Below are 121896 nucleotides of genomic sequence, written 5' to 3'. Positions count from 1 at the left end.
TGGTCCATTCCAAGGCCTGCAGCGCTGGAGAGAGGATGGCGGGAGGCGGGGAAGGAGAGCCTCTTTCAAAGGACCCGCGGGACAGGGGCGCACAGTCCCTCCCCGCCGCCGCCGCTCCCTCCTGGTACCCAACGCGGTCCAACCGGACCCGTCCGGCGGCAGCGCGCATGCGCGGGCGCCCCTGACCCCGCCCTCCCGCCGCCGCCCTCGCAGCCTGGCAACCGCGGCGACAACGGCGCGCGCGCGGGTGGGGCGCGGACGGGCGGGGCCGGGAGGCAGCGCTGCGGGCGGAGGCTGAGGCTGAGGCTGAGGCGGTGGCGCGGCCCAGGACAGCGGCCCCGGCTAGCGGTCCGGCGTGTCCGACCTCCCTTCGCCTCCTCACGCGGCTCTCCGACGCGGCCTCGGGCCCAGCGGGCATAGCCTCTGGCCATGGACTCCCAGAAAGTGAGCGAGGAGGGGGCGCGGGCCCGCCGGGGCCGGGCAGAGGGTGGGCGGGGCGCCCCGGGCAGGGTGGGCAGTGGGTGCGTGGTCGGGGCCGGGCCGGGCCGGGAGGCGGAGGGGAAGCCGTCCGCCCTTCCATCCATCCCGCCTTCCTTCCCGGCGGGAGCGAAGCGGCGCCCGGCCGGCTGCGGGGACCGCGCCCGGTGACCCCGGCTGGCCTCTGCCCTGCACTTGGTCCTGGGCCCCGGCTCCCTAAGTAAACAGGGAGGCGTCCCTCTGTCTCCATCCGTGACTCCTGCCGCGCTCTGGGCCTCCCGGCGGCTGGTGAGGGCTGTCCCCCCGGCAGGTGGGGAAACCAAGGCGCGCGGGGTCCGCCGGCCGACGCCGAGCTGGCGCCCTCCCCTCCACCCTGCCGGCTCCGGGACTCCTAGCGCCGTCCTGGCCTCCTGATGGCCCCGCCTCGGCTCGGGGCCGCCGCACCCCTCGCGGCTGGGTCTCAGGCAGGTCCGAGTGGTTCGCGTTGGTTGAATTGACGGGAGAAACTCCCAGTTGTCAGGGCAGCGGTCGCACCCTCTTTGGCCAGTTCGCTGCTGCGGGTCACAGTTACCTTCGTGGTGATTTGTGGCATGTTTTCTACATGTGGCATTCTTTCCGAACAAGTTAAGGGAAGGATACAGTATAGAGACCTAGCAGGTCCAATGAAAAGGGATTATTTATTTATTTATTTATTTATTTATTTTTAGGCAGCATAGCCAATGTTTTGAGTGCAGTTCGAAGTTAGTTATTCATATCCAGCCATAATCCCTGTATAGAAACCCACCCTGTTCTCTTTGTTAGATGATAGTAATTGAAATATAGTACAGTAAGGACACACAGTGTTGTTAATAATGTAGCAGGGGAAAGCAAGGGCCTATCCAAGCGGCCATTCTTTTCTATTCTTAGCTAGAAAGCACTGGAAAGACCTATAAGGACAATGTTTTCTAGAATTTGGCCCGGACTCGCCTCCTTGAGGAGCATGCAGGGCATGAGGGGATAGCGTAGGGATGTGTGGAGTGTCGGCTGTTAAGAGTATTTAACGAAAGTGAATGTGATGTCATTGTATCTTGAAACTCAATTTGGTATACTCAGGTTTAATTTCTATGACTATTTTTTTAAGCTACATCTTGGGTATTTCGAATATGTATACATTTAAAACAGCCCTGCCTAAATTTGTAAAACATTTCACAGCTTATTTAACATTTTAGATGAAAGTCATAGGCGAACTGAACGGGGTATTATTAGTTCAGGGCAAATGGAAGGGCAAAGACTTGGAGTCCAGAGACCTGGGTTCCATGCGGCTGTTTCCTGGCCCTGTGATGTGGGGCAAATCACTTAACTGTGACTAATCTATTTCCTCATCTATGCCGTGGAAGTAAGAATATTTTGTAGGGTCATTGTAAAAATCAGGTAAAAGAATTCATTATGAAAACACACACCGTGTTTTTAAAGTCTATAAAAATAAGCACTGAAATAGTCTATGCGCTGTAAAATATAATTTTAAAAAGTATTTTAATATGGATCACCTTACTTTGCCAGGGCATGCAATATCCCTACTTTCATGAGGACTCAGGGAGGTTGTAACTCCTGAAAGGTCATATCACTAGCCATAGTGCTAAGATTTGAACCTAATTGGTCTCATTCCAAAAATGATGTGTCTGGGTACCAACACATACCATGTGCGGTTTCCCCAGAGGAAGCAACGAATCAGCTGCTCTTTCTTCCTGGTACTAATATAGCTATTTGTGATAACTTTGAGAATCAATTTATCAATATAAAAAATGTGTTGAATTTCATTGGTGGTATCAAATAATATTTTTAAATTAAAAAAAAATCCCTTGTTTTATAGCTTAAAATGAGTATCTAGTGTTAATACTTACAACCATGAATTGTTATCATGAATTACTACAGAATCAGTTATATACAGGGTGGGGGAAAAGTAGATTTACAGTTCTGATTATGTGAAACAGTTTATTCTTGTATTATTTTTTTAATATATTTTATTGATTTTTAAAAATATATATATTTTATTGATTTTTTACAGAGAAGGGAAAGAAATAGAGAGTTAGAAATGTCAATGAGAGAGAAACATTGATCAGCTGCCTCCTGCACATCTCCCACTGGGGATGTGCCTGCAACCAAGGTACATGCCCTTGACCGGAATCGAACCTGGGACCTTTCAGTACGCAGGCCTATGCTCTATCCCAGGGGTCCTCAAACTTTTTAAACAGGGGGCCAGTTCACTGTCCCTCAGACCGTTGGAGGGCCGGACTATAGTTTAAAAAAACTATGAACACATTCCTATGCACACTGCACATATCTTATTTTGAAATAAAAAAACAAAACAGGAACAAATACAATATTTGTATTTGCATGTGGCCTGCGGGCCGTAGTTTGAGGACCCCTGCTCTATCCGCTGAGCCAAACTGGTTAGGGCTATATTTTATTGATTTTCTACAGAGAGGAAGGGAGAGGGATAGAGAGTCAGAAACATTGATGAGAGAGAAACATCGATCAGCTGCCTTCTGCACACTCCGCACTGGGTATGTGCCCGCAACCAAGGTACATGCTCTTGACCGGAATCGAACCTGGGACCCTTGAGTCTGCAGGCCGATGCTCTATCCACTGAGCCAAACCGGTTAGGGCTTATTCTTGTATTATTATATATTAATTATTATATTATTTTCCATACAAACAACTGTAAACCTACTTTTGTCCCACATTGTACTTCAATTAATAATGAAGTAAACTGAATAGTTATTTCTCCTTAAATAAGACAGTAAGTAATACATCCCTCATATTATAAAATGTTACAATGAAATAGTGGCAGTATAAGGAAAATGGTTAGGTATTGCAAGTGGCAAAGAGTGAGGTTGGTTTGAATATATACCTTTTGTAAGGCTTTGGGATTTGGGCTTTAAATTATTAAGAGGGTGGTTTTGGAGCCAGGTGGTATTTATGAGCTGAATGAGCATGGGTAATTTGCTGTGTGTCTCTGTTTCCTCATCTATAAAATAGAGATAATAATTGTTCTTATCTCAAAGGGCTATTGTGAGTATCCTGTTAACTTTCAAAAATCATTTCATACCTAGCACCCATGAGAACTCTCTGTTAGTATTATTATAAATTTCATGATCTCACCTTTAAAATCACTTTCTCCTTTCGTTGATAATTTATGTAACTACTAGAGGCCTGGTGCTCAAAATTTGTGCACTGGAAGGGGGTCCCTCAGCCCGGCCTGCGCCCTCTCGCAGTCCAGGAGCCCTTGGGGGATGTCCAACTGGTGGCTTAGGGGAGCAGGCCTAAACCGTCAGTCAGACATCCTTAGCACTGCAGCAGAGGTGGGAGAGGCTCCCGCCACTGCCACTGCGCTCGCCAGCCGTGAGCCCGGCTTCTGGCTGAGCAGCGCTCCCCCTGTGGGAGCGCACACTGACCACCAGGGAGCAGCTCCTGCTTTGAGCGTCTGCCCCCTGGTGGTCAGTGCACATCATAGTGACTGGTTGTTCTGCTGTTCAGTCAATTTGCATATTAGCCTTTTATTATATAGGATTTTTCTAATTCAGTCTAGCCATTTGTTACCTTTATCCTTAAGTTTTAAAGTATGTTTTCTGTTTTAATATCTGTAATAAATGGTTTCAAATGGTAGTGCCAAAGAAGAGTTGTTAAATCCTAATTGAAAAAGGATTGGAAGTTCTGATTCATGCAATCTGACAATAGAGATTAAGTTAACTGGACAGTCTTACAGAAGCTTGATGGTGGCAAGTCAGCAAATGGATTAGCTTGACCAGCTGCTCTTTTGTCCGTGAAAATAACTTGGACTTCAGTGTTGTGTTAGCAACAGATGCTCTGTTTGAGTAGAGGAAGAAAGCATAATTGCCTTGGGTATGTAAGGCATACTGTTGGATACGGAAAACCACAGTATTATCTCCTAGAAATAAACAGAGGGATTTTGTTTATATTGAGTTTCTGGGACACTTTTGTGAACAGGATGTGTTATGGATAGGTGGCTTTGTTTGATACTCAAACCTTTGATTATGTCCGTAAGTGGTTTTAAGATAAAATCCCAAAGGTTTCTTTACCTGATGAAGTGTGTATATTCAAAGAAACCATTGATACAAATAAGACGTGCACCTTTTAAGAATGGCGACAGGTAGAATCTGATAATTTACGTTAAATTTTGTACAGGAGTTCATTCACATTCGTAGGGGTTGCTATTTCTGGGAAACGGTAGATGCTGTAGGAATAATAAAGGTAGAGAGGAAGGGGGAGGGATACCTGAGGAAGGATGTCACCAAAAGCAGACATTGTCAATTGTTTGCTTTTCTCCACTTTTTCTTGTGCATTATTTACCTTCTACTACTTGGAAAGGGTTAGTGACAGTCAGGTGAGGCTTGATTGTACAAGACTGGACAGTTCTTTTTCTTTTTTGAGGGAGGGTCTTGCTTTTTAAAGTAGACCTGTGAACAGGAATAAGTGAGTTTTTTATTCACCCCAGCTAATCACAACTGCAAGCATTCCTGTGGAATGGATCAAAGTAATCTGGGATGATATAGGAGGCATGAGGTACCCTCCTCACAGGACCATACTGACATACTCATGATCACTACATTTAAATACAGATGCTTTCATTTCTTATTGAACATGACAGTTTAAGAAATTAGAAATATAGTGAAGCAGACCTTTAAAATTTTTTTAACATAATGCTTCTTTGCAATGCCTAGCTGAATATACAAAGAATTATTCACGCAGCAAAAACATTGACTGTTTCCCTTAGTGTTCAACCTAGGGCAGTGATGGCGAACCTTTTGAGCTCGGCGTGTCAGCATTTTGAAAAACCCTAACTTAACTCTGGTGCCGTGTCACATATAGAAATTTTTTGATATTTGCAACCATAGTAAAACAAAGACGTATATTTTTAATATTTATTTTATATATTTAAATGCCATTTAACAAAGAAAAATCAACCAAAAAAATGAGTTCGCGTGTCACCTCTGACACGCGTGTCATAGGTTCGCCATCACTGACCTAGAGTGTACAATATTTTGAAGTTGGTGGATTTCGTCTCCATCTTTCTTTTTATATGTTTTATACCCTCAGTTGGCACTTTTTCCCAGGCACAAGGTTCTGATAGCATCTGATCTCAGTTATTGATACTTGTTGATTGATAGCTAATTATATTTTTAACAAATTTATAATAAAGCATTAGCACAGCCAAGCTGTGTATTTTGTTACATTATAAATATAAGTAATACAAGTTTATTGTAGGAAAATATAGATAAATAAAAATTAAGAGTCACCCATAATCCTGCCACACAGAGATAACCTCTTTAACATTTGTATGTATTACATTGCAGTCTTTTTTATGCATGTAGAAACTTAAAAAACTATGTTCATTATATTGTTTCATAATTTGCCTTTCACTTAATATGTTATGACTCTTTTACCATATTAATACAATTTTACAGCACTTAATAATACAGCACATTTCATTTGTATGGATGTGTTACTTGAATTTTAATCAGGACCCTTTTGTTGTACATATATCTTCATCCCAACCTTTTAATGTTATAAATCACATTGATATGAACATCCTTGTAGCCAAGTCTCTGATTAAACTCTTATTTACTTAAGTTAATAGAAATAGAATTTACTTAATAAATTAGTAAAAATAGAATTGGAGTCCTGACTGGTTTGGCTCAGTGGATAGAGCGTCGGCCTGCAGACTGAAGAGTCCCAGGTTCGATTCCTGTCAAGGGCATATACCTTGGTTGCGGGCACATCCCCAGTAGGGGGTGTGCAGGAGGCAGCTGGTCGATGTTTCTTTCTCGTCGATGTTTCTAACTCTCTATCCCTCTCCCTTCCTCTCTATAAAAAATCAATAAAATATATTTTTTTTAAAAAAGAAATAGAATTGGAGAATCAGTGTGTATATACTTTAAAAAAACTTTTGATGTGTATTGCCAAGTTGCCCTTCAGAAGAGTTGTATCAGGTTATACTGCAGTATGTGAGAGTACCCCTACTTCCATTGCCACTCCACCGCCCTTAATTAGATGGTGGGGACCTCTGATTTCCTTGGCCGAATATCAGTTTCCTAAACCTGACTGGAAGGCTAGCCAGTTCACAGGTCACTGTACATGGATGAGGCTTCTTCAGCCTCTGACACACTGTATTTTCTTAAATTCTAGATGGGAGAGTTCCTCCTGTTCTGCCCTGATAGCTTACAAGTGGGCCAAAGGTGGAAAGAGCGTTCCTGCCAGATTGGATGAGGATTAGATTTTTTTCCTATGGATCACCTTAGTTGCATCTGTATACAGATAGTGTTCCAGCTTGTTTCACCGTTACAGAGGGCATGGCTTTCTGCTAGCTAGCTATTTATGATGCTCAGATTCCTGTATTCCTCAACAATATATACTTCTCATTTTTCAGCTCCTTGCATCACATCTGAGCACAGTACTCTTGTTTGTGTTGCCATGGGTATGGTCAGCTGGTAAGATTCTGGTTGTCTAGCTTACCAGCTGGATAGAGCTCTCTGGATTTCAACTCCTGTTACCTAACCTAATTCAAAAGAGAGATCTGTGGTATAAAGCAGTGATTTTCAGTTGGTGTGCTGCGGCAGGCACACTGGGTGCCATAAGAATTTTTAAAACATGCAACACCTGACTATTTAGTCAGTGGCATTGACCTCTTTTTCCTTAGATTGTCAAAACAAACAAACAAACAAAAAAACAAAACAAAAAAACAACCCCAGACAGTCAATACAACAATAGCCATCTGATGTGAATGAATAAAAATTATACTTTTTTTGGTCAGATATTTTTTTGGTGTGCTGCAGATTAGTTTATGTGTGCCATGAGATAGAAAAGGCTGAAAATTGCTGAGGTAGGGTGATGCAAGTGGCATCGTTCCTGGTAACATTAGTATATTTTCCAGGAATTCTATATGTTGGTTTTATTGATTCACTTGCTTTGGTTGTAGGAACTGTATGATTTTTTGTACAGTACCAGTGTAAGCAGTCTAGGATAGTGTAAAAGTACTAGGTGTATCGGTTAATAATGCGGATTTTGTAATCAAAGAAAACACGGTAAGTTCAAGAGAAACATCAAAAGTGCTTTATTCAAAGTAATGTCCATCACTAGCTACACATTTCCCCATCTTTCAGATAATTTGTGGATACCGTCCCAATAGAACTTTTCTTGTTTTGAGGCAAACCATTCAGAGACCCAATTTTCCACTTCTTCGTATGTTTTGAAGTGCTGCTCAGAAAGTGAGTGTGCCATCGATAGGAACAAGTGGTAATCTGAAGGAGCAAGGTCTAGTGAATACAGCGGGTGTGTTAATACTTCCCAGGCAAGATCTTTTAACGTGTCTTTAACTGTTTTTGAAGTGTGTGATCATGAAGCAAAATTACTTTGCTGTGTCTTCTGGCACATTCTGGTCGTTTCACGATCAAAGTGTGGTTCAAATTGATTATTTGTTGTTGGTAGCAATCAGTATTAACGGTTTCACCTGGTTTTAGAAGCTCATCATACACCAAACCTTCTTGATCCCACCAATCGCAGAGCATTGTCTTCTTTCTGAAGCTATTTGGCCTTGCAGTCGATGTTGATGGTTGACCTGGATCAACCCATGATTTTGTGCATTTGGGATTCTCAAAATAAATCCACTTTTCATCGCCAGTCACAATTCGATGCAAAAAAAGACTTTCTTTCGTGCCTTTGAAGCAACATTTTACTGAGACTTTTTGGTTTTCCATTTGTCTTTCATTCAGTTGATGTGGCACCCATTCACCCATTTTCCTTCCTTTAAAATTTTTCCCATTGCTTGTAAATGATCGGAATTGTTTGCTGAGCAACGTTTAATCTTTCTGCAAGTTGTTTTTGAGTTTGACATGCATCTTCATCCAATAATACTTGTAATTGTTGGTCTTCAAACTTTTTCGGTTGACCTGGACGTTCTTTGTCTTTCACATCGAAATCATCATTTTTAAAGCATTTAAACCAGCGTTCACAAGTATCTTGAGATGGAGCATGTTCACCATAAGCTTCCCAAAGTATTCAGCAGCACTTTTCTTCAAAATAAAGTAATGAATTAAAACTTACCGCAAATGCTCTTTTTTTGGCACGAAATTCGACATTTTTAAGTGTAAAAATATCTATTATGTTAACACCTTCAGCAAATTTGACGTATGAAGTTTTGAAGCTTGTTGTCAATACAACAGAATAGCATACATATCAAATCACATTTATATCAACATATGTGTAACTCCATCTATTGAAAAAAATCCGCATTATTAACTGGTACACCTGTACAGGATTTGGAGGCAGCTTCCTGTATTTGAATTGTAGCTGTGTGATCTAAGAACATTTCTTAACTTGTTTAACCTTCCCTTTCTTCAACCATAAAATTCAAAGACTAACATACTATTTTTCAAAAATCTGTTGTGAGGATTAAAAAAGACATTCCTTGTTTAAACCTTAGCACAGTGCTTGGCACATAAAGTGCTTAATGTATACTAACTGAAATGCCTATAATAATAGTTTGACCCTCTTAAGTGTTAGATCAATTAGTAATATTTGCAGTGGTTCCAGATTTGTGTATCTCAGCTGTCTGAAATACTAATGTAGAATTGGAATCAGAAATCTTTTCCTGGTTACTGGGGTGTGTGACCAAAGGATTGTGTCTGACATTGCCTGTGCACACTTCTCTGGAGATATTTGTCTTATATTACTATGATCCAGCAGAATTGGAGAGAGAAAAAAAACCAAGATGGCGGCATAGGTTAACGCCGGAGATTGCTGCCTCGAACAACCACTTCAAAAAACAACTAAAAGACGGAACAGACATCATCCAGAACCACAGGAAGGCTGGCTGAGTGGAAATTCTACAACTAGGAGGAAAGAGAATATCATACCCAGACTCAGAGGAGGCGCGGTGCTGAAGTGAAATATTCAGGTGTGGAGTGCGCGCGCCGAGCGGGCTGGCGGCGGAGGGCGTGGTTGTTGTTTTCAATCGGGAGGGAGTCGCAGACTCTGAGCTCCAGATCCGGGCGAGTCTCTAGGGACCCAGACTCAAACGGGAGAAAGGGAACTATCTGGCTTCGGTCGGAAATCGAAGGCAGCTTTCTCTCCGAGGTTTGCAGTGGTTGCTGGGACTCTGAGGCAGAGCCCCTAGGGACAGAACTGAGAGCAGCCATAACTGCTTGCTCCGCCCACCCTGTAGATCCCCAGGGACCCGCCCCACCCAAGCCCTGCATAGAGCCATTTGCAGAATAGCCTCAGGCAAATGCTAGATTAGCACTGCCCTAGAGATCCAGCACAGAAGCTCTCCCACTGCAGACACAGCGGACTCTCATAGCCAGTTAGCCTGGAGGTCAAATCACCCCCACTATTGCCGACAACAATCAAGGCTTAACTACAACAAGACTGTGCACAAAGACCACTAGGGGGTGCACCAAGAAAGCATAAAAAATGCGGAGACAAAGAAACAGGACAAAATTGTCCATGGAGGATATAGAGTTCAGAACCACACTTTTAAGGTCTCTCAAGAACTGTCTAGAAGCCGCCGATAAATGTAGTGAGATCCTCGAGAAATCTAATGAGACCCTCGATGTTGTGATAAAGAACCAACTAGAAATTAAGCATACACTGACTGAAATAAAGAATATTATACAGACACCCAACAGCAGACCAGAGCAGTGCAAGAATCAAGTCAAAGATTCGAAATGCGAAGAAGCAAAAAACACCCAACTGGAAAAGCAAAATGAAAAAAGAATCCGAAAATACGAAGCTAGTCTAAGGAGCCTCTGGGACAGCTTCAAGCGTACTAACATCAGAATTATAGGGGTGCCAGAAGATGAGAGAGAACAAGATATTGAAAACCTATTTGAAGAAATAATGACAGAAAACTTCCCCCACCTGGTGAGAGAAATAGACTTACAGGTGCAGGAAGCGCAGAGAACCCCAAACAAAAGGAATCCAAAGAGGACCACACCAAGATACATCATAATTAAAATGCCAAGAGCAAAAGACAAAGAGAGAATCTTAAAAGCAGCAAGAGAAAGAAACTCAGTTACCTACAAGGGAATACCCATACGACTGTCAGCTGATTTCTCAACAGAAACTTTGCAGGCCAGAAGGGAATGGCAAGAAATATTCAAAGTGATGAATACCAAGAACCTACAACCAAGATTACTTTATCCAGCAAAGCTATCATTCAGAACTGAAGGTCAGATAAAGAGCTTCACAGATAAGGAAAAGCTAAAGGAGTTCATCACCACCAAACCAGTATTATATGAAATGCTGAAAGGTATCCTTTAAGAAGAGGAGGAAGAAGAAAAAGGTAAAGATACAAATTATAAACAACAAACATGCATCGATCGAGCAGAATTGGTATTTGTCAAAGCATATCTTCAGATGTATATCACCTAGAATTTTTAGTTATGGTCATCTGACATCTTGCTAAATACAATTAAATTATCTAGACGAGCTTTGTGTAATGTATATTGCCTTTATCCATCTATGTTTATCACTTTGTCCATCAATGTTTGGAAGGTAATAGGAGACTTGAGATCTGAGATGAAATCTGAGACCCTTGTAGGCATCCTTTCAGATTGATAGGATCCCATGGAGCAGATGAAAGTTTTCTTTGCCTTCTTTCACCATCAGGTTTTGATAATAAATAAGTCAGATATGTGTCATAATGGGCTCATTCTATAAATACTTCTTTGGAACTTGTTTTTTCTTCTTCTTTTTAAGCTTTACCTGAGGATATGTTTTTTATTGATTTGAGAGAGAGAGACAGAGAGACTCCCGTTCACGACTCGATCGGGATTGAACCTGCAACCTAGGTATGTGCCCTGACTGGGAATCGAATCCGCAACCTTTTGGTGTACAGGGCGACACTGCACCACCCAGTCAGGGCTACTAGGAATATTCTTAAGTCCTCTGCCTTCCTTTTCTATGTCTCTCCAGTTGTGCCCGCTCCTCCCCCAAGTTCAGCTCCATTCTGCTGGTCATCTTTGTATTCAAATCTTGGTACACCTGTTTCTGGGAGTTAAACCAACAGGATAAACAGCTAACTCTTGATATGGGTCTTCTTTCATTTGTGCTACTAATGTATTAAAATACCACCAGCGGTGAGGATGGGAAGAAATAGTATAGGTAAGTGAAATACAGCACAGAGCCCTAGGCAGCCCAGGGGATGATGATAAGGCTTACTTATCTACAGGGATTGGTGAGAGAATTAAATGAGAACTGTAGTAATTCTTTTTAATTTTTCATTACCATAATGCTTTATGAGCATTTACATAAAGTATTATCCCTTTATCAGATGATTTTATAGCCTTTTATCAACATTTGCTTATATTTTGAGGAGAATCTTTATCACACAAAATTATTAAAATATTTACACTTGTAGATGTTTACAGATACAAGGCTTGTGTGTGTGGGAAAATTATAAAGTATAAATACTTGCATTTGATTTTTGAGAATACGAATACTTTGTTTGGGTCTTGCTGTTACTACCCATGGAGAGTTATTAAACAGCTGTACCTGTGCTGTCAGTACTTGTTCCATTTCAAAAGTGCATTAGTTTCATGTGGCTAGTGACTTTCATATTGGACATCACATATAGAGGACATTTCCATCATAGCAGAACATTTTATTGGATAGTACTGAACTAGAGTGTATGAGAAAATTAAATAACCAAGTGTTTTTTTAAAAAGGAAACATTATCAAAAAGTCTGAGGTATTTGCTACTAAAATTACTTACCTTATTATGCTTCTGTAGTATCTGTAAATATTACAATGAATTTTGTAACTTAAGTTGCACATGTATTACCTTTCATATTTCTAAAATATGTTTATATTTTTATAAATAAACAATGTCAAATTTCAGTGTCTGTTTTTATTCCTAGTATCCTGATATTGTATTAGAAATTTCCATTTGTTTTTGCAGTGTTTAATGTTTGGTTCTATTTCTTTGCCACAGCCATATAACCTAAAATAAAACAATTAATTGTGATCATCTTCATTGTGAAAGGTATGATGGTGAGTAACTTGTTTATTAGGAATAAGATATTTTAGAACAGTACACGTACATATCCCATCTTTTTAACTTTGGGTTTTTGCAAATTTTGAACAAGAAGCTTTACATTGCACCTATTTATCACATAACTAGAGGCCAGGTTCACGGATTCATTCACCGGTGCGTCCCTGGCCTGCGGGAATTGGGATGAAACCTGCTCTCTGACATCCCCCAAGGGTTCCCAGATTGCAAGAGGACGCAGGCCAGGCTGAGGGACCCCACTGGTGCACGTGTACGGAAGCTCTGGGCTTCTAGTATGCATATAAGATCTTTGGTTAATCTCTTCCTGCCCTCCCTCCACCCCCTTTCCCTCTGAGATTCATCAGTTTCCATGCCTGTGCGTTGAGGGTCTGCCCCCTGGTGGTCTGTGTGCATCATAGCTACCGGTTGAACAGTCACTTAGGTTTTTATATATGTAAGAGTATATATATAGATACACTCTTACATGTAAGAATATATATATAGATATACTCTTACATAAAGGGTTTATTTATTTAGAGAATTGTTGTTAATGAAGGTTATAGTTCTCTTTTATTAAAACATCATGATATTTCTTTTTTTATTCTAGGAAGCTTTACAAAGGATCATTTCAACTCTGGCAAATAAAAATGATGAAATTCAGAACTTTATTGATACACTAAATCAAACACTAAAAGGAGTTCAGGTATGAATTTCTTTTAAAAGTTTGTGTCAGTATGTTAGAATGAATGATTGTTGGATCAAATCAGAAGTATAAAAACACCCTATCAACTCTAGATTATAAACTAGTGGAGATGAGAGCAGGGTTTTTAATCATCAGATAAAAATATTTTTTTTGCTATTCTTGCATTCTCCATGGAATGATCAAGTAATAAGGGAAAAAGAAAACTCTGGAATTACAGTTCTAGGAATATTGTAGTGTTCATTTTCCATTTTATTTGTGTCTTTTCTATTTCTAACTAAGAGCAAATTGTATCTTTCAAAAGTACTGAGAAACTAAACATTCTTTTACAGTAAATAATGGAAGGAAAATGTAGATAGAAAAAGGTCTCCTCATAAAACCAGATGAATGCAAAACATAAAAGTAAAAGGTAAAGTGCCCAATGAAGAGGAAGAGGAATACTTAAGGAAATGGTCCCAGATTTTGGGAGATAATCTGTACTGTAAATAATCAAATAAGCTGGTGATGCCTCCCATGAATGTGTCTTAACGAATTTAAAGGACTTTTTTTTGTAAACAGTGAATCCTTTTTTATGGTTTTTGTTTGTTTTAATCTAGGTAATTGTCTGGTCCTTGGCCTGTTAGGCCTTATAGTCATTGTATTTCACTTACTGAGTTTACTATAATTGAAGTCAGTTGACTTCACCACTTTAGCAGTCTTCCCTAAACTATTTTAATGGAAAATTTGGTGAATTCACAAATCCACTTTTTTAAAGTAAGCAAAACTGAAAGTTCTAAAACTCTTGATCTATGGGTGAGAGAATCATTACATTCAACATCTGGACAAAGAGACCTAAAGATAGAACTAACCCAAAATATTTTTCTGATTGCCAGGTTAATAGAACTATAACTTGGAATCCAGAAAAAAAAATAGAGGGGTAATTAAACTAGACTGGTCACTGAAGATGGGTGCACACAAGGGAGTAAGTAAGCAAGACACTATAAGAATGTGTCAGTTGGTTATTGAGGGGAGAAGAGTAGTCCAATTCCTTTTAGATGAGTAAACTGAGGTCCAGGAATTTACGTGGCTTGTCCAAGGTTGTATTATTATTGAGTGATAGATGTGGGATTTAAATCTTCTGCCTTCTAGACTGCATATTTTTTCTTCCACAGTTTGTTTTTATCGTTGTAAATAAACTAGTAAAATGATTAACACCACTTTTGGTAAGACTCTGGTGTGATGATGTCTGGTTTTTATTAACATAAGCAAAAGTTTGGATTATAATATTACAATAGATTGTATTTATTCTCTGAGTGCCAATTTGCTTCTCTTAATTGAATGATTCATTTAAGTTGAAAAATGCCTTAAGATAATGTCTTCTGTCTCAATTTTTGCAAGTACTGTATACATATGGCTTATCTAGGGATTTCAGAGATATTTTAAATTATTTCTTGTTGAAATAATAGCATATTGCTTAATGAGGCAGTGAGAAGTCAATGGACTTGAAATGCTTTATTAATTCTGCCACTAGCAACTAGTGGCATAGCTTTGGGCAAGTCACTTATGTGTCGTTTATTTCATAAAATTTAGCAGTTTGACTATAAATTCTAGTCATAGATGATTTTTGAGGTTCTTCTAGCACTAAAATCCAATGGTTGATAAATCTTTTAGAATCTAGTAAGGAATTGCTTAGTCTTTAAGTTCTGTATATCTTTTATAAATACAGTATTTTAGACAGCCTGAAAGATTTAAAAATTTACACAAAATCAGCCCCACCCCTGTATGTCCAAGAGTTATAGAATAAAAATCTCTGAAATGTTTTATTAAAATGCTTCACTAATGATTATGATGCACAGTAAAGGTTGAGAACTACTGACTTAGGGTCTGGCTTTGAGCCTGAAGGTCTGGATAAGTTGTCCACCTAAAAACAACCTTTCACATTGTCCTATGGAAACAGCATTATAAAAGGTGAAGAGAGTATGGGCTATTCATAAAAGGCTGCTTAACTCATAGTACTGCTGAAATACATACTATTAGCATTAACAGCCAGCTTCTTCGATTTTTTTGTGTTTTTAAAGCGTTGTGTCAAATACTAGAATTCTGTTATTTTTATAATGTTAGGCTGAAACTCTCATAAAAATAACAGAATTCTAGTATTTGACACAATGCTTTAAAAACACAAAAACACATATGATCTTATAATATGCATCTATTGTCTCTTTTGATAAATATATCTTAGTTTTTAATGTCTGACAGCTCTTCAGTAAAATAATTTTGTTTTGCTTATTAAATAGGAAAATTCTTCTAACATACTTTCAGAGCTAGATGAAGAATTTGATAGTTTATACTCTATATTGGATGAAGTGAAAGAAAGGATGATTAATAGTATCAAGCAGGAACAAGCTCGTAAATCACAAGAGTTACAGGTGAGATCATAAAACTATTTAAATATGAATAATTTTAATCTAATGCTTCATTTATTGAAAGCAAAAATTAGTGAATTCCTGTGTATAACTGTGCTTTTATCTTGTAGAAGAATGATTCTTACCTTTTTTTGGTCATTAATATCTAATTTTTTAAAATTTATAATAAAAACCAATGTTGTGATTTATCCTCTTAACCATTTTAAAATGTACAGTTCAGTAGTGTTAACTATATTTACATAGTTGTGTAACAGATCTCTAGAACTTTTTCATGTTGCAAACCGAAACTCTATACCCTTGGAACAATTTCCCATTTGCCCCTCCTTCCACTGCCTGGCAACCGCTATTGTATTTTTTGTTTTCATTATCTTGAGTACTCTAGATACCTCCTATAAGTGGAACCGTAAAGCATTTGTCCCTTTTGTGACCAGCTTATTTCACTCAGTATAATGTCCTCAAGATTTGTCCATCTTTAGCATGTGCTAGGATTTCCTTCTTTTTTATGACTGAATAATATTTCAATGTATGTATATCACACTTTTCTTTATTCATTCGTCTGTCTATGGATATTTGGGGTTCCTTCTACGTATTGCTTATTGTGAATAATGCTGTAGTGAACATGGGTGTGCAAATATCTCTTAGAGATTTTGTTTTCAGTTCTTTTAGATATATACCCAGAAGTGGGATTGCTGGTTCATAGGGTAATAATTCTATTTTTAGTTTTTTAGGAACTTCCGTACTGTTTTTCATGCTGCTATAATATTACATTCCCACTAACAGTGCACAAGGGTTTTAATTTCTCCACATCCTTGCCAACACTTTCTACTTCCTACTTATATTGTTATTTTGAGATATAATTGACATATAATGTTATTTTAAAATGTACAACATAATGATTTGATATTTATGTATTACTTAATCACCACAGTAAATCTAAGTTGATATCCATCACCACATATAGTTACAAATTTTTTTCTTATGCTAAGAACTTTTAAGAGCTACTCTTTTTAGCAATTTTCAAATATATAACACACTATTATTAACTGTAGTCACCATGCTGTACATTACATCTCCTGAACTTATTTTATAACTCGAAGTTTGTATCTTTTGACCACCTTTACCCAGTACATGTACTTTCTATTTTTTTGGTAGTGGCCATCCTAATGGATGTGAGGTGATATCTCATTGTAGTTTTGATTTGCGTTTTTCTAGTGATTAGTGATGTTGAGCATCTTTTCCATTTATATATATTTTTTCAAGAAATATCTATTCAGATCTTTTGCACATTTTTTAATCTGGTTATTTGTGGGGTTTTTGTTGAATTGTAGGAGTTCTTTGTATATTCTGGATATTTGCCTCTTGTCAGATATATGACACATTTATTTTCTCTCATTCCACGGGTTGCCTTTCACTCTATTGATTGTTTCCCTTAATGTGGAGAAGTTTTTAAGTTTGGTACAGTCTCATTTGTCTATTTTTGCTCATGATACTAGATACAATGTATTAAGATCATGAAAATTTGTTAAAAATATGACTAGTGATTATCTTGCTTCATTTACTCTCTACAATATTTTGTTCAGTTATTGCTATTAAAATTGTAAGTTCATTATAACAATACTACATATTTAAGATTCTGATGGCAATCAAAAATTTTATTTTAATGGTTAATTTTTTTTCTAGAGTCAGCTTAGTCAATGTAATAATGCCCTGGAGAACTCTGAAGAACTGCTAGAATTTGCAACACGGTCATTAGATATAAAGGAGACTGAAGAATTTTCAAAGGTACAAAAAAAAAAAATCAACCAAAAAATCTAAACTAAGCCACTTACAAAGGAAAGTTTTGATTTTAAAAAAATCGTATTTTCCCTTTTAACTTTGGACTTAGTCTAAAAAACATAAAGTCTAAAAGGAATATAAAGTCTAGTTTTGACTTACTTTCTCTGAGCTGATTGGGAAACATCATCACTTGATGCAGATGAGCACTGCAACTTAGTGAGATCTTGATACTAAAGTTCTTATTAATGTTCCACCTTTTATCTTAAGAAATGGAATGTTTTATTAAAATATGAAAATGTAGGTTCCTTATTTAGGAGAATGTTTGGTATGAAAATATGAACAGTAGAACAAAAAGACTGTTAATGTTTTAACCTAGGTTCTGGTGTTTAAGAGATTTTGAATTCTAGTTTCTAGTTTTTATTTTTACATAGAGGAGTTTTCCAATGATTACCAATTAATCAAATCTGTTATATTTTATATACAATAAGGGTGTAGAATATATTAAAAATGGTGTGAAATGGTATAGCTAATGGTATTTTGCTATATAATTAGCAAAATATAGACTAGTAATCTTATCAAGCTAAAATATTTTAATTTGATGTTATTTTTCTTGGTCTTCATGGACAAACTGCATTAGTGTTAGAAAGGTGGCTTTATAATCAATTTGTGTCCACCTAATGTTTTCATTTTTATGATTTTTCTGTGAACTTGAAAGTAGAAAAATCTTTCTTGAGAAGGTAACATTTGTTGGCTTATATTACTACATTTTGAAAATGAACTCTAAAAACTAATTTCTTTTAACAAAATTAATCAAAACAAAAATTATTTTTCTATAAATTAGTGAGCTAATTAATTATTGAATTTGGAGGTGGGTTGTGAGGAAATTCATCTTTGCATATGGTAGTACTTACTATATAAAGCAATTATGAGGGAAATGTATCATACTTTAAGGTACTTAAAAAATATAGATATGTCACCTATTTAGAGAGTATATATATATATATATATATATATATATATATATATATGATAACCTCAAATATCTAGAACATAGCCAAATACATGCAGAAAGCAAAAGATGTCTGAGTCCTCAAAATCAGTGTCACAGAGTTCATGGGCAAGAGTCATATCCTCTATTCAATAGCCTCAGAATCTGTTGGCTATTAATATGTACCTGGTACTAAAATTTTTAGTTTTTTTCTTTCTGTTTCCTAGCTTTCAAGAGTTCCCTTATAGTGGCTGGAGCAGCTGTTAATGACAAGGCACAGTCATAGCAGCAGGAATTAATAGCTGAGAGCCTGAGAATGAGGAACAAGACGGGAAAACTATAACATGTGTGCACAAGTACTCAAAGATAACTTGCATTCAGTTGCATTTAAATAGGGATTGATGCTTGGAAAAACTCTGATAAAAGTTTGTTTTTTCCAAGTTTCTCTTTTCATTCACATTTGAGTCCTTCTCTGCCTTCCTCTCAAAGGCTATCATTCTCCCTTTCTCTCTCCTTTTTCTTCTTTCCAGCTTTGTTAATTAAAACTTGTTCCCAGCTATTTGCAAATTAGAAAGGTTTTGATAAAATAAATCACATTGTGGTTTAAATATATTCTTAATGTGCCAGTTGGCTTATCTTATAGTTTTGGTTTTGTCTTCCTGCATTTTGCAGTATTGCTTAATAGCTTAAACCATTTAGAGATGTGGTGAAATAAATTGTCAGTGTTTCCTAGCCAGAAATCTAAGTTTCTTATTTTAAAAAAATGTTTAACTGAGAGTTGCTTGCAATTATTTTCTGAGTATATCCAAAGAGGATCCAGATAAGGGTTTGATTCCAAGTCAGAACCTAAGTTCACTTTCCTAGCCAGCTGCATGGTTAATAGGCTTGCCCCAAACACCTAATTGCTGAAAGAACAGGAAAAGATGACTTTGAAGATTAACTGTTGGACTAGCAGTATATTGCCAGATATTTGGAAAAAGAAGTTCTTCTAAGGTATACTGTTTACAAATGTCCCATATTAAACTGATTAAAACCAATTAATATGAATAGTTCCTGGGGACAAAAGAAATCATAGGCTAAAATCCAAACCATTAATCTTTTTTAGACTTTGCTATCTTTAAAAAAAGAATTTTAAGTACTGATATTTAAATGATCACATTGTTGTACTTCAATATGAAAATTGAATATGAAGCTATGCTATTTACCAGTAAAAATAGCACAAGTGGAAAAAGATTTTAGAACATTCACATTTATTTAGACCAGGGGTGGGCAAACTTTTTGACTTGAGGGCCACAATGGGTTCTTAAACTGGACCGGAGGGCCAGAACAAAAGCATGGATGGAGTGTTTGTGTGAACTAATATAAATTCAAAGTAAACATCATTACATAAAAGGGTACGGTCTTTTATTTCAATAGTTTTATTCATTTCAAACGGGCCGGATCCGACCCGCGGGCCGTAGTTTGCCCATGGCTGATTTAGACTGTTAGAAGTTTAGTTGACAATAAATATATGCAGAAAGATCACCAGCAAATGAGATCTGATCACTAACTTTATTTCTGGATGGATAAGTAGCCAAAACCCACCAAACCTGGGTTCTCTGCTAATAGCTGGCCTGCATGACACTGCTTGGACCCTTTGCCAAAATTAATATCCCTATCTTTCCCTACCCCCTGAATCTATAACTTGAATTATACTTATGAAGAGCTGAGTCTGTGGGACAATTTCCAAGTCAATATAACTAACCAGCCATTTTATCACAATCTTGCCACACATAACCCACTTCTTAGACTAGAAAGGATGGAATGGTTACCTGTCCAGGTGCCTACAATGAAATGAAATGTACAGATTAAGGCAAAAAGGAAATAATATCTTCTACATTTGCTCACAGATGAAAAAGGAGAATGGGTTTTGTGTAATTCCCACTTCTGATGCACAATCATTGGAATATTGTTCAGTGAGTGTCAGGCTCTGACCACTGGGAGGAGCAAATAAGGAGAGGGATGGAAGCTCCCCAGTATTTCCAAGGGAGCAGAAGCTGCTTCTGTGGGCCAACCTAAATATTTGTTAAGAATAGCGCAAGCTACAATTTTCCCCCTCTACTTGAGTGTTTATGTTCTATAAAAATGTAGTCTATTATATAAATGTCCTTAGTCATAGAACAGATGTGAGCAGTACTATATTCAAAGTTTATTTCAAGTTATTTACTATGACTTCGTGAATGTGTTTTTTAAAAATAGTTCTTTTTATAAACATTTATATTGAAATTATAAAGCTTCTAGGGTGCCCGGCTAGCTCAGTCGGTAGAGCATGAGACTCTTAAAGCTTCTAATGTATGGAAGCAACTGGTATGCAGTGTTATTTTCTTTGAAAGTTGGTATTTTTGCCTAAGGAAAAATAGCATTTTGAAACTACCTCTTTTCACTCTCTGTAACTGAGTCTCCTTCATTTCCCAAATTATTTTCTTAATATGGTATTTGGGGGGTGAGGGTAGACGTCTCAATTATCCTATCTAATAAAAGAGAAACATGGTAATTAGCTGTACCTCTGCTACCCTTCCCATTGGCTAATCAGGGCGATATGCAAATTAACTGCCAGCCAAGATGGTGGCCAGCAGCCAGGCAGCTTGAAGCAAACATGAGGCTTGCTTGCTTCAATGATGGAGGACTCCAACGTTCCCTGCCTGCCGCTGCCGGCCTCTGAGCTTGCAGTTTGAAACATTGTTACAAATATAGAAGCTAAACAAAACCCCAGAAACCTGCTTTCAGCCAGCCCGGATCTCAGAGCTGGAATTGAAACAGTGTTTCGATTATAGAACCCAAACAAACCAGATACCTGCTTTCAGCAGTGAGGCCTAAGAGCTGGAGCCAAGCCTCAGAGCTAAAGCTGGCCCAGAATAAAACAAAGAAAAAGAAAAAAAGGAGCAGTTGGGAGCTTCAGTCACCCGCCAGCCTGAAAACAGTCCTCAGCCCCTCACCCAGACTGGCCAGGCACCCCAGTGGGGACCCCCACCCTGAAGGGTGTGTGACCAGCTGCAAACAGCCATCATCCCCTCACCCAGGCTTGCCAGGCACCCCAGTGGGGACCCCCACCCTGATCCAGGACACCCTTCAGGGCAAACCAGCCGGCCCCCACCCACGCACCAGGCCTCTATCCTATATAATAAAAGGGTAATATGCCTCCCAGCACCGGGATCAGTGGAGCCGCGAGGCCTCCCGGCACCGGGATCAGCGTGACGGGGCAGCGCCCAAACCCCCGGATCGCCCTGCGGCTTTGTGTGTGACAGTGGGCGGGACCACAACCTCCCTATCCGCCCTGCTGTATTCGTGACAGGGGAAGGCGCCCCAACCCCCTGATCAGCCCTGCTCTGTTCCTGATAGGGGGGAGCTCCCCAACCCCCTGATCGCCCTGCGGCTCTGTGTGTGACAGGGCGCGGTGCCCCAACCCCCTGATCGGCCCTGCTCTGTGTGTGACAGGGTGTGGTGCCCCAACCGCCCCACCCCCCCACGGGCCCTGCTCTGTGTGTGACGGGGTAAAGCCAAAACCTCCCCATCGGCCCTGCCCTGAGTGTGAGAGTGGCGGTGCCCCAACCCCCTGATTGGCCCTGCTCTGTGGGTGATAGAGGGCGGCGCCCCAACCGCCCCCCACGGGCCCTGCTCTGTGTGTGACGGGGTAGAGCCATAACCTCCCCATTGGCCCTGCCCTGAGTGTGACAGGGTGCGGCGCCCCAACCCCCTGATCCGCCCTGCTCTGTGTGTGACGGGGCGGTGCCCCAACTCCCCTATCGGCCCTACTCTGTGTGTGACAGGGGGGAGCTCCCCAACCCCCTGATCAACCCTGCTCTGTGCGTGACAGGGTACGGAGCCCCAACCCCCCTGATTGGCCCTGCTCTGTGCGTGACAGGGGGTGGCGCCACAACCTCCCCATCGACCCTGCCTTGAGTGTGACGGGGCAGTGCCCCAACCCCCCAATCGGCCCTACCCTGAGCGTGACTGAGGGTGGCATCGCAACCTCCCGATCCGCCCTGCTCTGTGCATGACAGGGGGCGGCGCCCCAACTCCCCAATCAGCCCTGCTCTGAGCCCGACCAGGGGCTGCACCTAGGGATTGGGCCTGCCCTCTGCCACCCAGGAACAGGCCTAAGCCAGCAGGTCGTTATCTCCTGAGGGGTCCCAGACTGCGAGAGGGCACAGGCCATGCTGAGGGACCCCCCTCCCCCCCGAGTGCACAAATTTTTGTGCACCGGGCCTCTAGTATATTATAAAAAAGTATTGAAAAGGTATTAAATATTTGCCCCTTATACATTTTCAGATTGTCTCAAGGAAACATTACAAAATTATCTGTCCCAAATCTAGTAGGAAATTTTGAAGTATAAAACAATGGGAACATGTAGATAAGACTGGAAACGTTTCTCAGTGTTGTGTGGCATTCAGATTTTACTAGGAATTCTATTGGGATTTACCGCAAATCAAAATAAGGATAAATCCTCTCAGACAAATACCAGTTTTGACATCTGGCTTTAGCTAGATTCATCCTTTTGACAGGATTAATGTATTTTTCTCTCAGCAATTATAATTCAGAAATAGATATATTCTTATTTTGGTTCCTGATTATCAGTGCTCTCTGATTTTTTTTTAGTGCTCTCTGATTTTAACTAACTCTTTGCCGCCTCTTTTCCATTTCAGCCCATATTTCAGAAAATTATATTGTTAGAATGCTTAATTTATTTTGGATAATTTTTAAAAGTTATCTACATATAAGATGGCTTAGGATGGACTTTCAGGGTTGGAAGATATCTTAGTGCTCATCATTTTATATATGAGATAAATGAGTCCTAATAGAGTTAACTAACTTGCTAGTTAATATGATGGGCTGAAACTCAGATCTCTTAAACTTTGGTCATTGCTTCTTATTTTTTGCTGATGAGTTAAAACAATCTCTGCTGATTGGGAAGAAATTTTGAAATCTCAAATTTTTTTCTGTTTGGGAAAATGATTCATTGAGTACAATAAGCAAGGCCTAAAACTTCTTTTAACTGTGTTTAGAATATACTATTCAATTTAGCTGCTCCATAAATAGAATTATTTTAGAGTACTTTGCTTCTAACATCTATCTATCTATATAAAAGCACTAGAGGCCAGGTGCACAAATTTTTGTGCACTCGCGGGGGGGAGGGGGGTCCCTCAGCCCGGCCTGTGCCCTCTCGCAGTCTGGGACCCCTCGGGAGATAACGACCTGCTGGCTTAGGCCTGCTCCTGGGTGGCAGAGGGCAGGCCCAATCCCTAGGTGCAGCCCCTGGTCGGGCTCAGAGCAGGGCTGATTGGGGAGTTGGGGTGCCGCCCCCTGTCATGCATAGAGCAGTGCGGATCGGGAGGTTGGGATGCCACCCTCAGTCATTGTACAGAATAACTTTTCAACCTTCTTGCATTTACACAGTGAATGTGCTATAAAATTTGAACCTAAATAAAAGAAGAAGCACTGAGTCTCCAGCTTTACCAAATGGGTATAAATCAGTAGTTTTTAACCAACAGTTTTTCCTAAGTTACCTGGCTTTTTATCTGTTCATTTCTGGTTTGTCACTAACAGCCAAGTACATTAAATAAAACGAAAGCTTTGTATGCATGTGTACATGTGTACACTTGCACACACTAAAAATGGCACCTTATTAATTAAGTAACACTAGAAACAAAATTGAATAATTAGGGTCAGTTTAAAAAACTGTGATGGTCTTTATATTGTTGGGTTATTTGAGAGTGACTGGTTAGTAATATTCCTTTAACCAAGTTCTAAACCATTTGGGAAATAAGATAAAACAATAAAGCTGATAAGAGGCCAAATATTGTTAAAATGGTATTGGAGAATTTGGCTTATATCAATGGGCAAACTTTCCTAATTGTAGAAATAGGTTTACCCACGTAGGTATGGTCAATATGGGGGCTACCTCACGTGTCTGTGGGGGTAGCCTGTTTCAGTGAAACTTACTGCATCAAGGGAAAGAACAGAATATATATATGTTCTCTTTGGGCAAGCAAGCTGCCAGAAAAAGGGAAAGGTGCTGAGCTACTTGTATCTGGTGTCTCCTTTCAAAGCCAGTCAGTCAGATTGGGTCATTGCACCTCCCCAGGAGAAATGAGGGAGCAGAGAGGCTAAGGGATAATGCCAGTGGAGCTTCTCTGTACGTGAAGAAACATCAACTACAGAGAAGAGTCTCCTCTTCCCATTGGCATTTATATTAAAAGCTTTGGTTTGTAACGCTAGCTGTAATGACGACACCTAAAAAAAAACACACACACAAAAAAACCAATGTAATTGACCACCATAACATTTCTTATTCTAGTAACAAAATAGTGTCATGATTTAAGCAACATATTATAGATGTCACAGCATTGGGATGTCTGGTGCAGAATGTGGAGCTTAAAAAGGGTCTTTAGAAACAGTAAGGACCCAAATCCCTTAATAAAGAAATAGAATGATTAGTATACAAGATCACAGGATTGATTATGATAGTCCTGGAACTGCATCATATGCTGATCTAAATTGCAGTTTTGTTCTTTTGTGTAGAAAGGTTTCATACCAGAATATTCTAGGATGGGTTTAAAAATGACTGTTAGTATGAACAATGTTAAAACTGAAGATGAGGGGCAACAGAAGCTTTGTTACACATATTTAATGTTCATTTACATTTAATAATTATTAAGTATTGCTGTGCGCTAAGTTTTATGCTAGAGACTGGGGATGGAGTGTCAAGTAACATATGATCTTCAATGGATATATCATTAAACACTCTGGTCAATATGGGAAAAAAAGTTTGTTGGATATATTGCATGTGAATGTAGAGGGGATAACAGTTTTTACTTGTATTTTTCTGGGACTGTCACCAAATAATAGCTGTGTCCCCTTCCTAAACTTATGCTAACATTCTAAAAAAACAAATAAGGAAGGAAGGAAGGGAAGGAGGGAGAAAGGGGGAGAGAGAGAGAGAGAGAGAGAGAGAGAGAGAGAGAAGAAAAGAGATCTTAATGTAGAATAGGTTTCAGTTTAAGTTGGAGCTTCTATGAATTCATCTGAGGGAAAGACCCCATTGCTCCAAGTATTTTTCCTCTGAATTTTTGCCATTAGAACTTAACTCTTTGCGGGGTGGGGGGGGGGGCGGGGGGGGGGGATGTAGAACTGCAGCCTAGTTTTATATGTTAGCAGGCAAGCTCTCAGAATACAGTCTTTGCCCAGTGAAGGCATATAGAGAAAACTTGGAACAATGATTATGAAGTGGTGAAAGAGATCTCTGAAGAAAAATTGGAGAGCAGATTTGAAATATGTAAGAAAACCATCAGAATGTATAGAAATGGGTGCCCAGGAAGGAGAGTGGTGGTTCTAGTGGAAGAGTGACTGACTGAATGAAAGTGGAGGTGTGTTATGGTAATCTTAAGGTAAGAAAAAACATTTGTAGTCATCTGGTTTTAGTTGGAAGTGTTTGTTTTCCCACCTTTTAAGGTGTTGTATATGGGGTCTAGATTTTCTACTGTAATTCTAACATCACATTATGCAAGCTGATGCAAACTGTACAAATTTCCTATAATTTATGTTTTGGTGAATATGAACTAATCTGTTCCAGGGTTTATATCCTAACTTTTCTTGCATGTCACTGCCATTGAAACTTGCATGAAAAGCACTAACTGCCTTCTTTCTCTCCTCCCTGATCTGCTCCAAGGCTGCCAGACAGATCAAGGATAGGTATGGAATAAAACCTACATTTTTATTTGTGTTGATATTGAAATCAGAAATGAAATTCAAGAACAGTTTCTTGCTAGACTCTTAGTTAAAACAAAAATACCTAAATGTCAAATACAAAAAAAAAAATGTCTTCTGCATATTTTCAGTAATAAGCAATATGTTAGCAAGATTTTTTAAAAACATAGTTGTGGACAATTATGTACTACCAAAAGAATTTCATTTCTGGTATAATATAGTTAGTTTTAGTACTAGTTTTACTACAATTCTTAATTGACTACGCTAATGGTGGGGAACCAATTTGAATAATTAAAAAAATATTCCTGGAATGCATTTTTTGTTCTTAAATTTTATATGTGTGTCTTATTTTCTGAGAAGTCACAGCATTTTAGATCATCTTCAGGAGCTAAAGCTCTCTCACTGCTCTCCTGGTTAACACCTTTGTGTTCTCGTTTCATCCTGTTCCTGGTGCCATCTCTTTCTCTTTCTAATGCCACTACTACCAGTTTATGGGAAGAGAATATTAAAGAAAATAATGAAAGACTCTAGTTTATAAGGTCTCTCTCATTGGCAGAGTCAGGATTAAGAAAGGAAGCTGAGTACTTGCTATAATGAATACACTAAAAGGCTAAAGGAGCTGCTGGCATTTTGGATTGGGTTACCACAAGAGGGATGGCTCTGATCTGCCTGGCTAGTCACTGACCATTGACTCCAGTGAGGTGATCACTTAGGTTTCTTCATTGGAGGATTATGAGATTCTCTGAAAGGCACAGCTCTTCACATCCCCACTCTGAATCCTAGGTGAAATTATTCTTCATCAGATAATTTAAAAACTATTCATTGTAGGTTGTGTGAAAACCAGTGTCTCTGTTGTTAGTCTTGGCTGAAGACTTTAATTCTGGGTTTCTCTCATGGCTGTTTATTTGACTAAGGCAAGATTCACATGACAGTCATAGCATTTTTAGCACAAATACTAATTTTTATATTTTTTGTAAATTTTGTATCCGGGATTGGTTAAAAACATGGATCATTGTTATAAATCCTAAATGTAGAAAGGAGATTAGGAGAGTTTGAAGGTGAAAATATTGGTGTTTGAGGATTGGATGCTAGGTAGTGTTTTGGATAAGATAGTTTGGGGTTGTGTTTGTTGGAATTCACTGTGAGCGATCCTTCTTCCCACCCTGGCTAGATTATTCTTCTATTTAGCCACCTGTTCCACTAAATTGTGCTCTGGTCCCTGATTATCTGGGTTAGAAGTCACTGCCTAATCAGGCTTTGGGCTGTCCAAAGTCTTTGTGAGAGACCTTGCAATATCCTCCCTTGTTCTTCTCCTAGGAATCTCTATGGTTTTGTGCTTCCTGGAATTCTGTCCTTACCCCTCACCATCCAGATTTGTTTGTCAGGATTCAATGTTATGATCAGTGTTCACGGCTGAATATATTCTTCAGTGAAACTTGACCTCTTTTCCTCTTCTTCTAAGCCAACTTGTTGGCTTGATTTCATCAGTATCCAAGGGATCTCAGAAGTCAGAGTTTCTTTTTTTGGCCAGAGCAAACTCCATTTATTTGTTTGTTTTGTTTTGCTTTTCAGAGCCTATAATGTTTTTTTAGGCTGCCCACAAAATGTTTACTTCTTACCTAAGGAACACTTCTGGGTTTGGGTTTAATTTTTTAAGCTTGATTTTTAGTTTCATAATGTCCGGTTTCTCTGATACAGTTTTTAGGTGCTTCTAGGAAGCAAGCTTCTAGAATTCCATTATTGCTGTTCATAATATGAAAACAGAGGGTCATAATAAAATATTTTTACTAAGTGAAGAAAGGATTATCCCCTTATATGAGGTTGAAAGTGGTATTTTAAGGAAGAGTGTGTAACATAATCTGAGCAAGGAATCAAATATATGAAAATGAAAGTATCTGTGAGAACTCAGTATTTATCATTTGGTATGACACAAGTTGTAGAATAATGGAGTGACAGGAAACACTAAAGACAGAAATGAGAAGATGATAAATAGCAGATCTCTTTACAGAGCACTGGTATACATGTCTGGGTGCTTAGTAATGTTGGAAGATGATTTTTTGAGGTATATTGCGGGAGTTACTGGTTCTTGAAGGAAAGGGGTCATGAAAGGAAGAGTTGTTAATTAGGTAGGTAGTTTGAGGAAATTAAAAGTGTCCATCTGTATGTTTTGCAGTTACTTTATTTTTGCAAAAATAAAATGGAGAAGTGTGAGCCTTGTATTCAGCTTTATTATTAGAAATAAATCAAAGTCAGGGTGAATAAAAACATTTGTAATGACATAGATCCTATAATATAATTATCTATGGATTTCACATTATTAGTTGGGGCTTTGAGGCACAATTGTTTAAATGTATTCAGTTTAAAAATAAAATGTTCAGTCTTTTGAAAGATTATAGCATTGTTGTACATCTAACTTGATTTATGGAGACTGAAATTTTCATTGACTAGAAAATGAAGGTAATTATTCTTGTTTTTTTAGGCTTTGATAGACCTTTCTATTGGTTTTTGGGAGAACATTCTTTTTCTTTGAGGCCTTAGTGATTAAATCAAGTTTTGCAGGTAAAGTTTCAGAATTAAATTTCCTAAAATACTTTCAGATATTTTTTTCTCAAAAGTTCAAAAAATGCATTTTAATAATCAGGTTTAGAAGCAACTAAGTAGGTTCAAACCCATTCATTGATTCTGTGGGCATTTACTAAGTACCTATCTGAATATAGCTCTCTCAGAGTCTTCAAATCAAAAGATACTTCGGGCTGTAAAGAACAAAGTATGTAAGACTTAGCCTTTGTTCTTAACTCCTTATTGATGTCATCTGAAATTTTATTATTGAGAACCAGCCGCTTAAAGTAGTATGTGAGAAACTCAGTGTTATGACTGGAGTTCAGTAAGTGTGAATTCCCTTCTCCATAAATTGTATTTAAGCATAACACTTTTTTCTTGATAAATAGATCAGTTAACTTTGTTTCTAAATAAAGTGATTACTTTCCTAGTTTTAAAAATAACTGGATACAGCAACAGTTAGACATTTTTCATCCTAAAATGACTGACTACAGCAACAAGTTTGGTATCTTTTAAATCATTGATTTGTAGAGTAGATTTGGCAGATCTGAATGACTAGGCATGCTATTCTCTTTGTTCCTCCAGCTCTGTTCCTCTCCCAAATTGTGTACTAGGGGGACAACACTCATGAATATTAACTTTTGTATTATTCTTTGACAAAAGATACTATGTGATACTTGTGGAAATTTATTGTAATATGAAAAACTGAAATTTGAAACAAAATGAAAAATTAATAGAATATAATTTTTTTAAATATAGTTTTTAATATATATTTTAAAAATATATTTTTATTGATTTCAGAGAGGACGGGAGAGGGGGAGAGAGATAGAAACATCCATGATGAGAGAAAATCATTGATCGGCTGCCTCCTGCACACCCCACACTGGGGATCAAGCCCACAACCTGGGCATGGGACTGGGAATAGAATTGTGAACTCCTGGTTCATAGGTCGACGCTCAAACACTGAGCTACGCCGGCCGGGCCAGAACATGATAATTTCTTTTCTTCCCAGTTTTAATTGACAGAACAGGTTTCCCATACTGTGGATTAAATGAGGTCTGGTATGGCTTCTTTCTTTTTTTGTTTTTGTTTTTTTTTGTACCACATTCATCTAATATTTCTTGAACTCCTGCTATTTCTGTGTGTGGTTTCACAGTGGTGTTTCTCCTGTATCCTTCCATGTAGCTGATGTTGACAATCAGAGTGACACCTACTAGTGATTTCACTTCTCTCCTTTCTCATCTATGGCCTGTCCTTAGCCACTACCAAGCTATCCAGTATTTGGTCAATGTACCTCTACTCTTATTTGAGGACACATGGAATAGCTGTTACTACTAGGGAGAATGTTTGAATCAGGGTATATGTACAGATCATCATTTGGCATATGAAAAGGAGTGAGGCTGGCATCAGGAAGTCGGTAAGCTTGAGTGTACAGAGATTTAGATGGCTGTTGGGTCTGTTAAAGATGATTTATACTGAATATTTGTCTCTTGTGATACTTGTATTTGAATGCAGTTTTATAAAACTGGCTGGTGGAAAGTGTCTTTAAATTTAAAAACACTTTACAGTTTTTTTTATTTAGTTAATTTTCAAAGACTAAGCAAATTTCTATTTAGTTGGGTTATCTTTGTTAAAATTTCTGAAATCACTAGAGTGAAATCATTTCTATTCATTTTATAAATTAAATATATGATACTTCCCATTCTTTTATTTTTAAAAGTATGTTTGTATTTGCTGCAGAGTAACAATGGCTTCAGCCTTTCGCCTTTCTTTGAAACCAAAGGTCAGTGACAACATGACTCATTTAATGGTGGATTTTTCTCAGGAAAGACAGATGTTGCAGACTTTGAAGTTTTTGCCAGGTGAGTAAGCGTACATATTACATGTAAATTCTGTATTTTAAAAACCTAATATGCAAATCAACCGAACGGTGGAACAACCATTCGCTATGATGTGCACTGACCACCAGAGGGCAGATGCTCAATGCAGGAACTGCCCCCTAATGGTCAGTGTGCTCCCACAGGAGGAGCACCGCTCAGCCAGAGGCTGGGCTCACAGCTGGCGAGTGCAGCGGTGGTGGCAGGAGCCTCTCCCACCTCTGCTGCAGGCAGGCAGTAAGGAGCGAGGCGTACTGGACTACAAGAGCCCCAGACTGCGAAAGGGATGTCTGACTGCTGGCTTAGGCCCAATCCCTTGGGGGATCGGGTCTAAGCTGGCAGGCGGAAATCCCCCAAAGGGTCCTGGACTGCAAGAGGGTGCAGGCTGGGCTGAGGGATGCCCCCACCCCCAGTGCACAAATCTCATGCACAGGGCCTCTAGTTTATATATAAAAATATATTTTCTGCAAGATGTTTCTGTATAAATATTGGAATGTAAATATTAAAGAAATATAGTATAAGTTTTTTCATTCTAGGAATAATTAAATTTGCTAGACTTTATTTTTAGAGAATTATTTTACTGGTAGTTAAAATTCCATTTTTAAGAATCCCATTAAGGGATATATTTTATTGTTAGTTTGACACAGCAGTACACCACAATGTAATGCACTGGATCCTGCACACAGACTTCTTAGATTTTAATCCTGGCTGCTACTTACTTGCTATAATCTCTTGCTAATTCCAGGAAATTTTTCATTGATTCTTTGGGTTTTCTCCATAGATAATCATGTCATCAGCAAACAAAGACAGTTATATTTCTTCCTCTGTAATCTATATACCTTTTACTTCCTTTTCTTGTCTTACTGCATTTACTAAAACTTTCAATACACTGTTAGATAGCAGTGTCACTAAAACTTTTTTCAGTGACAAAATGTTTAAATATAATACCTGCACAGTTTCACACATTTCAGACACATTCGTATCAGTGGAGGATCACATTCTCCAATTCGCTTGTTGATATGTAAATGAAACATCTGTTAATGTTGAGGATCTATGGAAAAATCTCTTTTATGGAAAAGAGGTTGATTCATGTTCATACATGTTAATTGTTGCTCATTTATCCCTATTTATTTTGATGATTCAGAAAACTGAAAAACACTTTAAAGTTCATAAGTATTTGGGGACTGAGGAGTTCATTTTTGTTTAGTGTGAGGAATTACAATTATTTTATAAACAAAGATTTTTAAAATACATTGAAAATATTTTGAATTATTTTAATTATTGGAGTTAAAGCAAGTTATTTTCTCAATAGTGATTTAATTTATAGCCTACAGCTGTTTGAAATAGATTAAAAGTACATGTTGAGAAGTAACAAGTAATTCTTGATTCTTTATTATTAGCATGTTTGAATTGCTTTTTGCCAACTAGGATTTAATAAACTTTGAATAAGTCTATGAAAAAACTTTTAAACATGAATTTTTAAACAGAGCTTTGAAAAATATATTGTATTTATAGGATATCTCTTCTCTTAGCCTGATTCAATTGAATAGTTCAAAAGCAACATGAAAACCATAGTTTGAATGACAGACATAAATATTGGATTAGTACTAGAATAAATTAGCCTTTTTCTTTTTTCTTCAGTCCCCAAAGCTCCAGAGATAGATCCAGTAGAGTGTTTGGTGGCTGACAATGCTGTAACAGTAACTTGGAGAATGCCAGAAGAAGATAATAAGATTGATCATTTTATACTGGAATATAGGAAAACTAATTTTGATGGACTTCCACGTGTAAAGGATGAGCGATGCTGGGACATAATTGATAATATTAAGGGTACTGAATATACACTTTCAGGTAAAATGACTGCATTTCATGAATCTTTCTCAGAAAATAAATGTAATTAAGAAAATATTTTTAGTTACTTTAAAAGATAACGTTAAGTTTCTTTAGCCGATTTTTTATGTATTCATTATAGAAGTGAATTTCTCTTCCATAATTTAAATTACTTCTGGATATTTGCAACCTGGTAAAACAATGTATGTAGAACAAGCATGAAGGGATGTTCTGGAAACAATATTTCAGAGTAACATTTAATTTTTACCTTGGTTTTCTATCATCCAAAAAACTGTCAACTTTCTAGATGTACACACAGAACCACAAATATTATTGCCTTTAATCCTTTTAGGATTACCTTCACAGTAATACTTAGAGTAGAACTGTGACTTGGTATTAGAAATTTGTTTGTTAGCCTTTTCAAAGTCTTTAAAAAGGTATCTCTATATATAGGGGACCTTGGGTATTTGAAATGACCTAATGTTGCCTGAGTTAGTAAATGCTTCTTATGGATGATCAATAACATTAGTAACTTTACCATTATTGAACACTGAACATTTGTCAGAAGCCAGGCTGAAATGTATTACATAGTACATCTCAAATAACCAGTATAATAACATCTCATTTACTATGTAGAATTATGAGGTTGGTTTTATTATTTCTGTTTTACAGATTCAAAACTGTAGCTCTGTTATGTTGTTGAAAGTCCCACAGCTAGTAATTTTTAGACTATTTTAATTTAGACATGACTAACTTCAGAGTTTTGCTATTAATCCATATGCTTCACTTTTCTTTAAATTTATATTTCACAAAAAATGACAGTGTTGCCCTAACCGGTTTGTTTCAGTGGATAGCGTCAGCCTGCGGACTGAAGGGTCCCAGGTTCAATTCCGGTCAAGGGCATGTACCTTGGTTGCGGGCACATCCCCAGTAGGGGATATGCAGGAGGCAGCTGATCGATGTTTCTTTCTCATCGATATTTTAACTCTCTATCCCTCTCCCTTCCTCTCTGTAAAAAATCAATAAAATATATTTTTAAAAAATGACAGTGTTTCATAAATATAAAATTCCTTAGGGAGTTTACTTTCTAGAAATTGAATGTTATTTTAAATTCCAGCTTCTGTCCTTGAATGCAACATTACTTTTAATGAGGCTTGACAGAATCTCTTATCACTATGTTTTAAAAAATTCATTGATAAACTGTATAACTTATTTATTTTGAAGAAAACAATAGATAAATCATTATTCCTCTGATTTCATGCATTACTACTGTTTTAACATAAATTTATAATCTTCCTGAGTAAAGAGAAAGTTTCACAAAGGGAAAAATGTCTGTCTGAAGGTTCATACTCCTACTTTTAGAGTAGATTCCTTTACTTTTCATATCTGAAAACCATTTTCATTTTTTCAGGTTTAAGGTTTGATTCAAAGTATATGAATTTCAGAGTACGAGCTTGTAACAAAGCTGTGGCTGGAGAGTGTTCTGACCCAGTGACTCTGGAGACCAAAGGTAAGGTCAGTAGCTATGTATGTAGCATCTGGATTTATCTGAGGCATGGTTCTGTCCCTCCTCCCCCGACCCGGAATTCCCAACAATAGGAATTTTAAGATGGAGAAATTAGAACTATAGTAGTGGTTTCATTAGTTTTTACTTTATCATGGTATTCAGATAGGTAAAATAGACTGAGATGATAGTGTTATATTCTCAGGTGGGTGCTTAGTTTACCAATTTCAGTTTAGTATAAATACATAAACATCATTGAGATGTGTCCAGTGTTTTCTCACAGTTGGAGCCGGTCTTTTTTAAAAACAAACAACTATACAGTATTATCCCTTTTACCTTAGCCTCTATGACTCAGTTGAGGTCCCATAAAAGGAATAGCATATGTGTGTGTGTGTGTGTGTGTGTGTGTGTGAGAGAGAGAGAGAGAGAGAGAGAGAGAGAGAGAGAGAGAGAGAGAGAGGGAGGATTACACCCCTGGGACTGAAACCCATGTCTTTTCATTTGGATGCTGTGGTATTTGGTAAGTCTGGTCTCTCTGGTGACTTGGAGGTGATACCTTTTCTGCCACTATTTACTCCATCCTTCTCCATCATATGACACATTAGAGAACTGCCTGAGGATTTTTTACTTTCTTTTTTTAAATTATTTTTTTTAAACCAGCCTTCCCATTTTAACAAGTAACTGAGAATTGATGGCACCTTTGAGTTAGATCCACTTTTTCATTCTCTCAAAAATGTGAATGCCCTTACATGCATTAAATTACCTAATAGCTAATACAGAGGTTAACCCTGTTTATATATATATATATTTTATGGACTTTAGTGAGAGGAAGGAAAAGGGAGAGAGAAATAGAAACATTCTATATAATAAAAACATAATATGCAAATTGTCCCCTCCACTGGGAGTTCGTCCAGGAGTTTGACCAGGGGGTGGGACCTGCCGGGGGAAGGGAGGGAGGCCCCAGCCTCTGCAGTGGCAGCCAGCGGCAGGTGGGGGAGGCGAGGGAGGGAGTATCCTGCTGGCATTTCGTGCACTGGGCCTCTAGTCAATGAGAGATAATCATCGGTTGCTGAAAACCTGGGCATGTGCCCTGACCAGGAATCGAGCCATGACCATCTGGTTCATGGGTTGATGTTCAACCACTGAGCCATACCAACTGGGCAACCCTGTTTTCTTTTCTTTTTTAAAATATATCTTATTGATTTTTTACAGAGAGGAAGGGAAAGGGATAGAGTTAGAAACATCGATCAGCTGCCTCCTGCACACCCCCTACTGGGGATGTGCCCACAACTAAGGTACATGCCCTTGACCGGAATCAAACCTGGGACCTTTCAGTCCACAGGCTGATGCTCTATCCGCTGAGCCAAACCAGCTAGGGCAACCCTGTTTTCTTAAGGCAGTTCATTCTTTGTAGTGCAGTGTCTCAATTTTGCTTAATCCTAACTTTTTAGTAACCTATCTATTAAGGCATTCTAGTTCCATTTTTACTGAAAAGCTGAATTATTTTTTCCTTTTGTAAGTTCATGTCTGCTCCCATGGAGATTTTGAAAGCTATTAACTTACTTGCATAGCATGACAATTACTTGAAGTGGTTATGGTCAGTAAATTTGTATTTAGAATATTGTATAAATAAAGACTCCAAGGAACAATGGATCAGTTGCAAGGTTGAAATTAAAGTGCTCTTTATAGAACAATAGAGGATAAAAGGATTCTTGATTCTAGGTAAACATTAGGCTTTCTATATTTTGTATATACAGTGTTAAAAAAAATTGGGTAGGAAAATAATGTGATGCTAGTTGTGCTTCAGAAAGTGGGAATGTGCTTCATTTTTACAAAATTGAAATGTTTTTTATAGCACTTAATTTCAGTTTGGATAGCTCATCATCCCATTTGAACCTGAGAGTTGAAGATACCTGTGTAGAGTGGGATCCTACTGGAGGAAAAGGCCAAGAAAGTAAAGTTAAAGGAAAAGAGAACAAGGGCAGGTAAGTTAGTTCTTTAAATCTGTTGATTCTTATTTGACAGTAATTTATACTGTAATGAAATTCTTATTCTGTATATCAATATGGTTTGTGATATGTTAGTAACATGAAAGTGAAACATATAATATTGTTGGTCAGTCCTTGAATTTGTCACTAACATTTTCATTACTTTTTCTTAGTTTCTTTCCTAGTTCTCTTCTTACTTACACATTTTTATTTCACTATCCCATTTCTTTAAATTTATATTTATAACAACTTGAAGTGCTTAGAGAGAAGTTCCTAGTAGTAGTTCCTAAATTTTAGATCACCAGTCTTACCTGAAAGTCTGCCTTGAATGGCAGTTTTTAGCATGCACAACCCCAGTGCCTTGCCCCCCATCAGCAAACTTATAAACCAGAGGCTTGGGACCTTTAGTTGTTGCTAGACTTATTTAGAGTCTCAAAGTATGGGGCCTCTTTCTTTTTTAACAGAGGAAATTTTTCCTCTAACTGAAATAAGGTAATGTCACTGTAAGTTACAACAGCAAATAAAAAAAAAAAGAATTTCCTCATCAGACTTCTCACCTGATTTTATTATAAGCTGTTAAATTTAAGTCATAAAGCACTCTTAACAGTTGCCCATTTTTATCTGACAGTGCCTCTGTTACTTCACTGAAGAAACATACAAGGTGATGATCTTTGTCTAGTTCTAGGACTTAGTACATTTAGCTTGGCTGAATAACTTCAATTTTTTTCCTTTAACCAATAAGCAGAAGCCATTGCAGTAGCCTTCATAAGCTAAAATATTGCTCTGTGTAGACTGTCTGTATTAGTAGCTTATGTTTTGAATTTACACCCTTAATGTGTGCTGAATATTTAGATTACATTGTATATGATAACAAAATAAACTCTGCTTAAAGTCTTTCTTGAATTATTTTCCCTCATCTGGTTTTTTTCTGCATTTACTTATACCTAGCATCTTTCTTGTTGTGCTATATTTAGTATATCTAACTTCACAGCTTTGCTTTTATTTGTATTTGACACGAGGCAGGTTTGAGGTGTTCTGTATTTTATAATAATCATGCAGTTTTTTAAAGCATCGGGATGAAAAGTAAAGGTTATAAAGTGAAATTATTAGGAAAGTACCAAAAAGATGAATCAATTCAAATTGCACAAGTAATAATGTGCTAATTGGAAGATCCACATATCTTTATCAGAAACCAAAATGTATCCTCTTTTCAAAATTACCTTCCTCTTTTTTTCTAGTTTACTCACTCATTGGCAAAAGTGATTTCATAGTTAGTATATTGTAAATTGTAAAATGCTGCTAGATTTAGTAGTCTATAAAGTTTCATTTGGTCACCTGAAGATTTTTTGAATGCTTATGTTTAGAATTTCATATCATATTATTTTTTCTTTCTCCCTTCCCTCCTTTTAAGAGTATTTTCTATGTAGGCTACTTCTGGAATATTATATACATTTATTCCTTCCATAAATATTTGTTCACTCTAGGATGTCAGCTGGATATTTTGGGGTTTATAGAGATAACCACTGTCTCTGCCTTCAAGAAAATGTCCCTGACTTAAGTAGATGAGAGATATATCTATATACAAATACTGTAACAATAATACAAGTGGAGAGTGTGTGTAATGGTAAGTGGGAATAAAGGAATTTACGGGAAGAAAGAGGTTCTGATCTGCCAAGTGCTGGAGTGGTCAATTAGGACACCGAGCCAAACTGAAAGTAACAATCAAGCCTTTTATTCACTGACTATAATCCTGTAAACAAGAGGCCACAAAGGAAAGGCTGCTAGCTCCCCAGTGCTCCATTTTTCCCAACAGAATGAGGTGAGGGTCAGGTAAATCAGAGCAGATCATAGATGGTGGATATCATCTATCTTCTAAGAAAGCCCCAAACAAATGACTCATCCTGTTGTTAATGGACCTGAGGCCAAGAAGATGGAAGAATGGGAAAGGTTAGATATAGAAAAGTATTGAGACAGAGGGGAGCAAAGTGACATTACACCCTCATCCCTGTCCCCTTCTTGTAGGTCCCTGCAGAGGCAGTGGAAAGGGTCTCTGCTGAGGATCCCCACCAATTAGGGGATCTCTGAATAGAGGTGCCTAAGCTAGGAATGCAGATATGCATATGAGTGGGGGTAGGGGCAGGGGATTGCAACTCCTGCAGAAACTGCCGTGAGCTGGATAGTGCTCTCTAGGGGTGAGAGGGCTAGAAAAGCAAAATTGGGACCAAATCAAGAACCTGAAATGCCAAACTGAGTTGTGTAGGCAGTAAGTAAGTACTGGAAAATTTTAAAGTAGGAGAATCACAGTTACATTTATCTGGTAACAGTGAACAAAGTGAATTGGGTAGCAAAGAGATGGTTCGGAAGCTGGTAAAACAATCCAGAGCAGAGGTAACAAAGAGCCTTAATTCAGATAGTTAAAGAGATTGGGGGGCATGTTTAACATTAATAGCTGTTGTACTTCTTGCAAAAATGTACTTTGGGTCAGAAGTCTGGAATGCTATGGAGGCAGAGTTCTTGTTTAACTTTTCTCTGAAATTTAAACTGCAATTCTCAGTAGTTACGTCTGTTTTTCTTTTTCCATGCCTTCATTTCTTTACTACTGGTAAGTTATAAATTCTTTGTTTTTAAATGCAGTGATTCAGTATTATTGAAATTTTAAACATCTTTGGGATTTGATTTATTTTAAGTTGTTGAGAGTTAGTGAAAGGTCTAATACTGTCCAGTTTATCATACAATGTAATCTGATGTAAGGGAGGTCAGGTTGGATCTTGTCCATTATAGTAGGAGAAATGCTTTTTAATACTTGACATTATCCTGTGCGTGGATTTGGGAAATTGCTGTTTCATTTTTTTAAAAATATATTTTATTGATTTCTTACAGAGAGGAAGGGAGGGGGATAGGGTTAGAAACATCGATGAGAGAAAAACATCGATCAGCTCCCTCCTGCACACCCCCTATTTGGAATGTGCCTGCAACCAAGGTACATGCCCTAGACCGGACTCGAACGTGGGACTTTTCAGTCCGCAGGCCAACGCTCTATCCACTGAGCCAAACTGGCTAGGGCACTGTTTCACTTTTTAAGAAGAAAAGATCCAGAACAAGAATATATACTTCTTTAGTTTTTATTGTAATACGCTTATTTTTGCCTTTGCTTCTATTTAAATTTAACTGCAAGAAATGTAAACTATAAAAGCTCTTATCTTGAGTTCTTTTTCTCCCCTTTGTATCTGATTTCATTTTGGCATTGTTTCTTATTTCAACTGTGTATTCTTTGTGTAAGCCTTGCTCAGTCTGCATGATATTAGTGTTTTTGGCTTGCTTTGTGTTGATGACTTCTTATACGTGAGTGTTTATCATTGACAACTCTTTGTAATAATCATGTAAAATTAAATGGTGCTATTTGTGCAACATAATTTTTAAAACTTTCCAAAGTTTCCTTTCGTAATTTGTAATTTTAGTTTATGAAACATTTACATCGAATATATGTTTTTCTTTTCGTTCCTCTTTATGTAGAAGTGGGACACCATCCCCCAAACGGACATCTGTAGGCTCCAGGCCACCTGCAGTAAGAGGCAGCAGAGATCGTTTTACTGGGGAATCATACACAGTGCTGGGTAGGGTAAATACAGTTCTTCATTATCTTATATTAAAGGTCTCACAGTCATCCTGGTGGACTGTCTACTCACCGAGAGCTGGAGTGATTGCCTCTGGTGAATGAATCTTTGCTGAAGTTTCTCCCTCTTGAAGCCTAATTACTTTGACAAGTTTTCAAATTGTCTTATTATTGATATGTTTAAAACACTTAATTTTACATAGTGCTGCACATATAGGTATAACTCTTAAGGGGATAATAAGAAGGAAAAGTTCTGAAGCTTTTTATATTCAGAAAAATTAGTTAATAAGAAATATATAAGTAAAATGTTAACATCCTGAATCAGATTTTTGTGCCATTTTATGGGACAAGAGATAGGTACAAATCTCTGTGACTCACAAGGAAGAGGTAAGAGTCAAATTTGCCTTCTGGTCTTTTGCAGGAGACACTGCTATTGAAAGCGGACAACATTATTGGGAGGTCAAGGCCCAGAAGGATTGTAAATCCTATAGTGTGGGAGTAGCATACAAGACTTTGGGGAAATTTGACCAATTAGGAAAAACAAACACTAGTTGGTGTATTCATGTCAACAACTGGCTACAAAACACATTTGCAGCAAAGCATAATAACAAAGTCAAAGCCTTGGATGTTACTGTTCCTGAGAGAATAGGTGTATTCTGTGATTTTGATGGGGGTAAGTTTACTGATTTTTCTCACAATTCATTTCACCATAGTTGCTTATATTTCAGCACTTTTCACTGGTAATCATCTATAGAGAATTTCCATTAACATTGTGGTAAGGATATTTTGACCTCTCAGGATTTATTTGATCATAAGCATAATTTCAGCTCCAGAATTATCTGGAAAGGTGTGTGATGTCTGCCTGCAGCCCTACAGAAGCACTCGTCTATAATATACTAATTTAGTCTGAAAGGAAAAATTTGCTAATTTTAGTCTTAAAGCTAAACTTTATTTTGTCCATTTTAATTCCTTCTTACCTTGTTTTATTACCTATAAAGAGTGGTGGAGTCAGATTTTTCTAGTTGGGGTAGACCTTAGTAATTACCCAGTATATCTACTAAACAGTGTAAAATCCGTTTTACATTATCTCTGCAAGCAATTGCCACTTCTGTGCTTGATGAACCTTCTTATGTGAAGTTTATGTCTTAGAAGGCAGCCTCTTTCATTGTTAGATAGCACTTGGTTAGAAGGTTTTACTTAAATTGACTCGCTTTGTCTTCTAATAACTTCTGAGACTATTGCTCTTAAATTTTGTCATCTTAAGAAATACAGAATTAACCCTAACCGGTTTTGCTCAGTGGATAGAGCATCAGCCTGCAGACTCAAGGGTCCCAGGTTTGACTCCTGTCAGGGGCATATACCTTGGTTGCAGGCACATCCCCAGTAGGGGGTGTGCAGGAGGCAGCTGATCAATGTTTTTCTCTCATCGATGTTTCTAACTCTCTATCCCTCTCCCTTCCTCTCTGTAAAAAAATCAATAAAATATATTTAAAAGAAATACAGAATTATGTTCCCTAATTCACATTTATAAGATAATCCTTATTTACTTAAAAACTATTAATACTGCTGCTTTTTCCCTGTTTTTCCCAGATTATACATTCTCTGACCATTAGTCATTCCTCTTAATTTTTTTAAACCCTAATTGCCTATGGTTGTATATTATATCAATACATTTCTTTTAAAGATTGATTCTTAAAGTAGTACACACAACTTCTGGCCATCATAGGGCAGTGATTTGACAGCATAGTTTCTAGCACTCTGTCATTTTTGTTTATTTAAAAAATTTTTTCACTGTAGCCGGTTTGGCTCAGTATGAGCCTGCTGACTGAAGGGTCCCGGTTTGATTCTGGTCAAGGTCACATGCCTAGGTTGCCGGCTCAATCCCCAGTGTGTGTGTGTGTGGGGGGGGGGGGGGGGCGGGGGGTGTCAGGCTGGAGGCAGCCAATCAATTATTCTCTCTCATCATTGATGTTTCTCTCTCCCTCTCCCTTCCTCTCTGAAATTAATAAAAATATATTTAAAAATTAAAATAAATAAATAATTTCCCCCCAATTACAGTTTACATTAAACATTATTTTGTATCAGTTTCAGGTATACAGCATAGTGGCCAGACAGTCACATACCCTACAAAGTGTTCCCCCCAATATTTCCAGTTCCCAACTGGCACCATACAATTATTATAACACTAGAGGCCCATGCATGAAAATTGTGCACTTGGGGGGTCCCTCAGCACAGCCTGTGCCCTCTTGCAGTCTGGGAGCCCTCGGGGGATGTCCAGCTGATGGCTTAGACCTGCTCCCCTAAGCCATCAGTCGGACATCCTTAGCGCTGCCGAGGCTCCTGCCACTGCTGCTGGGTTCACCAGTCATGAGCCCGACTTCTGGCTGAGTGGGTGCTCCCCCTGTGGGAGCACACTGACCACCAGGGGGCAGCTCCTGCGTTGAGCATCTTCCCCCTGGTGGTCAGTGCGTGTCATAGCAACTGGCTGTTCCATTGTTCTGTCGACTTGCATATTAGAGTTTTATTATATAGGATTGCCTGGAAAGTGCTTTGTACATAGTAAGCCCTTAATAAGTGTTTGCTGAGTGATTAGTAGGCCCTGAGCAGTGAGGAATCAAGAATGGATTTGGTGCCTTAGCTGGTTTGGCTCAGTGGATAGAATGTCGGCCTGTGGACTGAAGGGTCCCAGGTTTGATTCCGGCCAGGGGCATATGCCTGGGTTGCAGGCTTGATCCCCAGTGCGGGGCATGCAGGAGGCAGCTGATCAGTGATTCTCTTTCATCACTGATGTTTCTATCTCTCTATCCCTCTCCCTTCCTCTCTAAAATCAGTAAAAATATATATTATTAAAAAAAGAATGTATCTGCTGCCCTGGCCAAATATCTCAGTTGGTTAGAGTGTTTTCCTGTATACCAAAAAAAGGTTACGGGTTCAAATCCCAGTCAGGTCACATACCTAAGGTTGTGGTTCGATCCCCAGTAGGGGCATGTATGGGAGGTAACCTGTCGATGTTTCTTTCCCTCCCTCTCTCCTCCCCTCTGTCCTTTCTTTCCTCCCTCCCCCTTCTTCACTCTAAAAATCACTTTAAAAAAACATCCTTGGGTGAAGATTAAAACATAATAAAGAAAAAGAATGGATTTGATGGTATGAAGGTAGAATTCATAGAACTTGAAAACTAAATATGGATTGGAGGGATAGACAAAGAAGAGTTGAAGATGACTGAGTTTCCAGCTAGGGTCAACAAGAGGATGATAGTGTTATCAGTAGGAAAGAGAGAGTCCTGGAGAAATATGAGATGCCAGCAGGACAGACTATGGCATGTCTGGCAATATTTAGAAATTCAGTGTTAGACTCAGAAGAAAAGCAGAGCCGAAGCTAATTATTAGAGAGAGCATCACAGAGTGGTTACTGAAGATTGCACAGAACAACTAAGCATTCCTGCTTTACTGTTTATCAACTTTGTGTCCATCTCAGGCTGCTTAATATTTTCAGGTAAAACACCCAGTGGTTTTTTTGTTTTGTTATTGATTTCAGAGAGGAAGTGAGAGAAAGAGAGAGAGAGAGAGAGAGAGAGAGAGAGAGAGAGAGAGAGAGAGAGAGAAACATCAATGATGAGAGAGAATCAATCAGCTGCCTCCTGCATGACCCATACTGGGGATTGAGTCAGTAACCCGGGCATGTGCACTGACCAGGAATCGAACCGTGACCTCCTGGTTTATAGGTCGATGCTCAACCACTGAGCCATGCCTGCTGGGCAGCACTCAGTGTTGTAATAGTAGAATAAATGTTAGTTTCATTTCTTCTCTGGTGGCAGGGAAAGGAGAGCCTGGACCAGCATCTACATTTAGAATAGGGAAAAAGAGTAGATAGCCTCAGGGTTAGGGTACAAACCAAGAGCATAGTCATGGATAAGAATTTGAAGAAGTGATATCAGTTGTAAGGAGGCCATTAGATTGGACAGTTAGGGGGTCAAATGGACCATTATTTTAATTGCATGATCATATTGATAGACTGTGAGAGGATTTTAAAAATCAACAAAGCTGAAGCCATGATAACTACACTATGATTTCAGAGACTGAGGTATGACAATGGCTTCAAGTAGTTAGAAGACAAAGTTTAATAGAGTAAACTTTAAATGGTGATAGGATTTGGGTAGAAACTAGTTATAGTAAAAATGAGGAAGAAATCACCTTAGTTTTTACAGGGGAACCATTTGTTAAATAATGATAAAGAAATAGTTTATAGTTGAATAAGTAGAATACTGCCAGATTAAGGAAGCACTCTGGAGATCTTGAAAATCAGAGAAACAGAACTGGATTTTGACTTTTTCTTAAGCATGTTTTCTACTGATTTTCAGTAAGAATTATTAAGTCCAGCCATTATAGTTTGTAGCAAAAACAATTAATGTCAAAATATGCATTTAGTTGCTACTTTTATGCATGATTTATGTTAGCCTTAATTAGATGTTATAATATTTTGTATAATCGGGTTTTTTTCTTTTCCTTTTAGGTCAACTTTCTTTCTATGATGCAAACTCAAAACAGTTGTTGTATTCCTTTAAGACAAAATTTACTCAGCCAGTACTACCTGGTTTCATGGTGAGTACCTAATTTATATTTTATTTGGTTTGGCAACTTTAAGAATAACATATTGGGAAGTAGAATATCTTATTTTTTTTCTTCATATTCCCCTCCTTTTCACCAATCCACTTCTTAAATCTGTGATTGTCTGTGTGTTTTTGTTATATTTTGTTGAAGTAAATGATAATACATAAAAGACCACAAATCATAAGCATGCAGTTTGATGACTCCTCATAGGATTGTGCTCATTTTTGTAACCAACATCTAGATCAAGAAGTGGAACATTGCCAGAATCTCATAAGCCCCTTTTGCCCATTTCCAGCCCCTTCTGCCCTTCTCCACAGAGGTTACTATCTTGAATTTTAATACCAAAAATTTTTCTTCCTTTCCAATTTTATGTAAGTAGAATCATACAGTATCTTTTGGCTCAACATCATGGTTGTGAAGTTTATCCATGTTATTATATGTGGTGGTAGTTCACTCATTCTCATATAGTTTTCCATTATATGACTATGCCATATAATTTATCCATTCTAATTTAGTTGGATACTTGGGTAGTTTCCCTTTGGGGACATTTATAAATAGATCTGCTGCAATAATATTGTGATGACTGTGCGTGGTCCCAGGTGGGGACTGGAAATACCGGGGAAGACTTTGTGAAGTATAGGATTGTCCAACCACTATGTTGTGCACCCGAAACTAATTCCAAATAATATTGAATGTCAACTGTAATTGAAAATAAAATTTAAAAAAATAAATAAAATAAATAAATAAATAAATAGATCTGCTATGAATATTCTAGTTCATGTCTTTTAGTAATGCATATGTTTTTTATTGGGTATATAACTAGGATTGGGGTTGTTAGATCATGTGGTATGTGATCAACTATAGTAGAGTGTTTCAAAGTCACTAGTTATACTGATTTACCATTAGCAGTATTTGAGAGTTTGAATTCCCCTACATCTTGAATAACACTTGGTATTGTCCTTTTTTATATTAGTCTTGATAGTCTTATAGTCCTTTTATATTTGTCTTTCTAGTTCTTCCATATTACATTGTGATTTTCATTTGCACTTCCTTGCTGTTAAACACCTTTTTATGTGTTTATTGACTATTTGAATATACTCATTTGTGAAATGGTTGTTCCAAGTCTTTTGCCTGTATTTCCATTGGGTTTTCTTCCTATTTTTTATTGATTGATTGGAGTTCTTTATACAGTCTGAGTCCTTTGCCAAACATATGTATTATAGATATCTTCTCCACTCTGGCTTTCCTTTTCCCTCTTTTATTAGTGTCTTTTTAACTTTTTAATATATTTTTTAAATTGATTTCAGAGAGGAAGGGAGAGATAGACAGAAGCATCAAGGGTGAGAGAGAATCATTAATTGGCTGCCTCCCGCATTCCCCCCACTGGGGATGGAGCTTGCAACCCTGGCATGTGCTCTGACCAGGCATCAAACCGTGACTTCCTGGTTCACATGTCAATGCTCAACAACTGAGTCACACCAGTTAGGCTTAATTTTCTTTTTTAAAGTCAGGTTTATTGAGGTACAATTTACAATAGTGTACAGCTCTATAGGATTTGACAAATGCATACAGTTGTATAACCACCACAATTGACATAGAGCATTTCATCACCTTAGAAAATTCCTTCACGCTCCTTTGTAGTAGACATTTCCTGTCACACCCAGCCCTGGCAATCACTAACCAGTTTTTAGTCCCTAAAATTTTGCTTTTTCCAAAATATCATAGAAAGGAATTGTATGGTTTGTAGACTTTTCCCCCCCATTGTTGGCACTATTACAGATGCCCTCTATTTCCCCCACCTTTACCCACCTCCACCCAGCTCCCACTCTTCCCTCCCCAGCCATCACCACATTATTGTCTGTGTCCATGGGCTATGCATATATGTTCTTTGACTAATCTCTTCTCCTTCTTTTATCCATTCCCCCTTCCCTTTGCCCTCTGAGATCTGTCAGTCTGTTCTATGGATCCATGCCTCTGTTTCTATTTTGTTTGTCAGTTTACTTTGTTCATTAAATTCTACATATAAGTAAAATCATATGGTATTTGTCTTTCTCTGACTTATTTCACTTAGCATAATAATCTCCAGGTCACCCATGTACATTTGAAATTCATCTGTGTTGTTGTGTTTGTCAGTAGCCCCATTTAAAAACAAACACGTTTTTATTGATTTTAGAGAAAGAGGAAAGGAGAGGAATAGAGAGATAGAAACATGGAAAAAGTATCTCCTGCACGCCCCCTACTGGGGATCGAGCCCACAAACTGGGCATGTGCCATGACCGGGACTCTAACCAATGACCTCTTGGTTCATGTGTTGACGCTCAACCACTGAGTCACGCCTGCTGGGCTGTAGCCCCTTCTTTTTTATTACTAAGGAGTATTCCAAGTATGTATGTACCACAGGTTTTTCATCCATTCACCAGTTAAAGGACATTTGGACATTCCAGTTTTGGGCAGTTCTGAATAAAGGCACTGTAAACATTCACTGCTCTTTGTTCTCAAGCAAAGCAGTTTTATCTTTCATAGACTCATTCATATTCATGATAATAAATAGAATATGACAATTGTATGTGGATATTGCTATTTGGATTTTTATTTTTCTCAGAAGTCTTTACAAAATTATAAAAGCGTTATTACTGTTACACTAGGGAAGAAACTAATGGATTTTACTGTTAACGGGAGGGTGTTAGATTCCTATAGTCTCAAGGCACACCTTATCAAAACCTAAAGTTGTTACTGGGATAAGGAAGTTGGCTCTTTGTGCACTTCTCTTAGTTGTGAAAGTTAGCATCAGTAATGATAGCCAATTCCTTTTGCCTAGATTAATCCAGTTTCACCTCTGCATTTCTGCAGCCCTTGGGTCCCTGTCTTGTGTGCAGCTCCAGGGGGCTCTGCTACCACAAAGACTCCCTCTGACTTCTGTGATTCTAAAAGACTCTTGAGTTAGCCTTTTCACTTCCCCTCAGTTCAAATATGAAGGTTATCAGTTTACAACTTACTGATGTTCACATATGTGGCATTTTGCCTTTCAGATGGAAATTTAAGGCTCATTTAAATTCTAATTTGATTTGAAATCTGACTGAAGTTTTGTTTCTGTCTTTTCTTAGGTTTGGTGTGGTGGACTTTCTTTGAGTACTGGGATGCAGGTTCCAAGTGCTGTGAGAACACTTCAGAAAAGTGAAAATGGCATGACTGGTTCAGCTAGCAGCCTAAACATTGTTACTCAGTAATGCCTACTCAGAATGCTTCACCCCTCCTTTTGCTTGGGTGGTCTAATCATAGAAACTTATGCGTGGTGGAAATGAGGTTTGCTACGTTCTGCTTTAAGGCCTGGAATCTGTTAACATTAAGCATCCAGTACCACGTATTCAAAGGAACCTACTGTGCAATGTCATAGAAGCAAGCAGAGATTGAGCAAGAAACTGATATTTTGAAGAGCAAATGGAGAAAAAGGCAGTATTTAAATAGTTACTTGAATAGAAACTCATCTTTGTGTTTCTTGGATTACTTTGGCTCTTCTAATATATTTAGTTACATATGGTAGCCCTAGGGCCTGAAGAAAAAGCATTTAAATCTTGCCTTCTTTTGTCTTCATTTTTTTCTCTTATCACTGCAAATCATTTAGTTCTTACACTGAAGCTTTTAAAAATATACAGTCCTCTGAGGTTCCCAAAAAATTAAAATTGGTTGGGGATTCTAGACAGGTTTTCTTACAATGATTTGTTTTCCCCCCGTTATAAATAAGTTGAGTTTTGCCAAATTATCCTCTTTTGTTTTATTGACTAAAATATATATAATTGTCTGTTTTCTAAATGTCGTGGTATTTTTCTTGTGGTTATAACTCAGAATAAAGAGTGGATAGAAAGTGTTTCTAGACATAATAGCTTAAAATCACCCAAATTTCAGTGTTTTACCTGCTGCACTAACAATAGCAAAGGTTATTCTTTATATGTTGCCCTATTTAATTAGACTGCTTTTCATTCCATCATTTTGGATGATGGGTACTATTTTTAAAAGCTTTATATTTTCTGATTTTGCTAACTAGTTTAACACTATCTTTAGTAGTTATCTTTGGTAAAATTCCCACTTGGATTTGGTAATAACTGATAATACTTTACTGATTTTTAATATTTTTAGTAGGAAGAATGTTTATTAAAGTTATATAGAAGGTGGAAAACCTACACTACTCAAATTTACCTAAGAAAGATAGGCTCTAAAGGGAGATGCCTAAAACTATTCTTTACTGGTCATTTATATATGTTTTTGATAAGATATGGAATGGTTTAAACAAGTATTTTGGGGGGAAAATCTATCTCTGACTTATTTGGCATATAAGTTTTTCAGTCATTACTTAGAAAAAAATCAACATAGAATAATCTTCCCCAGAGTTAGGAAAAATGTGTTAACAACTAGTAAAACCCATGTTTATTGAGAACATATCTGTTTTTTAAAAGTTGATTAAAATTTATAACACAAATCCTTTGAGCCAAACTGAAAGTTGTAATTACAGTAGTATTTAAGAATTTCTTGAGTGTTTTAAAGAGATCTGAATTGGTATGTTCCTTAATTTTTGGAACATTTTAACATTCATCCTCATTTTAAGTATGTTGTACTATGACAACCTTCTTCCAAGGAGTGACCGACGCTGCTTACATTACAGTTGCTATCCACAGAAAGGCCTGCGGAATAGGAATAGCTCATTCTTTCTTAAATTTTATGGATTACTGATAGGATGTTTTGTTCATTTTGAAACAAATCTAAATGAGGAATTTTATTTGAACTGGGTATTGTTTTTAAAGAGGACATTCATATCTGCACCATTGTCTTTAAAAGTATAAAGACTATGAGGGAGTTTTGAGAATGAAATATATTAATAGATATTCTTTTGATTCTTCAAACAAATATAATTTTGGTTTTTGTTTCTCCAAGATTTCGATAGAAATTTTTGGATGTTCTCTTTCCTATAGCAGGTTATCCAGGACCTGAGGAAACAGGAAGTTATAATTATCTTCCACAGAGTCAAACCTGAAAGCAGTAATTTAGTGGTGGAGCTGCTTTTTGTGAACTGTTATACATGTATATTTTAGCAAAAATGACACAGAAAAAGCCAGAAATTCTTGTATAAAATTGTTTACTATTAAGTCTTATATAAATGTGTATTTAATTCAGTGCCTTCTTCCTCTAAGGATGCTCTTTTTTACTCCATGTCCCATATCCCATTCAGTGTCAACTGATATTGAAGCCAGAGGCCATTATGTTAAACTGGTGAGGGCTTCTATTGCCGGGGCATGGGGAAAGGAGATACTAATCAGGGGCTGCTGGAGTGCATATGATTCTTTCCTGTACTCATGCTATCATTTGAAACCCTTCATAGAAAATTCTCTAATTCTCAATTGGAAAATTCACTTGAAGAAATACTATTATTCAAAATAAGAATCTGAGGTTTACTTACCTCTTACTGTGCTTCTTAAAGGTCTCTAAAAGAAAAGAGCAAAATGTGTGGGGTTTTGGTTTAGTTGTTTATAAGTTTATTTGTGTTAAACTGGAGAAAATTTGCCACCTTCATTTTCACACTGGAGTAAAATGAACTATAGTGCCTAATTAAATAGTCTCAAATTAATGTAACTATTTCAACTTGATATATATATATGTCATTGACATTTAAATTAAAAATATTGAGCTCTTTTGCTCAATTTAATACATTGTGTTTAGCTGGTATACCCTTTCAAACATTCTTTATTGGTTTATTTAATTATTTACTCTTTGTTTTGACAGGTCAAACATGATTGCTTTCTGTAAAAGAAATGCATGAGAGGTTGACAGTAATGGATGTATCACAGGTCTAAAACAATTGTGTTTTATAAAAACATGCTTTTAGTATTATATTTCTCTTTTAGCAGTTGAATCCCAAACCAGTTTTAGTAAATTGGATAAAGAAATGAAGGAATTGCCTTAAGCACTTTAGAAATCTTTTATAATTCATTTTGATTCTTTGGGCTGACCATGTAACATCTTTAATTTTTGGTAAATATGTATATACCAAACATTTAATAACTGCACATAGAAATTTAATATACAGTGATTCTTTGAATGTTCCCAGTGTAGGTAAACAAATGGAAAATATTAGAGGCATGCCTGTCTGTGTACATGGGTTTAATTGATGGCATGTGTACCATTATGACAGTGAACTGCTGCTGTACAGCTAAACTTGGCCTACTTTGTTCTATAAACAGTTTTTCCCGTGTTATCATCAAAAGAAACATATTGGCTTAGTTTTATTGACTCATTTATGAAATTAAAACATGAACAATATCATGTATCATTTGAATTTTTGTGACTGATCCTTGCTGGTATGAATAATAAAAGCAAATAATTTGTCATGAAATCTTTTAATTAGGCTACGATACTCTATTTCATGACATACCTAGAATGATTTTTTTCCTATATACTTTTTCCATAAAGTTATCGTTATTTATATTGTTTGTTTCTTTCGGAAACATAGGTTAACAATTGGAAAAGGATATTATGAAAAGTGATTACTTCAAGAGTATTCATTTCAGAAGAGGGAAGTGTAGACTTCTTACTATAAATTATGTGGTTCCAGGCTGGAAAATCTAAGAACTATATTTTCAAATCATAACAATTCTTTTTCAGAAAGCTTGTATTTGTTAGATCAGTGTTCATTCTTTGGCTAAGTAATACCACAATTATTTTAAGTCTGTGATGTGGCAGTCGAACTTTATATTCAGATTTCCAAAATTAATGAAGTTTGATTTACTGTGCATATAGTTTTGCTGCTTTTGGGTAATGTAATGACAAAGTTTGTATCTTAAAAATCAGAAATTTTAAAAGGTAAATGTGTTACAGTTTGTTAAAAAATTCAAATTTTGATAAGCACATTACACATAATATGTTCATTTTTATGTAATCACATAAAATAGATCTGTAAAAGTTTCTCCCTTGATTTTATTTTTACACTGGATATATTCTTTTAGGGAAGTGAATGGTCAGCATAAGTTTACTCAACATCTAAGTAACCATAAAGTTATTTGTTATTTTTAAACAAAATGTACATTTCATAATGCCAGTGCTAGAGCATTATGAGATCGTGAATGTTTCTTTAATCATCACAGGAAGCATACCTCATGTTCAGTGTAGTTTTAGTTGTTTGTATCTTACAGTATTCACATTATGCCAATATCTGTGATCCTGCTATGTCACCTGTGATAGCTTTGTTACTTGGAATATTTGATTAATGCAAATACTTTAGTTTTTTTGAGTAATTTGGAGTTAAACAGATTACATTTATTATATTTTGTTTTTGTTGAAAAGATAGTGTTGGGCATACCATATAAAGGTTAGTATTGGCTTATAAATACCAGAGATTGCCATAGTACTTTCTCCTCAGACTACTCAATTAAATTAAAACAGTATTTACTATTTCTGGGTCAGTATAAGGTAATAACTTTTGATTTATAACCATTTGAGCTATGTTAGTTTAAACTACATATTTTCTTAATGGCACCCATTCAGTAAAAGCTGGTCCTTTGGAATAGACATACGTTAAGATTTCACAGTATGTAGGGCAGAAGGTAGGTGAATGTGGTGTTCACTTTGGCTTGGAGCTTAAGTTTAGACCTTTTTTTTTTAAGTCAAAATGTAAGTAATTGGTAAAAGGCATTTCTATTCATATTGGAACTTTTCGGAGAGCCTAAGGGCTATGAGAATAATCTGTTTTGTTTTTGTTTTTTTTGTTTAACCTTTCCAATATCTCTTAGGTACCAAAGCACTGAGTCTAGTTTACCTTTTAAGGGAGACTCTTTAAAATCAAATTTATACCTAACTCATACTGTAAGATAAATAATAGCTAAAGTTTTAAAGTAATTTATATTAAAAACCACTAGTCTTTAAAATTTCTCAATATAAAAACATTTGGCTTCATTTTTAAAAAAGTATTTAAAATTAATCCCCTTAGCTCTACCATACACTAGATCTATTTCCTCTATATAAATCATTTCTCATCTTTGGGCATCCATTGCCTCACATCTTACTCAGCCTACCTCACAGGGCTGTTGTGAGGAACAAAATGAAATGGAGTATATGAAATTGATTCAACAACAGTAAAATGCTACATAAATGTAAGGGATTATTTTCAGTTAATAATGGATTTAAATGTTTGGATATTTCTAGATGCCATTTACTTTGATAAAGCATGTGCTTAAAGTGGTATCACTAGGACTTTAAACATGATTTTAAAAAAACCCTGACTACAGTGTCCTTTAACATTCTTTCGTTTGCATGATGTGGCCTTTTTGTATTTTCTCATTAGGCCTGTACTCTGTAACAGCTTTCTATAACTGTAAAATGTCTCCCACACCATTAGTGTGTGTTGCTGTAGAATAGTAGCATAAATAAATGATCTAAGCTGTTTCCATCCAGGCATTTGCACTTTCAGTTTATGACTCTTCAGTGCCACATATGCAAAGACTGAATTTGGCCTAAATAATTATTTCCAAGCAACCAAATTAAAGTTTGTTGTCATTGGATAAATGATTTAAGGTCTATGTGCCCATTTAACATTAGACTTTTGTTGCATTGTCATTAAAAACAAACAAACAAACATGAACCTGGATATCATTTAGTGTCTCTCCTCAGAAAAACTGTTTTGCTTTAAATTGGATTTATTAAATGGTTTACATGTTATCTTTATTTATAGATTATTTGGTATGTTATCATCTGGACATGGTTTTGCTATGCAGTTCTGATAATCAAAATCCTAATTCCTCAGGTTAAAATTTTAAGTTGTGGATGAAAAACATGAACTACTTATAATACACTCAGTGCTGCAAACTAGTGTTTTAAAACACATATTGCCTCATTTTCCTTGGAAACAAGACAAAGCCTTTTAAATGGTTTTTAACTTTAAAATAGTGTCTTCAAAGTGGAGTAATTTGTACGTTGAAATGATTGTGTGCTCTGTGTAGAATGACCAAGTTAAATTCTTACAAAAGCACCTGGAATATCTCATCTAAAAATTAAACTTCTTTTTCTGCTTTCTTTGGCTTCAGTGCGTGCATTTTATCAGTTCTCATTAAAAATATACAATGTGCTTTTGAGGATGACAAGCTAAAAAAAAGTCATAGTTCCTTTGCACCCAAAGGGGCACTACTTTCAACAGAATTTCATGCAATGATGGCAAGTTCTATGTAGCTGCCGTTTTAGGACAGTGCAGCTATTGATGGAAGGTGAAACATGCTTGAAGTTAGGGACTTTGGAGCTTGTCACATAAATGTTAGCTGGATCTCTGTGGGATAAGAGCTCAGGAAATTGTGTGCCCTCTACTTTTCTGTTTCCCTTACTATGCCCTATTTCATAGTCACACCACATGGTACTAGTAGTGTGTTTATGCTCCTTATGCAGAAGGTTGCTGGGATGATTAGATTGTGGAATTTTCAAGAAACTTTACACAGCTGTTACACAATATGCTGTTAATGGAAGAGTATTCATGATATGAAATGGAAAAAGCAAGTCTAACAGTATATATATATATTATGATACTGTGAGCATATTCACGCGCTAAGACTTGGGCAAGAAGAGTCCCTGCCCTGATCCTCACTCTGGTGGTTCCTCCATGGAATGAAAAAGTGAAGGAGCCAAGGATTGCACCCACTCAGAGTTCGCATTCCTCTGCATAGAATTCCCTGCTGAACCAACCCAAAGCTTGCTTCCAGAACACATGCAGGCCTCTTTCCCAGGTCCATCCTGAAGACAGCATGCTCTACAGATGTATACACCTCCATACTTTAGGGGCAGGAGTTTGTGAGGAGTGTGGCTTAGTAATGCAGACTGGGGAGTCCACATGCATGCATACCAGGGCCCTTCTGGCAAAGGTGAAGTTAGAAGTAAATGGAGACAGACCCAGGGGCTTGGGGGAAGAACAGGCTAATCTAGTTTATTCTTACCTGTTTAGACACTAAAACATCAGGGTTGGCCTCCATTTGTACTCTTGCTTCAGGCCCTACAGTGTTGGGTAGTCTAGGATGTGTGTGTGCCCTGCAACTGAGTGATTTTTAAAAAATGGATGTTTGCTTATAATAAAGGCAGTTTTTACCCATCCTTGTACCCCTCCTTCAACTGGATTGGCTAACCAGATTAAAGCATACTGACTAGAAGGCTCACTGCAGACTCCCCACTAGTATCCTGGAGAAGTAAGCAGTCATTGCTGTAATTATGTTAAATATTACATAATCCAATGAAATACGAGTATGAAAAATTATTTATGAAGAAAGTTGGGGAAACTTTAGAGATGAAGACCTAAGATAAGTTGGTGTCAAGTCAGGTGCTCAATAGAATTGTAAATGATAGGGAGGACTGTAAAAAAGAAAACTCTAAGACTCAGTTCAGATTCTTTCCCTTGTATTTTTAAGTTCCAGGTCCACTTTAAAGAAACACTAAAAATTATAGATGATACATTATGTCTGTGATTTACATAAGAAAAAACAGAAACTCCGATCGGTTAACCCATGCTTAAAAAGACCTTAGCTCAAATCAAAATATTGGCCAGTGTAAACTCTCTGCTTTAACTTATCTTTTTTAGATTTACATGGAACAAATACCTTGAAAGGTATTTACTTGTAAGAACCTAATGATTATCCCCCCCCCGCCCCCCCACTTTTTTTAATGTGAAAGCTAGAAGGGATCTTATCTTTTTTTAAATATATTTTTATTAATTTCAGAGAGGAAGGGAGAGGGAGATAGGGACAGAAACATCAGTGATGAGAATCATTGATTGGCTACCTCCCACACACCTCCCCCCCCCCCCCCACTGCGTCGATGCTCAACCACTGAGCAACACTAGCTGGGCTATTTTCATATTAGTTTTTATTATACAATTTTCAAACATACAGAAAAGGAGAGGCTATTAATGAATAACTTTATGCTCGTCACCTAGATTTATCAGTTGTTAAAGTTTGCTATCCTTTAAAGTATCTAAAATTGACATGGTAAGTATTGCAATATGCATCAATGATTATTTTTTAAGCACAGCCACACTGTTAACATTCTTAGTAAAATTAACAACAATCCTAATATCATCTAATGACTGAGTATATGTTAAAATTTCAGTTGTCTCAAAATTGCGTGTGTTTTTTATGGTGGCTTTCAACAAATTAGGATCCAGACAAGGTCCACACATTGCATTTGGTTATATGTCTCTTAAATCTCTGATTTTGTAGTAGTTCCGTCCCCCTTGTTAAATGCTGGTCACTTCTCTATACCGGACATTAAATCTAGAGTTTTATTAAATGTAGATTCAATTTTTAAACAAGAATCCTTTACAGGTGATGTTGTGTATTTTCTGTTGCATTGTATTAGGACTTAGATAATGTCTGGTTGTCCCAGATTTAATGGTAAGATTAATCAGTGGGTTCAGGTGGTGGCAGCCTAATTCATCTACTAAAAAGTTGCTCATCAACATTTCACCTTAATTTTAGCATCTATTGGTGAGTGTTGTCCTTTGTATTATTTCATTGGAGTAACAAACTGGTGTTTGTTCAATCATTCATTATTTATCAGATGTGATTTTCATTAGCATTTTGGTTACACTGAAATGCAATTCATACAAGAAAGGCAGGATAAATACTTATTTTTTCCTTTATCAAGTTTCAGGATAATGAGTTGGTGGTCTGGAATCTTTCAAATATGACTAATGAGTTTCAGTTTTAAAAAATCATTATGAAGCAAAAATTTTTATATATTTAATGTGTTTCAGTCAATACCAGTTACTCATTTGGATGCTCAAAATTTCCCATTTTAGGTCCCTAAAGTTAACACCTGTGTCCGGTGGTCCCATTAGTGTGATAACTTCCTTCTTCTGGATGTTACCTACATTTTTTATTAACCTACCAACAAGAAGCTCTAGGAATATAGAAAAACTAGTTCTAAGCAATGAGGACTTCTCCAGAATAACCTTGTACGTACACAAATTTCCTGGAAGGAAAAACAAACTGCTGGTCATAACCCTGGGAAATAGGAAAAAGATTTTTCATTTTTTATACTCTTCCAAAAGTCAGTTTAGAAGACAAATATATGAGGGGAGTATTTTCAGTTTTTACTATAAGCTGATAATTTTTGTAGAAATTACTACCATTTAATGCGTTATAGTTTCCAAAATTCACGTCAAAGTTGATTGACAGCTGGTCTTTTGGGTTAATTACACTGTTAGAAGGTAGAGAGCCGGTTCCGGAACCGCGTGCGTGTCCATCCCAGACCGAACCGGGCCCACCAGCCGCGGGAGCGTGGGAGCGTGGGTGCCGCGCGTGCCCTTCAACCTCCTGAGCAACGAAAACGCAGCTGCGGGTTCCCACGCACCCACCGCACCTGAGGGCACCAATCCGGTCAGGGCGTTATCCTGAGAAGTATTCGTCGTTACCTGGCACTCACATTGAACTGGCAGCCTGTGTTTTCATCTGCAAACAGCTCGGCAGGTGCCTCTCCGATCCTCGGTCCGCTCCCTAAAGGCGCGGGCCGCCTCGGGCTCAGCCCTGCGCTGCGGGGAGGGCGGGGGGGGGCACAGGGGGGGAGGCCCTGCAGGAGTCGCGGACGCGCCGAGGCGGCCGGGGAAGGTGGGAAGGCCTCCGACACCCACCAGCGCGCGCCCGCCGCCCCGCACTTGACGGCCCCTTTTGCAGCGGTTGCCGTGAGTGCCGTAAAGCAGTTACCGCCGCCGTCGGTGAGGTAAGAGACGGGAGGCTCTGCGGTCGCCGGGGATGGGCGGGTGTGTCAGGCAGGTGACGCCTGGGGCTCGGGTGTCCTCGCAGGGCGTCCCCCGGCGGTCGGGGCGGGCCCCGGGGTGAGCGCGCTCCGGGAGGGGCCCCTCGGGGTCGGTCCCCGAGCGCCCCGTGGCGGACGTCCCCTCGGGCGGTCCTTCCCACGCTCCGGGGCGTGTCAGCAAGTAAAATCCTCGGAGTGGGACGGGTTCCGTCGTGGGGGGCGACCCAGACCCTTGGAGGACCCGGTGGGGGAGTGGTGTTGGAGCGGGTCGGGAAAGCCGCCTGGGGAAGGGCGGGAGACCTGGCGGCGGGCGGGGGAGCCATGGGCCGGCGCGTGCCCCGGCGCGGAGGTGCGGGGGCCGGTGGGCGCCCTGCCTGTCAGGGCAGTGGCCCGGGCGTGGGCCTCAGCGGAGGGACCGCGATGCCCGGGGTGGGGGTGCCCCCGTGGGCCGCGCAGCTCCTACAGCTTTACCGGGAGGCGTCATTTGATCAACTGCCCCCCCTCTCTCCTGATGCTTCCCCCTGGGTTCAGCTTTTCGTTCATTTGGAAGGTGTTTCGGAAGCACCCCCTTTCTGTGCTCCATACCGCGGGGACGCTGCTCGCCTTGCTGCATGAAGTTTCCCGGCTCGGACGTCTCGCTTTTGGGCGCGGCATCGGTCGGGGCGGAGGGAAGACCCGGCCGGTGTAGAGGTGACCGCGGGGAGCGTTGGCCGGGCGTCTGGAGAACTGGGCTCGGATGCCATCGCCATCGTCAGTTTCTCCAGGAACAGGAGAGCTCATTGCTCGTTGAGCCTCCGTTTCCGCAGATGTAAAAAGAGAACCGAGATGACAGCAGGTTCTTCCTGCTTTCTACAGCCTTTTTCGCGTCTTGACACAGAGTGAAATTGCCGAGGAGGGGTGTGTGTGTGTGTGTGTGTGTGTTCGGAGGTGGCCAGTCGGGCTGTGGCTACCGCAGGGGAGGGGATGGACGGCTCCGACACCCGTGGCCCATGACAGATCCCGCTGGGAAACGGACCCGCCCGTTCCTCCTCCACCGCCCAGTCCCGGTTCGTGCGCTCGGTACAGGCAGCGCCCACGTCCTCTGAGAACAGTTCTGTGCGGGAAGACACCATCTTTATCTGAACCTCGTGTTTGCATTGGGACTCGTAGCTGCTTGGGCCACTTAGGCTCATAGCCATGCTTCCTGTAGAAAACTCGCGCTCACCTCTAAACCCTTAGAAGACAGGAACTGTATGGTATTTGTCATTTTACCTGCAGTGCTTAACAGTTCTTTGGCGTCTTGGCCTGCTACGATAGAGAGTAAATATTTATTCCCTGCAAGGCGAGAGTAGGGCTTTAGAGCGAGAAGAGGTCCCTCCTGATTGGGCAGAGCGTGGAAGATGTCACAAAAGAAGGGTCATTTGAGAGGAGCTCCGAGAAGAGGTGTAGAACTGGTTTTGTGGAAATGGACGGGAGCATTTCAGACAAGAGGGAATAAAAGGCAAGGAGGCTGGCAGGTGCGGGATGTGCTCCAGGAATACGTGGGCCAAACCGTGGAGAGTGTGAGGAGGGAGAAAGCCTAGAAAACTCGCCTGTGTTCAGTCAGGTTGCGAATACCCTTGGACGCCATTGTATGGAATTCGCACTTTATTTGTAGGTAGTAGAGAACCAGCGAAAAGTTTTTGAGTATCTTATTTTTTTAAGTGTCACATTATTCGTTTTAAAGGAGTAACGCCATTCCTAATGTAGAGATAGTGCTAGCAAAACGGAATGTTTTGACAGGCGAATATTCCTTTTTTGCATTTGAATTGCCTTGGCATTTATAGAAAATAATGAAGTGTAGTTAATTGGATATCATCTTGATAATAAAAATGCAGTTAAGTGATGATGTGTTTTGGAGGCTTATTTCATGTAAGAATTAATTTAGATTAGAGATGTGTCCAAAGAGAACAAGATATTAATTTGAACTTTATGTTTGTGTAGTGGTTTATATGGGCCTTTTATGCTTTCTTTCCCAGTTATTAATTCAGGCGTAGAAGAGGCTGAGCTCTGACACAGCCTGAATGCCACTTTAGATTTCATTAGGAATTGGTATACATTGATGCACGATTTATACACGTACAAGAAGCTGAGCTGAAATCTTGAAAATGAAGGATATTATCTTGTGAGCTGCCTTTATCAGAGTTTATTGTTTTATTTTAGATTTTCTCTGACAACAAAATTTAATATCATCACTGTTATTTTATGTTGCTTGTTTTCCAAGTTTTAGGAGATAGAAAATGATCATGATATATTCAGTTATCTTTGCTTAATATACAGGGGGGAGGGCAAAAGTGAGTTTACAGTTGTTTGTGTAGAAAATAATACAGTAATTAAAACTAATAATACAAGAATAAACTCAAAGTTTTGTGTACTCACAGGGGTAAACCTACTTTTGCCCCACATGTGAATTATCTGTAGCTCTAGTGGATTATTCATGTCACTGTTGATGTAATTTCTCTCAAGTGGTTTATTGGCCTAATACAATTTCTTAGAGTATCTGCTTTATATAGGCTTCAGCTCTGGAAGCTCATTTGACTTGTTTTAAGACCCCAAACCAATACTTCTGATTTAAGTTGGCAAAGTAAAGTCATTTGTGCCCTCTGCTATCTGAAATTACTTTGAAAAAGCAAGGCGAATAAAGACAAAGGTCACAGCTTGAATGAAACTAGGAGTCCTGTCTCCTCAAATCAAAATATTTGAGAAATGGTTGTCAGATGTAAGCAGGAAGAAATTAAAAGAGGATGTTGGTAGAAGAGTCTCAGGTAGAGCTGGCCGAACGAGAAGGAGGAGAGAGATCTGTTTGCAGTGGGGTCAGGATGCGTAGGAAGGCAGTGGGCGCTTCCGTGTATTGTTTGGCATCGTGAACCAGCAAGAAAGGAGCCCAAGAGACAGCAAGCAGATACACTGTCTTTGAAGGTAGCGCTCTCTTGGTGAGGCAAGAAGTTATGGCCAAACACCTTTTTCATAGTTATTCTCACACATGTACTCTCTGTCTCTCCCACACATAAACATGCACAAAACGCTCTGTCATAAAGAGCTTTCTTGTGTTCCAGAGAGTATCCTCTGGATCGGAACACAGCTTGCTTCTTCCTTCCACTATCTTCCAAGTAACTGACCAGGAAGGAGCTCACATCACTCAAAGAGAACTAATAATTAAAGAAATGGGCACAGTGTCTATACAAAAAATATTATAAGAAGAAAGGAGAAAAGAAAAGTGACAAAGGCCCCATGAAAAAACTGTATTGGTCTAACAAATTTAATGAAACAACTACTTTTTAAAAATAAGAAACAAAATTAATTGGCCCAAGAGCTAGGAAGAAGTAGTAAGAAAACAGTATATGGTAATTATGATCTGGTAGCGCTCACGAAAGGAAATGAAAGCCCGGCCAGTGTGGTTCAGTGGTTGTGCATTGACCCAGGCACCAGGATTCTCAGGGCACATGCCAGGGTTGCTGGCTCCATCCCTAGTAGGAGGCTTGCAGGAAGCAGCTGATCAATGTTGATGTTTCTCTCTCACCGATGTTTCTATCTTTCCCTTTTCTTTCCTCTCTCTCTAAAAATCAATAAAAACATATAAAAAAGAAATGGAAATAGCAAAAGGGAAAGAAAAAGAAAATCAGAAGTAAAAGGGCACATTGGAAACAAAAAGAATTAGTAAAGGACATGATGACAGGCTTTTGAAAGTTGAACAAAGTGAAATGGGAATGAAAGATGAAACAAGTGCTTACTTGTAGTTCTGGAAATAGAGAATTAAACATTGGAACAGAAACATATTCAAACATACCTTAAGAAAACTTTGCACAAACAAGAAATCGATTCTATAGACTGTAGGGCACACAGTGAGGAAAAACTAATAGAACAGTCATCAACATCTTTACATATTAGTTTTTTAAAAATTGAATTTCAGCCCTAGCTGGTTTGGCTCACTGGATAGAGCGTCAGCCTGGGGACTGAAGGGTCCCAGGTTCGATTCCGGTCAAGGGCATGTACCTTGGTTGCGGGCACATCCCCAGTAGGGTGTGTGCAGGAGGCAGCTGATCGATGCTTCTCTCTCATCGATGTTTCTAACTCTCTATCCCTCTCCCTTCCTCTCTGTAAAAAATCAATAAAATATATATTTTTTAAAAAATTGAATTTCAAAGATAAGGAATGCATTCTTTGCTCATCCTATTAAAATGATTAACTAACATATACAGGAGTGCTGGGGGAAGGCAGATATTGTCGGGAATATTTAGCATAACAGGAGAATGGTATAAAGCTTATAAGTCATCAGGGTAAAGATATTGTAACTTCAAAACAAACTGTCAATTGACAATTATTTTTGAACAATGCAAGAATTCAGGGTAAATAATACCCAGAAGTTCTTTTTGATGAACTGTGAGAAGATGAATATCAGCCATCCAGTAAGTGAACAGAGATTGTACAGCAAAAGGGCAGGGGACATAGTAACTAACAATAAGGCCAAAATAATGGTGAAATTTGTAGTTATCCTATATAATAAAGCGGTAATATGCAAAATAACCCTCATGCCCTCACAAGATGGCTGCTACAACCAGGCTGGCGGGGTTAGTGAGGGATGACAAAATGACTGAACAAGTAGGCTGCATGGGGTGACCAGGCCGGCAGGGGGGGTTAGTAAGGGACGACCAAACGACTGAACAGCAAGCTGCGTGGGGCAACCAGGCCAAAGGAGGGGCCGTGAGGGGCGACCAGGCTGGCGGGGGGGGGGGGGCAGTTGGGGGCGACCAAGTCGGCAGGGAGGGTAGTAAGAGGCGACCAGGCCAAAGGAGGGGCCGTGAGGGGCGACCAGGCTGGCAGGAGGGGGGGGCAGTTGGGGGCAACCAGACCGGCAGGGGGAGGGGGGAAGTTAGGGGCAACCAGGCAGGCAGGCAGGTGAGCGATTAGGAGCCAGCAGTCCAGGATTGTGAAAGGGATGTCCGACTGCCGGTTTAGGCCCAATCCCTGGCAGTCAGACATCCCCCAAGGGGTCCTGGATTGGAGAGGGTGCAGGCTGGGCTGAGGGGACACCCCCCCACCCCCCTGCACGAATTTTGTGCACCGGGCCTCTAGTAGAATATAATAGAATTGTAACAAGGTAAAAATAACTAATAAAAGTTAGGATTGAAAGAGAAGGTAAGGGGTAGTTTAAATTTGCTGTTTCCTCTTATTTTTAGCTAGAGAACAAAACCATAAAGTTTAGACATCAAGTAATAGAGGTGTTAGTATATTTAAAGGAATAAAGATAAACCTTTGAAGAACTAAATATATTTAACCAAAATCAAACAGTGGAGAAGTGGTAAGAAGAAGTAGAATGATACTAAATTTCTTGTCCTAAAGAAATAATCAGATGGGTCTAAAGATGAAAGAACAAAAATTTTTCTCATGGCCTTTACACTTGCAAAAACTGAAAACATACATGGGATATTTGTAAAAACTGATCACATCCTACCTAGATGACAAAAAAACAACAAAGAACTATCCTACAGATGATGTTCCTTGACCAAAACTTCCTTGATTTCTTCTCCCTGTGGCAGTGGTTCTCAGCATGGTCAGCAGCAGCAGCAGCAGCATCTAGAACTTGTCAGAAATGTAAATTGAGGTCCCACACCAGATCTACTGAGTCAGAAACTAGGGGGGAGAAGCCCCTAATCTCTGCTGGTCAGTTTTTATACATATCTTGTTTATGGTTTTTGTTATTTGCAATTGTAAAGAATGTCATGATAAACATTTTTATTCTTTCATGTTTTGTTTTGTTTTTTAATAAAAACTTTTTTTTTTTAATATTTTATTGATTTTTTACAGAGAGGAAGGGAGAGAGAGATAGAGAGTTAGAAACATCGATGAGAGAGAAACATCGATCAGCTGCCTCCTGCACATCTCCCACTGGGGATGTGCCCGCAACCCAGGTACATGCCCTTGACCGGAATCAAACCTGGGACCTTTCAGTCCGCAGGCCAATGCTCTATCCACTGAGCCAAACCAGTTTCGGCTCTTTCATGTTTTATCTCAGAACTGATTATTTCTTCAGGATAGGAAATTACCAAATCAAAGACTGTTCTGTAGAGCTTTAGATAACTTTTTCTTAAGTTGTTGGTTATTAGAGGTGAAAAATTAAAAACAGATTTTTGTCTCCTCTTTAGAAATATCTTTTTGTTCATGAAAAACAAGATTATCTTCTCATCCAAAAAGATGAAACCAACTGGGTTACTTTCAAAAGACAACCAAATGAGCACCACAGACTGATGAATAGAATCAATAAGAACGTGATTTTGGCGCTTTTAACTTTGACAAGTTCTGCGTTTCTGTTATTTCAGTTGTACTACTACAAGCACTATTTATCAGCAAAGGTAATTTTTTTCTCTCTTCTCATCATTAGGCGTCATTCTAGCTGTATGTTTTCCTAAATACTTCCCTTGTGCAGCACAGAAATTAATCACAGTTTTTCAAATCTTTGCAGAAATATTTCTTACTGCAATTTCCATCTTTGTGGGTATAGCAAGCAACTCAAAATTGCAATTAAATGTTATTCTAACAACACACTAAAAGTCAAAGGTGCCAGGCTTTAGTGATGTTTAATCTATTGGAGTTTTCTGATGTAGTTATATAAAAATTCTTATTCTTTTAAACAGATTGCCTCTCATGGAAAAGAAATCAATGATAAATAAGTTTGATAGAACATCTCTGTTGAAAATAGATTGTAGAAACAGGACCCAAAACACAGAGCAGTTAGACTGCAGTGGTTCTCAACCTTCCCAATGCCGCGGCCCTTTAATGCAGTTCCTCATGTTGTGGTGACCCCCAATGTCATTGTTACAAATTGAACATAATTAAAGCATAGTGATTCATCACAAAAACAATATGTAATTATATATGTGTTTGCCGATGGTCTTAGGTGACCCCTATGAAAGGGTCGTTCGACACCCCCCCAGGGGTCGCGACCCACAGGTTGAGAACCGCTGAGTTAGAGGGTGATTCTAGTAATTTACATGAGGTGCTGATCGCTTAGACTAGAGTGTTAGTGGTGGAGAAGTGGAAAGAAGAGCTATCAGGACTTGTTGGTGGGCTAGGTGTAGGATATGAAAGGCAGAAAAGATTGGGGAACTCTATAGTATTTTTGGTCTAGATAATTGGAAAGTAGAAGTTGTTTACTGAGATGGGAAAGACTAGGAGAAACTGAGGAATAGTGATGATCAGGAGGGGGTTTTTTTGCACATGTAAAGCTTGAGATGCCTATTTGACATCCAAGTGAATAGACAATGGGTATATAAGTTTGGATTTCAAAGAACTAGTCTAGTTGGGAATATTAATTGGGAGATGGTATTTAAAGCCATGGGAGTAGACAGGTTACCAAGGAAGTGAACGTAGAGTGAACGAGAGAGGAAAGTTTCATGGTCTGAGCTTTGGTAGCCTCCAGCATGTCAGGAAGGTGGTAAGAACAGGAAATGAGGCTCAGAAGGAGTCGCCAGAGAGAAATAGCAGGGAGACCAAACATATGGGGATCCTGAGGGCCACGTTAATGCAATGTTTAAGAGAAGCAGAGCGAACAGCAATTCGTGATAGATCAAATCAGACAAGTCCGGAGTGAATTTAAGCTCAAGTGAATTCGTGGAAGGAGAGCAATTAGAGGCAATGAAAACACACAGCCATTCGGAGTTTTGCTCTAATAAAGGACAGAAAATTGTTAGTTGGGAAAAGAGAAGTCAAGAGGGTTTTTAAAAAATTGTTTTAAGAAAGGGAGGATAATATCCTGTTTTTATTTTTATTTATTTTTAAAAAAAATATATTTTATTGATTTTTTACAGAGAGGAAGGGAGAAGGATAGAGAGTTAGAAACATCGATGAGAGAGAAACATCGATCAGGTGCCTCCTGCACACCCCCTACTGGGTATGTGCCCGCAACCAAGGTACATGCCCTTGACTGGAATCAAACCTGAGACCCTCGAGCTCGCAGGCCGACGCTCTATCCACTGAGCCAAACCGGTTAGGGCAGTGATGGCGAACCTATGACACGCGTGTCAGAGGTGACATGCAAACTCATTTTTTTGGTTGATTTTTCTTTGTTAAATGGCATTTAAATATATAAAATAAATATCAAAAATGTAAGTCTTTGTTTTACTATGGTCGCAAATATAAAAAAATTTCTATATGTGACATGGCACCAGAGTTAAGTTAGGGTTTTTCAAAATGCTGACATGCCGAGCTCAAAAGGTTCGCTGTCACTGGGTTAGGGCAATATCCTGTTTTTATACTGATGGGAATTACAGAGCTGCCTCTTTGTTGTTTTTTTCTCAAATATCCCTTGCTATTAAAATGTTACTGTCTAAATTGCTGAGCTTGTGATGAGAGACCAGTTCTGACCCTGCTTTAATTACTCAGTATATCCCTCCTTCCTTTCTTCCCTCCTCCCCTCCATTTAACAAACTTTTATTGAGCTTTTACTAATTACCCCGCACCATGATAGACATGGCAATGCAAAGGTGAATTGGATTTCCTCCCTGCCCTTGAGTTAGTTTGTGGTTTAAGGTGAGATGAGCCTTTTTAGAAACTTGGAGCACATTTCATTTTTAGGGTGAGACTATTCTAATTGTTCTTCAATATCCTCCCTTTTATACCTTGTAGAGAAAGAACACATTCAAGACATAAGAAACCTCTTGGATCTTCTTTGAGCTTGAAACAGTTTCCCTCTTTTCTCTAGACATTAGACATTCTTTTTCCTGTCACTTTCAAAGTATTTTGGGCTTATCTGATGAAAACTGATTCTTTAGGCCTGAATATTTTAAAAAACATTTTTTTAAAAACCTCAATATTTGCCCAGCCAGCTTGGCTCAGTGGTTGAGCATTGACCTATGAACCAGGAGGTCATGGTTTGATTCCTGGTCAGGTCACATTCCTGGGTTGTTGACTCCATCCCCAGTAGGCGGCGTGCAGGAAGCAGCCGATCAATGATTCTCTCTCATCATTGATGTTTCCCTCTCTCTCCCTGTCTCTCTCTCTCTTTCTCTCTGAAATCAATAAAAATATATTTTAAAAAAAATAAAGATGTATGTTAGGAAAAGTATGGGCATTGGAGCTGTGAAAAAGAAACAATGCCTGCTGTGCAGGGCTGTTATGTGGGATAGATGAGAGCACATTATTCATGTATGGAAGTGTCAAACACGTGCACTTAGGAGCTGCTCATAAATATTATTATACTTTCTTACCATTTTGCCACGGTGCCCTAACACTAACTCATTGTGTGGAGATAAGCTGAATTTAGGGACATAGAGCTAAATGGAAAAACCCTAATCCCCCAAAAGAAATTTAGAATAGCAAAGAGTTTGCTATTTATTGATGGAAATTCATTAGTTTGGAGATGTTGGCCATATATATTTTATTGTTTAACAACTTAATTAGCTTATTGCAATCTGTCATTGTTTTCTATCTTGGATAGATGTATAATTGTAGAATTCTTAGCTCATAACTCTATGAAAATAGATATTTGCTGAATGCTTATTAATGGCTAGAGGCCCGATGCATGAAATTCGTGCAAGAGTAGGCCTTCCTTCCCCTGACTGCTGACACCAGCTTCCCTCTGGCACCCGGGACCCAGGCTTCCCTCTGGCTGCTGGCAGGCACCCGGGACCCGAGCTTCCCTCGAAGCCCCGGCTTCATCTGGAAGGTCCTCCGGTCTAATTAGCATATTACACTTTTAATATTATAGACTATGAACCAGTTACGCAGTTTGAATCTCATGCCTCCCCTAAATGTAATGTTTCTTGCTGGTTACTGAACTTACCAAAATGTTCTTTTGTTATCTTCCTAGAATGGAGCTGGTTTATCAAAATCCAAAGGAAGCCGAATTGGATTTGATAGCATACAGTGGGTATGTACAATAAGCAAGAAATTCCTTAACTACAATGTTCATTTTAGTTTATTCGTTTATATACTCAATAAGTATTTGCTGAATGATGACAGTGATAATAGCTACCTTGGTGAGGAGTGGGGGTAGGTGGTCAAGGGGAAGGGGCAAGGCCCTATGCCAAGTGCTTTATAGGCAGTATCTCATTTAGTCCTCATGGAAACTCTAACAAGTCAGTACATTGTTATCCTTAGTTCACTGAGAGAGAGTCAGGTTAGGTTGTTAGTAAGTGACTGAGTCCAGATTTCTGTTTGCCTCCCAAACCCTCATTTACTGAGCTATAGAGCTTCCCCAAATGAATAAATATGTTATTAAGAATTGAACTATAAAAAGAAAAACATTTCCCCCACTAAATATTTGTAAATTTAAAAAAAAAAGAATTGAACTATAAAATAATGATTAGGAATAAAAACCTATTCAACATGTTTCCTTTATAAGATAAGGGAAACTAGCAATATTACAATATATCTCTGTTTTGGTTTATTAATTTCAGAGCCTACACATTTATAAAACATAGTTGCTTACCCTTTTTTTTTTTTCTAAACTTAGAATGAAAAACAATGCTAGGTTACTAATACAAAATTAAATTTATCCTGTTAGTATACATTTTGGATATGACCAGATATTTCTCAGTCTTTGGCTTCTGTTTAACCAGAAACATGAAAAGCTGTAGCTTAGAAGTAGGCTTTCAAGTCACCAGCAGCAATAAAGTATTAGTGATAATTTTAGGTCATTGGTGGCACCAATTGGATTTGAACTGTTTCAAGGGTAAAGACTGAGATATTCTATTATTAGGTTCCTCAACTATCAAGCCTAGAAGTATTAGTGTGAACTTTAAAACATTAAAAACAGTATTTCAATTACAGTTCACATTCAATATTATATTAAACTTACAAAGTGACCCCCCTGATAAGTGTAGCACCCACCTGACACCATAGGTAGATATTTCAATGTGAACTTTTAGTTACTGAACATAGCAGATGTTTTGCTCTATGTACTTAGGCTAGTCTGAGGGAAAGGGAAGTATGGTACACTTGGAGTGCATGGTCCCCAGTCACAGTTGTAAAGACTCTAGCAGAGGAAATAAAAAGGGGCATTTTGTGCATTCCATCTAGCCCTACTCTACCTCATCCCACCATTGAGAAAAACACATATATAATATACTTGGACCAGGTTTATTGTCCTGTGAGTGAAATAATGTGTTGAAATTTGAAATTCTGTATTTAGCAGCTGGGAAATATACCCATCTGAAGATAATGGGGATTCTCTATCATAAATTTTAACATTCTAAAGTATGATGATACTTTGGTTATATGTACTTTCCAGGTTTGCCATTTATTAAGAGTCCTCATATGTAAATTGAAAGAGCATGTTTAGAAAATGTTTTAAAGCTGAAATAGCATCAGTGAGATAGAAGCTTTTACTCTGTCCGGATTAACCAACAACATTTCCGAAACCTTTGGTATATAAAGCAGTCAGCAGGGGTGCAAATTCACTGATATATTTTTTAATGGGATTTGTGAATCATTTAAAGCTTAACATAACAGGAAAAAGTAGGGCAGCCCCATCCTTTTCATTCAGGGAATTATTCTTGAGGTGGAAGAAAATAATGTATTTTTTTAAAAAGGGTTTACTTCAAGGTACATGAGAGCAGCTCAGAGTACTAAAAATCACTCTTTATAATAGTTGCAAAATCACAGGGAAAGAAGTACTGAAATACTTTTATTCTAATATTTTAGAAGGAATAAAAGGTACTTATTGAAATCTGATCAATAAGTATAATACTGAGCCCTTATAAAATTCTAGAATGAATTATTAGGACCTAGCCTTTCACTAAGAACAAGTCCCACCAAACCACTCAGGTTCTGATAAAATTGTATATACTGGCAGATGAATAGGCAGGCTATCCTAGTGTCTTGTTTTCAACAAGACATTTTTCTTTCTTGTAAACAAACTAAATACTGAAGGCCAGATGATAATAGTCATGTTGATTTAGAATTAATTGGATTTAGAGTTCATTGGACATCTGTTTCCAAGGAGCATTGGTGATTTCATTGATAGCAACCTGGAAGTTGGATTTTGAAGGTGAATCTCTCTTTGAGCCTGCTCTAATCTACATTTATATTAATAATCATAATAAAGCCGTATATGTGTTCATCATGTTTGTATTTAACACCAAGCTGAAAGAGATTCATTCAACAAACATTTATTAAGCACTTTATTTGTACTAGTGTCTGTCGTCTCATCATCTTTCTTCCAAAACCATTTTTTTCTCTTTTATTCTCCTAGTGTAAAGCACAAAAAGCAAGAACCAAAAAGAAAAAATAAAATAAATCAGACTATCAACATTTAAAACTTCTTATCAAAAGACAGCATTAAGAAAATGAATAGATGTGCCAAAGGCTAGAAAATATTTGCAAAACATATTGGACAAAAAACTAGTATCAGTGATAAATAAAGAACTTCTACAACTCAATAATAGATTTTTGGTTCATACCTTTCATCAAATTAAGGAAGTGTTCTATTCCTGATTTGCTGGGAGTTCTTAATGGTTAATAGGTATTGAATTTTGTCAAATACTTTTTCTGTATTAAAATTCTTATAGATTTTTCTTCCTTTATTCTGTTGATATGATGAGTTTCATTAACTGATTTTCAAATGCTGTCTTTTTTTCCTGGTATAAATTCTACTTGGTCATGATATTTACTTTTTTTTTTTTTTTCGTCTTTTTAAAAAAAACGACTGGAATTGATTTTCAATGTCTTGTTAAGTATTTTTGTATCTATGTTCATGAAGGCTGGCGGTCTATAATTTTCTTTCTTTTTTGAAGGCATACATTTCTTTGAGATCATAATTGCTTGCACTGAAGTAAGCTTTTAAGCTATAATGTACACACCCTTTATTCTATTTATTTTTGCTACTCTTAGGTATTATTTACTCTGAGTATTTACTGTTTGCTACTGTTTGCTCCTCTTAGGTACTCAGTGTGATTTAGTCTGTTTCTATTCTAATTTTAAAATTTATTTTTTCAGTAGAGGACTGCTTACTAGCCAGCACAAAAATGTCTAAAAATATTGTAGAATAATTAGAAAGTTGAATTGTATATGGGGATGGTCAAGTTGGCAATATATTTTAATTGAGGTATTTGTTTAGAAAGATTATTAAGCAGTATGCACATACAATTGATTTTTTGTTTTTAAAAGGTTGACAGATATGGTATCTTATCTTCCACGTTTGCTTGAAAAGATTTAGCTAATAATACCAAGAGAAAAATGTGTAAGCTTGAAGTTTCATCTCTGATACCACTTTCTCTATAAAGATTTTCTTGCCGAAACCGGTTTGGCTCAGTGGATAGAGCGTCGGCCTGCGGACTGAAGGGTCCCAGGTTCGATTCCGGTCGAGGGCATGTACCTGGGTTGCGGGCACATCCCCAGTAGGAGATGTGCAGGAGGCAGCTGACCAATGTTTCTCTCTCATCGATGTTTCTAACTCTCTATCTCTCTCCCTTCCTCTCTGTAAAAAAATCAATAAAATATATTTAAAAAAAAAAACAAACAAAACGATTTTCTTACCCTTTTGTTTACAATTAATTAGTAGCTTACTGTTCTGTACCTTATAAAATATTGCATGTATTTTATTTTGCTTTATAAATATCTGTTCATCTTCCTTAATAGACTATAGAAACTGTGTATTATTATTATTTTAATTAGTAAGGATGGTGTCTACTGAGAAAACATTCTATACGTATTTTTAAAATCAATGAATACAATTTAATAAGAAATTAGATTATTTTATTGGTTTAGTAGAATTAAGGAGATTTTTTTCCTCTCAAACAGCGTGCAGTTAAAAAGTTTATTATGCTAACATCGAGCCAAAATGTACCCGTGTTCCTTATTGATCCTTTGATTCTGGAATTGATTAATAAAAACTTGGAACAAGTAAAAAATACTTCTCATGGCTCCACTTCAGAATGCAACTTTTTCTGTGTTCCAAGAGACTTTACTGCCTTTGCTCTACAGTATCACCTGTGGAAGAATGAGGTAAGATGATTTGCTTTCAGATAATGGAATGTCTTTACAAAATAATATGATAAATGTAAAACATTAAAAAAATGTTTAAAGCTTTTTATAACTTGTGTTAGGAATATTTCCAGCTGTAAGTAATAAGAGAATAACAGCTTAAGCATAGAAATATAGTCAATAATATTTTAATAACTGTGTGTGGTGTCAGGGGGGTATAGACTTATCAAGGGATCACTTCATAAGTTACATAAATGTCTAACCACTATGCTGGCCACCTGAAACTCATATAATACTGAATATCAACGGTAATTGAAATAAAAAAAATATAAAAAATAATAGCTTAAGTGAATAGGGAATTTATTTTTCTTGTATAAAGGTTGGTGGCTGTTGGTGGCCACTGGCATCAGGCCTTGCATCACTGAAGTTCATTCTTCCTTTCTCTCACCTTCACGGGACAGCTGTCCTAGCTCTCAGGCACCAGGTTCAAGTTCAAGGCCGGAAGGTAACAGCAAGGGATGGTGATACTGTCCATCTTTAGAAGTAAAAATTTTCTCAGAAGCTTCTGGTGAACTATTTATGGCTCTCGGCCCAGAACTACTATATATTCATATGTCTCCTTGTTGTGAAGGAGGCTAAAAAGCCAGGTTTTCAGCCTTCCCATCAGTGTAGGCTGACAAATAGGAAGGGATTTGGTGATGAATTGTTAGTATCTGCCACACGAGGTGTATGTGAAGGTGGTATCCCTAACCTATAGCACCATTCTTTCCACTTTGTAAATGCACAGTACTTGTTTGATACTCAAGTGGGGTGCTTCTTAGATGTGTCCAGAAATTCAAACTTACATGTAAAGTCACACAGTAAAAAGAAAAAAAATCTCAAACATGCCAAGACTTTGCTTCTTTATTTTGAATACTTCTAACTGTCTAACTTCCCAGCTTTAGTAATTTTTATTCTGAGGAGTTCTTCAAGTAAGAATGCAAAAATTAGCATCAGATTAAATGAACTCAACTAGTTAGTCAGCCACCCGTGACGGCATGTGCACTAATTGTGCAGTGGAATCTGTTCCGTTGTGTGACCTGTAACAGGTGGGCTACCCTCCAGGGTGGCGATGTGGTCCAGGAAAGCAGGAGAAGTCCACACTCTTACCCAGGGCCTTGAGAGAATGAACCTTGACTTATTTCCATCTTACAGTTCTTGTTTTTTCTTTCCTCTCAACTCTCTATATTTTCTTTGTGTGTGTGCCTCATAGTGGTCTAAGAGTTTTATTTATTTTCAACTCTATATTTTGAAAAGGTTTAAACTTATAGAAAATTTAGGACATGGTATTTTAAATGTAATTTTTAGTTCTTAATCACAATTATGCTAGAGCTATGTTTAAAAAAATCAGATAGTAATGGGAAGCTCATGATAACAAAGAGTGATATCTGCCTCTTCTCTCCTCAGCCATTATTCGCACTCCTAGAACCAGCCGCTTTCACCTGTCTACTTTACCTTCTCATTTATAAATGAAATGTTTATGCTTCTGTTTTTTAATATTACATATTTAAGTTATGAGTTATTCTTGGTCAGGGAACTTCCTGGACACCTTTCCTCTGAGCAGTGACTTAGAGATCCATGCTGTTTCCTTTGTGTGGCTTTTCCACCTTGGAGTTCTCTGCTTTCCTACATGCCGTTGGAACAGGGAACGCATGGAAGAACTTACGGGATATTGTAAAGCCAGGCCTGGAAGTGCTGTGTGATATATCCATCCACATTCCTTTGTCCAGAACACAAATTAGCTCTATATCTAGAAAGGAGAAGACAGTTGTTACGGTACTAGTTAGCATTCTACTAAACTTATCACTTTCTCTCATTTAATAACATAAACAACAACAAATATTTATTGAGCACCTGCTGGGTACTAGCCACTCTGTTGATTGCTATGGTTGGGGAACTTGGTCTGTTAATGGAGTTTAAACAAATAGTTTTAAAAACTATAGTTAGTACTATGATAGGGGTTTGTATGTTACAAGAGTATAGATGAGGCTACATCTAATCCAAATGACAATGTTCAAAGGTGATAAGTGATGTGAATACAGTCCTCTTGAAACATGCAAACTTCCTGACACAGCTCCACCATTTAATAACTTTAATGTCTGGTATTATCACTTAGAGCTCTTTTTCCTTAACTGTAGAGGAGGCAAAACATCTTCCTTGCTGACCTCACATCGTTTTGTGGGCCTCAGATGAGATAATTATTGTGAATGAGCTTTGTACACATTGTATAAATATAGACTAGCAAGGTAGTGCTACAGAGTGGATGAACCTTGGATTTGGTTGGATAATACATAAATGCCGGTATTATTAATTTTGGTGTGTTTTTTTTTCAGAGTTCTGTGAATCTGCTTCTTTATAATACCTCTGCTACTTACTTTAGAGGATAGATGTCATAAATAAATGCAATAATGTTTATAAAAGTTCCTTGAATATTATAAATTCTTTTCAAATGTAAGGTGTTCTTCATCATTAACACTGTTTACTCATCTATAGCACTGGTTATTGAGATTAGGACTAAGAATCTACCATCTACATTAGTCTTGTCTTGTGAGATTTATGTTATCCTATATAATAAAAACCTAATATGCTAAGTGTCCAACCATTTGACCAGTCACTATGACGTGCACTGACCATCAGGGGGAAGATGCTCAACACACAGGCATGGAAACATGGAACAGATTGATGAATCTCAGAGGGAAAAGGGGAGAGGGGAGGGCAGGAAGAGATTAACCAAAGATCTTATATGCATACTAGAGGCCTGGTGCACGGATTCATGCACCAGTGGGGTCCCTCGGCCTGGCCTGCAGTGATCGAGCCAAAACTGGCTCTCCAACATCCCCCGAGGGGTCCCAGATTGCAAGAGGGCACAGGCCAGGCTAAGGGACCCCACTGGTGCACGAATTTGTGCACCGGGCCTTAGTAACTAATGATGTTGGAAAATGCACTTTGTTTTATAGTATGTCTTAGTCTGTTTTCTATTGATTTGCATTATAATGGGCTTCTTTTATAGTAGCAGTGTAAGGTATTAGGATATAAACTATAGGATGAAAGTACTACTTTTCTCAAGTACGTTTAAAGATAAAGGTTATTAGAAGTTAAATTGAGAATTACTAGTTTAAGTGCTATCCTAACATTTATTTTACTAAAAAGAAACCACTAAAATGAGCATTCTCATTTCAAGGAAAAATTTTATATTTATTTTCATAAAGAGAGTCTTAGAACATGTCTTCCAAGCTACTTAGTTTCTCTCTTCTTACTTTTCTTTTTTCTCCCACTATCTCCTTCCCCTCACCACCCTCATTTTCAAATCTTCTGGCAAAGAACAGATTAGCACAAAAATATGTATGGCTTAATTCAGTATAAATCATTTTAGTTTTGCTGCTAGTACTTGGTTTTAAATATTCATGCTTGATGTTTCTTTGGTTTTAGGAAGGCTGGTTTCGGATAGCTGAAAACATGGGATTTCAGTGCCTGAAGATCGAGAGCAAAGATCCCCGGCTGGATGGGATAGACTCACTTTCTGGAACTGAAATCCCCCTGCACTACATCTGTAAACTGGCCATGCACGCCATTCACGTGGTGGTCTTTCACGAGAGGAGTGGCAACTACCTCTGGCATGGCCATCTGCGCCTCAAAGGAAACATCGACAAGAAGTTTGTTCCTTTTCGAAAGTTACAGTTTGGTCGTTATCCAGGAGCTTTCGACAGGTAAATTCAGGGTCTGAAATGTGAAACCTATATCATCCAGTCATGAATTATTACCTTTTTTTTTTTTACATTTAGTAATTGCATCTAATATGTAGTTCACATAACTCAGTTTTGAAATGTTAATATTCAACAGGAAGAAGCTCATGCACAAATGCACCAGGAAATACATATAAATATGTTCATAGCAACATTCTTCTTAATGCCCCCAAACAAATCATTCTATATTCATACAACCAGTGGTATTGTAGAGCAGAGAAACGAATGTACTTGTGCTCTGTGCAACAACATAGATGAATCCTGCATTGTTGAGTGGCAGAAGGGAGGCATAAAAGAATGCAAACCTTATGATTCTAGTTATCAAAACTTCAGACTTACATAATAAAAGTAGTCAAAAGGAATAAACTTCCAGTTATGAGGGAAATAAGTTTTGGGATATAATATACATACAGCAAGGTGACTATAGATAACACTGCTGCATTGAATATTTAAAAGTTGCTAAGAGAGTAGATCTTAAAAAGTGATATCTGAGGTAATTGAAGAAAATATGCTTGATTTTTAGCTATTTTGCTTACGTTGTACATTTTGAGGAGGCTACCGGTACTCACTCTGTGTTAAATTCTTACAGTAAATCTTAACTTTTGTTTTTCAGGCCAGAATTACAACAGATTACTGTTGATGGACTAGAAGTTCTCATTCCAAAAGATCCAGTGCACTTTCTAGAAGAAATACCACACTCTAGGTTTATTGAGTGTAGGTATAAAGAAGCTCGGGCATTCTTTCAGGTTAGAGATCACCAAGTAGTATACTTTTTAAATTAAAGGAAGTGTGTTTGTTTTTAAGAGTTCTGGGGGTGGGGATGGGAATAAAGGGACTTAGGGAAAATGGGTAGAACACATTTTTTTTTGATTCATCTATTTTCTTCTAGATTATTTTCTTTTAATTTTTTTAAAAAGTAGGTTAAACATTAACCTTCAGAAAATATTTGATATGGTTTGATATGTATGGAGACCTCGTTTACTTGGATAGACGTTGGTAGGTTTAGCACTGGCCTCTGGTTTCAGTTAGGACAGCCCGTAAACTTTATGGCATATTCTGTTCTTGAAGCACTCCAGTGAGGAGGAAGCCACTGCAGAAGATGGACCATGGGGAAAAATCTTAGAGAATATTTCATGGAAAATACAGTTTTTCTCAGAGGGTTGACACTGAATATGAAACTTCTGTGTTTATGAGGGTTTTTTAAGATAAATGCTACCCAAAGACCAAGTGCTTTTGAACTTTACTTTATTCTGCTGCCCTAGCTTTCAACTCAATAAACATTTATTGAAAGCCTATTTCCCAGGAACTCTGCTGACCCTGGGGATATAAAGATGATTTTGAAGGGCATGAAAGTTCAGCTCTAAGAGATGACATGAAACAGAAATAATGGGAAAACAGTGAAATTCACAGTGGGGTTTTGGTACCCTACTTCTTCCACCTGCTTTTTATTTCTGGGGTTCCTTTGTGTGTACACAGACACAGGAGCAGCATGGGAAAATGTCCCAGCTACATCATCACTGGTCAAGTGCCCAGCACCAGCAAATGTGAGGTTTTTCTGGTCAGCTATGCTGACCTCTAGGACATAGGCTTAAGGGCCCAAGTGAGCCTTCCTAATCTTGTTCCTTAAAGTGCTGCCCATCATATCCGCCCCATGTAGTATCAAGAAGCAGAAGAGATGCAGTCTGATGCCTGAACTTGACCGTTCACCCTTTCTGCACTAAGGGAGTTTGTTCTGGTAGCTACCTCTAGCATACTAATTATGACAGTGAATTGTGAATGTCTGTCTTGTCCCCTACTAGATCATATGCGCTTCTCGATGGCAGACATCTTATTTTACTCACCTTCATAGCCCCAGTATCTAGCATGGTACCTGGCACACACACAAAAAAAATCGTACGATCATGGCAAAATGCCTGGAGAAGAATGTACTCATTTGAATTAAATGATTTTTTTTTTAGGGACACTTATTAGAGCTACTCCATTACCTAGCAAGCATTTGCCCAGACTCATTTGTAGATCTTTGTGGAAAGGCAGTGTAAAATGTTAAGTGTTTCAAACTACTGAGAAATCAGAGGGATAGTGTCATATTTTTTAATTGCATATTTTCATTCTTTTGAGATTTTGAGGGGAAAAATCAGCATTTGAGCAAAAAGTATAGATGACCAATGTTCAGAGGGCTGATCCGTTTATCACAGCCTCATAGTTTTTATGTTTAAATACCATCACATAGCAAAACTACAATGCTGTCTGGAGGTTGATATTTGTAACATGACCAGGTGGAACTCTGTACCCATTCTTCACCATGTTATGTGTCCTTCACTGCCTCAAAACAGACTTGTGATTCTGCTAGTCTATTGGTATTGCTAATATAGAGTGCCTGATGGGATGGATAACTTTCTAAATTTTTTATCCTCTCAGATGTTTCATTCTTCATCATTTCTTAAGTTAAAACCATAATTAAAAGACGAGGAGGGTCTGTTTTCAAATGGAAGCAAACATACATAACTTTGAGCACTTGATGGCGCCAAACAGTCTTAAATGCAATGTCCTGTGTAAAACAAGCAACTAATCTAAAAATCTCATAAAAGCAGCCTCCAAACTTTTTTAAAAAATAATAATTCCCAAACTTTTAGGACAGTTGCAAATATAATACAGATAATTTTTTTCCTAAACCATTTGGGAGTAAGTTGTAGACCATATCCCCCATAACTTCAAATAATTTAGTATTTCCTAAAAGCAAGAATATTCTCTGTAGGTATTAATACAAACGTTGGGAAATTAACATATAGATTATTATTTAATCCTCACTCAAGTTTTTCTAATTGTTCCAACCTAATAATAACCTTTATAACAAAAGGATTCAGTTTAGCATCACGTTGTGTTTAATTCCCTTGTCTCTTTAGTCTCCTCCAGTCTGGGACAGTTTCACAGTCCTTTTTTGACTTTCATGACCTTGTTACTTTTGGGTTTTAAAAATTGTCCCTTATTTGGGGTTTTGTCTGGTCCTTCCTCATGTTAGATTCAGGTTATAAGCTTTATTGGGATCACACAGATGTGATGTTATGCTCTTCTCATTATATCCTCTCAGGTGCTGCACAGTTTTGATATGTTCCATTGCTGTTGACATTCAAGTTGAGCACTTGGCTTCACCCCATGAAATTTCTATTTTTAAAAAAATATATTTTATTGATTTTTTTAAAGAGAGGAAGGGAGAGGGATAGAGAGTTAGAAACATCATCAGCTGCCTCCTGCACACCCCCAACTGGGGTTGTGCCCACAACCAATGTACATGCCCTTGACCAGAATCGAACCTGGGACCTTTCAGTCTGCAGGCCGGTGCTCTATCCACTGAGCCAAACCTATTAGGGCTACTCCTGTAGTCTTATTTTATAAAAGAAACGTGTGACTAACAGAGAACTCTGAAACTTCATTTTTATAATAGAAAAATATATGGGGCTAATTTTCAAATTTAACTTGGATGTCACAGAAATGTTTCTAGCAATTTAGAAATGGCAATAATAGCTGACCATTTATTATATCTGTAGCAGTACCTTGATGATAGCACTGTGGAAGCTGTGGCCTTTCGGAAGAGTGCAAAGGAATTGTTGCAACTTGCAGCCAAAACATTAAAGAAATTGGGAGTACGGTTCTGGCTGAGCAGTGGGACTTGTCTAGGTAAAATTCTTACTTTACGTTTGTCTTTGTGTCATTTTGTCCTCTTTCCCTTTAGGAATGACTGCTTGAGATGGCAAAATGTCAGTGATCGTTTAAGTGTCATATTTATAAATAGAATAAAAATTTATTGATTTCTTTAAAGAAATTAATTTCAGAAGCATAAAAGTGAGTTAGGAAGGCCATATGTGTGTTTACCAAAAATTATAACTCATGTGTATAAAATTTACATCAGGACCTGTAGACTATACTTGATTCTCAGGTAAGCCTTACATTAGCATTTTATTATTTCTATCCCAAAGATTATTGTTGCATTTAAACAAAAACTATTTATTTTCTCTACTTACACATCATACATACAACTTACTTGCACCAAAAGTTGCTACTGAGAGAAAGACTGGAGGGAGTGCCATAACGCCTTCCACAAGCCTTTCCAGGTCATCGGTAGCATCACTGGTTGGACAGCACTGCCTTACCATGTTCTAATTATTCTGAGATGGGGAATGTAGATGCTTCTAGAGTCCTTAGGCAAGTTGCTGTTAGAATCTGAGAAAGATTCCTGGATCTCTTTCCACTGTGCATTGGATTAAACTCCTTTGGAATTTCACATTATTTAGAATTGTAAATTTTGTTGTTTTTATTCCCTCTTGTTTATAACTGTAGTTAGTTATAACTGTGTTCTTTCTTGATTATAACTGTATGTGTACAAAAATTAATTTCGTTCCTGCTTCCATAGGATTTCCGTATCATTTCTTTCTAATTCAAGAGACCTTTGAGAGTGAAAGGGAGTCCCATTAATAATTATGTTGGGCCGAAACTGGTTTGGCTCAGTGGATAGAGCGTCGGCCTGCGGACTGAAAGGTCCCAGGTTCGATTCCGGTCAAGGGCATGTACCTGGGTTGCAGGCACATCTCCAGTGGGAGATGTGCAGGAGGCGGCTGATCGATGTTTCTCTCTCATCGATGTTTCTAACACTCTATCTCTCTCCCTTCCTCTCTCTAAAAAATCAATAAAATATATATTAAAAAACAAATAAATAAAATAATTATGTTGGACAACAGGCCTAGACTGGGATATTTGGTTAGCCTGTCTATTAGACTTTGTGGAAAATTCACATGGTTTTTCCCGACAAGGAGTTTACAGCTAGAGTAAGCCAAAAAGGAATACATCTCACACACTTATGTGATATATGCTTTAAAGTTTAACCTTTGAAGCAAAATTGTTTTACTGATTGTCATAAAAAATACTCTTTAATTATTTGTCATGGTGTGTTTTGAGATTTTAGCCACATGGTGTTTTTTTATTTATGAAATGAGGGAGTTGGATTAGATTATATTTAAGAGCCTTCCATTTTTAATAGTTTATGATTCTTTTACAAATGTGGATTGTACATTTTTCTCAAACAACAGTGAGACCCCTCCCCTCATCTTAGGCTTCTGAAGATCCATCCTATATAATAAAACCCTAATATGCAAATTGACCAAACGGCGGAATGACCGGTCGCTATGACACGCACTGACCACCGGTTGGGGGCCGCTCCTGCATTGATTGTCTGCCCCCTGAAAGGGAGGTGACCGGCGGCGGCGATCGGGGCAGGGCCAGCCAGCCGGCGGTGCCAGGCTGCCAGCCAAGGCAGGTGCCAGTGGGGGCCCTCCGATTGCCCCACCTGGTGGTCACCCCACAGATGGCCCTGATCACTGGCCAGGCCTAGGGACCCTACCTATATATTGGGAACAGTCTCTTAGATTTAAAAATTAAAACCTGGAAAGGCCACTCTAACACTGAAAAAACAGGATGATGCAGCGATGACATGCATGGACTCTGGCTTGCACATTTTTGGTCAGCCCTGATTCTGACACTTATAACTCTGTGACCAAGCCAATTACTTAACTTCTCTCTGCTTCAGTTTTTCCACCCGTAAGATGGGGGAAATGGTACTACTGCCTCAGAAGGATCATGTTAGGTACTACTTTTTATAATCAGGGCAAAAATATGTAGCTGCCCATACAACAGCAAAATATGGTCACTGGTGTATGCAGTGTCCTGGATTGGGAGAGGGATGTCCAACTGCCAGTTTAGGCCCAACATCCCCCGAGGAGTCCCGGATTGCGAGAGGACGCAGGCCAGGCTGAGGGACACCGCCCGCCCGGTGCATGAATTTCATGCACTGGGCTCTAGTCTATATATCTAAAAGGCTAAATGTCCTTCTGACCAGCAGCTATGACATGCACTGACCACCAGGGGGCAGACGCTCAGTGTAGGAGCTGCCATGACACACACTGGCCATTTAAAAATAAATGGGCCCTAACCAGTTTGGCTCAGTGGATAGAGCGTCGGCCTGAGGACTGAAAGGCCCCAGGTTCGATTCCAGTCAAGGGAATATACCTTGGTTGTGCGCACATCCCCTGTAGGAGGTGTGCAGGAGGCAGCTGATCGATGTTAATCTCTCATCGATGTTTCTAACTCTCTATCCCTCTCCCTTCCTCTCTGTAAAAAATCAATAAAATATTTAAATAAATAAATAAATAAATAAATAAATAAATAAATAAATAATAAAAATAAACAGTACCACAGACCTGGCGCCGACAAACCAACACTCAGCTTCCCCCAAGTGGGACATAGGCCCCGCCACCACCCTGGAGCAACACCCCACCAAATCACAGCCAATGCTGCTAAGACCCTATGGCACAAAATGCAGCCCACAGCACAGCACAGCACAGAAACAGTTGCTGTGGGCTCCAGGTAATGACGTCACATAGCAATGCCCAGCTTCCTCTCCCTAGCAACTAGCCTCCTTGAAGTTTCTTCAGCCCAGGAACATGACTTGCTTTATAGCCAGGTGCAAACATTTTACATTTTAACCATATGTTTGTGAAGTGTTTTCCCATGCCTCATCTCATTTGATCCTCACAGAAGTCCTAGAGTAGGTAGATAGGAGACTTGGTAGAATCCTATTTCCTTTTCTGGCTAATGAAAGCCAGAAAACGGAGATTTAGAAAGTTTAGAAACTTGACCCAACTGAAAAGAAATAAATGGTGGACCTTGAAAATGACTTCAGGTTTTGTCACTGCACAGAATATAGTCAAACACTGCTGCAGTTAAATATTTTACCCTTTGTTCTCCCTGCATGATCTACAATAATAATCTGCTTCATGTTGATATATGCTGCTGTGTTGCTGATAATTACCTGAAAGAGAAGTTGGGGTGCTTCACTGGGCTGGAAAAAATTTAGCTAAATCAGAAAGCAGGTCTAATTAAGCAAGTTTATTCTATACATATAAAAGGCTAAATTGACTCCCACATGTGCGATACATATAAAGTTCTCACTGCGCCAATCACACGTGAGTGTTTCTATCTGTCATTGTTGATCATGAATTTGGTTGACACTTTTATTATAGAGAAAGGGCAAATAGTGATATTAAAATATTTTTTCTAATTAATTTCCTTTCAATGTGCATGAATCTGTGCATTGGAACACTGGTGTTAAAATAAAATGAAAGTTTAGAATTCCAAACAGTATTGCCCAGTGGCAATACCTACAAAGATAATCGTAGGCCTTTATATACTTTTTAAATAGTTTGGATGGAAGGCTTCGAAGGATAATAGGGGAGACTGAGAAACCCTTAGCAATAGTAAGGTATAAATTTTGGGGTTTTTTTAGAATAGTACTGTAGCATCTGATTGAGAAGTAGATACATAGTAAATACCTAGAAATACCTTTGAACATGCTGAAAATTGAGGTTGATACTGCTCTTCTTTTTTTATGATCCATCGGACATGAGCTGTTCAGAACTCTTAAGTTCTATGAACTGTTCAGTAAAGAGATATTTAAGCAAAAGAATTAAATTTTATGTATATATGTACATATATACATATTTTTTTCTTTAAAATATATTTTTATTGATTTCAGAGTGGAAGGGAGAGGGAGACAGAAACATCAGTGACAAGAGAGAATCATTGATCAGCTGCCGCCTGCACACCCCACACTGGGGATCAACCCCAAAACCCAGGCATGTGTCTTGACTGGGAATCAAACTCTGAACTCCTAGTGTATAGGTCAACACTCAACCACTTAGCCATACCAGCTGGGCTAAATTATATTTTTTTAGCATATCTTAAAGGCAGCCTTCATCATTAGAGGTTTATGATTAAACATTATCAAAAGTAATTTAGTTTTTTAAAATGGGTGGCCCAGTTAAAATGATTAAAGCTAATAATTTATTCAGAAATTAAAATACATGTGGAATCTAATGAACAAAATAAACTGATGAATAAAATTGAACCAGAGACATAGAAGCATGGAACAGACTAATGAATTTCAGAGGGAAGGCGGTGATAGGGGTGTGGGAGGGGAGCAATTAACCGAGGAATTTATATACATACTAGAGGCCCAGTGCACGGATTTGTGCACTGGTGGGGTCCCTCAGCCTGGTCTGAGCCCTCTTGCAATCCAGGACCCCTCAGGGAATGTCGGACTGCTGGTTTTGGCCTGATCCAGGCCCTGGCCTGTGGGGATTGGGCCAAAACCAGCAGTCCGACATCACCCAAAGGATGTAGTAGTGCGCGAAGCTGCAGGCAGCTGGGGAGGAGCCTGAGCTTGAGCCTGGGCTGGGTGCCGTGCCGCTCCCGTTCATCCCAGCCCCGCTGTGCCTGCTGCCGCTGTCACTCGGTAGCGCTGCCGCAGAGGCAGGAGAGGCTCACCTCACCGCAGCTGTGCTTGCCAGCCATGAGCCTGGCATCTGGCACCCATTGGTCAGCTGAGTGGCACTTCTGCTGTGGGAGCACACTGACCACCAGGGGGAGCTCCTGCATTAAGCATCTGCCCCCTGGTGGTCAGTGCATGTCATAGTGATCGGTCGTTCAGTCACTTAGGCTTTTATATCTATAGGTATGCAGACAATAGAATGGTGAAGGCCTGGGAGATGCGGGTACAGAGTGGAGGGGGTCAATGGGAAAAAAACACACAAAGGGGACATCTGTAATACTTTCAACAATAAAGATACATTTTAAATACATTATGAAAGTTTTTGAGGATGCTTAGTGCTCAGACTAGTAAAAGGAAAGGAGGGAGGGAGGAAGGGAGGGAAGGTAGATTCTTCAGCAGGTGGGTCCTATAACCACATATTTTATCTTAGGATTTAATTTTTAAAAATAATTTTAGTAAGCCCTGGCCAATGTGACTTAGCTGGTGGAGTATTGTCCCATGCACCAAGAGGTCACCTGGTTCAATGACCAGTCAGGGCACATGCCTGGGTTGCAGTCTCAATACCCAATAGGGAGTGTGCAGGAGGTAGCCAATCAGTGTTTCTCTCTTATCAATGTTTCTCTTTCTCTCTCTCCCTTCATCTATATCTCTCTCTCTCTCCCTCTAAAATCAACCAAAACATATTTTTAAAAAATAATAATTTTAGTGAAGCACCGTAAGTCTACTCCTATGAAATAAAATCCACTGTTACAAAGATAATTCATTATAATAATGACTGATTTTTTTTTAAACTCAGTTGTTGTTTTTTTAAGTTTTCTTATTTTTCTTTTTTTATTTGCTTTTAGGATGGTATCGGCAGTGCAGTATTATTCCTTATAGTAAAGATGTTGACCTAGGAATTTTTATACAAGATTACCAATCTAATATTATTTCAGCATTTCAGGATGCAGGACTTCCACTCAAACACAAATTCGGGAAGGTCAGTAATAAAAGTCTGCTTTACTTCATAAGTAACATGTCTCAAAAGTAAAACTTGAATTACCTCGGAAATGATTAAGAACGTTGCATGTATCATTTTGTCACTCAGTATTCGCCAGGATGAGTGCAGCAGAAGCTTGTGACCACTTGTGACCTCTGCACTGTCTAAGGAAAACAAGGAAATCTGGCTTTCTGTTAACAATGATGAGAGAAAGACCTTGTACAGTGGGGCCTTGACTTACAAGTGTCCCGACTAATGAGTTTTTCAAGATACGAGCCATCTCTCGGCCGATTTTTTGCTTTGAGTTGCGAGCTAAAATTCGGGTTACGAGCCAGCTTCAGATACCCCACCACTAGTGGCACAGCGAACGTCACAGTGAACACCACAACATCAGCCCAGCATCACGTGTCTCTCGTTCACTTTTTGATTTCACATACAAGTAATTTGAGTTACAAGCTCCGTCACAGAATGAATTAAACTCGTAAGTCAAGGCCCCACTGTACTCTTGCAGATGCATGTATTCCCATTATATTAGGCAACAATATAATATATAGTTAATACAACATGTAATAAACAATATAAGAAGCCTATCTACCCTATTAAAGTTATATTGTCTCTCATGAGTAATTTAATTTTATGTTCACTTTGGCATCATATCATTATCAACACGAAACATTTCATTGATTGCTACGGGTTAGAAATACAGACTCATTTCAAACAGTACTTGAACTTCTTGTTTATTTCATCTGCCCTAGGTCACAGCAATTTTCTCAGGTCAGCTAGGAATAGGTCATTGCAGCTTAGATGAAATCTTCTAGACAGTTTGATTCCTATGCCCTAAGCCTATGATCCCTTGCAATCACCTTCCTGTTTAGTTTCTTGTTCCCAGAATGGTGTTGTCCAGGAAATAAAGTGGACGTATTTTAGTCACTAGAAAATTACTTTCCTTATCATAAACATTCTAGTTTATTAAGAAAATTTAATACAATGTTTCCTGTGATTAAAGTCGAAGCAATAGAACTCTTGTCATTCAACAGACATTACTCAACCCTCACTCTGTGCTTGACACTGTGGTCAGCACCTGGGACATAAGATGAGTAAGTTATAGTCCTTACCTTTGAGAAGTTCACTAATTGGAAGAAAAATTGCATAAATAATTATGTGATTGATTCTGTAACAGACAGAGGCACCAAGTCCAATAGGAACATAATTATTTGTAGGATAAATTTCTTAGGAAAATACTCTCAAGATTCTTTGTACCTTTAACTTTTATCTATGTTTTTCATGTACATATGGTATGTATATGGATTTCTGTAATAGAACAAGTACTTATTTATTAATTGTAATGAAAAACTTCTTTCCTTATAGTTGATTATTAAAGGGAGTGATTTGTCTTTGGTTCTTTTCTCTCTTTAGTCAGAAAGGGGCTCAGGAACAGGAAATTCTGCACAGAGATAATTTAGCTACTGTTAAATCATTACCCTGAGTTGTCATCAGTTGTAAGAAGCACCATTATTTTATATGCATTTAAGAAAAGATATGAAATGATGCTGTGCTACTGATGCATCCCAATTTCAGTGGTGCTCCAACTTGAAAACACATGTATCTTAAAATCAATACTCTATATAAAACATTATCTTTTTAATTAAAAAGATATCTATTTCCTTTGTTTCAGTCTGTGAAGGTTTTCATCTTCCCTCTAGGTAGAAGACAGCTTGGAACTATCTTTCCAGGGAAAAGATGATGTAAAACTTGACATTTTTTTCTTCTATGAAGAGACTGACCATATGTGGAATGGAGGCACTCAGGCCAAAACAGGAAAAAAATTTAAGTATGATTCAGATAAGTACTTATAAAAGGGGCTATAGAAATATCCAGAGGTTGGGGGTGGGGGAGACTCTGTCAAGGCTCTGGTATTAATACTTTCTCAGCTTACCCTTAGAACCCAGTTATGTTGTGATGTGAGAACCACCTATCAGGACATCTGTGGGAGGAAGTGTCCCTGGGTTTGTCAGTTCAGAGAGTCATTATGATTAGAAGCCCTTGAGTTATCAGATAAAACCAAAACAAGGAGCACGGATTGACCGATTGACCGTGAGAGCTGTAGGAGTTTGATAATTGGTTGGGGACGGGTAAAGGTCAGTGAGGAGATCATAATGAAGTGAAGGAGAAGTGAGGAAATTGAGATTGAATGAGGCCATGAGTGCTGGGCAAGCTCTGATCTGTGCCCTTAACAGAGGCTGAGGGCTAATCCTTGAAAGATGCCCATTGGGCATAACAGCTACCATATTTTGTCAAATGTAAGATGATATACATTGTAAGGTGCACTATTATTTTATGTGCTACTAAGAAAGGAAAAACTGCTTATTATAATCGTAAGACACATGAGTCACAGATGGAAAAATTTTGGGGGGAGGGATCTCAGAACTGAAGGAATGTAGTATATTAGTTTGGCATTTTAAACATTTTTAATGCTGCCATGAAAAAAGCCCTTGATGATAAAAGACCGAAATAACTTTAGAGTAACTGTGCTCTCCTTAGTAATGCAGTTGGACGGTCATGATATTAATTAGTGGCATAAACTTACCTCACCAACTGCTGAGATTGCGGCTTCGATCACTGAGTACATGGAACCATTGGGCACAGTGGGGAATGTTCTGTAACACAGAAGGGGAATCCACACTCAGCCTCATTTCTCCTGTGCACGGTGGCATACCCTCCTGGAATTGCTGGGTCCTTTTTGAAGGCAAGGAGCCTTCATGTAAAGTTAATCTTGGTCTGGAGGTTTGAGATAATCCAAACCTTTTTTTTTCTTTTCTCTCAAAGTTATAAAGCATTCCCAAGTTGACACTGACCTCAGAGCATATTCTTGAAACTTTTTCTATATTACTAGAGGCCTGGTGCACAAAATTCGTGCACAGGTGGGGTCCCTTGGTCTGTCTGGCGATCAGGGCTGATCAGGTTCCCCACCTCCTCCTTCCCTTGCTGCCCGTGTCCACTGCCACCCACCCCGGTTCCCCGTCCCAGTCCAGGGCCTGGCCCCGATCGGGCGATTGGGGCCTGCTGGCCAGGGAGAGGGGCCAGCCACCACTGAGGTGGGTGGGCAGTGGGCCAATTGGGGCCTGCCGGGCAGGGGGAGGAAATGAGGGAAGGACCCAGGAAGTTGGCCAATGGCCCCAAGGAGGGATCCGACCCTCGGGCCCTCTGGGAAAGGGGCCATGTCCACCACCACCCACCTCCAGTTCCCCACCCCAGCCTGGGGGCCCAGTCCCGATCAGGCGATCAGGGCCTGCCGGCTGGGGGAAAGAACCAAAAGGTGGTCGGCAGGCCCCGTTGGCGATTGGGGCCTGCGGGCTGGGAGCAGCTCCTGCATTGAGCATTTGCCCCCTAGTGGTCAGTGCGCATCATAGTAACCAGTCGTTTTGTTGTAACAGTTGCTTAGGCTTTTATGTCTTCTATAATAATAAAAGCGTAATAGGCTAATTAGACCAGACAGACAAACAACCTTCCAGACGTCCTTCCAGACAAAGCTGCTGCGGCAGGGGCCGAGGCACAGGCAGTTAGGGGTAATGAGGCAGGTATGCAGAGGCAGTTAGGGGAAATCAGGCAGGCAGGCGAGTGGTTAGGGGTGATCAGGCAGGCAGGCAGAGTGGTTAGGGGCAAACAGGCAGGCAGAAGCAGTTAAAGGCAATCAGGCAGGCAGATGAGCAGTTATAGGCGATCAGGCAGGCAGGCAGAGTGGTTAGGAGTGATCAGGCAGGCAGGCAGGCAGGCAGGCAAATGGTTAGGAGCCAGCAGTCCCAAGAGGGAGCAAGCCGGGCTGAAGGCCCCCTCGCACAAATTTCATGTACTGGGCCTCTAGTATATAGATAAAAACTTATTTTTCTTTTTGATAAGCACTTTCATGTTGAGTAAGTTCTGATGATAAGTTAATGAATATATAATTGGCACTCTCATTGTGACTAGGTGAATGGGGGGTGGTGTTTTTGACATTCAGCCACAGTTTGTTTATTCAGAATGTAATAAAAAGATGCCAAATTGCATGTATAATTTAGAGGCTTTTTTAAAAAATCTATAAGAAAGTATAGCATAGAAATTAAAGGCATGGTGGCAGCCCATTTGCTTTTGAATCCCAGCTCTACATTCGACCGGCTGGATATATTACCTCAGGAAAGTTATTTAACTCCTCTGTACCTAAGTTTCCTCAAGTGTGAAATGGGAATAATAGTAGAAACTGCTACATAGAGTGGTTTTGAAGATTAAGTGAGTTAATAGACTGAAGGGTTTTGAAGAGAATAAGCATGTTCTGAGTGTTAAATAATTATTAGCTGCTATTATTAATATTATTATTAGTGGTAGTGGTGGTGGTAAAAAAAACTATTCCTCATCTTAGTCTTATGAGAAATTAGAGATTAAATTGCCAAATCTATTCTTAGAGAACTCATATGAGAATATCACCTTTTTCTAAGAAAGATAATTTCTGGAGCCAGTATGATAATCCTGTTATTCTTAAATTTTCTTCTAAGGCTTGCATGTCTTCTCACTGACATGATCTGAAACCCATAAACCTCAAAAGAACTGTTCATTTCTAAGCACTTCGTTTCTGGGTAGAAAGAGCTCCGTTCATTCTGCTGTCACTGCTCTTTATGGCGGCGGTGTTTGGGAAGTGTGAAGTGTTCTGATGGTTTCACAGGAGAAATGAGCAGTGCTAGAGCTGTCTGGACAGATGGTGTGAGTCCCAGATTTTCTATCATGTTACCGTGACCTTAAAAGGCAGAGAAAAGAACGGATGGCTGTGTAGAGTAGTTTCTTTGGAAGATTCCCCCAGCCATATGCCATTTTCATTCTTTTCAGCACTATTTGCTTTAAAGAACTACAGTATTTTCTAGATGGGGGCAGGGGAAACCTTGAGAGCTAGTTTAAAGGTCTTTATAATATTCTACCTTTTTTCAACACAGTTAATTCTGAGAAAAGCTTAATAATATCATAGAATGCTTACCCTTTTTTAAAAGATTGGAGAGAAACTTAGGAAGGAATAAAAAGTTTCCACTTTCAAAACTTTACTCTTTGCCTTCAGAATTATGGTTTTGGCTCAAGATTTAATAATAATTATAATATTAACAGCATCAATAAAGATATAGTTACCGCAGTATCTGCTAGATATTAGGTACTTTGATAGGTACTTTATATTTATAATCTCAAATAATCTTTGCATTATCTCTATAGATTATATGCTCTCACTCCCAGTAGATATGAGGGAGCTGAAGCTCAGAGGAGAGAAGTAACTCACTCAAGGTCATCTTGCCATAATGGCAGGGCCAAGATTTAACTCCAGACCTAAAATCTAAATTCTACTCTGAAATTTTGGCATTTTTATATTTATTTTTGTTCTCCAGAGTCCTAATCACCAGTAAACAGTAATGAAGTAATAATTATGCCTCGAGGATTTGAAGTTTAACTTCTACTGAGTATTTACTATATGCATGCTTTATTGTACCTGCTTTTCCCCCCTTATTTACATACTAGAGGCCCAATACATGAAATTTGTGCACTGGGGAGGGGGGGTATCCCTCAGCCCAGCATGCACCCTCTCCAATCTGGGACCCCTTGGGGGATGTCTGACTGCCGGCAGTCGGACATCCCTCTCACAATCCGGGACTGCTGGCTCCCAACCACTCGCCTGCCTGCCTGCCTGCCTGCCTGATTGCCCCTAACCAATTCTGCCTGCCAGCCCAATCACCCCCAAACCACTCCCCTACCAGCCTGATCGATGCCTAACTGCTCCCCTGCAGGCCTGGCCGCCCCCAACTGCCCTCCCCTGCCAGCCCAGTCGCCCCCAACTGCCCTCCCCTGCCGGCCTGGTTGCCTACAACTGCCCTTTCCTGCAGGCCATCGTGTGGCTGTGGGTGCTGCCATCTTTGAGGACGGAGCAGTCAATTAGCATATTCCCTCCTTATTGGCTGTGGGCACCGCCATTTTGCGAGGGTGTGAGGGTCAATTAGCATATTCCTTCTTTATTAGATAGGATTAGAGGCCCGGTGCACAAAAATTTGTGCACTCGGGTGGGTCCCTCAGCCCGGCCTGTGCCCTCTCACAGTCTGGGACGCCTCGGGGATCCCTTCCCCTGGCTGCTGGCACCAGTTTTCCTCCAGCGCCCGGAACCCAGGCCTTCGCTCTTCGCCAGGAGGGCCCCGGGCCCCGGGGGCATGGAGGAGGCTGGCGCGGTGAGCAAGGGGCTTAGCCCTCGCTCGCCGCGCGCATGCCCCGGGGGCGTGGCGGAGTGTCCACATCAGGGGGGCTCTCCAACCCCACCAGCCACCCTGGTCTCTGACCAGCATTTGGTCTGAGAGGGTCCCTGCCACCAGCACCACTCGTGTGCTCCACCAGGGGCAGTGTGCTCCCCATGACCCTGAACTCTCAGAGCAGGGATTCCCGTTTTGCACACCCCTAGCCCCAGGAGAGCCAGTACACAAAACCACAGAATTAACTTCTCACCCAGATTCACTTGCCGCTCACAGGCCCCGGGGGCGTGGCCAAGGCCGGCACGGCAGGCTTCTCTCTTTGCTCTTCGCTCGCCACACTGGCCTTCACTCGCTGCTCCTGCCTGGGGCCAGCCGGCTTCACTCGTTGCTTGGCACCTATTTATGCAAAGAAAAACAAAAAACCCCCATCTTTTTTTTATTATTTTTTATTTTTTACAGAGAGGAAGGGAGAGGGATAGAGAGTTAGAAACATCGATGAGAGAGAAACATCAATCAGCTGCCTCCTGCACACCCCTACTGGGGATGTGCCCGCAACCAAGGTACATGCCCTTGACCGGAATCGAACCTGGGACCCATGAGTCCACAGGCTGACGCTCTATCCACTGAGCCAAACCGGTTAGGGCAACCGCCATCTTTCTTGGCAGTTAATTTGCATATTGCCCTGATTAGCCAATGGGAAGCGTAGCGAAGGTATGGTCAATTACCCTTTTGTCTTTTATTAGAGAGGATAGTTAAATGCACCCATTTTAAGTTTTGACTAATGCATATACTTATGTAACTACTACAATAATCAAGATAAAGAACTTTTTTTTTTAAGGGACACTATAGTCTAAGTGAGCACAGATAAAAATATCCTAAATGAAACACAAATGAATACAATTTTGTACTGTGTGATATTAGTATAATTCTCAACATTAAAGGATTAAAAGATTAAAGGGAGAAAAAAACTGATTGTTTCAGTAGATGATATTTAAACCTTTTGATAAATTTCCTGATTAAAAATAAAAAGAAGGATTTTTAGTACCCTTGGAATAAAAGAAATCTAGAATTCATTTAACCTGGTTAAGAAAATATACCAAAAACTTAAAGTGAGCAGTCATACTTAATGATAAAACTTTAGAAGCTTTTCTATTAAAATTAGAAAAGAATACAAGAATGCATGCTGTCTCTACTTCTATTAAGCTAGAGGGTTTAAGGCACTGGAATAACACAAGGAAAAGAAGTTAAGAGTTAAAAGAAGAGACAAAATTGGTAAAGAGAATAAACCATCTGTGTTGTTTCACAGGAAATTCTTGTTTAACCCATTGTATGCCATAAGCGTCTGTAGACGCAAGCGGCGGAACTTCCCCACATGCCATGCGTGTCTATTAAAATTAAAAAAATGTTTTCCCTAAGTGGCAGCCCTGACCAACTTTAAAATTATTTTTCATGAGAATTTTCAGCTGAAAATATTCAAGAACACCCGAATTGTAATATATTTATTTTTATAATATTCGTTGCAAATTGATTTTTTAATTGAGTTCAAATTATCGTGGCGTGTGGGGATGGTTTCCATTTTAGACACGTGGTTAATAAAATGGCTCTGCTGCTCCAGCTTCAGAGTTTAATGTGAACTTATGTTTCAAAAGGTCAGATTCTATTGTAATTAGTATCTCTAGCTCAGGCTTGCTAACTAGTAATAGTAAAATGTGTTTTCTTTAACAGTTATGTGTATAGGTTGTACAATTAAACTGACGAATTACTTTATCCAACCATAAACTAGTTTTACAGATTTTAAGGATGTCTGTGAGAGGGAAAATGGTCTACTCCAACAAGCTCTACTGTTTTATAAAAAAAATAAAATAAAAATGATATGAGATAGAAAATGAATGGAAGGAGTGTGTGTGTGTGTGTGTGTGTGTGTGTGTGTGTGTGTGTGTGTTAAGATCCCTTGAATTTATATTCTATTTAGGGTTGCTTTGTCTGAATTTAAGTCTGTTCACATTTGGGATCCTATCAGAGCTGTAAAGTACAAACTACTTAGCTGAACTTCTTAGCTTTAAAAGCTAAGGCAACGTTACAGACGTGTGGTGTGTTAGTCATTGTTTACTGGTAACCTGGACAGAGAACATGGCAGGTGTTCTATGTCACTCACCCCCGCCCCCCTTCCTTTCCACAGTCCCATTTTACAGTCAGTTTTATATTTTATGGTTTGTTTAGCTTTTCTCTTTTCCTAGGAAATTGGAATTTTTCTTTTTGCTGAATAGGTTGAAAATTACTTAGTGAAAAGAAAACCACAAAAAGTTTAGGGATATCTCTCTATTTAGAACAAAAGTAATGTTTGAGTTAAATTGTCTTTGAATTCTTTTAACATTGTTTATACATTTAAAATGTTTTGGTTTTGTTCATAAATCTTTTATTGTTCAAAATGTTACCTTTGTAAAATTTGTGGTATTCTTATTCACCCTGTCTATCCTGGACCTATGGTTTTTCTTTCTGTCACCGTTTTGGTGAGACTGTAGGGGCTAATATTTAAGAGAGAAGTTTCTTGGCCTATCTTATTAGGTAGACCATGATTTATGCCTCATTTCAACTTCAGTGTGTAAACTTGATAGGATGGGACAGGTGGACATTCTGCTGACCAGCTTCAGATTGGGGAGGGTGGAGGCTAGTGATGGATGGATGTGTCTGATGACAAAATAAGCAACTCTGTGAAAACGAGTGTGCTGAGTATATGTAGGACCAGCAGATGGTGGGGCCATGCTGTTTTCCTTCCTCCTCAGCTATGAGATTCGCTGTGGCCGTGCTTTCTCAGAAGCCAGCTGGGACTGTCTAAACTGCCAGCACCCATGGCTTGGGTGGAAGGAACTTGTTGCTTTCTTTAGAACTTGTTCAGCCTCTCGTTCTCATGCATGGCTTTATGTTCTTCTGGTGATAAACATGATATTCAAAAGCAGAATACGTGAGAACTGACCTTTCCCTGGAGAATGTCCCAGTTAGATCTCATTTCCACCATGATTATACTTTGACATCTGGCTTTTCCCCCTGCTCCTTTTTTTTTTCTTTAATCCTGTGATATTTCAGATTTCTGTGATGTGCTATTGTGACTTCAAGTCTCATTGCTGAAAGGTCTTCCCAGGTTGTGAAGAGAGGAAACATTTTTCAGAAAACACTAACGGAGAACAGAGGGCTACAGTTTACTGGTTAGGCCTGGGCCTTTTTTACCTGTCTGTGGAGCCCAGGGGTAGGGTCAGCCCTCCTGAGTTCCTGGGACTGGGGTTAGGGGAGGGAAATTAGGATGCTGTTAACATTAGAAAAGGAAAGAGATGCTGGACAGTCAAAAACATCTATCCCCAAAGGTATTTAGTGGGAGAGGACTGTCCTTCAGCCAACAGTTCCTAACAGCTGGGTTCCTCAGCCAAGATGTCCAGTGTTGAGGCCTAAGCCCTCTCTCCCTTGCCTCTGTTTTGCCACAGATACCTGTTTCCCAGGTTTACACTGTGCTGGACTGAGTTTGTAGACATGAAGGTCCATGTGCCCTGTGAAACCATCGAATACATTGAAGCCAACTATGGGAAGACCTGGCAGATTCCCGTGAAGACGTGGGACTGGAAGCGCTCACCCCCCAATGTGCAGCCCAACGGCGTCTGGCCAATTTCCGAGTGGGATGAGGTTATCCAGTTATACTGAGACAGTGGGTTGAAATGGTAGAACTCCTCTCCTGAAAAACAGGCGGATAACTGTTTAAAAAGATATATACCTATTTGTCAAACAGAAGTGGGAGCCAAAGAAAAACAAGTTTGAAAACTCAAAGTTCTAACTCCTAAGCCAGTGGTTGGCAAACTGCAGCTTGCGAGCCACGTGCGGCTCTTTGGTCCCTTGAGTGTGGCTCTTCCACAAAATACCACGTGCGGGCACGCATGTACAGTGCGATTGTAACTTCGTGGCCCATGTGCAGAAGTTGGTATTTTGTGGAAGAGCCACACTCAAGGGGCCAAAGAGCCGCAGTTTGCCAACCACTGTCCTAAGCCATTTAATTCTCTCATTTAGAGTTTATTGAGGAGTCTTCACGTGCCAGGTACAGTGCTAGGTTCCCGGGGAGAGTAGAGATGAGTGAGACAGATGCCTGCCTTTTCCTGCCTCCCTTTGGTAAGCACCCCAGTTTTCCTTTGAGTGAAACACCCTCTTTGAAGAACTCTGAGTGCTTTCAAATGTTAGGTAATGTTTGGCCTGGAAGATGGGCTTGCCACATGAGGTTAAGGAAGGAGCTAAAAAGAGTGACCCATTCCTGCTCTCAACATTTAAGCTTATATGTTAGCGCTGTTTTTAAGGTTGTGGTTTCTGAGTTAATATTCAAGTGATCAGATTTCAGGTGGCATCAAGACAAGATGCCAGCAGATTCATTTGATAAGCATCCTGCTGTCAAATTGATTTAAAGCACAGGGCAGCATCCAATGAGAGGAGAGCGCATTTCTAGCCTTGTCAAAGATGCCTGCATTTCCATACACTTTCCATTTTCAAATTTGAAGTGAAGAGAAAGCTTATGTGTGTGTAATGCTTGCATTTCTAGCCATTGTGAGAATATTCACTGACTTCTGATAGCACTTGTTGACAAAGCGTCCAAGTGGGACCATGCTAGCGGACACGATGTTGAAAGGGTTGTCTTTTCACAAAACTTACTTTCCTTCTTTCATTCTAAACCATCTGTTAGGTAAAAAGATGAGCTAATCATGGACATTTAGTATTTTCTGATGTACAGTCCTTGTACTCCCAATTTTAACACTAAAATATTCATAGAAATACCTCTGGTGTTTTAAATGTTCTCTTCAGTGTATTTGTTCATTAATTATAGCTCCATAGTTTTCACGTATGGCCTATAAATGGATTAAATGGTGTGTAAGCCTACCTCTCTCTCTCCCAAAACTACACCAGGTCTCCAAAATGAGGATAAGTGGAAAACCTGGTAACTGCTCCCCACTCCAGATCATAGTGTTCGCAAAGTTTATATCAGGTTTAGTGGTTCTGTCTGTTGAATATCAGTGGGGTAAGAACTCAGACTTCCCTACTTGATCAAATACCTCTCACTCTGAAATCCTCGTTTTCCTGCGTGGGCTGGGATGGCTCTGCCTTCCCCATCTCTTCCTGAGTCACTTTAATTATATATTCTAAGTGAGAAGTAAAGGGATGTGTAGGCACAATAAACACCTTTACCTATCTTCCTTTTGGTCCAGGAAGGGAAGCTAAATGTTAGGGAAGCTAAAGGAAGCGACGCCTTTCCTCAGACTGAAGGCCAGGCTGTAAACCTGAAATGTGACCCAAACAAGTCAACATTCAAGTGAAAACCACCTTGCTCTTGAATCTTCAAAGCAGAGGGGGCCTCATGCCTCATTCATTCTAACCCCGTTATTTTATAGCTAAATTGTAAATCCAGAAATGAGTGATTTGAGCAAGAAACAACTGAGGCTCAAACCCGAGTGCCCTGACTTCGGCCCGTGCCTGTGTCATTGCTCACAGCACAGTGTGTCTAACCTGGCTCGAGATGCTTGACAGAGAACTCATCCCCAGCTGGATTCAATTCAGGGTATTTTCTCCCATTCCCCATTTACTATCTTCCTGATTAGATAGAGCGCCCAAGGTGACAAAGAGGTCAAGAAGGACTGTTTCTTGTTCAAAATTCTTAGGTTAACTTGATACCTTTATTGAAAAATATCTTAGCTTCAAAAGGTGAAATGAAATTGTTCATTGGGCACATCCGCCTCAGGTCATGATGCTTTTCACATCCAGGAGTACCTACTCTCTGGAGCTCAAGAGGTGTCCGGTTGCCACCCTCTACTTCCCGGGAAGCATCAGCACCAGTCTGCTAAGTGCCAGTATCTGAAGCCTCTCCCCGTCCTCTTTATTGCTATTCTCTTACGGATGCAACTAGTTGAAACCAGACTGTGCTCATTCCTTTTATGCTTTGTGACCCCAAACCACTGTTTCTTGTCTTACAGGGCTACAAATGGCAGCACAGCAAGGTGTGGACAGCAGTTGTTACAGAAAAGCAGAGGCTTATAGATTGGGGACCAGAATAGTATCTGGGAAGCACCCTTGGAATGAATTCCCACACTGGCCTGAAACCACCCAATATCACAAGCTTAAGGCTGCAAATGTTCCTTTCCTCCCCCTATTTTCACCTTCTGGGAAATGAACAGGTCTTTCATCCTCAATGTTATAAACCCCAGGGGAAATTTCCTCTCAAAACCTACTCAGAGAAAGTGCCACATTCCCACCTTCTAACACATAATCTCCTTTGAAACGGCTTTAAAGCATAGAAAAACTCTAGTTTCTGACCCACCAAACGCCTTTCTCTGAAGAAATTTCCCGCAGCTATTTCTTTTTCCTTTTCCTCTATCATTAAGGCCTGGGCTAAGTCACCTCTGACATCTCACTAAGGGAAGGCAGTATGTTGGCATAAAAAGACAACAGGTTTTCATTTAGGCCTGAGTTTGGATCCCTGCTTCATCACATGAGATTTAGGGTAGAGGACCTCTCAGCTTTAATTTTCACATGAGTGAATTAGGGAAATGATATGTATTTCTAAGGGTTTTTAGTAAGGAATAAATGAAATATAAAGTGCTTAGCATCAGGCCTAGGATTAAGTAAGTTCTCAAGAAATTTTTCATTTTCTACTTCCAAGTCCTTTTCTAATTATTCTTCGAAAGGAGTAAAAGAAACTGGGTCAGGACACAATTCTTACTCAGAAGGTTGCATGACTCAGTTTGCTTTAGGAAAAGTTTTTCATCAAGGAATTAAAGAACAAATTGTATGTATGGTTTGTGAATTCAGAGACTTTACCAAGTTGCCTCCTTTTCTAAAACGAACTTGTATTTTTATTTTATTGGTCAAGCTGTTCTCCTAGGGTCTCTTATACTATCTCATATGCTACCTAGTTCTTTAGTTTCAAGCAATTCACTCTCTGTACCTCCCTAGATTTGGTGCCTGCTCTACCCTGGACTTTTTTGTGTGTGGTTGTTGTTGTTGTTTTCTCAGTATTTCACCTTTTCCTAGAGGTAACCCCTCACCTCCTTGTTAGTAAATCTCTGCCCAGCCAAAATCAGATAGAAGTCATGATTTGGAGAGGGAAAGAATTTAGAATACTTAGTTTCATTTAGTTGTCTATCCTGATGAATAAATGATTACATCAGTATTAATAAAAGATCATTGAAAGTACTCATGTCCACCTTCTTTCCCCAAGTTTGTGCTTCTGTCTCAACTAGACAAGAATCAACAGGGTATGTGATGCTATTTTAAGCTGCTCCCCATCAGAGAGAAATTCTCACTACAGTGCATAAGTCAAACAGACCAGTTCAATGGTGATAGCTTTTGTACAGGAACCATTGCTAAAGTAGGCAAGCATAAATTTTCCTAATGAGAAACCTCTGCTTCTATATTCTCAGAACTTGTAGCCTAGAATGCCCCTCTTGCTATCTCCCACTCTAACTCAGTGCAAAGATTATGTGAGAACACATTAGCCAGCCAAGCAGCTATATACTGTGAGCAGCTCCCACAAGGAGGTTAAAAGGGAGCATTAGGAGAAGTACTGTATTTTATTCTATAAAACAGTTATGCTGTCTCATGTACCATATTAAAAAAATTACAAGATTTTGTAGCCTTCTTATGACTCAGAGTGTGGGGAATATTTCTTGTGCCCATTAAATAAAAGTCATATGTAGCTCTTTGTCCCTTCTTCATAATCAGAAAAATATGTATGTGAATTTTCTAAACAAAGTGATGTTTTAAACATGAGTAAATTTTAGTGTATGCTTACCAGTTTACTTCAGGTACAAATAATTTGTGGTACTACTGAAAATACCTTTACTATTACTCCTTTGATCAGAATTTATAATATACAATCCAGTTTGTGATGATGAATAAAATTTTTCTAATCTCTTGAAATATTTTGTGTTTATTTTTGAAATTTACAGTAGAAATAACAGATACTCGCCCTAACCGGTTTGGCTCAGTGGATAGAGCATCGGCCTGCGGACTGGAAGGTCCCAGGTTCGATTCCGGCCAAGGGCATGTACCTTGGTTGTGGGCACATCCCCAGTGGGGGGTGTGCAGGAGGCAGCTGGTCGATGTTTCTCATCAATGTTTCTTACTCTCTATCCCTCTCCCTTCTTCTCTGTAAAGAACCAATAAAATATATTTTTAAAAAAATAAATAAATAACAGATACTAACATAAGCAATCTGGTAAAACATACACAATGTCTGTATATGAAAATGATAAAGAAATCAAAGAAGACCTAAATACATAGAGATACATACCATGTTCATGGACTGGGAAACTCAAAATAGGTTTAATGTCACTTCTATAGGTTTTAATGCAATTCCTATAAAAATCTCAGCAATATTTTTAGTAGGCATTGGCAGTTTAGAGGTAACACAAATCTTAAAAATGAAATTAAAAAAAGAGCAAAAGACAAGAGAGGACATTTCACTGGAGAGGATATACAGATGACAAGCACATTAAAAAGATATTCAATGCCATGAATCAAATACGCAAAATCAGTCCTGAGAAAGAAGGACAAAGTGGGAGGCATCACATTTCCTGTATATAACAAAGCTGCATTAATCAAACCAGTGCGGTGCTGGCGTAAAAAAAAGACACACAGACCAATGGAACAGAATTGAGAGCCCAAAAACAAACCCATCCGTATATGGTCAACTAATATTTGTCAAAGGAGCCGAGAATACTTAATAGAGAAATAGCAGTCTCTTCAATAAATGGAGCTTGAGAAATCTAATATTTGCGTACAGAAAAATGAAACTAAAACCTTGCCTTATACCACTTACCAAAATTAAAAGAATAAAAACTTAAATGTGAGACCTTAAAACCATAACACTCCTGGAAGAAAACACAGGAATTTGGGAGAATTTAGATTCACTGAGACTGATCTCGGATCCCTAAAATTACAGGGACAGGACAGAGGCTTAGCCAGGTGGGCGTTAGACCCTAGGTGGCTCAGGTAAGGTCACTCCTAGGCATTCCCAGCCAGTGTTGGGCACAGACACAGGGAGTTGAGGGACAAGAAGTATTTGAGGCTGATTGGTACTTGGTGTTGGTCTGGAACAGGGGTGAGAAACCTATTTTTCTGCCAAAGGCCATTTGGATATTTATAACATCATTCGTGGGCCATACAAAATTATCAACTTAAAAATTAGCCTGCTATATTTGGTCAGACTTTTAATTAACTCACCCCTAATGCCTTGGCAGGGCCAGACTAAATAATGTCTCGGGCCTTATAGAGCCCACAGGCCTGGTGGGACGTTCCCCATCCCTGGGGCTGATCTGGAAAGTCGAGCTCAAGAGCCAGGCTGCCAGCCATAGAGAGGAAGTATGCTGGACCAAGGTAGGTCTCCCAAGCGTTCTGGGGAGTTGGAACAGGCATCTGAGGCCCAAGACCAAGTTTACGAGATGAAGTGGTACAGGAGAGTTGGTGGTGAGATCCTAGGCCAGTGATTGCGAACCTTTTGAGCTCGGCGTGTCAGCATTTTGAAAAACCCTAACTTAACTCTGGTGCCGTGTCACATATAGAAATTTTTTGACATTTGCAACCATAGTAAAACAAAGACATATTTTTGATATTTATTTTATATATTTAAATACCATTTAACAAAGAAAAATCAACCAAAAAATGAGTTCGCGTGTCATAGGTTCGCCACCACTGTCCTAGGCTCTGGGAAAGGCATGAAGGCAATTTCTGGAAAGGGGTGGGGGTGGAGACACAGTGGTCAGTGTTAGGTCTAGCACCCCGAGGCAGGTAGTGTGAGAGCTGTGGGGAGGAGGCTGGTGCCATTTCTGCACCTGCTGCTTCAGTTAGAAACCCGGACAGGCTCCACTGTGGGAGCTGGGAAAGCAGGAGCCAGGGAAGGAGATGGACTCAGTAGAGATGCTAAATTCTGGGTCTGAATCCGTCCTCCTTTCCCTGTTGACTGTTCACCTCTGCAGACTCTCATCTCCAAAGGGCAAAGAGGAGCTGTTGTAGTTGTTCTAGGAGCACAATTCATGCTGACAAGTGCCTCCTTGTCCCCAGCCTGCCTGTTACCCTCTCTGGGTCGTTCCGGACTACTAATCAGGCCTGGCCAAGTCCATCTGCTTTCCACTCTTCCCCATGTCAGAGCTCAAGCAGGGGCCCTGGCTGGTGGGACCCGGGCCAGCCTGTAACGCCTGCCGGGATCATCGGGGTGGCAGGTGGGAGGTTGTATCTTGTCAGTGCAGTCGGCTGCAGCTACAGTGTGAGTCTTGGAATTGGGTCTGAAACCCCAGCTGGTAGCCTATTTATTTCAGACAATTTTCAGAGAAACTGAATCCCCACCAGCTGGAAAAGATGCATTGCTCTTGGCCAGTGCAGAAGTCTAAGTGCTGTGAAAAGCCAGGTGAGAAGTGGTGGGGAATCAGGGTTTCCTCCGTAGGTTTTTTATTGGTTAGACTTGAGGCAACATCCTCTAGTTTTTCTAAGAAGCCCCAGTGAAGCCTCCGGAAAACATCTGCTGGCTTGGAAGGGTAAGGGAGACCGGCCGTCATCTCCTGGGGCCGTGTGTGTTTGGTTTGGGATTTGTCAGTGTGGAAAGCTGAAGGCTCTGGGCAGCTCAGGCCTGGCAGATTTCCCCCACCTGCCTGGAATTCAGCCAGGGGGGGCAGAATCCCCCCCGCCCCCAAGCCCAGTCCTGCACCTCCAGTCTCCAGACCCTGGTGCTGTGGCCTTTATTTCAAGTCTGGTCCCCAGGGGGCTGAAAGCGGTATGAGGACAGCTGATAAGCCTGACAGTTATTGACTTTATGGGGCACATTCAATGAATTTACTTTCTGCAAAGAGGCTGCTCTCTTATCTGCTGCCCACAGAGCATCTAAATCCTCATCTCAGGACCCATTGATGAGTGATGTCCTATACAAAGACCAGAGAATAAAGAGGAAAAGGGGAGTTGCACCCCACCCCTTTCTTTTCTCTAGTACCTGGTTCTGGTCCCATCCCCCTTTCTTTCCAACTGCCTTTAGATTTATTGGCTGGAAATAGAAGCGCTCACAGCTCCAGACCTGCAGAGTCAAGGCCAAGCCAGCCTGGGCCTGAGAGCCTCAGCAGCTGGGCGCACCCAGGGCTGTCCGACCCTCCAATTGGTAACTATGGGAAGAAAAACTCACTCACTTGGATCAGTTATGTGCCCCGCTTTCTGCTGCAATAGTCAGCATTTCCTCTGGACAGAAATGCTCGCCTGGCCTCAGCACCAGGTGTCTTGATGGGGAAATGTGTGTGCATGTAGGTGTGTGGGTGTTACCCAGGGGTCCTGGGTCTAGGGGGCTGGAGAGTAGAAATTAATTGTAAAAAAGAGCCTTAAAAGGTAATCAAGAGCTTTTCTTTCCCCTCTTTGACATCTCCCTCATCCAGTCCTGGGCTCTGTTTGCTTCCCATAGTGGGAAGAAATAGATGCCTCTTAGCACCACAGGGCCCAAAGCAACTGGAGGGAGAGAGGTGGGAGTCAAGATGCTGGGTTGGGCAAATGAAAGTACCCTTTGGAGCTAATTAGAGGCAGGTATTCAGATTCCCCATCTAGCTTTTGAATAGTTTTTCTGATAATAAAAAAGTAAAACTATTTATTGAGCAACTACATGTTTGTTAGATGCCTGTTAATAAGATTTTTAGGCATTTGTTCCAAATAACTAACTTTACATACATTAACTCAATGTGCACATTTACCCATGAAGTTGGTATTATTTCCAGTTTACAGCTGAGAAAACTGAGACTGGGAGAGGCAACTGGCCCAGGATGACAGCTGGTGTTAGAGCAGCGATTCAAACACTGGTCAGTCTGACTCCACAGCCAAGCCAAAGAAAGGCCGTTTCTTAGCTACTGCACTAAACCACCTCCCACTTGGTATTTCTCAATACTTAATTCCACTGAATACACAGCAGATCAATGAGTACTTACTATTCCCAATCAAATTGGCTCCTAAAAATATAGAAGATTGATTTAATGGATGTGTATAAAAAGCATTTTATTTTCAAAACAGAGGATATACCTCTTTTTCTATTACCTATGGAATATTCATGAAAGTTGATCATGTTTTACCAAAAAGAAAATCTCAATAAATTTCCTAAAGCAAAAAAATATTCGGGGCATATTTTTTACTACAGTGCAGTACAATTAGCAAATGGTTACCAAAAAATACAACAATAAGCAAGTGTAAAAAACAAACAAACACCACTTTCTAAAAGAAAATTTAAAATAAACAATAAATGTTAGAAGCGAATGGCAAAGATAACTGCAAATGGAAACACAGACTGACATGGAAGGTATATCAGAAGAAAATTCATAGTCCAAAATGCTTTTCTTACTGAACAAGAAAGAATGCAGATTAGTAAAATAAACACTGAATCTAAGAATGGGAGGTGGAGAACAAAATAAACATAAGCAAGTGAGAAAGAGCATATTTTATAAAAACATAGTAGAAATTAATGCCTTAGAAAAATCATAAAAATGATGAATCACAGGGGTAGTCCTTAAAAGAACAATAAAATGTACCAGCTTCTGCAGAGCTAATCAAGAATAGAGAAGTCTTGAACGCAGAACATGAAGAATGAGAAATGCAGTAACAAAAATGCAGAGACTTTATTTAAATCATCAAATTACTGTATGTAACACTTTATTAATGGTTCTGAAAATATCAAAGTAGCAAAATTGCCTTAAGAGATAGGACACTTCAAGGAACAAAACCTACCTAAAAGGATTTACTAGTAAATTCTATTAATGAGCGAATTGCCCAGCCAGCATGGCTCAGTGGTTGAGCATCGGCCTGGGAAGTGGGGGGGGGGGGGGGGGGGGGGGTGTCACTGTTCAATTCCTGGTCAAAACATATGCCCAGTGTGGGGTGTGCAGGAGGCAGCCAATCAGTGATTCTCTCTCATCGTTGATGTTTTTTTTCTCTCTCTCTCTCTCCCTTCCTCTCTGAAATAAATAAAAATATATTTTAAAAAATAAACCAGCTAGTTCGTGTGATTAATAAATTGATGATACAGACACAATCGGTGCAGAGAAGGAATGGATAGATGGGTCAGTGGAGAGAAGCACTGGGGCCTGGACAGGCAGAACTGGAGAATGTAAAGGGGCTAAGAATGAGGCGGGAGGAAGGGAGTTTTAAGACTGGATGACCTCCCGCCAAACGACCATGGCCCACAACCTTCTGGGCTGACAGAATCCCCTCTGAAAGCCTCAGGTTTGGTCCTCCCTGAAGCTGACAGGCCGTGCACACAGGACTAGAGGTCCAGTGTTCACAGGCTCCTCCAGACAGATCAATTAAGCCAGGAAAGCCAGATCCTGACAATGCCCAAGCCCTCCTAGGATCTGCCCTTCCCTCCCCAGGAGCCCGCAGGTGCAGTGTCTCCAGGGGGCAGTGAGAGCCATGAATAGTAAGGGTTTTAGCTCAAGCACACTGAGGCATTTAGCTGCCCGGACCTAATCCCCAATAATCGGATTATGTAAATTCCTACTTCAACCCCATCCCTTGCAGGACCCAGCCCCTGAGCTCTCCACACTGGGAGACAGGATGGAGAGGACCCATCACTCTGAAGAGTCACTGCTAGTGGAATGGTGCATCAGAATCGTTCCCCACGTTAAAAACTGTGAAACCAGCGATCATATGAAAGACAGTGAGCAAAACAAATGTCAGCTGTGGTTCCAAGGTGCCAACGTAACTGTGCTCCTTTCTCTGTAGCTCTCATCCTCTCTCTCAGTCCTTATCCAGCTGTACACAGATCTTATTTCATAGCTTTTTGTTTCAGTTCGAATCCGATCTTGCTACTCAGTTGCCACAATCCATTTTTTTTTTTTACAGCTGTAGACTATGCCATTAAGAACCTATATTACCTCACAGGTGTTTGGCTAACATGAAAGGTAATATGTGTTTTTGGTGCAAATTCTACCTAGAGCCCTGGCAGAGCTATGATACAGTAGGCAGGTGGGAAAGCATGGACACCGCGAGGCAGTGCCCTCCACAGCACAGAGAAGGCAGAGGCAGAAAGAGGATGGCTCGGCGGTGTTTACTGCACATGGTAGGTTATAAAGGGCCTTTTGTGCCGATGGACAAAGTGACTGGTTAATTCTCTCCAACCTCCCTTCCAATCCATTCTTTGCCACCAGAATGAGCTCTGTAGCCAGTGTAAACCTAAACATACGACTCCCGTGTTCGAGGCACACGGTTGCCTCCACATGGACTGCCCTCTCCCCCACTCCTACACGTGTACTTCCTGGTTAGCCTTCCCACCCAGCCTTGGGTTCTGTGCCCATTTTCCACCTTCTCTAGACCACACTCTGTGCATTCGGGACCTCTGAGTTTCTGCTCAAATGGCCCTAATTTTGTTTTGAGAGCCTGCACAGGGCTCTTCCTGAGACCCGTGTGAGCTGAGAGCCCGCATCACACACACACGGCCTTTTACAGAACTGGAGGGGAGGGAAAAATGGGGCTGAGGATGGGTCAGGAATCTGCATTTGTACCCTTGTCCCGAGTCCCACAAATGTCAGGCTTCCTAGAGGCAGCCCTGCCGAAAGGCCTAGCTTAAATGCCACCCCCTCCCACAAGCCATTTCTGATCGTCCAGCTATTTATCTTTTGCCATCGACACCCCTACAGTGCTAAATTCATTGCCTGCTTGTTTTCCTCATGTAATGCTTACATGCCTATCATTGTCCCCATTTTAGAGACGAGGAAACAGAGGCAGGGAGAAGTTACATAATTCGCCTGGGATCACACAAGTGGGTATACCAGGGGTTTCAACCCGGGTATGCAACTTCAAAGTCCTGTGTTCTTATCTACTACACTGTGGTGTATTTGTGCATTGTGTCAAATCCTATGCTAGGTCATTCAGAGAGGGTGATGGCTAGAAATTCATTACTAATCCATTTCATTAACCAACCAACATTTGATGAATGTCTTTTCACTAGGACTGGGCAGGAGACAGCAAGACAAAGATGTATAATATTACTAAATGAAAATGAGTGACAAGGAGAAGAATATAGCAGGGCAGGAAAATGAAGAGTACTTGTGGGTGTGAAGGTGCAATTTCAGATATTGCTGTCAGAGAGGAAACCTTCCCTGAGAAGGTGGCATTGGAGCAAAGACCTGAGAAATGACAACTCCTTGAGCGCAGGAACGTGTCTGTTTTGTTTGAAGCTGTATTCGCACTGGCCCATGGGAGGCACTCCATAGTAATTTGTTGGGTGAATGAAGGGAAGTGATGGAGGAAGCTATGTGGATAACATGGGGGAGAATGTTGTAGGCAGAGAAAACAGTGCAAAGGCCCTGAGGCAGGGGCGTATGTGGTGTGTTCCTCAAACAACAAAGGCCAGAGTGGCTAGAGCTGAGAAAACACAGAAGAGAAGGAGCAGGTAGAAGCTGTCTTCAGAGCCACTATGAAGACCTGAGTTTGAGTCTCAACGAAATGTAGAGACACCCAAGGGTTTGAGCAGAGAAGTGATGGAATCGGACTTGAGTTTTCACAGCATCATTCTGGGTGACGCTGGACGGTAGACGGAAAGAAGCAAGTGCAGAAGCAGAAAGGCCACTGTGATAGCCAGGTCCTGTGCTGGGCACTGGAAACTGACGAATATACCTGGGAATCTGTCCAGGGCAGTGACTACCTTCGTTGTGCTCCTTACTCTCTTTCGGCGCTTAGTAAAAAACTCGAATTTCAGCTCCCATCCCCAGAACACCTGGTCTGGTGAGTCTGGATTGCGGTTGTTAAGATCTGCCTGCCCTCAAGCCTTGATTCCGGGGCAAGTGGTCCTATGAGCGCAGCTGGAGACGCGCTGGAACTTAAATAGTTCACATCTGATGCATTAACCACCGGGCACGCATTCCCGCGGCTGTGGGCGTTGGAGAGGGGGGGTAAGCTGCACGCAGGGCCTCCAGCTGCGGCCCAGGTGAGGGGCAGGACCCCTCCTGCCCTGAGCTTTCACAGAGCGGGGTTCTCCTTCCGCCTCTACCCCCTTTCCAGGGCACAGAGAGGGCTGGTCCTGGGAAGCGGGGGGCACGGGGAGTGGGGCGGGGCCGGCGCGATCCCCGGGAGGGAAGGGGCCCGTGGGCCTCGCTAACAAAGGGCGGTGTCCTATAAAGGCGGCGGCGGGCGGGCGGCGGGCGAGGGCGCGCACGGCCAGCGACGGTGCGGGTTCCTGGCTCTTGGCGAGGAGGTGAGTGAACTCCGGGTGCAGGGGTGCTCGCGGGAGATGGGCGCGGGGGGCGGGGGGTTCGTGGGCCAGCGGGTCTCCGCAGCCCCGGAGGCCAGTCCCAGCCGCACTCGTCCGGAGGGCAGGAGTGTGGAGGCGACTGGGTAGCAGCCACCAAGTCAACTGGGTGAGAAGACCTGGGGCTCTGGGCAGGGCCGGGCGGTGGCGGGGAGCGTGCAGGCGGGGCGGCTTTGCTTGGATACGCGATGCCGGGGACAGACACCCCAGAGCACCCAGGTAGCTCATGTGCAGAGGCGAGCGGCTCCCGGACACCTGGCAGGTGCGGAACTTTAACAGGACAGGCTTTCCTGGACGCCGGAACCACTGACTCGCGAGGCAGGGCTGCAGGCTGGGGGAGCAAAGGTTATAAATAGAAAAGGGGGGAGGCTGGGAAGTGCAGCGGGCAAGGGCAGCAGGTTGGGCGGGGCGCGCATTGAGTGACGGGTGTTGAGCGCACCTTGGAACAGGTGGCTCTCCCGGTGCCCACCTGAGGCTGGCATTCACAGTAAATGAACTTATTTAGAGCATCAACATGCGGAGTTGTCTAATGGGAGTAGTAACCTGCATAATCATATGTATTCTGGTTTTTATATTACGTGTAAAGGTTATAAACAGTGTATATGTGCACGCCAAACTGGCTACTGCTGTGGAAAGAGATTAGAGAGGTAGGTAGGTAGGTAGGTAGGTAGGTAGGGAGACTGCCATTTATCTTATTTTATTTCTTTATTTTGCCTTATGAACTTGTGTACTGCTTGATCATTTTCCTTAAATGAGCATATATTACTTCTACAAACATTTCCAAAGGCAAATTTTAAATTATATAATTTATGTCTATGCATAAATTATGCTAATAAATCTAATGTGTATAAAGCAAAGTACATGCGCTATTATATACGTCTGTGCCTGATGTTGGAGGTTGGGCATCTCCCACAAAGGCAACTCTATGGACCACCCTTCATCTCTTTCACTTACTGTCAGGAGAAAGATAAAAATAAGAGGCAGATACAGGACCAAGGGCCAGGAGGAGAAGTGTAAAGTCTCAGGGAAGAAGAGCCCTAAGTGTCTGAATGCCTGGACAGGCCACCGTGGGCGTGTTGGCCGGGTGCCTTGTCGCATATTTTCTGCGTGACCTGGGCTGTGTGATCTGGGCTGTGTGTCCCAGAACCACCAGCATGAAAAGAAGCAACTCCTATTTTGGACATTAGTCACCTTCTCTGGGGGCACAATTGCAGTCACTCTTTTCTCTGGTGACCTGCTACCGTCAGTGGTGACAATATAAACACAGGTTTGTTTTCTATGATCTTCCTCCTCCCAGGCATTCCTGGCGGGGTCCATTCAGGGGTGTGTATATAGAATTCGGGGGTTCTATATATTTAGTTGGGAAAAAGTTACATCTTTCTTTCCACTAACCTTTCGTCTAAATGTAACCTCTCCTTTGCTGATGCATGGGGGCAGTAAACTGCAGTGGTATTAGCAGTAATCATAGATACTTTCATGTTACAGAGGTTGCACATCTTTTGAAAAACATCATTTACATATCACTATGCATAAATTATGCTAATAAATCTAATCTGTTATAAAGCAAAGCACATGCATTATTATATATAAATGTAAAATTATTTTAATAACTATTTGATGGGTCGATGTATTTTAAGTGATGCACTTAAAATCATTATTCTGAGAAGAGAACCAAAAGCTTTTTACTTTATGTATTGAAAATAATTATTCTGAGACGGCTCCCTCAGACTGCCAGAAGTTTCCATGGCACAGAAAAAGGTTATGCATCTGGACCCAGCAGGAGTCAGTGGTGACACAAATGCATAAACACCCAGGCTTGGGACACAGCCTCTGCCACTGATTCCCTGTGTGACCTGGGACAAAATTCTCCACCCCAGTTTGATCCTGTGGCATCTGGCATATTTTTTTTAAAGCTTTTAGCTTATTCTGAAATCAAGATTAGCAGCAGTCAGTCCTCACAACTAGAAAAAGACTAAATAAAATTTAAAAATTTTGAATTAAATGTATTGGGGTGGCATTGGTTCATGTGTACAGTTTCGTGATACATTATCTGTATATTGCATTGTGTGGTTACCACCCAAATCAGGGCTTTTGTAATTTTCCTGTGACCTCTTCTTTGAGTTTTTCCAGCTTGTTAAATCGTTGATTTGTATTTCCCCCTATGGAGAAGGAGGGGGACACACTTGAGGATAAATCCACAAGTAATTATGCAGCACCTCCTGGGATGGCAAGCCTCGTTTCAGAAGCTTGTCTCCCTCTGCTTCTGGCACAATAGAATGGAGCCCTCTTAGGAGAGAACACCAGTTAGTTTATCCTGCCTAATCTCTTTCTTGCCCACTTTGAAAAGAACCCCCATGGGCCTGAGTTGACTTAGTGAATGAGCTAAACCCTCTTTTGACAAGAGAAGCTTGAAAATAACTTTGTTCCCATAGTCCTGGCTAAGCAGCCAGCCTTGCCAGGAGAAAACATGACGGGTTTCTTTCTATCTTAAAATCCTCCTGATTTAGGTTCAAGCTTTCAGTTTTGGGTACAGGTGGGCACAGTTCTGACAACACTCATATTTTCATGGTGGAACCAACGGCCAGGGTGTTTAGAAGTGGCTTAGTTAGATCATTGGCAGTACGTGGGTGTCGTGGTATTTCAGAACAGAAAGTGGGGGTCGGCTGGTCCACCCCTTTAGTTGGAAGGATACGTGGGCTGCCTGGAAGCCCCCCGAGTGCCTGGTTCAGTGCTGTTTCTCTGCTTCAGCAGTCCCTGCGCCTCCCTCTCCATGTCACTCAGGCAGTGGCTGGCTCCTCCGTGTCCAGCTGCCAGCACAGTATCTGGCACCTAGTGTCGGTGACTGCTGATGCCAAAGCTTGGAGGGCATAGGATTGTAACTGGACCATGGGTCCACATGGGAGTGTCTCTGCAGAGCGAGGACATGGACCTACGTGGCTGGTGGAGAGAGCCTGAAGTCTGCCATGCGCTGCCGGGGTTTCATTCACCACCAGGTTCCCGGCCCAGCACTGGACTCTCCAACCCGGACAGAGCAGGAACGGCAACCAGAACCTGGCTGGGACATGTCCCAGGCGTGTACAGATGATTAACAAACGCCAGGCTCTGGAGGAATGACACTTCTCATCTGTATAGGGAGGAGAGCCCTCGTGTTAATATTAAGTGCCTGTGTGCTAGGCACATGGTGTCTCGCTGATATCCTTATATACTTCATAGAGGATCTCACAACAAACTGAGGATGGCTTTATTTCCGTTTTCCAGAAAAGAAAACTGAGGCTTAAAGAAGTTAACGGATTTTCTCAGAGTCATTAACTAGGGAATTGGGAGCTGAGATTCAAAGCCAGGTCTTTCTACATTAAAACCCATAAACTTCCTTAGTTTTTTTCTATTGTGAGGCAAATAATATATGAATACTTTATTATAAAAAGTGTAAAATACCAAAGTATACAGAATAAAACCCACAAGTCTCCTTTTTCTATCTCCCCCCAACCCACCCTCCTCCCCCTGAGGAAGTCCTGTTGACGATTTGGCCTGAATCCTTCCAGGTATTTAGCTCTGTATCTACACACGCTCGCACGCACACACATATATTTATACACTCTTATACAGTGAAATAAACACATATATAAATAAAGCTATTGTAGCTGTTTCATTAGGAAAAAATAAATTACAATGAACATTTTCTTTTCTCTGTTTTATTGGTAGGGATCATTGTAATCGTTTAACATTTATTGAACACTTACTGTGTGCCAGACATTGCCCTAAGGTATCATTTTATGTGGCCTCACAGTAGCCCTTCACTTGTGAGGCATTTGAAGCACAGAGAGGTTAAGCGATTGCTCAAGGTCACACAGCTAGGAGGCGTAGAGGCAGTAGCCAAGCCAGGGTCTGGCTCTGGAGCCTGTGCTTTTAACCATCACACAGAGGCCTCCACCGCTGTCTGACTCCTACAGAGTCAGGGCTTGGTGGTATCAGAGTGCTTGTCCCAATGAGCTGGGATCGTCCTCATTTGGTTCCTATGAAGCGTACTGTATAGTGGGATAACTTCTGGAACATGTCTCCCTCCCTAGGCCACCCCAGCAATGTCTACAGCACTCTTCCCGCAACCAGCGCTGTTTACATGTGAGCGTAGCATGGGTTAGAACACAGAAACAGTGCCTGGCGCAAGGCAAGTGCTCTGTTTGCTCTAGTTTTTCCTTTCTGTGTAGTTCACAGGTTGCCTTCATATGCGGTATTTCATTTATTCCCTGCAACAACCCTGGGCAGAGAGAATGGTACCGTTAACCTACCTGGTAGCGGAGGAACTGAGGCCCATGGACTGACAGGGAGTGCCCCAGGGCTGGTTAGTGTTTGGTGCTGTGACCAGAACACCGCCCGGTGAGGGAAAGAGTGGCGCTCCCCTTCTGTTTTGTCCTGCTGTGTCTTCCTCTATGATGGCAGGTGTCTGATATGTGAATACACTGCTTCCTTATTAAGCATAGTTTTGCAAGGCATCAGTGCTCCGATTCAGAGAATAGAGCATTGGCTCTCAACGTTGACCACACACTGAGTTCACATGGATGTACATGGCTTGGCTCTCACATTAAGGAAGACCTTGAGTTGTATTTGCATTGACTGCAGTTAGCGACAGCCTTCAGCTGCAGGTCCTCGTTCTGTATTTTGAATTTAATTTTAAAAGGTCAATAAAAGGGACCTTCCTTATAAAAAAAAAAAAGGTCCGTCACTTGCAACTATAGACGCTTATGGCGTACAGCTGGTTAAGGATTGGACAGCAGGCTTGGTTATAGAAGAACAAGATATCACCCTCAAGAATAATTCAATACCCCACAAGTCATTTTACTGATAAATATATTATTTTGTTGTATGTGGTCATCAACACTTTTATAGTAATTACTGTGTGTCAGGCACTGTGATCAGTGATTTACAAATATTTCATTCTCCTAAGAGCCTTTGCTTACCACCACGGGCTGAAGGACTTCAGTGAGGAGAGAGTATGGGGGGCTCTGGGATGGAATGGATGGCTTCATAGAAAGGGAGGATTTGAGCTGCTTTTTAAAGAATGTGTAGAAATAGGCAAGGAGAGTGCGGAAGGAATTCAAAGCACAGAGAAAGGCAGGTGTAGAGGAGTGGAGTTGGAATATTTGTTACTCTCTGTGGGAACAGGAATGGCCAGCCGATGGCAGTGAGCCAAGAGCACCCAACTGTCGAGGTCTGAGCTTTGGCTAGTTTGCTGATGCATCAAAACGTTCCCACTGATGCATGTCAATCCAAATCACGTGAAAAAAGGGGTCATGTTTCTAAGAGTTAAAAATGGCACAGTAATTTTTGGCCATATGTGAGGATAATCACTCCCCCTGGGTTGGAGAGGTCACAGAAATGGAGCCTTGGGGAGGCCTGCATACCTTCTACAGCATCCATGCCAAATCATCACCCCCATATGCTCCTGGCCTTTCTTCTTTTGTCACCCTAAATACCCCCACTTCTGTTCTTCATACAACAGGCTTTCAAGACTCTTCAGCACCCTGTTCACCCTCCTCTAAATGTGGTCCACTCTGGATATTTTAGTTCTTATGCTGTGGGGTCCAATCCTCCAGGGGAGGGCTGCCAGCTAAGAGCAGAGATGCATTCTATTTTCATCATCCCAAATATTGTATTATTCATGAAACATAGGACCACAGCTTTTTAAAAAAAGAATCCATATTTAACTTCCTATTGACTAAATATATATTTTATTATTCAATCCTATGCATGTATTATTCAGTTCTATGTTGTACCTGACTCCAAAAAGTTAGGAAGAGTACATTATAGAAGAAGCAATGGGGTTATTGGGATAAAATAACCTTTAAAACAGCCAGGGAGAAAAAGGCCAAAGGGTGTTGTTCTTATCTTGCCTTTTCTTCTGCCACGTTTTCCTCCCTTCTCAAAAGGAGGATTAAAAAAAACCTGAAAATGAGGAAATGAATTTCCTAAAATCTGGGTCAAGAAGATCAAACATCTCACGTTTTTGGCAGAATGCGTGCTACCCACCAGGCCTCTTACAAGGTGCTGGCCCTCGGGGCCCTTTTTCTTTCCCTGGCCAGGACCTCAGACATGACCGGGAAGATCTTCACCAACACCAGGGAGCGGTGGAGGCAGCAGAATGTGAACAGCGCCTTCGCCAGGCTGAGGAAGCTCATCCCCACGCACCCTCCCGACAAGAAGCTGAGCAAGAATGAAACGCTTCGCCTGGCAATGAGGTATATCAACTTCTTGGTCAAGGTCTTGGGGGAGCAAAGCCTGCAGCAAACGGGAGTGGCAGCCCCGGGCAACATTCTGGGACTCTTCCCCCAAGGACCCCCCCTGCCCGACAGGACCCTGCTCAGTGACTACCAGGTTCCTTCACCTGGCCCAAGCCACCGCGTCCCTTAGTGCAGCTCTGACTCTCATCACCCAGGGAGACACTTGTTCAGAAGTCACTGGCCATCGACAGCCTTCCGCATGTTACAGAGTCACCTTGATGAATAATTTGTGAGGCAGGAATTTAAGTGTCACAGGAGGTGGCTCAGGGACAGCTGCCAGGAGCCGACTGGAGGCCATGAGGAATGTGGCTTTGGAATGCGGCCTGTTTCTGTCTATTTCATATGTCCAACATCTACGTGAGATGTCGTCTGAAGAAAAAACAATTACTCAATATGTTTTCAGTTATAAGCAAGATGAGTCGAAACGCACATTTCAGATGAGTAAAAAATGCTCCCCTCCGAACATTTTTAAAATATATATATTTTTATTGATTTTAGAGAAGAAGCGAGAGGGAGAGATAGAAACATCAATGATGAGAGAGAATCATTGACTGGCTGCCTCCTGCACGCAGGATCAAGCCTGCAACCCAGGCATGTGACCTTGACCAGAATCAAACCTGGGACCCTTCAGTCCACAGGCCAATGCTCTATCCACTGAGCCAAACCAGCTAGGGCCCTCAGAACATACTTTAAAGTTTCTTTTGAAAAATGTAGCATGTTTGATCAAGGGGGAACAAAACAAGTCTTCAAGTTGGCTCTTGCAAGAAAATAATCCTAGAGGCTTGTGAGAAAATCTGTAGAGAAAAGACCCTCCTGACATGGGAGGATTACAGGAATGCAACAGACACCTATGGGAGAGCTCTGCATCCTTTATCGCTACAGAAGTGGGAGGTGTTACTGCCATGAGCCATTCCCATATATGTTATCTCCAAAGCCAAATGGTGGGCTATATTTGTGAGAGGCAAGGACTTGATCATTTATGAATTAGAATTCCTAGTTTTCTTGTGAAAAACAGCTGAAATAGGTTCTCTAACCCCTCAGTTTCACATGTCAGGTATTAATACTTCTAATTCAGCCTGAGTTCCTGCTGATTTAAGAACCGTAAAATTCAAATATAATTATGAAAATCCAAACATTACCATTTAACGACTCATTTAACAGAGAGCTTAGTTTAAACAAAAGATTAAAGCAGACAATAGGACTGTAATACCAGACTCTAATGAATTAATGAATTTGAAATTTGTCTTCCCAGCTATGGAGCATTAGCTCAGTCTTATGTTGGGAGGGGTGGTACCCCCACAGGCCAATGGAACAGTGGATTTGGCATAACTCATCACCACTTGCCAACCTGATGATGCTTGGATTCAGAGATGAACCCCATAACTGAGCCCAGAATACAAATGATGTCATTTGATTGTCTCTGGGACATTTTATTTCCCCAAAGTTCTTGATGGTACATTGGTTTTAAAACCTTCTGAACCACCAGTAGGAAATTGATGGATTTGCAATTACGGCTTTCCAGTGTATACACAACAGAGGAGTTAAAATTTCCTGCCACTCTGGAAGGAAGATATTTGACTTATGAAAGGTTGAAATGAGCCCCTTTGGTTTGGTAATCAGAAGAAAATTGGATGAGGCCCCCTCAAAATCTCATTCCCCAAATGAGCAAGGCCGTTATGTCATTAAACTCCATGCAGCATTCACACTCGTAGCACGTTGTGTTTGTCAGAAGCAATGCATTTCCTTCTGGGTCCTTTCTTTAAACTGCACTCAGTGAACTTCCCCTTGGACCCAGAATAGGAGGAGACACAAATGGGCATTTCTCACAAGCTTGGGGAGACTTAAGTGTGTCCCCAAACTACCAATGGTTTGCTGATAGTTGTCAATTGAGCAACATGACTTATTCTCATCTGGCATTAAATCAGAGTCACACTTTAGACAGTATTTTAATATTAGCTTCATTTTACCATGTTGCCGAGAACTGCATGGAGGCCTGAATATGGGATTTAATGCTCTTCTCAGAGTGAGTGCACCTTTTTGCTATTGGGGCCACGTCTGTGTGTGCAGAAGGCCTTTGCTCCTAAAAAGCTTTGGGGAGACTGAATGATCATTAAACTATATGAGGAGGATCATTGTTTAATGAAACCCTGCAGGAAATCCCCTTGATAGAATGAATACACATTTAAAATATGACTTTATGTAATTCACCTCTTAGATGATTTCTTTTGCAAGCTTGGATTTTGGTATATCAAGTTGTGTCACATTAAAATGACTGTCAGACCTAAACCTTGGCAAGGTAGCTGTAAGACTGGACGCTAATTCAAAGATCACTCCATAGTCTCCTTGGTGTCCAATACTTAGGGCTTGGCGATTGCAACAGTAAGAATTTATGGTTCGAACGTATTGTAGTTCACGGGTGGTACATCTTTTTATGGATCATTTGAACCCAACAGAAGAGTTTAGACAGATTACATCATCCATGCTACTCTGTTACTTGAAAACAAGTGTTTGGTCTGCTCCAGACACTTCTGGAAACTAGGTATAAACAAGTCCATTTATTTATATGGGTCATTATGTTGGCTAATCTTACTCCTCATGTGACAGAGGAGAAAACAGGTCCAGAGCATTTCAAAGTGACTTTGCAAAGGTCACATGGACAGTTGGTGGAAACCCCGTGCGTGCCAGTCTCCTGATCCAGCGCCCAGCCTTGCCACAGCCGTGTTTGGTCACTAAGTATTTTAGGATTGAAAACGGACCAGCACCTTATGATTAGGCTCCTCTCCTCTGAATAGCGCTCTGTAGCCTTCTTCTGTGCCTTTTTATTGAAATGGAATTGTTGTGCTTTGTAGAATGTGATTAGAAGTATCAGCCAAAGATTTTATCTGTTGTTTTGTGATATTTTTACCATTGATTCTAATTTACTTTTTAACTATTAATTTATTGAAAATAAATTAAGAAAAGAAAGTGTCCTCTTTTTTTTCTTTTTAAAAAGAATTTTATAATTAACTAAGCTCATCCGCCCATTCACTCCACCCTCACAGCCAATCCTCTGGCTTTGAACCACCCCCCACCCCCACTGTCTTTAGTCAAGAAAAATATGCTGTTCTCCAGCAGACCAGGACCTCGGCAGCCTGACCCCATTGTACCCTTCCCTTTACCTTCTACAGTCCCCGAAATGTACTGTACATGCTAATGAAACCATTTCACTTGATGGTCCCCAAACATGCCTCCCCCCCCCCAATACCTCTGACTCTCCCTTTTGATTCCATCTGCTTGTATGAACGTCCCATTCTCACTTGTTTTACTCACCCCTCCATCTGCACGAAATTCCACTTGCTAAAATCTTTCATGGCTGATCTGAAATACCACTCCTTCAGGAAGCTTGACTCATCTTCAACATCATCTCTTACACAAAGATTTCCTCCTAGATTTCCACCACCCCGGCTAATCTCTTCTTTCTTAGAATCCCCTTATGCACTTCACGGCCCTTATTTCCTCTACCCTGTGTTTCAGATACCTGTGCATATTCTGTCCCCCTGCTCCCAGCTAAGGTCTCCTCGACACTGTGACAGTTTCTATCTAACATCTAATCCGCAAGACAGTCCTGTAAGTAACCTCGCTTTCAAAATGTGGAAGGTATATCAGGATTGGCTCTGTTAAGTATCTTCCGCTAGCTTCCCCTAAAAGATGACATTGATATGAAACTTGAACAGGCCGACTTTTACTGAGGAACCCAAAGTCTAAAGCTCTTCTTTAAGGTTTGTTTCCCATAATACCCATTCAGCATGGCCCTTGCAGCACCTGCCTCCTGAGGTTTCGTCACCCAAGCATGGCTTGAGGTGACCAAACTATGTACAAGTTATGCACAACAGGCTTTGTCCTTAAAAAGGCCAAAGATCTTTCATCTTTTCAGGGGTCTGGGAGAATGGACAGCTTAACTGCTGACCCACAGGCCAAAGGTTAGTTGAAAGCCACATCCTTAAATTAAAAGGTCAAAGATAAGGAGGAAATCTAAACTCTCAATGGCAGTGCAAAGTGAGGGATTTAAAGTGGCAGGTGCTACGAAATGCCAAGGAATGAATGCAGTTGAAGGATTACAGGAAGCCAGGCCAAGGTCTCCTGAACTGAACATGCACTTCTGTGACTCTTGGAGTTTGCCATAAGCAGGGACACTTTCCATTTTATTTTCTCTTTATTGCTAACGATTTATCACAAAGAGATTTTAATGAACACTAGATTTTTACACACACCTTGGTTAGGTTAGTAATCTGCCAAATAACATATACTCTAGGAATTTAATTTCCAGAGCTCAAGAATTCCCTGGTAGTCGAATGAAGCAAGCCATTGAATTGCCTTTTCTGGAAAACTTTAAGCATAGGATTATTCAATATGATCAGACTAGAGGCCTGTTGCACGAAAAGATTCGTGCAATAGGCCTGGATCCTGGGTGCCGGAGGAAAACCGGTGCCGCTCTGGCCAGAGCCGCCTTCAGTCTTCGCTCCGCTGCTTCGCGCCTACGTGTGCAAATTAATCGCCATCTTCGCTGATTAGCCCATGGGAGGCGTAGCAAAGGTATGGTCGATTTCAATCTTTGTCTATTATTAGATTAGATAGGATACTTGTACCCAAGTAATTATCCTTCTAGGAACCTACCATAAAGAAATAATCAGAATTATGGTCAAAGCATTATGCGTATGGATATCTACTTCAGAATTATTTACATTGTAAATACAAGTAAAATAAAATTATAATAAGGGAGCCCAGATTCGCTGAGTACTTACTGTATGCCAGGCTGTGCCAATAGCTTCCTGTGTATCAGCTCGCATATAACAGTGTTCCATTGTTAAGATTATGTTGATTAGATGTATTGTTCTCATTTCACGAATGAGGAAACTGAAGTGTAGGAGATTATTTAACTTGCCCAAGTTTCCACTGCAGAGCCAGAATTTGACCCATCATTTTTACTCAAAATCACTGCTTTTCACGACAGATTTAAAAAAAAAAAAAAAAAATAAGTTCTTAAGGCCTTTTGACCCTAACCACCTTAATGGAACCTCGTGGACCAGGCATAATACCCAGTAACACTATTGGGTAAACAAGCACAACCCAAAAAAAACAAAGCCTCCTTTTTGGGAGCCTCATTGCTGTTGGCACATCTTCCACTGCGCTGTGCAACCTAATTTCTGTCTGAGAGGATGGGACCCCCAGCACTTCCTTTGCATACTTTTTCCTTTATCACATAGTTCTTCAGGATAGAAAACCCAGATCACCAGTCAAATTAGTCTGTGATTCTCCCCCTCGGCCCCCTATATTTCAGTCATCGCCTACCTGCAGCAAGCACTTCTTTCACCAGAGGCTTCTATTCTTGGGGGCAGAAGAACATAGTGAAAGGCAGGCATGGCTTCAGAGCCCAGCCTTGTTGCTCACTCAGTACATGACCTCAGTGTGCCGCCCAGACTCCTTTAAGCCACAATTTCCCCACGTGTACACTGGAGCAAATATCTCCATGAGGTGGTTGCTATAAGTATCAAAGATGGCATTTATCTAACTCCCGGCACATAACAGGTTCTCGATGACTATGAATAACCCTTCTTTTTATGATTTCCTTCCCATCTCCAGCGTGCCATATTCAGATCTGTTATGCCGCATGTCCAAGGAGGTGCATCATATACTCACACACAGGGCAAAGAGCGTACTGGTCCCCAGCGCTGTCTTTTCTCTGTGCTGTTTCCCCTGCCCTTTCACCAGTATATCTGTCCTTCCTAGTTTCTGTGATGGGGCATCTCTCCTGGAGCCTAGAGCTGTGGTAGGCAGTTAGCCAGACACAAGCAGAGCAAGGGCAATGGGCCAGGGACAGAAGGTCACCAGGGTGGAAAGCCCCAGGTACCTAGCAACAGACAATTGTAGGGTGGGACCTTACCCCCAGGGTGATCTTCCTCCCCTAGCATATCCTTGGTCATGTGGTTTGAACCCCCTGACCTTTACTCCTTAGAGATAATGTCTGAGCCTCAGTTGTACTTCAGCTCCAGGCCCAGAAAAGCAACAAAACCAGACCAGTAACCCCACAGCTGACCTCCAGATTAGTTGCATTGAATAATTGTTGTAATGTACCCCTCAAATCACACAAGGATGCCTCAAGAAGTCAAATTAAAGAGTCACATTTATTGCAAATTCGGGACTATGGGGGGGCATTTTGCTCTCCCAAATCTCATAGTGATAAGATGGCCGAAACACCAGATTTATATAGGCAAAGATCACAAAGGTATTGATTACATCCCAGGGTTTGGAATGAGGAACCTGGTTCGCAAAAAAAGCAGTTTACAGAAGCAGAAGCAGCATGTTGTCTAAATTATAGTTTTGGGTCTCTGGATCACTGAGTTGACAGAAACACATTATCTAGAGCCCTTGGGTCTGGAATGAGGAACCTGGTCAGACTTAAACATGTTATCTAAATTACAGTTTTTGAACACTGAGTCAACAGGGACATGTTAACTGAAGCCCTCTGACCTTAGGATAATTGTGCTGTCTTTCCCAGGTAAAGGAAAATGTGCTTTCTAAGATCAGTATGACCACAACCAATGGGATAGCCACATTATAATCAATAGGGTATTTAATGGAATGGGGTGATTTATATAATTCAGAAAATTAAAATAACTTTTTGTTATGCCCAGATTTCAGGATCCCCAAAAGACCACCAGGAAGCCAGCCAAGTCCGATGCAAAAGCAAAGAGACTTTATTCGAGCTAGCTTGGCTCCCCCACCACACTCACCGACGCAGAGGCAAGCGGCAGAGAGAGCTAGCCCTGTAAGAAGAGGGGTTTTATAGGGGGGTGAAGTAAGGGGAGGAGAGAGGACTGTGGGCCCTGCCAATTGGCCGAGCGCAAGTTAGTGTCTTGTTACACAGGATGTGGTCGTATCTATGGCGCGCACTTCCCTTGATTATCATTGGTTAGTTTAAAGAAATCCTAGGTGTGGCTAGCAGAGGCTTGGGCTTCTGGGAAGAAGCTCCTTGCTGAGCACATGGCTAAAGCTGCTGCCCAAAAATGGAGGATCCAGGGTAAGATGGAGGGCGTAGCCCTCGCCCTTTCACTTTTCTATTATTAAAAAAAGCAAATAAGTACAGAAGCCAAACAGCAGGGTTAAAGTTAAACTATAGTTTCTACCTGAGATGATTGCTACCATACTTCATAATGACCCCCTTCTCTGGCACCAACCATTCAATCAGTAGAGACCTAGACTCAGAAAGGACACACCTGGAGAATTGCTGAATCTTCCCTGGGAACTCCCCTAACTTCTCCACCCTTAAAACCCTTAGGACAGAGGATCCAGCAAGCTTTCCCTTCCCCTTACCCCTTACCTCTTACCCTCCCCACCCCCCCCCGCCACCCCCAGGGGTGTTACCATTAGCTTCCTCATTCCCAAACTCCAAGGGCCCTTCCTTTACCTCTACAACTTGTTTCATAAGCTCATTTCTTCTACAAATTACTTCTTCTACCTCTGTGATTTTAAAAATAAATGTTCTCTTATAGTTGGAGTTTTGGCTTTGAATTCTTTCCAGAAGAATGGTATAAGAACTAGCCCAAACTCAAGTACTGAGGAGGTTGCTGAACCCAGGCTCAGCCTGACCCCACTGGTCTAACATCTGCCGTCTTCAACAGAGCCATTCAGCCTCTCCGAGAGGGACGAAGGAGACATTGCTGCTTGGCTGCAGATCTCTGGAGCCTAGGGAAGAAATTGAGTCTGAGGAGGCAGGTAGGAAAATAATTCCTATCTGCTCAAAGCTGAAGTAAGCACATAGAAACCTTAAGAATGAGAAGGGATCTGGAGGCCTAATGTTCAGAAAAAAGGATAAGAAGCAGATCAGGAAAGGGCTGAAAAGCTCATTAGCTCTGAGAGACCTTGGGCTATGGGTAAAACAGTTGTATTTTTATACCCCTTACGTATATATCATCTTAAGTAGACACAGTGGTTAAATGGCATAAGGAAGTGATTCAAGGTGTCCTCAGTCAGACAAGATACTCTGCTTATTTTAGTAAAGATTCCTTTTGAAAAAGTCTGACACTTTCAAGGGTATTTAACATCACAGTCAAGATATGGATGGAGAACATAACTTAGCAGTATATGAAAAGACAATTACACCACGCCCAAGTAAAGATTTACCCAAACAATGCAAGAAAATATCTTCATAGTATATATCCCATATCAATTTTTATATTGAAAAACCTTTCATTAAAATATATTACCAGGTCCTTATTTGAGGGAGGGAACAGGGAAACACCAGCCCTGTACACACCTCAGCCTCCATCACTCTGGTCTTTCCTCTCTCGGGCTTCTGGCTGGCAGAGGCAGGACAGAGGGTGGAGGAGGAAAGAGGACGAGGTATTTCTTCTCCCCTCCCCTCCCTCTGCAGCCAAAGCTCTTCTCAGGCAGCCCCTCTTCATGGCCACACCTTGCTGGGTTCCAGCAACACTGGGGATACCAGAGGACAGCAGGAGACTGAACCCCCCTTTACCAGCTATCTCTTTCTGGGGACCCAACTTTTGAGATAAGTTGTTCTGAATTTTTGTTTCTTGGTGTTGATTTTTCCTTCCTGTTTTTGGACCTTTCTTCCACATAAGAAGGGCAAAATAAATCCATTGCTTGAAACTCAACATTTACTACACACATAGATTGACATTCCATTCTTAGTTTTCAAAATAATGAGTTTCATTTATACCCATAAATTGTGCACAACAGAGAAAGGTGCACTCCGTCAAAAATGTCCCTGCTTCACCTACTACAGGCTGATGGTTGAGTTTTCCTTCCGTGGTTTCCAAGGAAGCACACATTACCCAAAGGCCTACTAGTAACACAATGGCCACCACCTAGCTTTCTTTTCCTCTCTTTCCAGAAATAAAGGAAAGATACAGACATCCCATTCAGAAAGTACTGAAATCAAACATCCAATGAACTTTGTTCCGCACAAGTAAACCCCTTATCAGTCTCTTGCAGAGATTCTAAAACGCTTATCTGGATAGACCAGATTATGGGGCTGACCCACACTCAATGCTGAGTAGGAATCAAACGGGCATTCTCTTCCGTCAGCCACCCCCGCTTCGCCAATCCAATAAATCAATTAATGGGATGCAGAGCTGCTGTCTTGGGTTTCT

At 40.1% G+C, this 121896-nt stretch overlaps 2 protein-coding genes across 22 annotated transcripts; both read left to right on the top strand.

The window, feature by feature from the left end:
- The first annotated feature begins 260 nt into the window (after window positions 1-260).
- On the top strand, window positions 261-96385 carry FSD1L (fibronectin type III and SPRY domain containing 1 like). 21 transcript variants are annotated; one of them, XM_036330124.1, is made up of 23 exons: window positions 261-444; window positions 12467-12525; window positions 13131-13226; window positions 15497-15628; window positions 17306-17407; window positions 26095-26117; window positions 30432-30553; window positions 32210-32419; window positions 33810-33908; window positions 35758-35887; window positions 36519-36551; window positions 39404-39504; window positions 39925-40176; window positions 44013-44101; window positions 63040-63246; window positions 66702-66761; window positions 70634-70837; window positions 74285-74562; window positions 75212-75344; window positions 78144-78273; window positions 83821-83954; window positions 85658-85785; window positions 93673-96333. In XM_036330124.1, exons 2-23 carry the CDS (start codon window positions 12520-12522, stop codon window positions 93884-93886), a joined length of 2883 nt encoding a protein of 960 aa, XP_036186017.1. In that variant the 5' UTR covers window positions 261-444; window positions 12467-12519; the 3' UTR covers window positions 93887-96333. The 21 variants fall into 21 exon arrangements, 19 of the variants coding, with proteins under 19 accessions (XP_036186017.1, XP_036186020.1, XP_036186016.1 ...); XM_036330127.1 differs by lacking the exon at window positions 12467-12525 and having other exon boundaries at window positions 96190-96385; XM_036330123.1 differs by lacking the exon at window positions 12467-12525 and having other exon boundaries at window positions 78147-78273.
- A 9980-nt stretch (window positions 96386-106365) lies between these two features.
- TAL2 (TAL bHLH transcription factor 2) lies at window positions 106366-113307 on the top strand. The gene is made up of 2 exons (XM_036329091.1): window positions 106366-106418; window positions 112550-113307. The coding sequence occupies exon 2, from the start codon at window positions 112560-112562 to the stop codon at window positions 112875-112877; it is 318 nt and encodes a 105-aa protein (XP_036184984.1). The 5' UTR covers window positions 106366-106418; window positions 112550-112559; the 3' UTR covers window positions 112878-113307.
- The last annotated feature ends 8589 nt before the right edge of the window (window positions 113308-121896 follow it).

This window comes from Myotis myotis, unplaced genomic scaffold (genome assembly GCF_014108235.1).
Source record: "Myotis myotis isolate mMyoMyo1 unplaced genomic scaffold, mMyoMyo1.p scaffold_m19_p_12, whole genome shotgun sequence".
NCBI lineage: Eukaryota > Metazoa > Chordata > Mammalia > Chiroptera > Vespertilionidae > Myotis > Myotis myotis.
Note: the sequence above shows the minus strand (reverse complement) of the source record. Positions and strands in the feature narration are given on the sequence as shown.

Coding starts and splice junctions, on each gene's coding strand:
- TAL2 (XM_036329091.1), top strand. CDS start 112,560: ATGACCGGGAAGATCTTCACCAACACCAGGGAGCGGTGGAGGCAGCAG.
- FSD1L (XM_036330122.1), top strand. Junction 13,227..15,496: donor AAACACTAAAAGGAGTTCAG/GTATGAATTTCT, acceptor CTTATTAAATAG/GAAAATTCTTCTAACATACT. Junction 63,247..66,701: donor AGCACTATTTATCAGCAAAG/GTAATTTTTTTC, acceptor TTATCTTCCTAG/AATGGAGCTGGTTTATCAAA.